The sequence below is a fragment of the Pristiophorus japonicus genome, unplaced genomic scaffold (assembly GCF_044704955.1).
Source record: "Pristiophorus japonicus isolate sPriJap1 unplaced genomic scaffold, sPriJap1.hap1 HAP1_SCAFFOLD_33, whole genome shotgun sequence".
Lineage (NCBI taxonomy): Eukaryota > Metazoa > Chordata > Chondrichthyes > Pristiophoridae > Pristiophorus > Pristiophorus japonicus.
This window is the reverse complement of record NW_027253106.1, coordinates 11,388,281-11,532,459: the sequence shown is the minus strand read 5'-3', so window position 1 is coordinate 11,532,459 and position 144,179 is coordinate 11,388,281. Positions and strand designations below refer to the sequence as shown.

At 43.6% G+C, this 144,179-nt stretch overlaps 1 protein-coding gene and 1 non-coding gene across 2 annotated transcripts; one reads left to right on the top strand and one right to left on the bottom strand.

Annotated features, from left to right (window-relative positions):
• Window positions 1–41,988: 41,988 nt before the first annotated feature.
• On the top strand, window positions 41,989–106,086 carry LOC139249601 (P2Y purinoceptor 3-like). Its single transcript, XM_070872533.1, has 8 exons — window positions 41,989–42,058; window positions 42,487–43,379; window positions 64,105–64,248; window positions 64,374–64,457; window positions 68,069–68,191; window positions 73,777–73,847; window positions 76,436–76,514; window positions 105,874–106,086. Exons 1-8 carry the CDS (start codon window positions 41,989–41,991, stop codon window positions 106,084–106,086), a joined length of 1,677 nt encoding a protein of 558 aa, XP_070728634.1.
• A 25,923-nt stretch (window positions 106,087–132,009) lies between these two features.
• trnas-uga (transfer RNA serine (anticodon UGA)) lies at window positions 132,010–132,091 on the bottom strand. Its single transcript has one exon. It is a non-coding gene; the product is annotated as a tRNA-Ser (tRNA).
• Between the last annotated feature and the right edge of the window lie 12,088 nt (window positions 132,092–144,179).

Genomic DNA, 144,179 nt, shown 5'->3' with positions numbered 1-144,179 from the left:
GTGTGAATTGCCTTCCATTCATCCTTTGTTGCCACTCATGAGTCATCCGGTTCAACTGCGGCCTGCTGGCAGTTGCAGTCTCGTGGTTTCTGCCTTGTACATTTCTGCACGCAAACACATTTCCGTTTAATTTATGGACATTGCTAGCACTTGTGTGCTGAGAGAATTGTTTGGTGTTATCACTGGCAGACATAAACGCCTGTGTATATCACAATGGCCTTACTGATAGTCGGTGTCTCTACATTCAAAAGATTTTGTAGAATGGTCTCGTGGCCAATGCGCAGTACAGAAAAGTCTTTGAGCATCTGCTCCAGTTAACCTTCAAACTCACATTGTCCTGCAAGACGCCTTAGCTCGGCGACTTAACTCGCCACTTCCTGACCTTAAGATGGCTGGCACGTGTGGAACCGATACCTCGCCATCAGCACGCTTTCCTCGGGTTACGATGCTCCCAAACCAGTGTACACAGCTGCTCATATGAGTAAACTGTGGATTTCACCGGAGCCTGAAGATTCTTCAAGAGGCTGTTGGTCGGTACCCTGCAGACCGTGAGGATGACCGCCACCCTTTTTGCAGCGCTTCCTTCTCCGTCCAGCTCGTGGGCTGCAAATTACTGGTGCAGCTGTTGGTCATAGGCTTCCCAGTCGTCAACCTCCGATAACTTCTCCAGGATGCCCACAATTTGCTGGATCTTTGCGTTGGATTCATATACTCGTCGCCAGCTATTGTGTTCCGAACACAGATGAAACACCACACAGGGACGTAAAACTAACAGTGACCTCAGTCTTTATTACATCACTCCAGCGTTAGAAACAGGCCTTAGGGGCCGGCTTATATAGAGTGCTCTCAAGGGATGCTGGGATCCCTTGGGGTTCAAGGGATGCGCTCCAAGTTGGCGGCACATGGGAATGCATGATTTACAGATATACAACAGATGTTCTTTGCCAATTGCATGACGAGTCTGCAAGTTTACAATTGTTTTCTATGTTTTTGCCGCTGACCTCCACAGTGTTAACGATACACGCCCATTCTGGAAGCATCCACAAAGTTTGAAATTTCACTCCCGATTCCCGAGTCTGAATTGGTGATGTAAATGTTGAACAGGAGTGGTCCCAGCACCGATGCTTGTGGAACACCACATCGCACCTTTGCCAGCTTCGCTCCTTTTGATTTAAAGTGGCTTAAAAATAAACCCTAATTCACTGTTTCATTTGAATCGCTTTGCTGACCTCTGATACAATTTTTAATGATCTGTTCACCTGATGTACAAGTTCACTTGGCTCTTCTTGCCTATTCAGTTTCTTATTTTCTAAGGTGTAGCTGATGGTAGAATCATCGAATTGTACAGCGCAGAGAGAGTCCATTCGTCAAATCATACCGGCTCTGTCTCTTTGGTCGAGCTTTCCAATTAATCCCACTCCTCTGCTCTATCCCCTGTATCTTTTTTACTTCAAGTATTTTTGGGCAATTCCCATTTGCAAGTTACTATTGAATCTGCTGCAACCTCCCTTTGAGACAGTTCATTCCAGATCACTTCAACTCCGTGTTTAAACACAATCTTCCTTCAGTCGCTTCTGGTTCCTTTGGCAATTACATTAAATCTGTGTCATCTGGTTACCGGCCCACCTGTCATTGGAAGCAACTGCTCCTTTATTACTTTGTTGAAACTATTTGGACTTTGAAGACCTATATTGAATCTCTTCTGAACCTTCTCTGCTCAAAGCACAACATAACCACCTTTTACAATCTCTCCACATAAATGAAATCCCCCATCCCAGGAGCAATTCTAGTCAATCTCCTTTAACCAGCTCAGCTCTAAGGCGAACAACCGCAGCATCTTCCGTCTCTCCATGGAACTGAAGGACCATATTCCGGGAACCATTCTGGTCAATCTCACATTAACATAAGAACATGAGTACATAAGAAATAGGAACAGCAGTAGGCAATTCTGCCCCTCGAGCCTGCTCCGCCATGCAATAAGATAATGGTTGATCTGATCCTGAACTCAGCTCCACATCCCCGTCCACTCCCCATAACCTCTTATGTCCTTATCGCTCAATAATCTGTCTATCTCTGTCTTAAATGTATTCAATGTACCAGCTTTCACAGCTCTCCGAGGCAGCAAATTACATTGATTTACAAACTTCTGAGAGAAGAAATTCCTACACATCTCTGTTTTCAATGGGGGCGCCTTATTCTGAGATCATGCCCCCTAGTTCTAGTCTCCCCCATCAGTGGAAATATCCTCTCTGCATCCACAGTGTCAAGCCCCCTCATAATCTGAAACATTTCGATAAGATCACCTCGCATTCTTCTGAACTCCAATAAATAGAGACAACCTCCTCAACCTTTGCTCATAAGTCGAGTGCCCCATCCCCTAGTGAATTAACCTAGTGAACCTTCTGTGAACTGCCTCAAAAGCAAGTACACCCTAAAACAAAAACTGCAGGTGTGGCCTCACCAATACATTGTACAACTGTAGCAAGATTTCCCTGCTTTTATACTTCACCCCGTTGCAAAAAAGGGCAATATACCATTGGCCTTCCTGATAAATATCTGTACTTGCATACTGCACTTTTGTGTTCATGCGCAAGTAGTCCAAGTTCCCACTGTACTGCGGTACTTTGCATACTTTCTCCATTAAATAATAAGAACATAAGAACATAATAATAAGGAACAGGAGTAGGCCATCTAGCCCCTCGAGCCTGCTCCGCCATTCAACAAGATCATGGCTGAATAGGCCGTGGAATCAGTTCCACTTACCCGCCCGCTCCCTGTAACGTTAATTCCCTTATTGGTTAAAAATCTATCTATCTTTGCTTTGAATACATTAAATGAGCTAGCCTCAACTGCTTCCTTGGGCAGAAAATTCTATAGATTCACGACCCTCTGGGAGAAGAAATTCCTTCTCAACTCGGTTTTCAATTGGCTGCCCCGTTTTTTGAGGCTGTGACCCTAGTTTTTGTCTCTGCGACCAGTGGAAACAACCTCTCTGCCTCTATCTTGTCCAGCCCTTTCATTATTTGAAATGTTTCTATAAGATCACCCCTCATCCTTCGAAACTACGACCAGTATATACCCAGTCTACTCAATCTATTATCATAAGGTAACCCCCCCTCATCTCCGGAATCAGTCCAGTGAATCGTCGCTGTACTCCCTCGAAAGCTAGTATATTCTTCCTTCAGTAAAGTGACCAAAATTGCACGCAGTACTCCATGTGCGGCCTCACCAATACCCTGTACAGTTGCAGCAGGAACGATCTGCTTTTGTACTCCATCCCTCTCGCAATGAATGCCAACATTCCATTCGCATTCCTGATTACCTGCGGCACCAGCAAACTAACCATTTGGAATCCATGCACAATGACCCCCATCTCCCTCTGCATTGTGGCATGTTGTAATTTCTCCCCATTCAAACCATATTCGCTTTTCCTGTTTCTTTTTTCAAAGGTGGATGACCTCACATTTTCCGACATTGTATTCCATCTGCCAAAACTTTGCCCATTCGCTTAACCTATCTAAATATCTTTGCAGGCTCTCTGTGCCCTCGACACGACCCGCTTTCCCACTAATCTTTGTGACATCTGCAAATTTTTTTTCACGACACTCTGTCCCCTCTTCCAGGTCATCAATGTATATTGTAAAACAATTGTGGTCCCAGCACCGGTCCCTGTGGCACAACACTAACCACCGATTTCCAAGCCGAAAAGGACCCATTTATCCCAACTCTCTGATTTCTGTTAGCCAGCCAATTCTCGATCCATGCTAATACATTTACTCTGGCGCCGCATAACTTTATCTTCTGCAGTAAACTTTTTTATGGCATCTTATCCATTCCCTTTTGGAAATCAAAGTACACCACATCCATCGGTACACCTCTTTCCACCATGCTCGTTATATCCTCAAAGAATTCCAGTAAATTATTTAAACATGATTTCCTCTTCATGAATCCATGTTGTGTCTGCTTGATTGCACTATTCCTATCTAGATATCCCGCTATTTCTTCCTTAGTGATAGCTTGAAGCATTTTCCCCACTACAGATGTTAACCTAAACGACATATAGTCACCTGACTTTTGTCTGCCCCACTTTTTTAAACAGAGGCGTTACATTAGCTGCTGTCCAATCCGCTGTTACTTCCCCAGAGTCGAGAGAATTTTGGTAGATTATAACGAATGCATCTGCTATAACTTCTGCCATCTCTTTGAATACACTGGCATGCATTTCATCAGGACCAGGGGACTTGTCTACCTTGAGTCCCATTAGCCTCTCCAGCATTACCCGCATCGTGATAGTGATTATTTCAAAGTCCTCCCTTCCCACATTCCCGTGACCAGCAATTTTGGCATGGTTTTGTGTCATCCACTGTGAAGACCGAAGCAAAAAAATTATTTAAGGTCTCAGCCATTTCCACATTTCCCATTATTAAATCCCCCTTCTCATCTTCGAAGGGACCAACATTTACTTTAGTCATCTTTTCCGTTTTAAATATCGGTAAAAGCTTTTACTGTCTGTTTTTATGTTTTGCACAAGGTTACTTTCGTAATCTATCTTTCCTTTCTTTATTGCTTTCTTAGTCAATCTTTGCAGTCGTTAACATTTTCGCAATCTTCCAGTTTCCCTCTAACCTTGGCCACCTTATACGCATTGGTTTTTAATTTGATACTCACCTTTATTTCCTTGGTTATCCACGGCTGGATTCCCCTTCTCGTAACACCCTTATTTTTCACTGGAATATATTTTTGCTGAGCACTATGAAAGAGCTCCTTAAAAGTCATCCACTGTTCCTCAATTGTGCCACCGTTTAGTCTGTGTTTCCAGTCTATTTTGGCCAAATCTGCTCTTATCCCACTCTAGTCCCCTTTGTTTAAACATAGTCCGCTCGTTTGAGACACTACTTCCTCACCCTCAATCTGCATTAAAAATTCAACTAGACTATGATCACTCATTCCGAGAGGATCTTTTACTTGCAGATCATTTATTACTCCTATCTCATTGCAGAGGACCAGATCTAACATAGCTTGCTCCCTTGTAGTTCTGCAACATACTGTTCTAAGAAAGAATCCCGTAGGCATTCTATGAACTTTTTCTTCAAGGCTACCACATGCGATTTGATTTGACCAATGTAGGTTAAAATCCCCCATGGTTACTGCCATTCCTTTTTCACATCCCTCCATTATTCCCTTGATTATTGTCTGCCCCACCGTGAAGTTATTATTTGCGGGCCTATAAACTACGCCCACCAGTGACTTTTTCTCCTTACTATCTCTAATCTCCACCCACAATGATTCAACATTTTGTTCATTCGAGTCAATATAGTCACTCACAATTGTCCTGATATCATCCTTTATTAACAGAGCAACCTCACGTCCTTTCCCTTCTTGTCGATCTTTCCGAATTGTCAGATAGCCCTGTATGTTTAATTTCTATTCTTGGCCACCGTGCAACCACGTTTCTGTAATTGCCACCAAATCATACCCATTTTAATGATTTGTGCCATCAACGCATTTACTTAATTTCGAATGCTGCATGCGTTTAGATAGAGCATTTTAATATTCGTTGTTGAACCATTATTTAAACCCGAACTTGCTCTTTGATCTTTTTCTTCCAAATTGCATGCCGCTCACTTTTCAATATTATACTCCATCTGCCCATTTTTTGTCCACTCACTTAGCCTCTCTATGTCATTTTGCAAATGTTATGTGTCCTCCTCACCTATTGCTTTTCTTTACATCTTGGTATCTTCTGTGAACTTGACTACGTTGCACTCAGTCCCTTCTCCAACTCGTTCGTGAAAATTGTAAATAGTTGGGGTCCCAGCACTGATCCCTGCGGCACCCCACTAGTTACTGATTTCCAACCAAAAAATGATCCATGTATCCTTGAATCTCTGTTTTCTGTTAGTTTGCCAATCCTCTATCCATATGATAAAATATTATCCCCAACCCCGTGAACTTTTACATTGTGCAGTAACCTTTCAAGTGGCACCTTGTCAAATGTCTTCTGGAAGGCTAAATACACCATCCACTGCTTCCCCTTTATATACTCTATTCGTTACATCCTCAAAGACCGCCAGCAAATTTGAAAACATGACTTCCCCTTCATAATTCCATGCTGACTCTGCCTGACGTAATTTTGCTTATCCAAATGTCCTGCTATTAATTATTTTATAATGGACTCCAACATTTTCCCAAGCAGAGATGTTAGGCAAAGTGGTCTATAGTTCGTGCTTTTTGTTTGCCTCTTTTATTAAATAGGGGATTCATTTTGCACGTTTCCATGATGCTGGGACTTCCCCAGAATCCAGCGATTTTTTGTAATTTCAAACCAATGCATCCACAATCCCTGCCACTACTTCTGTTAAGATGCTCGGATGTAAGCCATCAGGTCCAAGGGATTTACCTGCCTTTTGTCCCATTATTGTACTGAGAACCACCACCTTAGTGATTTTGATTGTGTAATAGCCCCATGACTATCAACATTTCGAATATTGTTAGTATCTTCTACCATAAAGACTGAAACAAAATAATTGTTCAGAGTTTCTGCCAACTCCATCTTCCCCATTACAAGTTCGCCGGTTTCGTCCTCTAAGGGACCAACTATTTACTTTAGCCACTTTTTTCATTTGATATACCTTGAAAAATTCTTGACCATCTCTGCTCAAATCAGAACAACACCAACTTCTCCAGTCAATCCATATAACTGACCAATCTGATCAATCTTCCCTTAACATCCTCTGTTCTAAGGGGAAGAACCCCAGTTCTCCAGTCGCTCCATGTATCTGAAGACCGTCATCCATGGAATCACTCTAGAATTTCTCTTCTGTACATGCTCCAATGACTTGACATTTTTCAGAACGTGAGGTGTCCTGAAATGAACATCATACCCCAGCTGAATCCTAAACAGTGTTTTACAATGTCTTAACATAATTTCCTTGCTTTTGTATTCCATTGCTCTATTAATGAATCATATGGCACAGAATGTCATTTAACATCCTTTTCAACTTGTCCGGCAGCCTTCAAAGATTTGTGTAAATACACCGCCTGTTCTCTGTGTCCGACTTCTCCCTTTTAAATTGTACAATATAGTTCACATTGCCTCTCCTTAATCGTCCTACCAACATACCTTACCTTATAATTCTCCACGTTAAATTTAATCTTCCATGTGTCTGCCCATTGAATCAGAGTTAAGGTTATTGTTGTAAGCGAAGGGTTTGGATTTGTATTGAAACGCCATCCTGGAAGTGTAGGATCAGGTCATGGACTGCTCTGTAGCGCTCAAGCCCTCCAGCCTGAATAAAGTTGTTGGGAATTTAGGGCTTATTTAATGGTCCGCTGATATTTTATTTGATAAATGTAAAATTGGAAAGTAGATTTACTTTTTTCTTTTCTCTATCAGTAAGTATCGTTTAGCATTGTTGTTGCCAAATTAAGTTTATCTAAGGGTTAAATATTGGCAGGACAGCTCGGGACATGTTATGCTCCTCCTGTACTATGTGGGAAGTCAGGGACGCCTTCGGTATCCCGGAAGGCTACGTGTGCGAACAGTGCATCCGCTTCCAGCTACTGACAGACCGCATTGCGGCACTGCAGCTGCGGGTGGATGATCTCTGGAGCATCCACGATGCTGTGAATGACGTGAATAGCACGGTTAGTGAGTTGTTTTCACCGCAGGTAAAGGGTAAACCGCCAGGTAATAAATGTTTGACCAACTGGAAGAGGAGTGCAAGGAAGGTAGTGCAGAGGTCCCCTGCTGTCATCCCCCTGCAAAACAGATACACCACTTTGGCTACTGTAGCGGGGTTAACTCATCAGAGGGGAGCAGCAACAACCGAGTTCATGACAGCGTGTTTGGCTCTGCTGCACAGGAGGGCAGGAAAAATAATGGGAGAACTGTAGTGAAAGGGGATCCGATTGTCAGCGGAATAGATAGGCGTTTCTGCGGGCGCAACCGAGAGTCCAGGATGGTATGTTGCCTCCCTGGTGCAAGGGTCAGGTATATCTCAGAGCGGGTGCAGGACATTCTGAAAAGGGAGGGTGAACAGCCAGTTGTTGTGGTGCATAAAGGTACCAACGGTATAGTTAAAGAACTGGCGGAGGTTTGACTAGACGAAATTAGGGAGCTAGGAGCTGAATTAAAATGTAGCACCTCAAGTTTACTATTCTCAGGATTGCTACCAGTGCCACGTACTTGTCACAGGAGGATCGCAGGATAGCTAAGATGAATACATTGAGGAGTGGTACAGCAGGGAGGGATTCAAAAACCTGGGACACTGGAACCGGATCTGGGGGTGGTGGGACCAGTACAAAACCGGACGGTCTGCACCTGGACAGGAGCAGAACCAATGTCCGAGGAGGAGTGTTTGCTACTGCTGTTGGGGAGCAGTTAAACTAACATGGCACAGGGATGCGAACCTCTGCAGGGTGACAGAGGGAAATAAAATGGAGGCAGAAGCAAAAGATAGAAAAGTGAATAGTAAAACTGGAGGGCAGAGAAACCCAAGGCAAGAAACAAAAAGGGCCACATTACAGAAAAATTGTAAATGGACAAAGTCTGTTAGAAAGACAAGCCTGAATGCTCTGTGCCTCAATGCAACAATTATTCAGAATACTGTGGACGAATTAACTGCGCAGACAGAAGATAACAGATATGTTGTAATTGGCATCACGGGGACATGGCTCTAGGGTGAACAAGGCTGGGAACTCAACATCCAGCGGTATTCAACATTTAGGAAGGATAGTCAGAGAAGAAAAGGAGGCGGGGTGGCGTTGCTGATTAAACAGGAAAGTAATGCAATATTCAGGAGGCATATTAGCATGGATGATGTGGATATGGTATGGGTGGAGCTGCGGAATTCCAAAGGGCAGAAAACTTTAGTGGGAGTTGTGTACAGAGTTGTGTACAGACCACCAAACAGTATTAGAGGTTGGGAACAGCATCGCACAAGAAATAATGGATGTGTACAATAAAGGTACTGCAATTATCATGGGCGACTTCAATCGACATATTGATTCAGCTAACCAAACTGGTAGCATTGCGGTGAAGGAAATTTCCTAGAGTGTATTGGGGATGGTTTTCTAGACCAATATGTCGAGGAACCAACTAGGGAGCTGGCCATGCTAGACTGGGTGATGTGTAATGAGAAGGAAGTAATTAGCAATCTTTTTGTGCGAGGCCCCTTTGGGGAAGAGTGACCATAATATGGTAGAATTATTTATTTAAATAGAGAGTGACACAGATAATTCTGAAACTAGGGCCCTGAACTTAAGGAATGGGAACTTCAACGGTATGAGGCGTGAATTTGCTAGAATAGACTGGCAAAGAATATTAAAGGTTTGACGGTGGATAAGCAATGGCAAACATATAAAGATCACATGGGCGGGAAATTGTGTCAGAGAAATTAATGGGATTGAAGGCTGATAAATCCCCGGGGCCTGATAGTCTGCATCCCAGAGTACTTAAGGAAGTGGCCCTAGAAATAGTGGATGCATTGGTAATCATTTTCCTCGAGTCGATCGACTCTGGGTCAGTTGCTATGGACTGGAGGGTAGCTAATGTAACATCACTTTTTTAAAAACGAGGGAAAGAGAAAAAGTGCAATTCTCGACCGGTTAGCCTGACATCAGTAGTGTGGAAAATATTAGAATCAATAATTAAGCATGACATAGCAGCGTATTTGGAAAGCAGTGACACGATCGGACCAAGTCAGCATAGATTTATGAAAGGGAAGGCATGCTTATCGAATCTTCTGGAATTTTTGAGGATGTAACTAGCAGAGTTGGCAAGGGAGAATCAGTGGATGTGGTGTATTTGGACCATCAAAAGGCTTTTGACAAGGTCCCGTACAAGAGCTTGATATACAAAATCAAAGCACATGGAATTACGGGTAGATTTGTTGGTAGACAGAAAGCAGAGTGTCGGGATAAGTGGGTCCTTTTCAGAATGGCAGGCAGTGAAAAGTGGAACGCCGCAGGGCTCAGTGCTGTGACCACAACTATTTACAATATACATTAACTATTTAGATGAAAGAATTGACTGAAATATCTCCGAGTTTGCGGATGACACTAAACTGGGTAACGGTGTGAGCTGTGAGGGGGACACGAATCGGCTGCAGTTTGATTGGACAGGTTACGTGAGTGGGCAAATGCATGACACATGCAGTATAATGTGGATAAATGTGAGGTTATATATTTTTTGGGAAAAACACGAGGGCAGAATATTATCTGAATGGCGGCAGATCAGGAAAAGGGGAGCTGCAACGAGACCTGGGTGTCATGGTTCATCAGTCAATGAAAGTAAGCATGAAGGCACAGCAGACGGTGAAGAAGACAACTGAAACGGTGGCCTTCCTAGCTGGGGGATTTGAGTGTAGGAGCAGGGAGGTCTTACTGTAGTTGTACAAGGAATTAGTGAGGCCTCACCTGGAATATTGTGTTCAGTTTTGGTCTCCTAATCTGACGAAGGACGTTCTGGCAATTGAGCGAGTGCAGCGTACTTTCACCAGACTCATTACAGGGATAAGGAGGAGGAGAGATTGGATCTACTGGGCCATTATTGACTGGAGTTTAGAAGGATGAGAGGAGATCTCATCGAAACGAATAAGATTCTGACGGGACTGGATTGGTTAGATGCGGGAAGAATGTTCCCGAAGTTGGGGATGTCCAGAACCAGTGGACATATTCTTAGGATAAGAGGTAGGCCATTTAGGATTGAGATGAGGTGAAACTTCTTCACTCAGATAGTTGTTAAGCTGTGGTATTCCCGGCTGCAAAGAGTTCTTGATGCCAGTTCATTGGATATATTCAAGAGGGAGTTAGATATTGCCATTACGGAAAAGGGGATCAAGGGGTATGGAGAGAAAGCAGGAAAGGGGTACTGAGGAAATGGTCTGCCATGAACATATGGAATGGTGGTGTGGGCTCGAAGGGCCAAATGGCCTACTCCTGCACCTATTTTCTATGTTTCCATGTTTCTCTATAGCATTTAACTGAGTGAGGAGATAACATGATATTCAGGAATCAGAGTTTGTTGGAAAAGGTTAAACATGTCCTTTTTACCGATGATCAGCCGAAACTTTCTCATGTTCACCAGTCAGTCTATACCCTCCTGAACCCTATTACTATTGTCCTAATTGTGTACTGTACCCCGTCATCTTGCATCATCTATAAACTATAAAATGATATCATATATATCCAGATCTAGGGTTCATGAATATATATCAAAAAGAGCAGAACACCTAATACGACTGGAGTGAGCAGTATTCTCCCTCCAGTCTGAACAACAACCAGTCATCAATGCTCTCTGTTACCTGCCTCTGAGCCATTGTCATGTCCATGCTGCCCTCAACATTTAATCCCATGGGTTTGAATTGTATCCACAACATTTAAATGGTAGTTGTCAAACGCCCTTCGAAGATCTATATACACATAATCAAAAACCGGGTATATATACATATATATATAGTTGGATTCCCAACAAAGTCTACCACCTCGCATTCCCCGACATTAAAGGTCACTTGCCACAACTGCACAGTCCGCATGTATTCTAATGTCGATTCTGAATCTGCTTCAGGGAAATATCACTTCAATATAGGATGATGAGCATTTGTTTATTCAACAAAACCAACAATAATTAATAACGGCAGCATCCACAGCTGTGTGCGGAGTGGGAACTGGATCAGTAATTCCAAAGATTAAATAGCGGAGCAGGCTCGAGGAGCCAAATGGCCTCATCATGCTCCGACTCCTTACGTTATGTCACTGAGTACCGCTGCTTTTCATTAAAGTTGCTGAAGATATTATTAGTTACAAATAAAAGAACCACTGCCCTCTTAACATCAGCCTCGCTTTGTGTCAAGCCATATCTAAAAATGCACGGAATATTCTCAGCTCCACATCACCCCACCCAATATTCTCAGCTCCATCCTACCCTACCCAATATTAACAGCCGCACCCCACTCCACCCAATATCACCAGCTCCTCCCCAGCCCACCCAATATCCTCAGACCTACCCAACCACACCGAATATCCTCAGACCCTGCCCACCCCACCCAATATGCCCAGACCCTCCCCACCCCACGCAATATCATCAGACCCTCCCCACCACACCCAATATCGTCAGACCCTCCCCGCACCACCCAATATCCTCAGCTCCACCCCACGCAATATCCTCAGACTCTCCCCACACCACCGAATATCCTCAGACCCTCCTCACACCACCCAATATCCTCAGACCCTCCCCACCCCACACAATAACCTGAGCTCCTCCCCACACCACCCAATATCCTCATACCCTCGCCACCCCACCAAATAACCTCAGTTCCTCCCCACCCCACTCATTATCCTCAGACCTTCCCCACGCCACCCAATATCCTCAGACCCTCCCCACACCACCCAATATCCTCAGCCCCTCCCCACTACACCGAATATCTTCAGTCACTCCCCACCCACCCAAAGTCCTCAGCTCCACACCAACCAATATCTGCAGACACTCCCCACGCACCCAATACCCTCAGCTCATCCACACAACACTCAATATCCTCAGCTTCCCCCTCCCCAACCAATAGCCTCAGCTCCTCCCCACGCCACCCAATATCCTGAGGCCCTCCCCACTCCACCCAATATCCTCAGCTCCTCCCCACCCCACCCAATATCCACATCTCCTCCCCACACCACCGAATATCCTCAGACACTCCCCACTCCACGCAAGTTCCTCAGAACATCCCCACCCCACCCAATATCCTCAGATCCTCCGTACCACACGCAATATCCTCAGACCCTCCCCACCACACTTATATCCTCAGACCTTCTCCACCCCACCCAATATCCTCAGACGCTCCCAACCCCGCCCAATATCCTCAGACCTCCGCACCCCACGCAATATCCTTAGACCCTCCCCACCCCCGCAATATCCTCAGACGCTCCCCAACAATCCGAATATCCTCCACTTCTCCCCACTAATGTTGCCTCGAATTGTTTGTACTGAGACGGCCAGAAACTCCATTTGTCGCGACATTTTCATCTCTGGGCAAAGTTTACACCAACATTACTTGCAACACCCTTTACAACAAGATCACCAGCAGCAAGCACGTGAAATCATATATAGAGTTATTCCATATTGGCAGCATGCCGTCTCAGGTCATTGGACATGGTTCGTTACAGGATTTACATAACTTCTTTGCTGTTTAATTATAATCCTCTATATATGATTTAAAGTGCCAACTTTGCTCTTGTCTGTCCTTATTATCCTCCATTGCGACATTTCGTGACTTGTGTATCTGTACCCAGAGATCCCTTTGCACTTCTACCCCATTTGAACTCTTAGTTTCCAAGGGTAGTTAGGCTTATCTCTCCTACCAAAATGCTCCAACTCGCACTGATCCAGATTGAAAATCGTTTGCATTTACATGTACATTATGCACGTTCTTTACGATAGAAATAATTGAAAGGTTTTAGTTCGTCATGAACAAAATCTATTAAAAAATGACAACTGATCACAAATGAGTGGGAGATAAAGGAACTGCATAATAATGCATTAACAGGACATAACCAACACTTAGTTACACAGTTATGCATCGACAAACAATCCAAACGTGAACTGAAAGAGTCATATATATTCGTGCAGTTTGTATTAATTTTAAATTGGTCAACCTATTAGCAGCAACTCTCATGTGACCATAGCTAGCAATGGCAACACAAGCAGCAGGAACAGTGACTTTCCTACGATGTTGATATCCTTTGTGTACACATATATAATTAGAATATTAATCATAATAAACAAACAGGCAACGAGTACATAAAATTACCGTAATTATTTCACAGGATATAAAAAGGAATTGTACAAAATAGACCTCAAGTTTCAACTGCAATCACTTCCATGAATACAGGTGGTTTTCTTTTACCAGTACCACCCCATGTAACATGTCAGAAATGAGGCACGTATTCACAAGTGCAGAAAAACAAATACACAATGTGCGTCACCAAATTAAAAAACAAATGCAGGCAAAGCTACGATTTAACAGAAATAAACATTCATCTTTCTTCCTGGATAGGATAACCAGTCAGTCTGACTTCGATATGTTTACTAATATGGTGAAATAAAGACGTTAAAATATAAATTTTGCAACTAATGTTTTTCTTTCAAACATTTGCCACTATATTAAACCCTGCTTTTAATACCAAATGTGTTGAAGTATTTTAGGTACTTTCCAATTATATAATGGGAAACAAACTTCATTGTACTCTCAATTTTTATTCTCCTATTTCAAACATATATACCAAATCTAAATTATAAATTGTCTGGTTAATCAAAGTATTTTCTGTATCGTTCTCAAAACACAAATAGTGGTTTCTTCTAAATTCGCTTCCTGCTATTTTATACATCATTACATAACTCTTATTTCTATTAACATTCGACAACACTTATAGGAGGAAACCGATATTAACATTTTTCCTGAGACTTGTTTGGAATTTTGAACGACAGACGAAATAAAATAGTTCACAATAGCAACAAAACAGCGGATGCTGGAATCTGAAACTAAAACAGAAAATGCTAGAACTACTCAGAAGGTCAGGCAGCTTCTATGGAGAGAGAAACTAAGTTAGCCATTTAGGGTGTGAGGTTACATAGAAACAAAGAAACAGAGAAACACTGAAAATAGGTACAGGAGTAGGCCATTCGGTCCTTCGTGCCTGCACCACCATTCAATATGGTCATGGCTGATCATTCCGTCAGTACCCGTTTCCTGCTTTCTCACAATGCACCTTGATCCCTTTAGCCGTAAGGGTCATATCTAATTCCCTCTTGAATATATCCAATGAACTGGCCTCCACAACTCTCTGCGACAGGGAATTCCACACGTTAATAACTCTCTGAGTGAAAACGTTTCTCCTCATCTCAGTCCTAAATGGCCTGCCCCTTATCATAAGAATGGGTCCCCTGGTTCTGCACTTCCCTAACAGCGGGAACAGTCTTCCCGCATCTAACCTGTCCAGTCCCGTCAGAAGCTTATATGTTTCGATGAGATCCCCACTCATCCTTCGAAATTCCAGTGTATAAAGGCCCAATTTATGCAGTCACTCCTCATATGTCAGTCCAGCCATCCCTGGAATCAGTCTGGTGAATCTTCGATGCACTCCTTCAATAGCCATAACGTCCTTCCTCAGGTTGGAGACAAAAACTGAACACAATATTCCAGGTGGGGCCTCACCAAGGCCCTGTACAACTGCAGTAATACATCCCTGCTCCGAAACTCAAATCCACTTGCTATGAAGCCCAACATACCATTTGCCGTCTTCACCGCATGCTGTATCTGCGTGACAACTTCCAATGACTGATGAACCATGACACCCAAGTTTCGCTTCACCTCCACGTTTCCTAATCTGCCGCCATTCAGATAATATTCTGCCTTCGTGCTTTTGCCCCCAAAGTGAAAAACCTCATCTTTCGGTCAGAACTGGAAGAAGTCAGAGATGTAACAGATCTTAACCTGATGCAGAGACAGGATTTAACCTCTCCTGCCTTCCACCACAACACAGACCTTTCCTTTTGTTCTTTCCTCTCCTCCCAACTTTCTCTGCCTCTGCACCTGCTTTAAATCTGTTACATCTCTATCAATATCCAGTTCTGATGAAAGTTGATAGACCTGAAACAGTATCTCTGATCTCTCTCTAACATTATAGCCTGACCTGCTGAGTATTTCCTGCAATTTCTTTTTTTGTGTAATGTAAAATAAAAAGGATTGTGTTTTTCTCTCATTTTTGCTTCCGTTCCTAAATGGCTTAATGATACTTTTTAACACCAATAAAAAGTAACGTGTAACTCCTACACATCCTCCCCTGCTCTCCCCTCCTCAACAGAATGGGGTGTATGTTTGTGTAAAGCTGCTCACTTTAGTCAATCGCTCAACATCACATATTGAAGACCTTCAATTTTAAACGTGTTCAGCAATTCGTAGCCTCTTTTGATACGTTTGGATTTCAAGACTACGTTGGGACTTGTTTAGAGGAGGCAAAAACTGATTTCTGCCTGTTTCTTCAGAAATCATCTTCGAAATGTAGGGGGAAACGTTCGTCTTTTGTGAAAGGTTCATTAAAAATCTTTAAACTTTTTCCAGTCTCGTTGTAGCATTGTGAGAATAAACTGCTCCAAGTTTCTCTGTCCCGCTTCAATGCTGCCGTTAAGAACGCAACAAGAATAATAAAATAAATGAATTCCAAACGGAGATCAAATAAGAAGGTGAATAACGTGGTGAAACTTCCAAAGAAGGCAGTGAGCTGATCTACCCTCAGACCTGCTGAGGAGTTGGGATCAGTTTTGCAAAATTTGTTTTCTCTTTGTCTGCTTCCGTTCCCTCTGCCTCTCACAGACCCTGAGGTAAAAACGGGACCGCAAAACTTATCCCGTCTCTTGTAAAATGATTTGTATAACCCGGAGAAACACTTTCAAAAATGGAACGAAAACCTCGCAAAATGTAATTGGAACTGATTTCGCGACTCAGTGAGCCTAAGGTTTGTTGTCTTTGTGGTGTCACTGCACTGTACTACAAACTCATACGAGGAATGTAATGCAGACACAGTCACTACGTGACCTAAACCTTTATTCCCAGGACCAAGGAGCGCTGACCCTGGGTGGGATCGTCTCTTTTATACCTGGTAACCCAGGTGAGGAGTGTCTCCCACAAGTTCACCCCCTGTGGTCAGGGTGTGCATTTCTAGGGTATAATTACAGTGTACAGGAGGTGCATGAAGGTTACAGTTACATGAAGATTACCTTTGCATGATGATTACATACATGACATCATCTCCCTCCTTGCGTCTTTTTGTGTCAAAATTTTAGCCTTTCAGGTGGCCGATGCTGTCTCGTGGAGCACCGCAGTTGTGGCTCTGATGGCTGAGCCTCGGCTTGCGTCTCTGTCACCTGAGGTAATGCCGGATTGTCCGGGCTGGCCGCAGGGACTGTGCATGTTGTGGATTGTCCTCGCTGCTCGTCCACTGGCAGTGGTGTGGGTGACAGCTCACACTCTTCTTCAGGTTACTCCGTGTCTATGCTGAAACTTTTCTTTACTTGGTCCAAGTGTTGGCGGCATTTGTGCCCATTGTTTAGTCTGACCACCATGATCCTGTTTCCCTCTTTGCCTATTACAGTGCCCTCAAACTATTTGGGTCGCAAAGCATGGTTAAGAAAAAAACCGGGTTATCTATTTCTAAACACCTCCTCCTTGAGCCTCGATCATGGAGCTCGGTTTGGGATTGGCGCTTCTCCTCAAAAATGTCTGCCAGGTCTGGGTGAATGAAGGACAGCCACGACTTGAGCGTGCATTTCATGAGGATTTCCGCTGGCGGTACTCCCTTGAGCGAGTGCGGCCGGGACCTTTCGGCCATCAGGAGGCGCGATAGGTGGTGCTGAATGGAGGGTCCTTAAATGCGGAGGAAGCCCTGCTTTATGAATTGGACCGACCGTGTCGCCTGGCATTTGCAAGCCAGCTTCAACGGCGCTGTCCTGACGTGTTTGATACCAGTCCTCGACATAACTCCTGGAATTCATGGCTGGTAAAACACAGGCCACTGTCGCTGACCAGGATGTGCGGCAATCAGTGGGTCGTGAAAACTGTACGCAGACTGTCCACAGTGATGGATGGCGTGCAAGAATAAAATATGATGCACTCCATCCACTTCGAGTATGCATCGACAACGATCAGGAAAATTTTCCCCATGAATGGGCCCGCATAGTCGAAGTGAATGCGTGACCATGGTCTGTGTGCCAGCGCCACGGGCTGAGTGCGGCCTCCCTGGGGGCATTGCTCAGAAGGGCACACGTCGTGCACTAGCGCACCAAGTGTTCTAGGTCTGAGTCAATACCCAGCTACCATACATGTGACCGGGCAATGGCCTTCATTAACATGATGCCAGGCATCTCGCTGTCGAGTTCCCTGATGTACCTTCCCTTCCTTTCTGGGGCATGACTACCCGGTTGCCACATTATAGGCAGTCAGCTTGGATGGAGATTTCTTCCTTCCATCTCTGAAACGGCCTGACTTCCTCGGGGCACGCCCTGTGTGCGGGCGCCCAATAGCCAGTCACGACACATTTATTTATCATGGATAGGAAGGGGTCCCTGTTTGTCCTGAGTTTGATCTGTCGGGCTGTGATGGGGGAGCCCGCAGTGTCAAAAGCCTCAACGGCCCTGACTGTCTCGGCGCTCTGCTCCGATGCCCCCTCAGTGGTAGCCAATGGGAGTCTGCTGAGTGCATCAGCGTAACTTTCAGTGCCTGGCCGGTGCCGTATGGTGTAGTCATATGCAGCCAGCATGAAGGCCCATCGCTGTATGCGAGCTGACGCGTTTGCGTTGACAGCCTTGCAGTCAGACAGCAGGGATGTTAACGGCTTGTGCTCCGTCTCTAGCTCGAACTGTCTACGAAAATGTACTGGTGCATCCTTTTTCACACCATACACACACGCGAGTGACTCGTTCTTGAACATGCCCTATCCACGCTCTGCTTAGAAGAGCGACCAGGAGGCGTAAGCCAACGTTTGGAGACGGCCGTCATCGTTATCCTGCTGCAACACACACCCAACCCCGTAGGATGAAGCATCACATGTTAAAACCAGTTTTTTACAGGGGTCATACAAAGTCAACAGTTTGTTGGAACACAGCAGGTTCCTCGCCCTATTTCAAAGCCCGTTCTTGAAAATCCCCTCAAAACCATTCACACCCTTTACGGAGGAGGATGTGTAACGGCTACAACAATGTGCTTAAGTTTGGCAGTAAGTTCCCAAAATAGTTCAAAAGTCGTAGGAATGATCGCAACTCCTATGTGTTGTTGGGACTGGGCGCCCGGCGAATAGCCTCAGTTTTTGATTCAGTAGGCCGGATCTCATCTGCAACCACCCTCTTGACCAGGAACTCGACGTCTAGGACCAAAAACACGCACTTGGCCTTTTTCATTCGCAAGGCTACCCGATGCAATCAGCGTAGAATCTCCTCCAGGATGTGGAGGTGTTCTTCGGTGTCTCGACATGTTATTTGGATGTCGTCTTGGAATACGACCGTTCCAGGGATGGACATGAGCAAGCTTTCCATGTTTCGCTGAAAGATAGCCGCTGCCGAACGAATACCAAATGTGCACATGTTGTAGACAAATAATTCTTTGTGCGTCGTGATGGTGGTCAGAAGCTTGGACCTTCCGCCAGTTCCTGAGTTATGTAGACCGAAGTGAGGTCCAGCTTCGTGAACAACTTGCCACCTGGCAGCGTGGCAAAGAGGTCCTCCGCTCTCAGAAGCGGGTATTGGTCTTGCAGCGACACTCGGTTGATGGTGGCTTGAAAGTCGCCACAAATCCTAACCGAGCCATCTGCGTTGAGGACGGGAACGATCACTGAATTCAACGGCCGAAATTATGCCCTCTCTGAGCAGCCTGTCCAGTTCACTTTCAATTTTCCCACGCATCACGTACGGAACCGTTCCGGCATTCTGGTGCATGGTCTGGCGTTCGGAGTGATGCATATCACTACTTGAATACCCTTGAATGTTCCGACACCTGTTTGAAAGAATGACTCGGATTTTAGCAATACCTGCGAGCATGAACTTCGCTCCAAGGATGAAATGGCATGCACATCCCCCGATTTCCAATTCATCTCAGCTGGGCATCTCATCCCCAAAAGCACGGGAAAAATCCAGAGTGGCAGCCGGTTCTGTAATCCATTATGCCTTAGCACCAAGTTTGCACTGCCAGCACAGGGATTATCTCTCTGGATAACGTATATAGCAGCGTCTCAATGCGTTCAAGGTTGGGCCTGCTAGCTCTATGTGGCTATATTCTCTCAAATTGTTGGGCGCTGATGAGTGACTGGCTAGCTCCCGTATCCAGCTCCATGTGCACCGGGATGCCATTCAGTAAGATTTTCATCATCATGGGTGGCGTTTTAGTGTATGAGCTGTGCACGTCAGCCACATGAACTCTCCGGCATTGCAGACCCTCGTCTGGTTCCTCTGTCTCGCAGACGAGCTTCGCTACTGCCTTTTTGCACATCCTGGCCAAGTGTCCAATGACATTACAAATCCTACAGGTATAAAGCTGGATCTGCAGCTTTCAGCAGTGTGTCTACACCCACACCTCCAGCATGAGCTGAGATTGCTATTAACAACAGGACTATTCCCAGGCATTCCACTCTGATTGCCCGTTTGGCTGTTTCTGAGCACTCTGATGGAGGGTGTTAATGGTCCCATCACGGGATCCATTGTTCCTCTTCATGGCGTGAATTACTGATACATTTTCCATTGTCCCTTTAGCGGGCCCACTCTGGAGCTTGTTGCTGACTGGGCCATGTCGAATTGCCCTTGCCTGCCAGCCTGGGCGGTGTCGAATTGTCCTTGCCTGCCGGCGGGTTTCTGTATCACATTTACTACATTAACTCCCTGGTTCATCGCAACGTTAAACCCAGGGCTGGTTGCGTAAATTAGCTTAGTCTCCTCTCCGCTGCCATAAAGATCTGAGCTATCATCGCCGCCCCTTCTAAAGTCAAGACCTTAGATTTTATGAGATTCCTGAAAATGCCGGCATGATTAATGCCCTCGATGAAAAAGTTCCTTAACGTCTCCCCCTGCAGACATCTGAAAACGTAGAGATACTGGAAAAAAGCGAAGTTCTGCCACAAAGTACGAGACATTTTCACTCTCCCGACGCTGGTGAGAGTAGAACCCGTGCCAGGGCATGTGTACACTACTGGCCGGTTTGAGATACTCATTGATCATCTGGCTGAGCTCTTCGAAGGACTTGTCTGCCGGCTTTTGGCATGGGAGCAGATCTTTCATCAGCGCATTGGTCTGTGGACCACAGCTGGTCAGTAGATGCGTCCTCTGCTTGTAAGCCGCTTTCTATTCCAGCCAATCCTTTGTGACAAAGCTCTACTGGTGTCTTTCCACAAAGTCGTCCCACTCCTCACCCACACAGTAGCTTTCTTCTGTGCCACCGGTGGCCATCCTCGTGGTTTGGTGATTCCCATTTCTCGTCGGCAAATGTAGTGTATCTGCACTTTCTTACAAATTCACACGAGGCATGTGTATATCAGACACGGTAACTCTGTGACCTTCACTTTATTCCCAGGACCAAGGAGTGCTGACGCTGGGTGGGATATCCCCTTTTATACATGGAAACACAGGTGAGGAGTGTCTCCCACAAGCTCACCCCCGTGGTCAGGCTGTGCATTTCAAGGTGACAGGTGCAGTGCGCATGAGTTACAGTTACAAAACTATCGTCATTGCAAGATGGTGAAATGCATGACAGTTGACCCACTCATACTTTCACGACCCAGTCAGTTACATCACTGAAGTCACTCATACTTTCACTGCCAATCCAGATACATCACTGACCTCACTCATACTCTCACTGCACGTCCAGATACAACACTGACCTCACTCATACTGTCACTGCACGTCCAGATGCATCATTGACCTCACTCATACTGTCATCACACATCCAGATACATCACTGTCCTCACGCATATGGTCACTATTCATCCAGATATAACAGTGGACTTACTCAGACTGTCAGTATACGTGCAGGCACATCACTAACCTCCCTCATACTATCACTACACATCCAGATACATCACGACCTCACACATACTTTCAGTACACTTCTAGATGCAACACTGACCTCACTCATACTGTCTCTACCCATTCAGATGCATCAGTGACCTTACTCATACTGTCACCACTCATCTTGGTATATCACTGACCTCACTCATACTGTCACTACCCATTCAGATACATCACTGACCTCACTCCTACTGTCACTTTCGTCCAGGTACATCACTGATCTCACTCATACTGTCACTACCCTTCTAGATACAACACTGACTTCAAACAAACTGTCTCTAACCATCCAGATACATCACTGATCTAACACAGACTATATTCTACGCAATCAGTTACGAAACTGACCTCACTCATACTTTCACTGCTCATCCAGATACATTAATGACCTCACTCATATTCTTACTGCCCATCCAGATCTATCACTGACTTCACTCATACTATCACTGCCCATCCAGTTACATATCTGACCTCGCTTATACGTTCATTGCCCATTCAGCACATAATGACCGCACTCGTATTATGTTGGGATTAACTTCAAAGCACCACTCAGAATCCGTTATCCTTAAAATAATCGCTGCTTTTATTTTTTAACAGATACAAGATGTCAGAAGCGCTATTCTGTGAAAGAACGCTCGAAGAAGTGGCCGGAGGCATCTTTTTTTATAGAATTTCAGATTAAGTCATTACATAATTACACAAGTTATAATTAATACGTGATGATTGATACATGATGCTTGGTTAATATATTGGACCAGCACTTCCTCCTGAATGCCTTCCCTATGTCTTAAATGGTAAGTCCAGACAGTTGCTATAGTGTCCATTTCTATTCCACCCTTCTCTTCTTATGTCTTCAGTTTCTATGTTATCTCTCTCTGTGCTTACCTCCCAAGGCCTTGGTCTGTGGACTAGAATATGTGTTTCTCGATGCAATGTTTCCCACAGTCTGTCCATTCTATTTTAAAATTTGTTCGCTCAATTTTAAAATGGCACCATTAATTAATATATAATGTCTCTCCTGTTCGTCCTTGATTATTTCGAAATAATCAGCAACCACATATATGTTCTGAGTGATGTGCTAAAAAAGGTGATCAATTCCATTTACTTTGGATCGCTCGTAAATCCGTCCCTTAACGGAATCTTTCCATGCTGTTCCTGACAATTTCGTGGGATTAGTGGCAAGCTACTTATATTTGCTTTCGTACCTACAGAGCATAAGCTCGGTGGTGTTAGTTGTTCGTCTAATCCGATCCAAAGTCATTCGCCTCCCTACTACACCTACGTTACAAAGTTAACAAGGCTGGTTGCTGTTCGGCTTGAATCATGCGGTTGTATATCCTTCCGATCTTACACATCAGATGTAGTTGGATGACGATACATATCCCTACCACTACCATTATTAGCACAATTGTGTGCCACATCAATTTGTGGACAGAGTGGACCCCAGCTGACCAGCACTTAAACATTTCCCATCAGTGATGAACCGTTAGGTCACTTCGTTCCTCCATCAATTGGATCAGTTCTTGTTTTGTGTAACTCACGACAAATTTTTGTCTTAGTAACGATTCCCTTTCTTTTCCTATATACTTGGTCACCTGAATGTGTTTTTTGATAAAGGCCCTTACCATTCTCATGTCCACAACTGGGGATCGTACAGATAGTCCTTTGGTGTGCCTTGTTTTGTGCAATGTTTTTCCATTGTCCGATTTGTTAGGACTTGGTAGTTCTGACGTCGATGATGACATATATTTCCTCATGGCATTCATTTACCGGGGTTTCCAAGCGATCTGTGGATATTGGTTAGACATATGTAGTTTTGTCCGATTTCATTTATTATTATAAACATTTAATTGCTTCAAGTGACATTGACACGCCCCTGCCGTGTCTTCCATCCTGCATGGATCCACCACTAGCGTCTGTAGCGGGTATACTTGCCCAAATGGTCACGTTACACAGTCCATCCCTTCGTGTGTTTTATTCTTCTGGTCTATTCATTTCCCGTAAAACTGTGGTTTCCTTAAGTTTTTACTGAATACCTGTCTTTGGTTCACATACTCACACCATATCTGACTGTTGGTAACATTAGCTTACACAATATTCATATTAGATCCCTCTTCATCACATCGCCTATGCTTCATATCTGGCCTGAGTGTTAGATTTTGGTGGAAAAACTGAAACAGTTTAGCCCATCGTGGGGCATTCCCAGAGAATGCTGTCCTTTCTAATTCAGCCCGTTGTCCTTTTTTAATCAGACCCATTATAAGGCAGTGAGTCTTACTGGCTTCCCCCATTAAATTGGGCGATACATGTTGCTGTTCCCAGTTACTTTTGTTGAACCACTCCCAAATCATTTTGTCTGACAGCCATCCCCGCACGATATTGGAATGTAAGGTTTCTTGCCACAGATCTGAGAGTCTTACGGCATCTTTAGTCAATCGTCCCACTTTTTGAATTTGATTCAGCAGCGTTTCAATATCCATTGAGTTTAATGCTCCTGGTCCCTTTCCTAACCCTCTTAGTACTCTATCTATTACGTTTCGCTGATTGCGAGCTTTGGTTATCTTTGGGGCAAGGTCCAGGTTCTTACAAATCCTGGGTACCATCTATTGATCATGCTATATATTTATTGTTGAATATATTGTTAAAGGGGCTATCAGTGTGCACAGATCCGTATCCTGCAGCATTTTTAAGTGTGGCATCCGTTCCTGGTTCAGATGGAGATATTTTACACTTATCATGACCATCCATGTACCCCTGCTGCCAAACTGAATAATTCCTACACAACACCCAATCTCCGTCTCTGAACGTCCCCTGTCTCCACTCTCTCCCATTGCTATACTCCGTTTTCTTAGTATTCCAGGTGTTTTTCCGTATTTTGATCATATTTTGGTAAGTATTGTCACAACCTCACATAAACATAATCCCTGGACCGTCGGCCACCGATGTGAAGTAGAAGGTAACATTCTCATTCTTATAGCTGATCAGTACAAAATTGGTAGAGAGTGGTGCCGAATTGGTCCACCGTTTGCAGTCAAACGTTGAATCAAAAACATGACATTTAATTCCACCGGGGCATGTATAGTTTCCCTCGGTTCTGTCTCGGTGGGCCTTCCACAAATAATAACATCTACGCACTTTTCCTTCCAAATCTAGCACTGCAGCCACCTGGAGGTCGAGGGCGGCCACTAACCCAGATGCCACCAGCATTATCCACAGGTCTATCCGCGTACTGCAGCTCTACGACAGATGTTGAGGTGATCTTGGACCTGGCCTGGAAACGGCGTAGGTTAAACAGCTTCCCACTAGTTCTATAGTTTATGTCCACTCCAACGTGAAGCTTGTTAACTGTGAGGTGGAGCATGGCAGCGAGGAAGATTGAGAAGAATATTGGAACGATGACGTAGCCATGTTTAAACCCGGTCCGGACGTGAATTGGGTCTGTGATGGATCCGTTGGTCAGCATCATGGTCTGCATGTCGTCATGGAGTAGGGGAAAGATGTTGACAAAGCTTTGGGGGCATCCAACACGGAGGAGGATGTTCCATAGACCCTCATGGTTGACAGTGTCAAAGGCCTTTGTAAGATCGAAAAAGACAACGTACAAGGGCTGGCGCTGCTCCCTGCATTGTTCCTGCAGCTGTCTCTCTGCAAAGATTACGTGCGTTGTGCCACGTAGGGGACGAAATTCGCACTGTGCCTCCGTGAGGAGTTCCTCAGCAACAGGGAAAAGATGGTTGAGGAGAACTCTAGCGACAACCTACCCAGTAGCTGATAATAGGGAGATTCCCCTGTATTTGCCGTAGTCGGACTTGTCCCCCTTTTTAAAAATTATCATGATCACATCATCTCTGAGATCTCCCAGCAGTTCTCCTACCACCAAATGAGAGAGATGAGGTTATGTGTCGGCGCTAATAGCGCCTGTCCGCCATACTTTACCGGCTCAGCAGGAATTCCATCCGTACCCATAGTCTTGTTGTGCGTAAGCTGTTTTATGGCTTTGCTCCCTCGTGCAGCGTTGGGGTTTCACTGAGGTGGTGGCGGGTCGCATGCTGCGGGATGAAGTTGTGAACACTCGAGTCAACGGCAGAGTCTCGATTGAGGAGATCTTCAAAGTGTTCCTTCCACCGGGCCCTGACAGCCACACTGTCCTTGATGAGTACTCCTCCGTTGTTGGCTAGGAGTGGCGTGGGGCCTTGCAAGCTTGGACCGTAAGTGGCCTTGACTGCGATGAATAATCCTCGCATATCGTGGCTGTCGGCCAGTTGTTGTATCACCTATGCTTTCTCCATTCACCACCTGTTCTTTAGATCTCGTTTTTTTTTGTGGGACCTCGGCCTTGAGCTGTCTGTAATGCTGCCTTGCTGCTCCCAAGTTGGGTTGTTGCTTGTGGCTTGCGATCTGGTAGTTCTTCGATCTCCCGATCATTTTTATCAACCAGTCCTGTTTTTTTCTGTGTGAGTGACAAAGCTTCTCTTCACAGGCACTGGTTATGGAGGCCTGGAGGCCAGACCAAACGCTGTAGGAATTGAGCATCTCAGGGTCATCAAGACATGCCAGCTTAGATGTGAGGCGCTGGCTGTATCGTGCTCTCCTAACCGGGTCTTTAAATGCCAAGGCATTAACTTTTTTACGGCACTGCTTCTGCTGTCCACTCTGCGTTGGGGCTATGTTAGTGTGGATGATGGATCGGATTTTGGGCTTTCAAAGGATATTTTGTAAAGTTTCTTCCAAGCTTAAATATTACCTCAAAGGTTTCCAAGTTGTTTTAAAAGTTTCAGCGTTTAAAAGTATTTCAAAATATTTAAAAAATTACGCAGGTTGATTAACGGCTTAATAAATCGATTAAGAGTCCATTCAAATTTGATTAAAAGAACGTCCAAAATGTAAATCAGAATGCTTAAAAGTTAGTTTCGTTGATTAAAAATTTAAAAGTTCTCCCTAATTATTTAAGTAGTTTAAAAGTTGGTTAACAGCACCCTGGTTACCACCACAGGAAGAGTGGCAGAGATTGTGGTCTGCTGCCTTTGCGTTTTGATAAGGCGAATTCTGTGGCGGAGGTGGGACGGCTGTGGTTGGCAGTAAAAGTCCCAGCCTCAGAAAGTTACCGCCCCCTAATTGTGGTGCAGGGCAACTTTGCCATTTTTTATAGCCCTTTAGTGCTTCCAGTGGCGCTAACGGGTCTCAATGGCATTTACACGGAGGGGAGGAGGGGCGCTTGTACTAGTTGTGAAATCGCATTGGAGATTCGGAGGGTACTGTCCTGGCATCGCCGCGCCCCATGTTTAAAGCCCCAGGCCAGCGTGCAACCGACCATGACGTAGTCGTCGTGAGTACCGACACAGTGAAGACTCCTTTAGTCCCCACCAGGCAATTTGCCCTGCGGTTTGGGAGGCTGGAAAAGGTCGATGTCACGACCAGATTGGCGGGGCGCCCCTTAAAAGTGTGACTTTTTAACCCAGAGCAGCCATCTTTATTTGTCGGCCGACGATGTTGTTGCCTGGCGCTCCCATTTGGGCTGCTCGACCGGTCCGTCGCCTCGCTGGTGGCCTAGAAACCGAAACCAAACGACCTGCAGAGTTTGCTGCGACACTCCCATTTAATTGAGGTGGAGTGGCATTCCTACACGGAGATGGGCTCAGTGACAAGCAAACGTCGTGAGAGCGCCCCTCAAAGAAGAGGAGCACCAGAGAAACTGTGCTACTTCCTTTGAAGGGTGCAAGGCCCAATACTGCTCCGAGGTTGGGACTTCCATGCCAGACAGTGGAAGTCCCAGCATGCCAACAATCGCGGCAAAGGGCAATTTTAGACCATTGGCTTTTTTATTTAAATGGGGTAAATTCGGACATTTTTTTACAGTAAAGTGGGTAATAGCGAAATGCCGTTTTAGGATCATTCCCAATGTTTTAACCATTAGTTCCAATGTTAATTCCCGACACATTTTCTTCTGTCATTTTTTCTCGGTAAGAGTCTGAAGGTTCTTTGGAACTAGATGGGTAGGTGGAGTTGAGCTGTAATAATCTAGTTGAATGGCGGAACAGTTCAGAGGGGCTGAATGGTCCACTCACGTTAGTATGTTCGTATGTTCCTAATGTCTGTCTAGCCGATAATGTATATGTAATTATTTAATTATTTGTTTATTTGACTTTATCCCTGGTCAGTACAGTTACTGACACTACTCAGATGGCGCTGCGAAATACAAAATCGAAAAATGCTTTGCTCTACAAATCGGTTTGAAATACATCCCACTTCTTCTGTTTCTCCACCCTGCCAACTGCATAACCTGCTATACTAGGTCAAATGTTGTTACGAGAAAAATATAATCTCATTTGTTTGACTTTCAAAGAACCGACACAGATATTATGGACTGACTGGCCGCCTTCTGGCCTGTACGATTCTATAATTCTATATTTATTGCAATAAATCCATTTTATATCGAATTTGGAACCCGTTTATGTATTTAGTTAGTTGCTTTGAATGCGATTGTCCACCCAGACAACTAATGTCATTGAGAAGGTATCACGAAATTCAAATATTTTAATAATCTTGTGCTTTTTCCATAAATGTGGTGACGTGTGTGGCGCTGAATGCTGTCAGTGCCTTTCTTGGCACAGCCAATCTGGTCCTGTTGTTCACTTCATTCGATGATAGGTACTCGCTATGATTCTATGTCCTTTAATCTGACCGCCAGTGCAGAACTGTATTTACCAATGCCGCTTCTGAAGTTATCGTTCAATCTGCTTCCACCACCTGTTCAGACAATGCATTCACACCACAACAACTCCATGCATATTTTTTGTCCTCATGTCTCCACTGGTTAATTTTCCAATTAACTTAAATCTGATTCTCTTGGTACCGATCGCTCTGCCACTGGAATCTTTCTCCTTCCTTTATCTATTGAACGTCTTCGTGATTTTTAACATTTCTATCATATTTCCCCTTAGCATTCTTGGCTCTAAGGAGTACATTCCCAGTTTCTCTAGACTATCCAAGGAACTGAAGTTTTTCATCCTTGATGCCTTTCTATAAAATCTCACCCACATCCTCACTAAGGCTTTGACCTCCTTCCGAAAGCGTAAAGCCAATAATTGGCTTCAATAGGCCAGCTGAAGCCTAAGCAATGTTTTAGACAATGTTAACATAACTTCATTAATATGCGAAGAACTATTTCAAATTGGCACTTTCTCTGAGCGTGTTATGGTTCGTTGCACAATTAAATAATTTCCTACACAAAACTATTGAGATTGCCCTTCACAGTACAACTTTGCATCACGTTCCATTTCCCAGGCACAAACAGGCATCGTGAAACCAATGTTAGCGTATCAACTTGAGAGAGAAGCATTGAGACATCCATTTAGGAGGAATTCCTCTCCTCCGTGTTTGCCATCTTAATGGCGTAACTGCAGTGCAGTGTCAATTCAGCATTGCTATGGGATGAAGGGACATAGACAGTCCGTCGGAATCGATGAAGACTTGCTTCCACTCTTAGAATGTCATTAGGTGGCTGAATAGTTCAATACGAGAGCTACAGTCCCTGACAGTCGTTGAGGGTAAGGGAGGGTGGGACAGTTTTGCTGCACGTTCTGTCCGCTGCTTGCATTTATATTCTGCATGTACTTGGCGATGAGACTCGAGGCGTTCACTCCCTCCCGGATTCACTTCCTCCACTTCGGGCGTTCTCCTGCCAGAAACTCTCAGGTGAGGTCGGTGAGGATGTTGCACTTTACCAGGAAGGTTTTTGGGATGTCCTAGTTTCATCTGTCCACCTTTGGCTCGTTTGCCATTCAGTAGTTCCAAGTAGAGCTCTTGCTTTTGGAGTCTCGTGTCTGGCTTGCGAACAATGTGGACTGCCCAGCGGAGTTGGTCAAGTATGCTCAGTGCTTCAATGCTGGGAATGCTGGCCTGGTCGAGGACACTAATGTTGGTGTGTCAGTCCTCCCAGAAAATTTGCGGAGGCATCGTTGGTGGTAATTCTCCAGCGACTTGAGGTGTCTGCTGTACATGTTCCGTATCTCTGAGCCACACAGCAGGGTACGTATAACTATAGCCCTGTAGACCATGAGCTGGGTGATAGATTGGAGAGACTGTTCTTTGAAGACTCATTTCCTCAGGCGGCAGAAGGCTGCGCTGACGCACTTGTGGTGGCTCCTCATCAATGTCTGCACTTGTTGATAAGAGGCTCCCGAGGTATGGGAAATAGACTACATTATGGGGGTCAGTGTTGTGTGGCGAGGACAGGCCGGTGGAGGACCTTTGTTTTACAGGTGTTCAGACTAAGAACCATGCTTTTGTACGCCTCAGTAAATATGTTGACTCTGTCCTGGAGTTCAGACTCTGAATGGGTGCAGACGCAAGCGTTGTCGGCCTAATGTAGCTCGACAAAAGAAGTTGGGGTGGTCTAGGACCTCGCCTGGAGAGGGAGAATGTTGCACATACTATGTATGGAACATAGTATAAAGTCATGTAAAGAGGAAAAAAGTTAGAAGTTATTATAAATCATTAGAGAGACAACATAAACGTTCTTAAAATCTCCAAATGGCTAACAAAAAGATTTATTACATAGGCCGGAAAAATCCTGTTGTGGTTATCGAGTAAATAATTAAAACATGATTCCAGTGGCAGAGTGTCGCTGGCCAGAGGAATCAGATGGAAAGTAATTCGCAAATTAACCAACAGGGAGATATAATGGATTTGTTCTGTACACAGCGACTTGCTATGATCTGGAAGTCCTGAATGGATTGTGCAAGCAGCTTCAGTAATAACTTTCAAAAGGGAATTGGAGGTAAACTTGAATGGAGAAAAATTGCGCGGCTATGGGGAAATGCAGGGAATTGTTTCTTAATGGATATCTCTTTCAAGGTTCAAGCACAGACACGATGCCTTCGTTCTCTGTTGTATAATTCTATGAATCTATGAAATGGTGCTATGAAGATTAAAGCACTCTTCGGCCTGTCCGTACTTTCTATGTGCACAACCTGCCACAACATTTCCCATTAAATGCTCATCTGTTCTCATTTGAAATGAGCAGACCTTAAGCTGTAATTACATAATTCGTCTAGACATGGCACTGTAGCGCCTGTATTGTGTGACTGCTCCCTCTCAGCCAGAATCGCAGAGATGCTTCAATTAACTGTTGTTATAGAATTCCAATATTGCAGTAAGTTTTGTTATTGAAAGGCAAATTTAAAGTTGAGGCTGAATATTATTTCCATGAACTGGAGCATCAATTCCCTTCCCCACACTGAAGTAAGCTTTCAGCTGAAGACATGTTTATGATGCCATGTGGATGAATGCGTCATATCGAGGTAATGGGGATGCAATTAGACTGGCTTGCGATACTCTCGATTTTCTTTTGCATTGAATTCAATTGAGGAGGATAAACGGGAGGATCATAACACTCGCTTCAATTTCCCATTCACATGTACTGGCACAAATCAATGTCACTCCAAATATATTGGCTAATTTGTAAGCTTAAATTTCAGATTCTCCTTGAATCGTGTTGTCGTTCGATTTACAACAGCTCTCGTTGCCTGAAGTCGTTTTATTTCTTGTTGCCCTGAACATTTTATTGGCACTGATGCAAAGATACAGCTTTTCATTGTCGTAGTCGTTATTTACGTGCTGGCAATGCTGTAGCTGCTGAAATCAATTGTCGTTTCCATTTTCGTAGGCAAGGAGCACTGGAACCAATCCATAATACAAGTCAATAAGATTTGTAGTTACAAGGCTAAATTACTGATACATATTTCCGGCTCTGCTAAATATTGATTCTAAAAATCTTAATTTGCTAAGCACCTCTCAAAGGTAATGCAATGATAAATTTTGCGCCAGGAATTTTGCGGACGAACGGTGCACAGCTTTCGTTAGATTTGTCCATGTCCATATGACCGTTTGTACTGGTAGCTGCAGGAAGGTGAAAACGTTGCAGCCCCCACAAGAGAGCAGAAAGAAACTGTGTGAACCCAGCAAGCATCTATGTATCTCCATCAGCAATAATATTGAAGGGTTCATGTTTGAACGGTGCAGATTCGGAAACAGGAGGTATAAGTTAGAATATTCAAGATCAACTCAGGTATTGAAAGTGAAATAAAGGACGGAAACAGACATTGGATTCACAGAGAGAGAAAACAGACATAAAGAAAGTTAAACGAATTGTTTTTAATTTTTCGTTTCGAAAATAATCTCGTTCAACAATTAAAATCTGAAGTATACATTCGTAAAGTTAATTATCAGTGCCGGGGAGATTGTTTGACAATAATGAAAATTTATCACGCTTAAAAAATGCCACTTCGCCCTATGTAGACCATCCCTAGCTTTGTGTGGCAAGATTAGCCTCTCTCTGTTATGCAAGTACAGGAAATGCATGCAGCTCAATACACTTGAATGGGCAGCCAGAAAGGGAGATGCGAGCAGCTTACCTCGAAGCAGCTTAGACCTGGATCTCGGACAGCAACACCAGGATTTCGCTTTGAGCTAACTCGAATTTGCGGTCCGATTTGTGAATAATTAACAGTGAGTGTAATTACACACAGTTATTTTCACTGTAAATCCTCGCCTATTACAACGTATGCCGCTGTTCTCATTTATCGAGGAATTTCATTTAATACGTGGGGGAAATCATTATCATTCACCTCAGCTTGTTTGCTTGTATATTTTTGTATTTTTTATTTATTTATTTACTATTCTGCAATAACGCTGTTTTCTTTCCTAGCATTCCCATGAGCCTACTGATCAGGACAACCCTTCGCAAACACTAATCTAAAAGGTCCAACCCACAACATTCTGATACCAGTACCGTTTAGAAATGCTTTCAGTGGTACAAATGAAGACCTTAAATTGGTACACATTGCAGATGACATGTAATATTGAGAAAAGTAATATTCTGAAGGAGGAACGAGGAGCGTCTTTATAAAATAAAAAGTACAATTTTAAAGTTGGTGCAGGAAGCGAGAGACCTGGAGATTCAGGGTCTCACATCTTTACTGATAGCAGGAGAAACTGATGTAGTTGTTCAAAAACATATGGGATAATTTGCGTTGCAAATACAGGCATAGCGTACAGAAGCACAGATGTTATGCTAAATCTTTTCAAATCGTTGATTAGGCCTCGACTGGGGCATTGTGTCTAATTCTGGATACGATATTTAAGGAAGGAAATCAATACCTTGAAGGTGCTGGGATTTTTTAGAAATGTGGCAGTGTTATATTTTCTCAGTTATGTGAAGGGTAAACAATGCTGGGAGCATTCTCTTTCGAGTATGGTGGGATAAGGAGCGATTAATTAGAGGTGTTCAAAATTATGACCCGTTTTGATAAAATAATTGAGATGAAGTTGTTTCCACTGATAGAAGAGTCTTCAAACAGAGGACACATTTTAATGTAATTGGCAGATGTGCAAGAGGGGCGATGAGGAGAAATGTATTTACACAGCGAGTCGTTGTGATCTGGAATGTAATGCCAAAGGGCGGTGGATACAGATTCAATAATACCTTTCATAAGGGAACTGGAAAGCCACGTAAAACGGAATATTTATCAGTGCTATGGCGAATGAGCAGCGGGGTGGGTGTAATTGGATAACTCTGTAAGAAAGTCGGCACAGGCACGATGAGTGAAATGGCCTCTGTCTGTGCTGTTTCATTCTGGATTTCTATGATTAAGTAAGAAGACTCTTTCTTCCGTGGCGTCCAAATCCAGTTCCTGATTGACCTTAATTCTTCCTGTCGATCAACATGTGTGAAGTTATGTGCATTACCTGAAAATCCAGCTCATCAATAAAGAGAATAATGAGATATTGAGACCAGTCACAAGATTTATAGTTGGGAAAAAATCACCCGGGATTAAAACAGGCATCAGCTCTGAATCTTTGGTCTTTCTGCAATGAACAACCTTGCACAGGCTAACATCCACATCACTGAAGCACTGACCATACTCGACCAGCTCCGCTGGGCAGGCCATATAGTTCTCATGCCAGACACGAGAGTCCCAAAGCAATGCTCGACTCGTAACTCGTTCACGGCAAACGAGCCAAAGGTGGGCAGAGGAAAAGTTACAAGGCTACACTCAAAGCCTCCCTGATAAAGTGTGACATCCCTACCGACACCATGGAGTCCCTGGCCATAGATCGCCCGAAGTGGAAAAAGCGCATCCGGAAAGGCACTGAGCACCTCGATTCTCAACGCTGAGAGCATGCAGAAATCAAGTGCATGCAACAGAAAGAGAGATCAGAAAAACAGTCCCACCCACCCCTTCCCCCAACGACTATCTATCCCAACGGTGATAGAGTCCGTGGCTCTCGTATTTGAATGTTCAGCCACCAAAGTACTCACTTCAGGACTGGAAGCAAGTCTTCCTCGAATCCGAGGGACTGCCTTTGATGATGAAGGTGACAATGTTCTATAATAAAGTAATGCGCTTGTAGCTTAAACGACTGAAATAAACAAACAATGGCGCAATTAATCTATTGACTTAAGACGATTTTACTTTCTGCCTGTACCAACTGCCAATTCCCCCACTTCACCTTTCACCCATGAGGGCATTCATTACTTGTTGGTTCCAGGTGATCAGACTGGAAATCGGGCGGTGTCAACTCTGCACATCTCAGCCTGTGCGGTCAGAGTTCACTTATATCTGGACCTCGACATCTCTCAAACACAACCCTCGCACTGGGGTAATTTTAATAATCAGGACGGGCGAATGTTACTCTCCGTTGGCTTCAATTAAATTAAAATTAGATGGCGTGCATAACCGGCGAGCAACTGGTTTCATAATTTTCCCATCTGCCAGATTAAGGCAAAATTGTCTCCAAAGGTGCTAATCATTTTCCTTTTCCTCCTCCGAACGAATTATAAGGCAATATTGAATTTTCGACATTGCTACACTGTGTGCATTAGCAATTAGTTGCATAAATCGGCTGATCCATGGAATACGAAAAGCAGACGTTAGCTGGTCCGCGTGTTGTGCCCATATCCTGATATCCAATTTCACCGGTCTGTACTGAACTATGAAGAATTGGAGCGATTTTCGGTTCTAGACTGTAAGTCTGGGGAACGCCCTTGCACTCAGCAGATCCTTGATTGAAAACTGTAAATTTCTGATAAAATGGTTTAACACCTCCGCTATAGTAGAGGAATGTCCCCCCTTGCATTCTTCCACTAAGATCTCCAGCTCACAGAGACACATGGCTCCACAGGGAAACGATTGGGCACTTCACGCAGTTTGCGGAAATGGAACGGTGCTTGCCAATTTCCTCGGAAATCCCTGCGAGTCACCAAAATGATTTACAGGGAATGACATGGCACAGGTGCTCCTGTTGAAAGTATATAATAAGACACCGACGGGGTATCTTAACTTAACTGATCGTGCATTGATGGTTGTGGTCTATGGCTCATTTTAAAATCCATGTGAATTTTCTCTCCATTGAAAGAATATTAATAGTTGTCCAGTCTTTCTCTCCTATGTTTTGCTGTACATTATTAGTATCGGCATGGTTAACTAATTCATTTCAAGCAATTTCGCCTGACATTCATGATATCAATGTCTAAACCACAATTTAATAGTATGGAGGGAAATATTATGATTTAATCTGCTAATATGGCAAACAGTAATTTCTAAACTCACAAAACATCATTCAGTTGCACACACTTATTTCTCTTTCTGCGTGATCGTTTGTCAAGTTGATATAGGAGCCTAAAACCGGTGTTCAAACACTAGCCATGCGGACTTCTGCTTCCTGTATTCCAATTGGCACCAAATCGCGTTCAGTCATCATTTCTTGAATTCCAGAACTACATTGACACTCGGTCTGGCAAAACTGCGATTTTAAATTCTCATCCATGTTTTCAAATCCCTCCATGGCCTAACAATCTTTATCTCTGTAACTTGCTCCAGCTCTACAACCCTCCAAGATATATGGCTGCTCTACTTCTATCCTCTTGTGCATCCACGATTTTTATCACAATGGGCGACCGTCCCTTCAGCTGCAAAGGCCAAACAACTTGATACAACCTCCAGAAACATGTACTCCTCTCTACCTAACTCTCTCTCTCACTCTCGGTTTCTCTCGCTCTCCTCCTCAAAGACGCTGTTTAAAACCTACAATTTTGGCCAAGAATTTGGCCTCCTGTCCTGATAGCTGCTTTTTTGTATGGATATGATATTTTGTTCCATAAACGCACCCGGAAGTGCCCTGTGACATTTTACTACATTAAATGCGTTAGTTAAATATAGGTTGTTGCTGATGATGATGAGGACGAGCCGCCGTTAAGAACTGCCGCCCGATTTCATTCCCAGAGGGTTATAAATGTGTCTCGTGCTGGAAAGGATAGCCAAGTGTTTTGCAGAATTTTAACGTGACTCAAAGACATGAAGCCAAAGCTCACTGAAAATTGGATTTTCGGCTTCCTACACTTAAAAATTCTGAGCTTCAGATGCCCATCGTCCAATGCAGCTCGGTTGTCGAGACACAAGTAAATCCGTTTGGCAACGACAGCGATCCAGCCATTGGGGAAGGAGGAAAAAGTTAGATGATGAGCCGAGGTCCTCTTTCTGCACCATCTTACTCCACATTAAGGCAAGTCAAAAACAGTTTTACTTAGATTCCCTTGACGGTCTCCCAAGGTTCCTTTTTGAACCATTACAGACAGAGACAGTAGAAATTATAATTGGGAAGAAGGAAATATGAAAGTCATTAATCAAATACTTTCTATCTGTCTTCACGGAAGAAGACATAACACATTCAGGAAATAGTGGGGAACAACGGGTCTAGTTGGAATGTGGAACTTAAGGCTATTAGTAAAGGAATGGTACTGGAGAATTAATAGGACTGAAAGGCAACACATCCCCTCGAGCTGATGGCTTACAAACTAGGGTTTTAAAAAGTTGGCTGCCGAGATAGTGGAAGCATGGGTTTTGATCTTCCAGAATTCCCTATCTACTATAACGTTTCCCACAGATTTGAAGGTATCAAATGTAAACTGCTAGTCAAGAAAGGAAGAAGAGAGAAAATATGTTAGCATGCCATCAGTAGTAGTGGAAATGCAAATCATATAATCTCTTATTAGGGATTTGGTAACAGGTCAGTTAGAAAATCATATTATGATTGGTCAGTTTCAACCCGATTTGATGAAAGGCAAGTCATGATCAACAAATCTATTAGTTTTTGAGGTTGTGACTAGCAGGGTCGATAAGAGCGGAACAGTGGATTTATTGTAATTTGATTGTCAAACAGCAGTCGATAATATGCTGCACAAGAGGTTATTACACAGGCCAGCATCCCCAGCATTGAAGCACTGACCACACCTGATCAGCTCCGCTGGGCATGCCAAATAGTTCACATGCCAGACAGGAGAATCACAAAGCAAGCGCTCAAATCAGATAACCTTCACGGCAAAGGAGCAAAAGCTGGGCAGCGGAAGCGTTACAAGGACACTATCAAAGCCTCTCTGATGAAGTGCAACATCCCCACTGACACCTGGGAGAACCTGGCCAAAGACGGCCCTAAGTGGATTAAGCGCATCCGGAGGACCTCGAGTCTCGTCGCCGAGATCATGAAGAAACCAAGTGCAGGCTGCAAAAAGGGCCTGTGGCAAACCAGTTCCACCCAACCTTTCCCGCAACAACAATCGGTCCAACCTGTGACAGACACTGTGGTTGTCGTATTAGACTGTTCAGCCATCTAAGAACTCATTTTAAGAATGGAAGCAAGTCTTCTCCGATTCCGAGGGAAGGTCTATGATGATGATGATGCTGACACAAATTTCTGGCTCATGGTATTGAGGGTAAAATATTAATATGTATTGAGCTTTGGTTAACGCAAATAAATTCAGGGTAGGAAGACCACTGTCAATTTCTAACCAATGGATCACTGTGAGTGTCAGTGCTTCGACCGCAGCTATTTACAATCTATATAAATGGATTAGATGAGGGGCCCATATTGAATATATCCCAGTTTGCTGACGATGCAAGTGGAAAATTTCGTTCTGAGCAGAATGCAAATAGCCTGCATAGGGATATAGATAGATTAAGTGAATAGGCACGAACATGGGAAATTGAATATAACGTGGAGAAGTATGAAGTTGTCCACTTTGGCAGGAAATCTAAACAAGCAGAATTTTTTTTCAGTGCTGAATGATTGGGAAATATGGTTATTCAGAAGAGCCTTTGTGTTCTTATACACGAATCAAAGAATGTAAACATGCAGGTACAGCTAGCAATTAGGAAAGTAAATGTAACTTTAGCCTTCATTACAAAATGATTGAAGTATAAGTGTAAAGACGTCTTACTGAAATTAGATGAGTTCTTGGTGAGAGCACACCTGGAGTATGCTGTACAGTGTTGGTATCATTATCTGAGGAATCCTGCCATAGAGGGAATGCAACGAAGTTTCATGAGAGTGATTCCTCGGATTGAGGCGATTGTCATCTGTGAAGAGATTGCATAGACTAGACCTATAATTCCTTCGTTTAGAATAATGAGAGGTGATCTAATAGAAACGAAGTCAGTTAAGGTGCGAGAGAAGGAAGATATGTATGCTGACTGTGGAGTATAGAATTGGCGTCAAATCTCAGAATAAAGGATCAACCAGTTAGAACTGAGATAAGGTTACATTTCTTCAATCAAATGATTGTAAATCTTTGGAATTCTCTACTACACTGTCTTATCGATGCACAGTCGTTGATTATATTCAAGACAGAGATCGATCGATTTCTGGATATTCATTGTAGGAATGGATGTGGCGATAATGCAAAAAGGTACGGTTGAGTAGAAGATCCTCCATGAATTAATGAATGTTGAGCAGGCTCGAAGGGCCGAACATAATCTTAGCACTTTATGGCTCTGCATGAAGCCATTTGACCCATTCTGTCTGTGCAGACCGAAAAGGAACCAGTCTGCCTCACACCACTTTCGATCTCCCAGGTCTGTAGCTTGTAGGTTACGGCTCTTAAAGTACATTGCCCTGCAATTTTGAAATGTGATCAAGGTTTCTGCCTCTACCACACATTCAGCTAGTGAGTTAAAGACCCGCACTAATTTCTGGGCAAAACATATTCTACCCATCTCCCCTCTAATCCTGCTACCAATTACTTTAATCTATGCACTGTGGTTACTGACCACCCTGCTGAATGAAATATGCAATCCCTCTCCACTCTATCTCGGCCCCTCATAATTTCCTATCTCATTGGAATCTTACGTGTTTCCCCCAGTACTTATATCACTGCAGGTAGAGAAAACAATTTGGATATAAAAATGTGTTTTAGCCGTCATTACAAAATGATTGTTGTATAAATATAAAGATTTGTTACTGCAATTATGTAAGATATTTGTGAGAGCACACCTGGTGTTTGTGTACAGTTCTGGTATCTATACCTAAGGAATCCTTCCTTACAGGGATTGCTAAGCTGGTCAGTACTTATGTCGGAGCAAAAGTTATAACACCAATGCCGGAAATTTAAAGTATTCGCCAGTCGTGCAGTAGGTTGGTCTCTATCATTGCAACAAGAGTGGAGCCTCGAACAGGAATACAATAAGCTATAGCTTTGTCACATGTGAAGTAACTGTAGGCACCCTATTACACAAGGAACATGGTCACAACTAGTGCATGTGTATGGGTATCTCTAGTACATTAGAAGCAGTAGAACCGCTGGAGTAAGTGTAGGGACGTACTGTAGCCTGACGATCAAGTTCACCACTAGTGTAAGGATAGGGAACCAACAGCTCCGGCGGAGGACGGTCCGCTCTAATGTATATGTACACTGCCACTAATACCAGATGGACCACGATGCAGGGATACCACTCATACCGAAATAACACGGTCACCTCCAGTATGAGTGCAGGCGTACCAATGATACGGATGGAGAAGTGTCATGTGTAGTCTCTGTCGGGTATCACTAGCAACGAAGAGTCACTGCCTCCTCGACTCTAAGTGTAGGGGTATCACTAGCCCGGGAGAAGCATGATCACCTCTAAACTAAGATATATATGATTAGAACTTGTACAGCTGGAGCATGACCACAGCTTGTGTGAGTCTAGGGTACCGTTACTACCAGAGGAACACGTTCACCTCGCCTGTATGTGTAGGTTTACATTAATACCAGACGTGCACTGTCACCACCATTTTCAGTGTGGGTTTACCAATGCTACTGGAGGAGCATGGTCACCTGAAGATTCTAACCATGGGATCCACTCGTACCAGCGAAGCAGGTGTCCTGTTGGTGTAAGTAGATTGACAACCTAGATCAGGACTTTCAGATCCATCAATAGCAAGGTTATCACGAGTTGCTGAGGAGCAAGATGACGTCGAGTATAAATATATTTGACAGTCATTTTCCAACATTCCATTGACTCTGGATCAGTTCCTATGGAGTGGAGGGTAGCCAATGTAACCCCACTTTTTAAAAAAGGAGGGAGAGAGAAAACAGTGAATTATAGACCGGTCAGCCTGACATCGGTAGTGGGTAAAATGATGGAATCAATTATTAAGGATGTCATAGCAGTGCATTTGCAAAGAGGTGACATGATAGGTCCAAGTCAGCATGGATTTGTGAAAGGGAAATCATGCTTCACAAATCTTCTGGAATTTTTTGAGGATGTTTCCAGTAGAGTGGATAAGGGAGAACCAGTTGATGTGGTATATTTGGACTTTCAGAAGGCGTTCGACAAGGTCCCACACAAGAGATTGATGTGCAAAGTTAGAGCACATGGGATTGGGGGTAGTGTACTGACATGGATTGAGAACTGGTTGTCAGACAGGAAGCAAAGAGTAGGAGTAAATGGGTACTTTTCAGAATGACAGGCAGTGACTAGTGGGGTACCGCAAGGTTCTGTGCTGGGGCCCCAGCTGTTTACACTGTACATTAATGATTTAGATGAGGGGATTAAATGTAGTACCTCCAAATTTGCGGATGACACTAAGTTGGGTGGCCGTGTGAGCTCCGAGGAGGATGCTGTGAGGCTGCAGAGCGACTTGGATAGGTTAGGTGAGCGGGCAAATGCATGGCAGATGAAGTATAATGTGGATAAATGTGAGGTTATCCACTTTGGTGGTAAAAACAGAGAGACAGACTATTATCTGAATGGTGACAGATTAGGAAAAGGGGAGGTGCAAAGAGACATGGGTGTCATGGTACATCAGTCATTGAAGGTTGGCATGCAGGTGCAGCAGGCGGTTAAGAAAGCAAATGGCATGTTGGCCTTCATAGCAAGCGGATTTGAGTACAGGGGCAGGGAGGTGTTGCTTCAGTTGTACAGGGCATTGGTGAGGCCACACCTGGAGTACTGTGTACAGTTTTGGTCTCCTAACCTGAGGAAGGACATTATTGCTATTGAGGGAGTGCAGCGAAGGTTCACCAGACTGATTCCCGGGATGGCGGGACTAACCTATCAAGAAAGACTGGATCAACTGGGCTTGTATTCACTGGAGTTCAGAAGAATGAGAGGGGACCTCATAGAAACGTTTAAAATTCTGACGGGGTTAGACAGGTTAGATGCAGGAAGAATGTTCCCAATGTTGGGGAAGTCCAGAACCAGAGGTCACAGTCTAAGGATAAGGGGTAAGCCATTTAGGACCGAGATGCGGAGGAACTTCTTCACCCAGAGAGTGGTGAACCTGTGGAATTCTCTACCACAGAAAGTTGTTGAGGCCAATTCACTAAATATATTCAAAAAGGAGTTAGATGAGGCCCTTACTACTCGGGGGATCAAGGGGTATGGCGAGAAAGCAGGAATGGGGTACTGAAGCTGAATGTTCAGCCATGAACTCATTGAATGGCGGTGCAGGCTAGAAGGGCCGAATGGCCTACTCCTGCACCTATTTTCTATGTTTCTATGTGTCTATCCCACTAGTACTGGAGAAACACTGTAAGTGCAGGGGTAACCATCGAGCCAAATAAACACGGTCATCACGCATTTATGTGTAGTACTTCCACAAGTACAGGAGGAACACCCTCAACTCCCATGTTAGTGTAGCTGTACTACAACTAATGCCGCTTGACAGTGGTCATCACCAATACCATACGTTTTTGTTCAAAGTCTATTTCAGAAAGGTTGGACCAATAGGACTGAGTCAAGGAGAGGGTCAGCACACTTAGCGCTCCTGTGGCAATAGGCTCTGCAGCAGTACCGGGAGATTGCACTTTCTAATTGTAAAGAATGTTTAAATAGTGCATGTTTTTCTGACATTATCTAATAACAATTTCAATTATTATTTTAACCTGACGTATCAGATAAAAAACAACTTACGTCATTCTATTTGTTAAATGACTGTAACTAATGCAATGTATGATTTAACCTGATTGACTCTTGGAGGACTGATGTGTGGATAAATATACATTCACTTCCACAGCCTCAGTAGTTATCCAGTCAGAGCCGTTTAGCTCCGACATAATTCATCCATTCTCATTGAAAATGGGTCAACTAACGATGCTGCTGACAAAAGGGATTTTTTACCCGATTCTTGCAGCTGTCGGTGTCCCCGGTAAGCCATGCCAACCTGTCTGTTGTTAATCTTTGTTAATTGTATCCCGGTTCTAAAAGGAGTATGTTCTAGATGGCAGTATGACAGAGTCGGTCGTGACTGGAAGCAAATCGTGAATCGTGTGCCCGTACATTCTCAGTTCCCCTTAAGCTGGTAACATTAATGAACTTATACTGTTCTCTGAATCTACGGCAAAAGGATTTTAGCTGATTTCCAGACTGTTTCATAACGCGTGCAATGTGAGCACTGCAGCATCTCATTAAATTGTTGTTTGCTTTCCCAGGTAATGGCCCCAATACAAATGCTGTTCTCACGCTGCTCATTGTTGATAATAACACTGAACGGAGTAAAATGCTGAGGACATGTACCTCGAAATATATTCCAACCTGACACAGAAATTAAATGTGCCTCTTTGCTCTTTCTTACAGCAAACTTGGTTACAATGGTGATACTCTTCCGAGGAAACTGCGGCCTTTCCAAGTGTATCTCTCTTTACATGGTGGCCATGGCAACAGCAGATCTACTGGTCATGATCATCAATGTAACAGTGTATCATATATTCAGTTATTACTTTCCACTTTCATTCATTTACCACACTCCCGTGTGTAAGTTCATTCAATACATGGCTGCTGTCAACCTCGATTTTTCAGTTTGGTTCACCGTCTCCTTCACATTTGACCGATTTGTAGTTATTTGCTGCCAGAAGTTTAAATCAAAGTATAGCACAGAGAGAACTGCGGCCGCGGTTATAACAACTTTCATAGTCCTCATCTTTTTAAAGAACTTCCCTGTTTTGTTTGCATTTGAACCTCAGCAAATAATTAACAATGTGCAGTGGGGCTGCCGGATAAGTGTGGTTTTTATTTCATCACCTGCAGGTATAGCGTACGTCTGGTTTCACAGCGCCTGGGGCGTTTGGCTTCCATTTACTTTAATTGCCTTGTTAAATTGTTTGACAATCAGACGTATTTTAGTGGCCAGTAGATCACGCAAGGGACTCCGAGGCCAGAAGAGTGAGAATCAGAGCGATCCGGAGATGGAGAGTCGAAAGAAATCAGTAATTTTACTGTTCACTATATCCAGCAGTTTTATACTGTTGTGGCTGACATCTGCCGTGAGTTTGGTAACTACCAAACTGGCGAACCTCAATTATTACCGCGGTGATCTCACAGACCCTGGATATATCGCCACTGAAACCGGGGCGATGCTGAAGTGTCTGAGTTGCTTTCAAAATCCGTGTATTTATGCAGCGACCCAGAGGAAATTCAGAGAAGAGCTGAAGAATCTGTTAAAATCATCCTGGACACACATTCTGCGAAGAGTAAGAAAATTTGAATAAAAAGGATTCAGTCAAATTAAAGCTTCTTCGTCACTAAAGCTCAATTTCAGCTCCTTTTCCAGCATCGACATACATCTTTCTACGAATGGGACAAATGCGAGAGTTCTTCTTTGCACATCTCCTCCAATTTGTAACATGCATTTGATGTTTGTATTGCTTTATTTTTAAACGCTTTTAAATGAGTAAACGTAACCCATTCCTGAAATTTTAGCACATTTCAACTTCAGAGATCAAAGATTATAATGAATAAGTTCAATAGTTGAGTTGGACATGAGGACTCTAGAATTATTCACATTGCACTGCAGATACTGGGATCGGCCGTACAACTTAAACAGCAAAAATAACGTTTCATTCAATGCTAAAACAATCAAAGGTCTTGCGATCGCCGTTATTGCTAACTCTGTTGGAGGTTCGGTGCGCATAATGCTTCCACGGGGCTCTCTATTGTACACCATTCCTTATTGACAAATAGATCAGGCACTTCTCACGTGAGCAGCGTTCGAATGGAGGAAACAATTGTAACTCGGAGAATCGATGTGGTTTTCAACTCATTTGTCCCAGATACTCATTTAAAATCTCGATTATGCACTGTGGGTTCTGTCACACAGCACATAGATTGGGTCCGCTCTTCCTTTGTGCTGTCGTCAAAACTGTCATGAGTAATATTATTGATATTCTGTCTGAAACACTCTTCCAAACAAATTAATAAAGGAATGCAAAATGAATGTTTGCTATAAAGTTCTTCATTATTACAATTCTTGCAAGTTATCTGTAAAACACTGCCGAAATTCTGATAAAATCGACCTGATACTTCGGTATTCTTGTGTTTGGCTGAATATTTTCAGATGATCGTTAAGTTTCTTTGGTCATTATTGTCTTATATAAATATAAAAACTTAACAATTAGGAGCAGCAGGAGTATTAGGCGCCTGCTCTGCCATGCAAAAAGAGGATGGCTGATCTTCGACTTCAACTTCAATGTCCCCACCTATCCACGAATTCTTTATTCACATAGAGAATACAATATATCCAACTCAGCTTTGAATAAACTCAACGATTCAGCATCCACAGCCCTTTGGGCTAGATATTTTCAAAGATTTACATCCCTCTGGGTGAAGAAATTCCTCCTCATTTCAGTGCCTCCTTACCCTAAAACTCTACCCCCTCGCTCTTGACTCTCTAGCCAAGAAAAACCATCTCTCAGCTTTATCCTTTCAATTCCCCTCTGAGAACACCTCGTATTCTTCTAAACTCTGGAGAATGTATGTACAGTCTGCTCGATGCATCAGCCGAGAAACCAATCTCGTGAAGATTTGTTGCACTGCCTTAAACGCAATTATATATTTCTTAAATTAGGAGACCAAAACTGTGCACAATACTGGCGTGGTCGCACCAGATCCCTGTGGAATTTTAGCAAGACTTTATTAAACTTGCACTCGAACCCTATGGCGATGAAGTTAACAAGCAACGTGCCTTCATAATGGCTTGCTGTCTCCATGTTTCCTGTACTAGGGCAACTAAATTTCTCTGGGCACCAACATGGAATAGTTTCACACCATTGAAAAATATTATTTTTATCTATTATTGCTGCCAACGAGAATAACTTCACATTTGTCCACATTATACTCAATCTGCCACTTTTCTGCACACTCACTTAATCTGGCTATATCCCTCTGCAGGCTCTTTGCTTCCTATTCACATCTTATTTGTCCACCAAGCTTTGAATCGTCAGCAAACATGAATGCATTGCACTCGGTCCCTTCATCTAAGTCATTAATGTATAGCGTAACGAGCTGAGGTCCAAGCACTGCTCCTTGTGGCACCACATTAGTTACAGCCTGCCAATCTGAAAATGACCCAATCATCACAACTCTCTTGTTTTCTGTCTGTTAACCAATCTCTTCTCCATGCTATTACATTAACCCAATCACCATTTCCCCATATCTTACGTAACAACCTTTTATATCGCACTTTATCGAATGTATTTTGGAAATCCAAATATACTACATCTACTGGATCCCCTTTATGTACCCTGCTAGTTATATATTCAAAAAATCCTAATAATTGTGTGAAATATGCATTGTTTTGCTGACAACGAATTTGATTTTGCATAATCATATTATCATTTTCTAAGTAGACTACTACCATCTTGTTAATAATTGTATTCCTGTAATTTTTCCGACGACTGATGTCTGGCTAAATGGGCAAAAGTCCCTGTTTTATCACTGCTTCCTAACTTCAATAGCGGGGTTACATTTGCTACCTTTCAATCCGCTGGGACCGTTACTGAATCTGGGGAATTTTGAAAGATCACAGCCAGTGCATCCACTATTTCTGCAGCCGTCCCTTTTAGTACTGTAAAATGTAGCCCATCAGATCCAGGGTACTTGTCAGCCAATGCTCCCTTTCTTTTCTATAGTTGTTTTCGTCTACCGATATTAATTAGTTTATGTTCCTCAGGCTAATTATCCGTTTTTTCCCCACTTAGATTGGAATACTTCTTATGCCTTCTAACTTGAAGTCAGTTACAAAATATTTGTTTAAATCTTTGCAATTTACTTGTTCCGTAACATATGAATCCTTTACAATTTATTTATCGGTGATCGCTTCTCAATCTACGAGAAATGCCAAGGAATGGTATCAGTCTCAATGGAAATGAACTGAAGAGTGGATGTCACAGCGAGAACTAGGGATCCAATTACATGATGACAATTAAACTAGTTTGCAGGTGGATCAGTCCGTAATAAAGCGAACAGAAATTTATATTTTATATGCATGCGAATAAAATACAATGATAAACAAGTGCTGATGAATCTTTACAAAGCATTGTTGTGGCCACCATTAGAATAGCAGGCACAGCTTTGGTCGCCTCAAGGCCCTAAGGCCATTAAATCCACAGAGAGCGAGCATTGTAGATACAGAAGGATAGTGCAAGAGATCAGAACTGCACTCATCATAGTTAATGGATTTTTTACTGCAGTATCCACATCTAAGATCTTTAAATGAGATGTTAAACATAATGAACATTTTTGACATAGTGAAGTGGGAGGGATCATTCCGTCTTGATGAATGGTCAGCGATAAAGTGTGATCATATTAATTTAGTCATAAAAGGAATTAGCACAGTGGTTCCTGGGAATGTGTTCAGCCAAAGGGTGTATCGAGCTTACAATGTTTGGCCTCAAGTAATAGTTAAGGAAAACTTTGATGAATATATGAAGCAGAGACCATAACAGATTGTGGGGAGATAGGAGGACAGTGCTGATTGATTTTGATTGCTGCTTGATAGAACCCAGTAGAGAGAGATTGGGTCAAATGATCGACACCAACCCAGTGAATTTCTATGGTTGTAAAGTATTTTTGTTTCTAATATACTATTATTCCCGTTGAGATCCTATTAAACAAACATTACAAACAACTGGTATCAAAGATGAACCCAGAGTGCAAAATATCACCTGTCCCTTATATCTTCCCATTTGTCGATAGCGTACTGTCATTTGGTAATTACTCACTCTGCTCTCGCACATTCCCCATCCCATAATTCCTCACCGTTTGTAGATATGGTAACTGACATGTTGCAACTTGTCAATAACCTATTGTAATTTTGCAATTAGCTCTCTGTGCAGTGCAAAATTTTCAACTCCATCCAACAACGTTTCACTGTTTGTATTTTTGGAACCTTGTGCACTATTGCATTAAAATCCGACTTGGTCATTCGAACTGCATTGCTCCCGCCCTACAGGCCACTGATGTGTTTCAGTAACTCCACCAGGTCAGGTAAAGATTACACATCGTCCCTCAAACCAAAATAATTCCATTTTATATTGCTCCTCTTGCAGGTGCTCACACATTATATCTTTCCTGGGATTAATTTAAAAACTAGGTTTATTTCAGCCAGCGTCGGATCCTCAGGAATGTTCTCTAATTGAGGCAATGAAACGATGTGAGTAAACTTACGCTCCTGTCAATCCCCATTCAATCATCTCGTGGTGTCTGTGTGCCTGGATTCCAGATTCCCATGTTATGTGGTTAAATTACATTTAATATCGCGTAATCATCGTTCCAGCAATGACCCATTCGATGATTTATTTGTGCTCTATTCCATACACTAATTAAACGGTTTTATTTAAACCTCATAATCTACCTGTTAAAGGTCTTTGTTTCTGAAAAAAGCTGTGTCTGTACCGATTATATTACCACTATATAATTATTGGACCTATGGGGGCTTTCATTATTTTTATTGTGGATATATACGATTTAATTCCACACACTACTGCCCGTGTCTCAAACAGTATGTGGTTTATTAGCAAATTGTTGATGCGCATCCTCAGATATCATTCCTTTGAATGGGCACAGGATCACGCGCAATACAAGGTGCATAGAATCATAGAATCATCGAAACATAGAAAATAGGTGCAGGAGTAGGCCATTCGGCCCTTCTAGACTTCACCGCCATTCAATGAGTTCATGGCTGAACATGCAACTTCAGTACCCCATTCCTGCTTTCTCACCATACCCCTTGATTCCCCTAGTAGTAAGGACTTCATCTAACTCCTTTTTGAATATATTCAGTGAACTGGCCTCAACAACTTTCTGTGGTAGAGAATTCCACAGGTTCACAACTCTATGGGTGAAGAAATTCCTCGTCATCTCGGTCCTAAATGGCTTACCCCTTATCCTTAGACTGTGTCCCCTGGTTCTGGACTTCCCCAACATTGGGAACATTCTTCCTGCATCAAACCTGTCTAACACCATCAGAATTTTAAACGTTTCTATGAGGTCCCCTCTCATTCTTCTGAACTCCAGTGAATACAAACCCAGTTCATCCAGTCTTTCTTGATAGGTTAGTCCCGCCATCCCGGGAATCAGTCTGGTGAACCTTCGCTGCACTCCCTCAATAGCGAGAATGTCCTTCCTCAGGTTAGGAGACCAAAACTGTACACAATACTCCAGGTGAGGCCTCACCAAGACCATGTACAACTGTAGCAACACCTACCTGCCCCTGTACTCAAATCCCCTCGCTATGAAGGCCAAAATGCCACTTGCTTTCTTAACCGCCTGCTGTACCTGCATGCCAACCTTCAATGAGTGATGTACCATGACACCCAGGTCCCTTTGAACCTCCCCTTTTCCTAATCTGTCACCATTCAGGTAATAGTCTGTTTCTCTGTTTTTATCACCAAAGTGGATAACCTCACATTTATCCACGTTATACTTCATCTGCCATGCATTTGCCCACTCACCTAACCTATCCAAATCACTCTGCAGCCTCATAGCATCCTCCTCGCAGCTCACACTGCCACCAAACTTAGTGTCATCGGCAAATTTGGAGATACTACATTTAATCCCCTCGTCAAAATAATTAATGTAAAGTGTAAACAGCTGGGGCCCCAGCACAGAACCTTGCGGTACCCCACTAGTCACTGCCTGCCATTCTGAAAAGTCCCCATTCACTCCTACTCTTCGCTTCCTGTCTGACAAACAGTTCTCAATCCATGTCAGCACACTACCCCCAATCCCATGTTCTTTAACGTTGCACATTAATCTCTTGTGTGGGACCTTGTCGAAAGCCTTCTGAAATCCAAATATACCACATGAACTGGTTCTCCCTCGTCCACTCGACTGGAAACATCCTCAAAAAAGTCCAGAAGATTTGTCAAGCATGATTTCCCTTTCAGAAATCCATGCTGACTTGGACCTAGCACATCACCTCTTTCCAAACGCACTGCTATAACATTCTTAATAATTGATTACATCATTTTACCCACTACAGATGTCAGGCTGACCTGTCTATAATTCCCTGTTTTCTCTCTCCCTCCTTTTTTAAAAAGTGGGGTAACATTGGCTACCCTCCACTCCATAGGAACTGATCCCGAGTCAATGGAATGTTGGAAAATGACTGTCAATGCATCCACTATTTCCAAGGCCACTTCCTTAAGTACTCTGGGATGCAGTCCATCAGGCCCTGGGGATTTATCGGCCTTCAATCCCATCAGTTTCCCCAAAACAATTTCCCGACTAATAAGGATTTCCCTCAGTTCTTCCTCCTTACTAGACCCTCCGACCCCTTTTATATCCAAAAGGTTGTTTGCGTCCTCCTCAGTGAATACCGAACCAAAGTACTTGTTCAATTGGACCGCCATTTCTTTGTTCCCCGTTATGATTTCCCCTCATTCTGACTGCAGGGGAACTACGTTTGTCTTTACTAAACTTTTTCTCTTTACATATCTATAGAAACTTTTGCACTCCATCTTAATGTTCCCTGCAAGCTTCTTCTCGTACTCCATTTTCCCTGCCCTAATCAAACCCTTTGTCCTCCTCTGATGAGTTCTAAATTTCTCCCAGTCCCCGGGTTCACTGCTATTTCTGGCCAATTTGTATGCCACTTCCTTGGCTTTAATAATATCCCTGATTTCCCTTGATAGCCACGATTGAGCCACCTTCCCTTTTTTATTTTTACGCCAGACAGGAATGTGCAATTGTTGTTGTTCATCCATGCGGTCTCTAAATGTCTCCCATTGCCCATCCACAGTCAAGCTCTTCAGTATCATTCGCCAATCTATCCTAGCCAATTCACGCCTCATACCTTCAAAGTTACCCTGATTGAAGTTCTGGACCACGGTCTCTGAACTAACTAGAGCAAGGACTGCTGCCATTCGGCCTATCGTGCCGATACCCGTTCTGTAATATAGGCAACCATTTAGTCCAATTCCCATGGTCTTTCCCTCTAGATTATCAAATATAGGAACATAGGTTGAGGACGAGACCACTTAGTTCACCAAGCCTGTTCCGCCATGCAATCAGGTTATGGCTGATCAAACATTAACTTTCCAAAATATATATCCAATTTATTTTTGTTATATACGACTTTAAAAGATGTCAGTATGGTTCCGATCATCACATTCTCTGAGTCAGAGGTTCGTGGGTTAAAGTTCCTCTGCAGAAATCTGGACCGAAAAGCTGTACTGACAGCTGACTGCAGCATTGAGTGTGTGCTGCATTGTCAGTGGTGTGGTCCTTTTTTGTGAAACGCGACCGAGGCCACTTCTGTCCACACTGGTGCACATAAAACATCAGGACATAAGAACATAAGAAAAAGGAACAGGAGTAGGCCATACGGACCTTCGAGCCTGCTCCACCATTCAATAAGCTGACTGATCATGGACTCAGCTCCACTTCCCTACCCACTTCCCGTAATCTCTGATCCCCTTATCATCGAAGAAACTGTCGATTTCTACATTAAATATATTCAATGACCCAACTTCCACAGTTCTCTGAGGCAGCGAATTCCACAGATTTACACCCCTCTGAGAGAAGAAATTTCTCCTTATCTCAGTTTTAAATGGGCGGCCCCACATTCTAAGATCATGCCCTCTAGTTCTAGTCTCCGCCATCGGTGGCAACATCCTCTCTGCATCCACCATGTCAAGCCCCCTCATAATCTTACACGTCTCGATAAGATCACCTCTTATTCTTCTGAATTCCAATGAGCAGAGGTCCAACCTACTCGATCTTTCCTCATAAGTCAACCCCCTCATCTCCGGAACCAACCTAGTAAACCTTCTGTGAACTGCCTCCAAAGCAACTATATCCTTTCGTAAATATGGAAACCAAAACTGCACGCGCTGTAGCAATACTTCCCTGCCTTTATAATCCAGCCTCATCACAATAAACGCCAAGATTTCATTGGCCTTCTTGATCAGTTGCTGTATCTGCATACTAACCTTTTGTGTTTCATGCACAAGTACCCCCAGCTCCCGCTGTACTGAAGCACTTTGCAATCTTTCTCTAGTTAAATAATAACTTTCTCTTTGATTTTTTTCTGCCAAAATGCATGACCTCACACGTTCCAAGATTACACTCCACTCAGCCTGTATATGTCCTTTTGCAGATATTGTGTGTCCTCTTCACACGTTGCTTTTCCTCCAATATTGGCATCGTCAGCAAATTAGCAATGTTACACTCACATATTATGGCATTAATTCGAAGAAGGGAAGAGGTCTTCTCCACAGTGTTCTGGCCAAAATCTATCTCTTAAGTAACAGCATTACTTGGTGCTTATTTCATTGCTGTTTGCGGGACCTTGTTGTGCACAACATTGCACAAGTGACTCCACTTTAAATGTAATTAATTGTCTGTAATGTGTTTTAGCGCGCCCTTACGCAGTAAAAGACGCCATATAAACGCAAATCGTTCGTTTTTATTGAATCTGCTTCCATCAACATGTTAGCCAGTGCATTCCAGATCATTAGAAATCACCGTGTTAAAACAATCCAAGTTTCCCCTGGCTCTTTTGCCAATTGCCATAACTTTGTGTTCTCTGTTTAGCGAGCCTAATTTTCACAGGCCACTATTAATTATGAACACTTCGTTCAACTTTCACCTGAACCTTCTCTGCTCTATGGACAACCACCCATCCTCTGGCTATATCGCGAATTTCCAGATCATTCACCCGCTGACATCAAAGCCTCACCCAAACCCTCACCTCTCAACTTAAGACTGGGTCAATCTAGTCTGATCGTGATCTCATTCTTGCTCAGTTTGAAGATTTTTCTTTAACTGTTATGTATTTTCAACAATTCAATTTTAAACGAAATGGATCATAATACCATGTACAATTCATGTTTGAAACTGATCCCATTTATTCTTTAGCATTTTATCGAATCGCTGTTAGTATAATTTCACTTATCGGTATTTAAAATTTGAAAACAAAATATGATTGATTTGTTTGAACCAACCCGCTTTGTTTTTGTCTTCGCCCCACCCCCCGCCGCCACCGCGCTCTCCTGGTTCCCTTTACTTCTGTCGTTCCAGTTCCAGAGCTATCCACACTGTACCAGTTCCCAATCATCCCTTTGTTCGAGATGGTCCGTCGAAGGGTAGAGTTCAAACTCAAAGTGTTATTGTTGTTAAAGAAATTGTTGAACTTAGCCCATTTATATTGTGTTCACTTCTGATATGCTGATCATGGAAAAAATTCTTCCACACCTTATAGTACACAGGTCAGCAAAAGAGATTCCAGTGATTCACATTTCCAGTTATGATCACATTGTAGGAATTCGTAAATTCTACCTACAAGCCTTCCAATCTAATTTTTAATATTATGAAGAGAATGCTCAAGTTTCTTTGCTCAAATTGTTCCTCGTGGCAGAGAATTCAATCATAAAGATCTACAAGATCATCAAAATGTGAAATTGGGAGTTAGGAGTGAAGGTGGGCGGAACATTTGAGCTCATTGGATAACCGTATTCTGTTTAGTATTTATTGAATTACCAGGTGGTCATTCGTAACACATCAATTATCTTTCACTGATGATGAAAATTATATTGTCTAAAGTTTATCAAATATCACATATTTATGTTTGAAAGCATCGCAACCTACTCTGCTGTAAACAAACTGCAATCTCCATGTGCTGAGTAACAAAGCAAACATGATGGGAAACTGATCAAGCTCGATGCTGGCCGTTTGACAATAAATATTTAGAGAGATGAAACACTCAAGTTATCTTGAAATCAGCGAAAAAAAAACACTCTTTTAAATGACTACTCATGTACTTCAGCTTAGGAGACAATAAAAATAACTCGATTATTAAACATTATTTTGATCAGTTCCATGTTTATCCTGACAGATTTTAAGTAGATAGTCTTCCGCGCTTGTCCATAATTTAACAAATCAAAAGCTGGCATTCCAGTGTTCTGCCTTCTATCGAAGTACAACCAAAGGGTGCTCCTTGTGTGGTTGTAGAAGGGATCCAAATACTTCATTAAATGCACGGCACCTCACGCACTGTGAATCCAAGTATCTTCCGAAGTCCTGGAGATCCCATTGTTGTAAAGCTGTTTTTAGCTATCTTGACAGTAAAATGCTGAGGAATCTGACGAATTCTAATTTCCTTCCCTTATCTTGTTACTAAGGAATTGACTGGGGTATTTCCTCCTCGTGGAGCTCCAGGAATCAATGAGGTTTGACTCGCTACCCAAACTGACTTTCATTTAACCACGTTCGGATCTAAATTTGTAACTGATGATTAGGTATTCCTGAAGCTGCTGAGTGAGTGAATTAAATCTTCCTTGCAAAACTAGTAGGGAGAAAACCAGACCACATGCCATGTATTAAACGTTATTTCACGGTCAAGAAAAGTAGCCTAAAGTTAAGGTTAGGCACAGTGGCGAATAAAAAGCGGGAAGACTTGTAATCAGCATTATCCATCCATTGCTTAGCACATCATCAACGCATAGATTTGCTTAACGAGGTTAAGTAGCAACGGTTGCAAAGCGAATTGCGTGTTTCCCTGTAAATCAGCGCCAAAGGATGCTGCGCATTAATAACAACAGCAGCCTGAGGTTATAAATTGATTAAATTAATTCATGAGTATTTCCTTGGATTGCTGGAAAGTTTTCCACTTTCATTCGGCAGTCAACCAAATAGACCACGTGTGAATAAATAGATACAGAGCTTGAAGAACCTCGTCTTTCACAATTATATCATTGAATCAACATCTTTCATTGTCTGTAACACAGGCGTTAGTTACAGAGAAATGAATCATTGAAACCTTTTCAGCAGCGGGGTTATCGGTTGCCACGTGGATCCTTTCTTGCTGTGGGGCCTTAAAATTAGCTTTTCTTTAAAACTGATCGGGAGCCTGAGATACCTCGCGCTCATTTTCGCTATAGCAATGTGTGCATTAAGTGTAATTAAAGCAACTGATCAGGAAATTCCGAGTCACAGAGCCGTTCACATAAGAGCACCTCATAATCATCCACACACTGCTGCAAGACCAATACATAGCTGCACAATAGATAATCTCCTAAAACAGAACATTTCAGGCAGCTTTACTCTTTTAAAAACAGTTTGCTTCTGCATTCACGTCATTACGGTGTCGTTGGCAATATTCACATTTATTGCACAATCCTGTTTGAAGTTGACAATTCAGCGTTGAACTGCCTTCGTGAACCGCAGCAGACCGTGTGGTGAGGGCGCTCGCAGTGTTCTTCGGTAGAGCTCCACGATATTAGCCCAGTGACGATGAATGAATGGCATTAATATTCCAAGGCGCAATGATGTGTCACTTGCAGGAGAATTTGGAGGTAGTATTCTTCCCAAATGCATAAAGCCCTTATTCTTCTATGTTTTAGATGTCGCGGTTTTGAGAAGTTCTGTCGAATAAGTTTTGACTTGTGGCTGCAGTTTTTTTGTAGATGGTACACAGTGCAGCCAAGTCGCGCTGGTGGTGAAGGGAATTAATGTTTAACGTGGTCGATAGTGCGCTAATAAAGCAGGTTGCTTTTTCATTGATGGTGTCGAGCTTCTTGTTTGTTTTTGGAGCTTCACTCATCCAGGCAAGTGGAGAGTGTACCATCACCCGACTGACTTGTGCCTTGTCGCTGGAGGAAAGGCTTTGGGGTTGTGCATCACTCGTCGTAGCATATAAAGCCTGTCACCTGCTCTTGCAGGAAAAGTATTTATGTGGCTGGTCCACTTATATTTCTAGTCAATGGGGACCAGCAGGATGTTGATGGTGGAGGATTCGGTCAAAGTAATGCCGTTGGATATCAAGGGACGGTGGTTGCACTCTTCCTAGTTGGAAAGCGTCATTATCTGGCACTTGTGGGGATAACTCTTATTTGACAATTATGAGCTCAAGTCTGGATGTTTCCAGGTCTATCTGTACGCGCGCATGGCTGCTTCGTTATCTAAGTAGTTTCGAAGAGAAGAGAACACTGTGCAATCATCACCGAATATCCTCCCTTCTCCCTTGCTTATGGAGGGAAAGTCATTGATGATTCACCTGAAGATGGTTGGGTCTTGGACACTTCCCTGAGCAATGCCTGCAGAGATATGCTGGGCCTGAGATGGTTGACCTCCAATAACTACAAAAAACTGCCTTTGGGCTGGGTATAACTGAACCCAGTGGAAGTTTTAGGCACTGTTTCTCGTGCGTCATGATGCCACACCCGGTAAAATTCTGCCTTGATGTCAAGGGCAGACACTTTCAGCTTCTCCCACGAATTTATTCTTTTGTCCATGTTTGGACCAAGGCTGTAATGTGGTATAGAGCCGAGTAGTGCTGGCAGAACCAAAGCTGAACATCGGCGAACTGGTTATTGGTGAGCAAGTGCCGATTGATAGCACTGTCGAGGGAACCTGCCATCATTTGCTGATGAGTGAGAATCGAATGAATGGGCGGTAATTAGCCGGATTCAATTTAGCTCACTTTTTGTGGACATGACACACCTTGGTAAGTATTCGGTTTTTTTTCAGTTAGATACTAGTATTTTAGCTTTACTCTAGCAAAGGAGGCGGGCTTGGTTCTGGTGCACAAGTCTTCAGCACAACAGCCAGGTTGCCGTCGGGTCCGTACATGTAGTGCTTTTTTTATAATTTATGATATCAGGAGGTTGATTTACTGAGTCTGTGCCAATTACCCTTTTCAATCTTATGTTCCCAACGATTCGGCTTGACCATAATTGGTGACAGTGGTTTTACTTCATTCAGTGCAAGGAAGATCTGATACATTATTGTATCTGAGCTGTAGCTACCGAGGCGCAATCAAGTGTTATTATACCAGTTATGGCCTGGGTAGACCGGTTGTGATCAGCTTGTGCAACCCGCTCCAGCACACCATGGGTTCTTTAGTCTCTGAATAAGGTCTGTGTCACACATTTGGTCGCTCCTCCAGCCCGTACATCCTAGGTAAATCTGTGGATATACGCAAGCTTTTCTGCCGAATCATTCTGCATTACATATCTAAGAGATGGCCTCTTATACCCATTCTTCGCGGAAAAATCTATGGGGACAAGTTAGGCCAATCATGGGGCTTACACTTGAATTTAAATACACAATTAAAGAGGTGCCACATACTCAGTAATCCTGCCTGTCCCTGTCAGGCCATCACCCTCATGACCCCGTCCTTTATCTTGCACGGTCTGTTTTCACTCCCGAGCAGTGGCTAACTCAAATGGGACATGATGATATTGATCTCTCCTGGGAAGTGAACAATTATTATTTTGTTATGGCTTCGCGAATCAAGTATCTAGAGTCTTGTGAAGTTATCCTTATTGTTTTACAGGCAGCTTTTTTTTTGCAAATAAATGCTCAAAGTGTCTTTTGACATTTTGGTCAAGGAGGCCGCGGGCACCTTTAGTTACTTTCCATCTTACTTCAAAAACCAGGGATGCCCAGGATATTTCACAGCAAGTTAACAAGTATGATTATAAGTGCAGCAATTATATAATGGCATTTTTAATGTACAGTGAGTAATATTATGTATTGATTATACCGCTGTTTAGTTAGTAAGTGAATCTGAAGTGAAGACTTTCCTAGTATACCCTCTGCTGGAATGAATTGAATTGGCTTAAGACTGGCAACTGTGATGTTGGGAACGCCAGGAGAAGGACGAGATGTATCATGCACTCGGCACTTCAAGCTGAAGATATTTGCAAACGCTTCAGGCTTGTCTTTTGTACTCATGTGCTGAGCTCCATCAGCACTGAAGCTGTGGTGTATTCATGGATCCACCACCTCCCCTTAGTTGCTTAATTGTCCACGACCTTTCATGACGCAGGACAGCAGAGCTTTAATCTAATCCCTTCGTTAAGGGGCTGGTTAGTTCTGTTTACAGAATGCTCCTTCCGCTGTGTTGTCCATTGTAGTAGCTTCTCCAGTTTTGCACCACATTATGAGGTAGGCCTGGTGTTGGTTCTTGTGCATGCTCTTCTCGACTCCTCATTGAAACCCAGTTGTCCATCAGACTTGATGGGAATGATGACGTGAGGGATATGCCGGTCTATAATGCGACAGATTTTGGAGCAATATAATTCTACTGCTGGCATACTGCACCTCATAGAGGTCCAGATTTGAGCTGCTACATCTGTTCTGAATCTATCCAATTTAGTACAGTAGTAGTGCCACAAAACACGATGGTTTGTGTATACAGTGTGAAGATGGGGTTTCATCTGCACATTTGTTGAGTGGTCGCTTCTTCCAATACTGCCAAGGAGCGATGTATCTGTGAAAGGTAGACTGGTGAGCGTCAGTTCAAGGATGTTTTTCTCTCATGTTGGTTTCCACACACACTGCCACCAGCCCAGTCTGGCTATTATGTCCTTCATGGCTCGGCAGCTTACCGGTACTGGTGCTACTGACTCATTCTTGGTAATTGATACGGAAGCCCCAATGTTCAACATGAATGCCTACTGATTCATCAAAAGAAGCAGGGCCACAGTTGATAATCAGAAGGATATTTCATTTTCCATGATTTAGCTGATGGCATGAAACTTCAAGTTTATCGGAGTCAATGCTGAGGATTCCCAGGGCCACTCCTCCCACCTGTATAGCATTGTGCCACGAGCTCTGCTGGTTTTGTCCTTGTGGTGAGTAATGAGACACCAAATATGTTGATGGTCTGGGTCGTCGGCAGACAGGTACGAAGCTGTGAGTATGATTATGTGAGGTTGTTGCTTTTCCAGTCTGCTACACAACTCTCCTAATTTTGGAACAAGGCCCCAGATATTAGCGAGGAGGCATTTGCAAGATTACAAGACACTTTTGCTTTTGCTGTGTCCGTGTTTTTATCTGCCAAAAGAAGGGAAGCTTTAGACGAATACGAGATATATGTTAATATTCGGAATCTGAAGTGAACCGTCTGCTCTCTCTCAATAGTAAACCGTTAATAATGGAGAGGAAGTTTTTTGCATTCATCATTTGGCCGTTAAGCACCGCGTGGGTGAATACAATGCAGAACATTTAGCAGGAAGCATCCGAGGCCGGTAAGTAAAACAAGCCATTTGTTGTTTTACTACTCGGTAATTGGAAATTGTCTCAAAAATAAGTATTATTTTCTGATTGACAACATGGTCTGTCACATGTTCCTGCTTGTCAGACGTTCCTTCTTGAGCAGTCTGCGACTGGATAAAAGAGGAGAAGTGAACGGTGTTAAGCTGCACCAATGGAATGTTGGTCAGAAGTAATGAAACACACTGAGACACTGCTGCATTCTAAGAATTTCAGTCTATCCAGGAGAGATTCTCAATCTGAACTGGTAAATTCTGGGAGTCCGCCTCTTAGCTATCATCTTGATTGGGCAGAATATAAGAACGTTGTTCCAAGATTTGCGGTGAAACTCCCAGAGCGATTTCTCATGCAATTGTGGATGATCTGGGAATGTCCGGTCATTTATCTAGTATCATTTCAACGTTTAAGAATTTATTATAATGAGTAATGTACCACGATGATGGAATATACCGATTGATGCCCTTGATTTTATCCATTGACATTAAGTAAAAACACTGCTCTGTTTTCTCGATTCAATAAATTCGTCTTATAGGGAATGCACTCTTTTTCTCAGTTCACTGTTAGTGATTATTTGTGCAATAGTCCTCCGCAATATTCACATGATTTTGTATCTTCCATGTATCCTGCATGGTTACTGCTTGTACTATTACACGGTGTGCCACCAGGTGGCACTGCAGTTGGAGACTTGTAGGTTACCTGTTGAAGTGTGCCTTGCCCAGTTTAAAAGGAAGGCAAACATGTGTGATCCTCACTTTGGAGTTACATTAAATGGACTAAGGTCACTATGGTTCAAGGACAACACATTGTCTCGTGGATTCAATATTAGAGCATCTGAATACATAACAGTAGCATTCTCTGCAGACTCAGCTCTGCACTTTTAGCACAAATCTCCCAACGTTCCCAGATCCCAGATCCGCGTTGCACAAGCAGTCTCTCCTCTTAATCAGTGAAGCATTTTGTCACCTTACATATTTCCCCGCAACTCACTCCGAACAGGACACCACAGTTCACAATGTAAATTGGTATATCGATATTACACAGTTATCAATCACGATGGCAGCTTGAAGTGAGTTTCAAGATTAACAAAATAAAAACTGAACACAATAAAGTAAAATCTATCATAGAATTTGGTTCTTTACGTATTCCTACACAGAGGTATTGCACGGAACAGAATTAATATCCGATTTGCACTGACATTTGCTCCAATTATTTCTCACATTATAACAGTTACTACACTCCAAAAGTACTTCATTGGCTGCAAAGCACATTGAAACGTCAGCTGGTCATGAAAGTCACTGGCCCAGATATCAAGTTTCTCCATCCCGCGGGCGTTCCACTGGATTCTAGAAAAAAGAAGGGCTGCTACCTGAAGCTGCAGCACCCATGCGAGATCCCCATCCTGAGGCCTCCTCTGATTGCGCCTCACAGTGCGTGCATGTTGGGACGTGCGCTGGCCAGAAGATGGAGTCACATGGTTCTGGGCGGCCATTCAGGTACAGTATATTCTCATCCATCATGATGGGAACTCCGTAAGTTGGAGTTACAATTATTATGAATGAGTGACAGCCCCCAAAACACACAAATCCAATAATACAATAGAAAAAAAGCACGACATATTTTAGTAATTAATTCATTTATTTATTTAAAAACGTATATATTTGCCGATTTTTAATAAAAATTTTTAAAATTATATTTTAGAATAAACTTGCCGTGGTGGGTAGGGTTTTTAACGATAAAATGTATTTTTAATATTTTATTTTGCAATGTTTTGTGTGTTTTAAAACTTTTATGCCTGCATAAGTAGGCGAAGTGCCTGGTTTTATCAAGCCCAAGAGTTTTGAGTACATTTGCTGGGCAAGATATAGCTGAATACCAGAATCTTGCCCAAGCAAATATACTCGCTCCCGAGAAGCGGAGGACCTGTCAAGCTCCATCTTGACTGATTGGAAAAACTAGTTTTCAGCGCAATCACATTGTGCACTGAAAACCGGCTTTACAAATGCTTGACCATATCCGTAGAAACACCATATCGTCTCGTGGAATTTTCCCAGATTTTTTCTCCCTAAATTGGCCGGGGTTTTTATTTGTGTATTGCCTCTCCCAGGAGGTCACATGCATCCGGTTGGGCTGGAATATAGATTGTTTCAGTACATGAGATGTCACAGTAGTATGAGGCGAATTGGTTGGGCTCGGTGCTCTTTGACTTTCTGTCACTGTTCATAGGTTTATATGTAATCTTTAGGTTGCTGACCAAGGGCCATGCAGCTCTTTTGCGGCCGGCGTGGACACGATGGGCCGCAGTGGCCTCCTCCTGCGCTGTAAATGTCTATTTTTCGATGTTTCGATGTTTCTCTACAGTGTAAAGCCGGCTCGTGTAACGATTAGAAAATCTTTTGCAAACCTGGAGCTTAGTTACTGTTTCACTTGTGGAACCGAGTCCATTATAGATAATCAAGTTAAGAGCTCAACCTGAGCTCACTTCGTCGCTTCTGACTCCCTGAGTTCATTCCGAGAACATTCCCGCAATGGGTGCAACAGAACACCATCAGGAGAACTACAGGCGCCCGCTAGATGAAAGATAGCACGTACAATTTGCAAACTGGCTGTACAAACTACAACATATTCAAGTCAATACATTTTAATGGAAAGTAAAACCAAAATAGCAACTACATTTATGCAATGCCGATCAATCAAACAAGGCGAGTAATGATCGAGTGGACACTGGGCTGGCTGTATTCTATGTGTAGCCGAGTACTTTGAACAATAGAAAAGTTGGCACAGTCCACGACACTGTTCGAATGACACGACATGCAGTGCTAACATTGGAATTGACCAATCCCAGGCAGCCCCTCATCGATATTATCCAGTCTGGAACTCAAACACTGCATCTTAAAAGTTAATGCAGTTTTGTCTGAAGATGAACAGGAGGTAAACTAAATATGTTAACTAACTGAAATTTTGAACTGATGCCTTTGCACCGAGCAGCACTCTCAATCCGAGATCCCTAGTTATGCTGCATGTTTCCCTGAATGCACTGCCTTACACTGGCGATGGCAATTGGACAGCAGTTGATAACAGGCAGCAGTTATAAATATATTTCTGTCTGCTAGTAATTCGTTCCAAAGTTGTAGTGGCAGAGGATTGTTGGATAGTTAACATAATACCTACATTTAAGAAGGGAGGTAAAGCTTGTCCAGGGAGCTGTATACTAAATAGGTAGAAGGAAAAGAAATGGAATTCCGATGAAACGAGAAAATAGAACATTTAGAAACCAAACTATGATAATGAATAGGTAACACATATTTAAAAAGGGAAATACATGCTTGAACATCCTCAGTGATTTTTTTGAAGAGGCAACCAAGTTAATAGACAATGGTAATGCAATACAAGAAATGATCGAGATTTTCAATGGGACTTCGACAGATTACGAAATAATAGGCTAATGCTTATGGTCAGTGAATTGAAAGTCAGTGGCCAAGTAGAAAGTATCGCTAGCTGGCTGAGAGAGAGAAAACAGAGATTTGGTGTAAAAGGATAACTATTTAAAGTGAGTGAAGGTGGGTAGTGGTGTTCCACACGGGCAATTGCTGGGAGCAATGTTGTTCACAATCTACATGACCGATTTAGAATTTGCAATCAAAAACACAACTTGTAGATTTGTGGATGACACAACATTTGTTGGGGGGCTGTGTTTGTAGGCAATACTGAGGAGAACGCATCAACTTACAAGAGGATATTAATAAACTTGCAGTACAGGCAGATAATTGGCAAATGAATTTCAGCGCAGCTAAATGTTTTACATTTTACATCTATTTTACACTTGGTTGGAAGAATGGACAGGTCACTTATTACTTGGAGAGTGAGAGTTTGGCTGGGGCAGGTGAGAACATAAAACTCGCAGTACAAATAAACCAGTCACTGTATCGACACAAGAAAACAAGTCCCTAAAAAGCAAACCAATCACTAGTACTTAACTCAAGAGCGATAGATTTGAAAAGCAGTAAAGTTATGCTAAACTTGTATCGAAACTTGGTTAGACCATACTTGGAGCAAAATTCTGTTTCCATGCTTTAAAAAAAGGATACAGAAGCGCTGTTGAGGGTGCAAACAAGATTTGCAAGCATGATACCAGAAATATGAGTGTATACCTATCAAGCAACGAGGAATGGACTTGATATATTTTCTTTTGAAAAGTGAACGGTGAGGAGTGGCCAAAAAGAGGTTATTAAAATTATGAAATATTTAATAGAGTAGAAATTGTTTCTACTTGTGGGGAAGAGCATAACTGGAATCCATCAATATGAGATGGTCACCAAAAAATCAAATAAGAAATTCAGAAGAAACTTATTGACTCAAACAGTGTTGACATTCTGGAACTCGCTACCACAGGGAGGGGCTGAAGCGAATAGTATATGTGTATTTGAGGGGCGGTTAGATGACCATATGTGGGAGAATGGAATACAGGATTATGCTGATAGATTTAGATGTGGAAAAACAGGAGGAGGCTCGATTAGAGTATAAACGCTGTCATGTACTGGTTGGGCCGAATGTTACTGTGTGCCGCATCCCCTATGTAATCCTGTGCACCAACACAGAGAGAGAATTGCTGCATCTCAATAATTGACAACTACATTTTCCTGATCGTTGAATTAACTTCCCCTATTGTTTAGCTTATTTAAATTCTTACAAAATTTTACTTCTTGATCCAGGACACAGATTCAGATTAAGAGCAGTCACATTACCCATGATAGATTTACAACTTAATTTTAATGTTGTTGGCCATACCACGACTATTTCTCAGGAAAAAAAATCAGGCAAAATGGCGCAACACCAGTCAATATTCAAAACATGGTGGAACAGCGCAACATGGTGCAACATGAAGGACACAGCGGCTCCGCTCCTTATGCCCAGAAAAAGGGATGACGCGGTTGGTGCAGCTACAATCAGTCCCCGAGCTACATTTTCAGTAAACCTCCAAGAAAGAGTCCGGTCACCAGCAGTTCTGAACCATGGAATCGTATCCTTAATCTAGCTGATATTCTGGTCACTCACATGGTAGAATCAAATTACAGACCTCGCTCTGTCAAATATTAAATATTTTGAACAAATATTATTAAAGTTCGTTTATCAATGACTATTTTCAGACTTAATGCAGAAGGTCCTTATTTGTCAGGAATCAGAAGCAAACGAACTGTGCAAACCTGGGGTCAAAGTTGGGTTAAATGCTAAAAGAGCTAGACATATTGTCGCCTATCTGAGAGATTTTATAAGAATCACCTTGACATAGATGTAAGGAGACATAGCCCAGTCTAAGCTGGAATTTGAGGTCAAAGTGAATGTTATTTTTCAAAGGCGAGCTCTAGTTCGTATTTCTTTCATTATTAATTAATCTTAGAATCACTATCCATAGATGTATCATCGTCTTCTTTAGCTCTTCTCTGATTTTGCCTGCGTCGCTGCATAAATACACGGGTTGAGACAGGAACTCAAAAGCTTTAGCATAGCACCAATTTCATTGGCGATATACGCTGGGTTTATGCGGTCACCTCAGTAATAATTGGGTTTCGTCAGTACAGTAGTTAGAAAGCTAAGCACAGCTGTCAGCCATAACAGTATAAAACTGCACGATATAGTGAACAACAAAATGATAGATTTGACTCGGTTCCCTCTGTCTGGATCACACTGATTCTCACAGCTGTGACCTCGGAGTCTCCTGCGGGCTCTATTGGCCATAAAAACACGTTGGATGATCAAAGAGTTGCACAAGCTGATTAAAGTAAAATGAAGCCGAACTACCCAGACGATGAGAAACCAGAAGTACGCTGCACATGATGGCCGGCAGCCCCACTACATAATGTTAATTTTTTGCTGCGCTTCATACAAAAACAAAATTGGAATAGTCTTTATTACGATCAGAACCAAGAACATTGTTTTAACCGCGGTCGCAGTTCTCTCAGTGCAATAATTTGTTTTAAGCCCTTGGCAGCTGATAACTACAAATCAATCAAATGTGAAGGAGATGGTGAACCAAACCGAAAGATCGATGTTGACATGGGCGATGTATAGAAGAGACGTGCACACAAGAGTGTGGACAAGAAGGAAAGAGGAAAGTTTTAACTGAGATTATGATACACGATGACATTGATGATCATGACCAGTAGATCTGCTGTTGCCATTGTCTGTAGACAGAGAATCACTTGGAAAGGCGGCAGCTTGCTCGAAAGAGTATCAGAATTGTCGCGCAGTTCGCTGTAAGAAAGTCAGATAAGGTATGAATAAAGTTCCAAAGTCTGGAGTGCATCATTTTACTCCATTCATTGTGATTATCAACACGGAGCACTGCGAGACCATGAGTAGTATTGGACTCATTACCAGGGAAACGGGCCCACACATTTTATGAGGTGTTGCAGAGCTCTCTCTACACAGAGTGACAAGCCACCAGAACTCCGCTAAAATCCTTCTGCTGGATTTTGAAAAAACATTGTATCTTCAGTGAGATTATTAAATTAATGGAATCTAGAATAGTGTAGACAGGCAGTACACAATTTGGTTCCAGTCACTAGCGACTGAGTAATGCTGACATCCATAAAACAAGTTACCTTATCTAACATGCTATAAGAACAGGGAGACAGTTAACACCGATTAACAAACAGGTCATATTGGCTTACCAGGGACACCGCCGGCAGCAGAAATTGTGTAGTAAATCTCTTTAATCAATATAATTGTTATTTATTCCATTGTTGGGAAGAACGGATGAATTCTGTAGGAGCTGAATAATCTTGGTGCCACACGGCTGAAGAAATGGAAGAGAACCTATATTTTTACACTCATCAATCCTCCAGCGCGAAAATTCTGGTATGATCTTAATTAGCTTTAGTTACAGTCATTTAATAAATAGGTTCGGGCGAGTAGTTTTGAAAATCTAACACGTCACCTTAAAATAAAATGGTTGGTGTTGTTATTGGAAAGTAACAAAAGCATTGTTTACAGCAGAATGTGCTGTCTTGCAATACTGCTTCGTAGCGAATTCCCACAGGAATAGTGAAGGCAACTATCCTTGCTTTACGTGACTTGATGCTTATGCAGTTCTCGTGGCCTGATTTCTTTCAAGCTTTCTGTGAATCAAATATTGCATAACTGGTGATAATGCTCCTCTGCAGAACGTAATGATGTAAGACCAGTCCTTCGAGCCTGCTGCACCATTTAACAAGGTACATGTTTTAATATTCGTTCATGTCATCTGGTCATTGCTAACCAGGTCAGCATGTATTGTCCATTCCTAATATGCCTTGAGAAGATAGTGGTGAACCGTCTTCTTGAACTGTTGCAGTCCATGTGGTGAAGGGACACCCACAGTACTATTCGGGATGCAGCTCCAGGATTTTGACCCAGCAACAATGAAGGAATGGACATATACTTCAAAGTCAGGATGGTGTAGGAGAACGTGCAGGTGGTGGTTTTCCCTTGCACTTGCTGCCCTTGTCCTTCTGGGAGGTAGAGTTCGCAGATTTGGAAGGTGCTGTTGGTGATGACTTGCGAGTTGCAGCAATGCATCTTGCAGATGATACACACTGCAGCCACGGCATGTCGGTGATGGAGTGGGTGATTTTTAGGGAGGTGGATGGGGTGCTAATCAAGCGGACTGCTTTGACATGGAGAGTGTCGAGCTTCATGATAGTTCTTGGGGCTGCACTCATCCAGGCAAGTTGAGATTATTCAATCATACTCCTGAATTCTGCCTTATGGGAACATAAGAACATACGAAATATGAGAAGGAGTAGGCTATACGGCCTCTCGAGCCTGCTGCATCATTTAATACGATCATAGGTGATCCTATCATGGATTTGGGTCCACTTTCCTGGTAGCATCCCATAACCGCTTAATCCCCTATCGATTCGTTTATAGGTGGTGGGAAAGCTTTGGAGTCTCAAGAGTTGAGACACTCGCCGCAGAAAACCCAGCCTCTGACCTGCTCCTGTTGCTACATTATCTTTGTGGCCAGTCCAGTTAGGTTTCCAGTCAATGGTGACGCTCGGATGTTGATAGTGGGAGATTCGCAAAAGCAATGCAATTGAATATGAAATGGCGGTGGGTAGACACTTAGCTTGTTGGAGATTGTCATTGCCTCACATTTGTGTGGAGAGAATGTTGCTTGCCATTTATCAACCCAAGGCTGAATGTTGTCCAGGTCTTGCTGCGGGCGGGCATGGGCAGCTCCATTATCTGAGGAGTTGCGAATGGCACACAGTACTGTGAAGTCATCAGCGAACATTTCCAAATCTGGTATTATGACGGACGGAAGTTATTGATGAAGCATCTGAAAATGGTTGGGCTTTGGACACTGCCATGAAGAACTCCTGAAAAGATGTCCTGTGGCTGTGATGATTGAGCTCGAACCATCACAGCTATCTTCTTTTGTACTAGTTGTGATTCCAGCCACTTGAGAATATTACCTTGATTCCCATTGCCTTCAGTTTGACCCGGGCGCCATGTTGCCACCCTCAGTCAAATGCTGCCTGATTTCACTTCACCTCACCTCTGTAATTCAGCTCTTATCTCCATGTTTGGACCAAGGCGGTAATGAGGAATGGAGCCGTCTGGTCCTGACGTAACCCAAAATAGCCATCGGTGTGCAAATTATTGTTGATAAGGTGCCAAGTGACAGCACTTTTGACGATACCTTCCATCACGCTGCTGATGATTGAAAGTAGAGTGATGGGGTGATAATTGGCACGAATGGATTTGTCCTGCATTATGTGGACAGGACATACCTCGGCAATTGTTCACATTGCTGGATAGATGCCAGTATTTTTGCTGTACTCGAACAGCTTGGCTCGTGGCGAAGGTAATTCTGGAGCACATGTGTTCAGCACAACTGTTCGGAAGGTGGTTGGGGCCCAAAGCCTTTGCTGCATCGTGTGCATTTATCTATTTCTTGATATTACGCAGAGTGAATAGAATTAGCAGAACACTGGATTCTGTGATGGTGGTGACCTCAGGAGGAGGCCGATATGGAGCATCCACTCGGCACTACTGGTTGAAGATAGTTGTAAACGCTGCATAATTGTCTTTAGCCCTCATGGGCTGGGCTATCGCATCATTGACGATGGGATACTCATGAAACTTCCTGCCCCCGTTAGGACATATAAATTGGTTCGAAAAAGCTGAAAACCTGAGAAATTTAGAATTCAGCAGAGGAGGATTAATGTTTTAATTAGGAGGGGAAAATAGCGCATGAGAGTAAGTTTGCAGGGACTATAAAAACTGATTGGTAAAACGTCTATTGATATGTGAAGAGAAAAATATTAGTGAAGATTAACGTGGGACCCTTGCAGTCAGATTCCGGTGAATTCATGATAGGGAACAAGGAAATAGCAGACTAATTGAACAAATACTTTTGTTCTGTCTTCACGAAGGAAGACACAAATAACCTCACGAAAATACTAGGGGACCGAGGCTCTAGCGAAAAGAAGGAACTGAGGGAAATCCTTATTAGACAGGAAATGGTGTTAGGGAAATTTATGGGATTGAATGCCGAAAAATACCCAGGGCCTGATAGTCTGCATCCCAGAGTACTTAAGGAAGTAGCCCTAGAAATAGTAGATGCATAGGTGGCCATTTTTCAACATTCCATGGAATCTGGATCAGTTCCGATGGATTGGAGGGTAGGTCATGTATCCCTACTTTTTAAAAAAGGAGGGAGAGAGAAAACAGGGAATTATAGACAGGTTAGCCTGAACTCGGTGGTGGGGAAAAAGCTGGAATCAATTATTAAAGATGTAATAGCAGTGCATTTGGAAAGCCTTTACTGAACGGTCCAAGTTGGCATGGAATTATTAAGGGGAAATCATGCTTGACAATTCTTCTAAAAATTTTGTAGGATGTATCTACTAGAGTGGATAAGGGAGAACCAGTGGATATGGTGTATTTGGACTTTAAAAAGGCTTTTGACAAGGTACCACACAATAGATTAGAGTATAAAATTAAGGCACATGCAATTGGGGTATGTATTGAAGTGGATAGAAAAAGTGGCAGGCAAGAAGCAAAGAGTGGGAACAAACGCGTCCTTTTCATAATGGCGTGCAGTGACTACTGGGGTACCGCAAGATTCAGTGCTGTGACCCCAGCTAGTTACAAGATACATTAATGATTTAGACGAATGACATGAATGTAATATCACCAGGTTTGCAATCGACACGAAGCTGGGTAGCAGTCTGAGCTGTGAGGAGGATGATAAGAGGCTGCAGGGTGATTTGGACAGGTTAGGTAAGTGGACAAATGCATGGCAGATGCAGTATAATGTGGATAAATGTGAGGTTATCCACTTTGGTGGCAAAAAAAGGAAGGCAGGTTGTGATAGGAATGCTGACAGATTTGTATAATAAGAGTTGCAACGAGAACTGTGTGTCATGGTACATCAGTCATTGAAAGTAGGCATGCAGGTGCAGCAAGCAGTTAAGAAAACAAATGGCATGTTGTCATTCATAGCGAGAGGATGTGAGTGCAGGAGCAGGGCGGCCTTGCTGCAGCAGTACAGAGCCGTGGTGAGAAGACACCTTGAGTATTGTAAGCATTTTTGCTCTAATCTGAGGAAGGATATTCTTGCTATTCAGGAAGTGCAGCGAAAGTTCACCAGACTGATTACCATGATGGCAGGACTTACATGTGAAAAAATACTGTATTGACAAGGCTGAAATTATCTGGAAATTAGAAGAATGAGAAGGGATCTCATTGAAACATATAACATTCTGAAGGGATTTGACCGGTCAGATGCGGGAAGAATGTTCCCAATGCTGGGGAAGTCCAGAATCAGGGGGTAGAGACGAAGGGTAAGGGTTAAGCCATATAGGACCGAGATGAGGAGAAACTTTTTCTCCCAGTGAATTGTGAACCGATGGAATTCTCTACCACGGAATGATGTTGAGTCCAGTTCGTTGGACATATTCAAAAGGGAGTTAGATGTGGCCCTTATGGCTAAAGGGATCAGGATGGAGAGAAGGCAGGTGTGGGGTAGCGAAGTTGCTTGATCAGCCATTGCCATGTTGAATGGTAGTGCAGGCTCGAAGGGCCGAATGGCTGAATTGCCTGCTCCTGCATCTATTTTCTATTTTTAAACGTTTCGTTTATGGTCCAGCATCATTCACGATGTGGCAGGAGTAGACAGCTTTAGTCTAATCTGTTCGTTATGGGATCGCATAGCCTTGCCTATAGCATGCAGCATTCGCTTTTTAAATAACATCTCATCCTAGTTTGCAGTTTCCGCAAGTTGGCACCTCATGTTCTGATCAGCCTGATGATGCCCCTTGCAAGCTCTTCTACGCATTTCATTCAAACAGCGTTGGACTCCTGGCTTGATGGCAATGGCGAACCAAGTGGTTACAGATTGTGGTGGAATACAATTCTGCTGAAGCTGATGGCCCACAACGCCTCATGGATGCCCAGTTTTACGCTGCTATATCTGGTCTGAATCGATTCCATTTAGCATGGTGCAATTGCCACAAAACACGATGGATGGTGTTCTCAGTATGAACACCATACTTCATCTCCTGAATGGCTGTGCGACGGCCACAGCTACCAATGCTGTAATCGACAGAAGCATGTGCACTTTCAAGCCCGATCTCCATATCCTTTGATTTCCCCCTGAGACCAAAGATCTGTCTATCACTGCCTTGAATATACTCAAACGACTCAGTATCCACAGCTATCTGGTGTACGCAATGCGAAATATACATGTTCTTCTCAGTGAAGGAATTACTCCTCTTCTCTACCCAAAATTAACGATGGCTTATCCTGAAACCGTTCCTGAGTTAGAGGCTCCCCAGCCAAGTGAAACAATGTTTCAGCATCTACCCCATCGTTACCCCTCAGAATCGTATGCGTTTCAATGACCTCACTTCTCATGGTTATAATTTTCGGAGAGTTTAGGCCCAGTCTGCCCAATGGCACTTCATAAAACCATCTGATCACCGGAATAAATGCAGTTAACTTATTTGCCGTGCCTCTGTGGCAAGTATATTATTCTGCAGATAAGTAGACCAACTCTGCACAATTCTACGTGCTTAGCCTCAGCAACGTCCAGCACAACTGTGGCAACGCTTCCTTATTCTTGTACTCCAACTGTCTTGCAATAAAGGCCAACATGCCATTGTCTTCATTAATTCTTTGCTCTACGTGCACGCCAGATCGTTCTGCTTCCTGTGCAAGGACATCCTATTCTTCCCGAGCACAAACATTTAATAGTTTCAATTCAACTAAAAAATATTCTCTTTTTCTATTCTTCCTAACATAGTGAATAACGTCACATTCCCCCACATAATACTCCATCTATCAACGTATTGCCAACTCACTTAATCCATCTATATCTATTTGTGTCTATCTCACAGTTCAGTTTTCCATCCATCCATTTATCGTCAGCAAATTTGGATATATTGCACTCGCTCCGATCATCTAAGTCATTCGTAATGATTGTTCATAGCTGAGGCGCATGCAGTGCCTTGTGGCACCCGCCAAATTCAGTCTGCCAACCGGAAAATGACCCGTTTGACCCTACTCTTTATTTTCTGTCCGTTAATTAATCCACTACCCATGATAATACATCATGCCCAAACTCATGAGCACCAATCTTGCATAACATACTTTTGTGTGCAACCTCATTGAATGCATCATGGAACTCTACATATATGACATACAATGCTTCCACATAATATACCCTGCCAGTTTCATCCTCAGTAAACATTAATAAATTTGTTTAACATGATGTCCTTTTCGTAAAACCATGCTAACTCTGCCTACAAATATTCTCATTTTCATAGTAGCTTTTTATCACTTCCTTTATAAAGGATTCAAAGATTTTCTTAACAAGTGTCATCAGTTTAAATGGCGTTGAGTTCCTTATTTGCTCTCTCCATCCTTGCCTTAAAATTCATTGTGACTATTCTAAAAAATCTAGAGGATTTTGGGAGATCACACCGAATGCAGCCACTAACTTCGCAGTCATCTCTTTTAGAACGGTAGTATTTAGGCCATCATGTCCAGAGGATTTGATGGCTTTAATTCCCATTAGTTTCTCAAGTACCTCTACTTTGCTGATGGAAATTACAATAAGTTCATCATTCTTATTAGCCCCTTAGTTCCCTGCTATTTTCTGTGCGTGTTGTGTTCAATACTGGGAAGGCGATAGAAAGTATATTTGTTTGAAGTCTGCCATTTCATTATTCCCCATTATAACTTCTACTCCTCATGTTTACAACAATTTTTGCAACATTATAAGCCTCTCATTAAGTGTGATACTATCGGTCCCTTATTTAGTTTACCAGTGGTGGAGTTCTTACTTCGTAAAAAAATCTATATTCGTTTATCATTTCGGAATATTTCTTTAAATTGTTGTCTGTGGTTAGCTACCACCATACTTCTTAATCTAGTTTCGAAATCTACCAAAGTAAGCTCACCCATCAAACCTAGGGATCAAGCTACTTGACCTCGTTTGCATCAATCTACCTGTCGCAGAGGCATCTCTCCATGACATCATTGTTGGCAGTGACAGCCACACAATTATTGTGGAGACGAAGTCTCGTATTCACACTGAGGACATGCTCCATTGTTATGTAGCAATACTATGGCAATAATTGGGAGAGATGCAGAAACATTGTAGCAACTGAGAACTGGCCTTTCATGTGGCGTTGTGGATCATGAGCAGCAGTAGAATTGTATTCCACCACAATCTGTAAAGTCATTACCCTTGATGTCCCTCAATCTGCCATTAATATCAAGTCAAGCGACCAAACCTGCTTTATTGTGGAGTGTTGACGAGCGTACCAGCAAAATCACTTGGGCTATCTAAAAATGAGGAGCCTTTCAAGGGCAGCTGCAACACAGAACAACATGAAAGCAAGACAATCCTTGCATCATGCTATAGACCGATCTCAGCGACCCCACAACTAACGGACCAGATCAAAAGCTCTGCAGTCCTGCCACATTCAGTCTTCAAGGGTGGTGGTCGATTAAAACCTGACGGGAGGAGTAAAATTAACATCCTCAAGGATGGGGAAGCTCAGCACACAAGCACAACAGCAAGACGTTCGGACTGGATGAATCATATCGCCCTCCTCCTGAGGTACCACCATCTCAGAAGCCAGACATCAGCCAATTATCTTCATTCCACGTGAGAGCACGAAACGGCTGAGTGCACGCAATGCACGAAAAGTTATGGGCCAGAACAATGTCCCAGCTGTTGCCTTGAAGACTTGTGCTGCAGAACTCGCCGCAACGCTAGACAAGCTGTTCTAGTACAGCTGTAACTCTACCCGACAATTTGGAAAATCGTCCAGTTATCTCCTGTCCACAAAACACAGGGCAAATCCAATCCAGCCAATTGCCATCCCATCAATCTACTCTCAATCAGCCGTAAAGTTATGGAAGATGCCATCGACAGTGCTATAAAGCAGCTCTTACTAACCAATAACCTTCTCACGGATGCTCAATTTGAATTCCACAAGGACCACTCGTGCCTAGGCCTCTTTACACCATTGTTCCAAAAATGAATTCCAGAGGTGACGTGACACCAGGTCAAAATTTGACTGAGTATGGCATCAACAAATTCAAGTAATGTTCTCCTGTTATGTATGGAGAAAGAGTCAGACTAAACACTGTGAGCTCAACATAAAGTGTGACCTTAGTCTTTTATTACAGGTCTGCAGAGTGCCTCTCCAACCGGTGATGCCTTCATAAATACTAGTGCTCCCAAGGGATTGTGGGATCGCTTGGGACTGCAGGGGATGAGCCATCTGGTGGCTGTACAGAGTAAATTCAAGTTCACAAATATAACAACACTCCTCCCCAAAGTCAATAGTGTGACTATTTACAATGTGAGTCGATCATGGGAACATCTTCCCCTGGTTGTTCGTCTCGGTGTGAAAGCTGGTATTGTTGAATCATTTGTTGAACCCTCGATGTGCAGCTCGCCTTGCTGGGCTGCCTGCTGTATTGGGTCTTGCTGCGCTGCTGTGGATTATTGGTTCTGCTTCGTGGTCAACCGTGATGCCGTTTGCCGCTGGTGTGAATATTGGGAAATTAAAAAAGGTAGGCTCCAAGTTGGGTTCCTCAGGATAGTCCATAAATCTGAGTTTGATTTGGTCTGAGTGCTTCCGGTGAATGAGTCCATTTGAAAGTTTAACCCAAAAGTCCCTGCTCCCCTCTTTTGCAAAAACAGTGCCGGGAAGCCAATTGGGACGTTGCCCCTAAATCAATACAAATACAGGATCATCGATTTAAGTCTCGCATGACACATTTGCGTGATCATAGTATATACATTGTTGAAGCCGCCTGCTCTCTACATGTTCATGTAGATCAGGATTAACTAACGAGTGCCTTGTCTTAAGCGCAATTTTCATATGCCGTTCAGCAGCTGGGATCCCAGTGAGCAAGTGGGGTCTCGTGCGAAAGCTAAGCAGGACTCGGGATAGGTGAGTCTGCAGCGAGCCTTCAGTTACCCCCTTCAAGCCTTGCTTCATAGTTTGTACTGCTCTCTCTGCCTGATCATTGGACGCTGGTTTAAATGGAGCAGATGTGACATGTTTGATCCCGTTGCAGGTCATGAATTCTTTGCAATCAGCACTGGAAGAACATGGCCGGTTGTCATTCACCAGGACATCAGATAATCCGTGAGTGGTAAATATGGCCTGCACGCTTTCTGTTGTGGCACCTGACGTGCTAGCCGAAATTATCTCACGTTTAATCCACTTGGAATAATCGTCTACAACCACAAGGAACATTTTATCCAAAAACCGGCCTGCATATTCAGCGTGTACCCGAGGCCACGGTTTGGAGCGGCAAGACCATAAAGGTAGCGGAGCCTCCCTGGTACATTGCTTAACTGAGAGCATGTATTCCATCTGTGAACGCTGGCCTCTAAGTCCACATCGCTACTGGGCCGCCACACGTGGGACCTGGCTATCACTTTCATAATTTCGATGCCTGGGTGTGCATTGTGGAGGTCGTTGATGAAGGTGTCTCTGCCCTTCTTGGGGACCACCACTCGATTGCAGAACAGAAAGCAGTCTGTATGTATAGACATTCGATCGTTGCACCGCCGGAACGGCTTAATCTTTTCCTCTCTTCCTGTATGTCCACTGGGACACTGCACCAACTCCCGTGAAGCACAACGCTTGTGATTAGAGAGAATAAGGGATACTGGCTTGTCCAGGTTTTGATCTGCCAGGTAGTGACGGGTGATTGCTCACTCTCAAATGCTTCCATAACCATGGCTAGATCTGTGGGAGGCGCTATTTCCACCCCGATGGTGGGGAATGGCAGCCTACTGAGAGCATCGGTGCAGTTTTCTGTGCCTGGCTTGTGGCAGATGGCGTAGTTGTATGCGGACAACGTGGACGCCCATCTCTTGATGCGAGCCGATGCTTTGGTGTTTATTCCTTTACTGTCGTAAAAAAAAGGGATATGAGTGGCCTATGGTCAGTTTTCAATTAAAATTTAAGCAGCAACAGGTATTGATCATTTTCTTTACCCCATAGACAAACGCTAACGTTTCTTTCTCAATCATGCTGTAGGCTGTCTCAGCCTTAGAGAGACTCCTGGATGCATTGGCAACTGGTTGCAGTTTCCCAGAATCATTCGCTTGTTGCAATCCACACGTAGCGCCATATGACGACGCATCACATGCAAGTACCAAACGCTTATATGGATCATACAGCACAAGCAATTCGTTTAGAGCAGAACAATTTTCTCGCTTTTACAAAGGCATTTTCTTGGCTTTTGCCCCAAAGCCATCCGTCCCCTTTTCATAGCAAAACGTGCAGTGGTTCTAACAGTATGCTAAGACCCAGTAAGAAGTAACCAAAGTAGTTCAGGAGTGCCAGAAAAGACCGCAGCTGCATCATGTTCTCTGGCCTCGGTGCTTTCTCAATTGCCTCTGTCTTCGCGTTGATGGGCCTGATGCCGTCCGCAGCAATCCGCCTTCCCAAGAAATCCACTTCCGGCACCAGGAATCCGCACTTCGAGCGTTTTTACTGAGCCCCAAGCGGTTGATTCGACTAAGAAGCTCATCCAGGTGCAACAGATGCTCGACTCGATTCCGGCTTGCGAACAAGATGTCGTCCTGGAAGACCACGGTGTGCCAGACGGACCTCGATAAGCTTTGTATGTTTCTCTAGAATATTGCCGCCACTGACCGGATTCTAAACGAGCATCTCATATAAACAAAAATACATTTGTGCATGTTGATGCAGGTGAGTGTATTCAATGATTCCTCCAGTTCCCGCATTATGTAGGCTGAAGTCAGATCCTGCTTCGTGAAGGTCTTTCCTCCCACCAGCGCTGCAAAGAGGTCATCGGCCTTTGGTTGTGGGTATTGGTAGTGCAGGGAGAAACGATTGATAGGTACTTTTAACCACCACAGATTCTGATGGTGTCCTCTCCCTTGAGGAAAGGAATGACCGGAATGGCCCACTCGTTGAACTCGATCGGTGAAATGATGCCCTTCTCGGCAGCCAGTCTAGCTTGGTCTCTACACTTTCTCTCATCATGTATGGTACTGCTCTCGTCTTGTGATGGATGAGTCGAGCCCCACGAATTAGGTGGATCTGCGCTTTTGCTCCTTAAAATTTCTCGATGCCTGGTTCGCACAGCAAAGGACATTTGTTTGAGACCTGGGGATACAAAGTGTAGACAACGGACGAGAGCGCCTGGACGTGGTCCCAGTTGCATCATTTCTTTCCGAGGCCAGCTCCTGCGAGCAGCGTGCGACCATCGCCCGGTACCAACCAGAGTGGTAGCTTGTGCACTGCTCCATTGTCAGAGACCTTTACGGTAGCACAGCCGATTACAGGAATCAGTTATTCTGTGTAAGCTCTAAGTGTCGTGCTAACTGGAGTTAAGACTAGCCTTGAGGCCTTTCTGCACCACAATATATCGAAAGTATTTTTGCCCATGATAGACTCTCTCTGCCCGTGTCCAGCTCCATTGACACCGGGAGTCCAATTAGTTCAACATTCATTATTATGTGCGGACAATTCGTGGTGAATGTGTGCAACCCATGTAACTCTGCCTACTCATTCTGAGGCTCCGATTCATCATGATCCTCCATGGAACTGTCCTCCTCTGCAACAGGTGGTTTGCAGGTTTAGCAGGAGTTGCGGCTCGCCTGCACACTCGTTGGATGTGTCCCATTGTCCAACAGCACTTGCAAACGTACGCTGTGACTTGGCATGAATGGTAACGATTATCACCCCCACAGCGCCAACAAGTTGTTAATGGCTTTGCATTCATCACGTTTGATCGTGGACCCTGAGACATCTGCGGACGTGCAGCTGCAGGTATGTGTGACCTGCCCTGTACTTTACCATTCGAAAACAACGTTACTTTGTTCGATGTATTGTAGCAGCACGTGTGTGCTGAGATATTCGCTTCGTATTGTCATTGGTGACAATGAACGTCTGGGCTATCACTGTGGCCTCACTCAATGTTGGGGTCTCTACAGTCAAAACTTTGCGAAGTATGATTTCGTGGACAATGTCAATTACCAAGCATTTGCTCCAAATGACCTTCAAATTCGCTGTGGCCTACAAGGCATCTTAACTCGGTGAGATAACTCGCCACTTCCTGGACTTCAGAACTCTTCTAGGTGTAGAACCGGTATCTCACCATCAGAATGCCTTCCTTCGGAATCAAATGCTCTCGGAGCAATGTGCACAAATCGTCCTATGATTTCTCCCTGCGTTTCGCTGGAGTGAGAACATTCCTCATGAGGCTTTACGTTGTTGCCCAACAGATGGTGAGGAGGATCGCCCTTCATTTGGCAGCGTTCTCTTCCCCATCTAGCTCGTTGTCAACAAAGTATTGGTCGAGTCGCTCCACAAATGTTTCCCATTCATTCCCCTCCGAGAATTTCTCCAGGATGCCCACTGTTCTCTGTATCTTTATGTTCACGATCTGTATCTCGTCGGCAGTTGCTATGTATGGAGAAAGATTCAGACTGAACACTGTTAGCTCAACGTAAAGGGTGACCTTAAACTTTTATTGCTGCTCTCTAGATTGCCACTCCAATTCTGAGGCCTCCATAAATACCTGTGCTCCGAAGGGATTATGGGATCCCTTGGGACTCCAGGGGATGAGCCCCCTGTTGGCTGTACAGAGTAAATCCAAGTTCACATATATAACATTTCCCATGACTAGTGTCATACCTAGTACAAAGGAAGATGTGTGTGGTTGTTGGAGGTCAATCATGCGAGCCACAGGGGATTGTTAAAGGAGTTCCTCAGGGCAGTACCGAGGCCAAACCAACTTCAGTTGCTTCATAGATCACCTTTCCTCCATCAGAAGGTCAGAATTATGGATGTTCTCTGATTATTGTCAGCGTTCAGTTCCAATAGCAATTCTTCACACAATGAATTGGTCCATGCCCACATGCAACATGTCCTTGACGACATTCAGCCGTGGGCTGATAAGTGGCATGTAACATTAATGCCAGTCTAGTGCCAGACAACGACTATCTCCAAAATACCGCCCCTGGCAATTCAACGGTATTACCATCACTGAATCTGCCACCTTCAACATCTTGTTGTTAACAATGACCAGAAACTTAACTGGATCTGCCATATACATACTGTGGAAACGAAAGTGTTTCACAGGCTATGTATTCTATGGAGTGCTTCACACCTCTCGGACTCTCCAAAGCCTATCCAACTTCTGCAAACCACACAATAGGAGTGTAATGGAATTATTTCCACTTGCCTGGATGAGTGCTGCTCCCACAACATTCAAGAAGCGCGGTAACCTGCAGCACAAAGCAGCCTTCTTGATTTTCACCCCATCCGCCATATTCAACATTCAGTCATTTGACCACCGGAGCTCCATGTCTGCAGTGCTTAACCCTCAGGTCATTAACTGGCTGCCTCTACCTTCTCCTTTAATATGCAGTTAGAAAACACCATCTAAACTCGAGTTTTCGGTTATTCTCTGCTGTATTAAAGATTATCTCAGAGCTTTGTGAAGCACATTGCAAATTTCTCTACCTTAAGGCGCTATATAAATTGGTGTTGCTACTAGCGTTTTGGTACTAATATGCGAGATTTTCTCTTTGCCCTCCTGTTGCAGTACCTAATATAGAAACATAGAAACATAGAAATTTACAGCGCAGAAGCAGGCCACTTTGGCCCATCCTGTCTGCTCCGGCCGACAAAGAGCCGCTCGACCCTTGGTCAGCAGCCCTGAAGGTTACATATAAACCTATGAACATTGGTGGAAAAGTAAAGCGCACCGACCAGAACTAGGCCGCCACGCAACTGAGACACCCCTCACACTGAAACATTCGACACTCCACATCAACTGGAGCCATTTGATCTCCTGGGAGAGGAATAAAACTTAGAACCGGGGCCAATTTGGTGGAAGACATCTGGGAGAATAGTTCAACGTCCCGTCCAGGTGATCGAAACTAGTCCACGAGATCACCGTGGCCATATTCGATTACCTGCAGTACTTACCATTATATCTGCGCAAGCCTTCATGTTGCCGCCTTACTGGAGCAGTGCTGACGATTACATCATCCTTAATTTATCCGAGTGATGTTCATCTTGCGATAACATACTTGGCACTGACCATACTATAACTTATATGGTAGTGAAGCTACTTTTGCATTCGTCATTGTTACCTTACGGAAATATAGAATTGGAGGTGATCTCATACTTGTGACGTAACTTTCCCAGAACTGCTGTGTACATCACTCATGTAAATAATAATGAGGTTGCACTGCCTAGCAGCGTTGATTGTGATCTCACAGTACTACCGATAACTTGCTGTATGTAGTGACGCGGTCTTGCAGTACAGGTTTCGGCAATAATCTTGCAGCACTGATTGTAACTCAAATGTTCAGTATTGCCGTTGGCCTTAATTCGGCACTGATGGAAGTGACACAGTTCGAAAAAAGATCATCCCAGTTCAACACTTCAACGCCCGTCTATCTTGGGCAGGTGTGTTCAAAAGTTCATCAATGGACTTTACATAATAATCTATCATCTACTGACACAATGAAATGTTCTACGTTGAGCACAGTAATCTGTGTTTTTACTTCTGTCGAGTTCTCCCCAACACCGGATTTGTCAGAGACATTTACGGATTTAGTTTTTGAATGTTAGTTTTTTGGTTTCTTCCTTATTTCTTCAGTGTCTTTTTTAACTAATGCTCTATTAATTCAAGTTATCTCTCAGAAGTTTTAGCGTGGAATATCATGCATTTTCATCGTTGGGCCTTAAGCATCGCCGGAGCAGAGAGTGTAAGCGAATATCGAGTAGGGGAGATCGCAAGCCCGAACCAGAGTCCAATAGATTTATCTTCCATTAAAAGAAGGAAATTCAGTGGCCTTCAAAATCAGTGCGCCAGTCACCCTCCTGATTTCTACATTTGCAGATCAATCCGGCGAAGCATTACACCAAGGAGGTAAAGTCAAAAATCAGCACTACGGCATCAACACTGCTCAATATTTGTAGGTGACTGCTCAAAATGTTAAATTGTATTGCTTGTTACACTCGGCTGCACATAATAGTTCGGAGGGGCAAGTTCGCAGAATTAACTGGAGATCAGCAACAGAAGACAAGCCTTTCCATGCTCAATTCTGCCAGAGTAAACCGATAAAACAAAGTTGTTGCTCCAAATGATAATCCAGTTCCTAAAGATTCAATACGCATGTATATGTTTCGAACACTGCAGAGCAGTATCATGGACCCATACCTTCCATGATTGAAAGATTACATTCACTCAGTGATCAAGTACACAGATGACGACTGATGAATTCAGCCTGGCCGGGTCATAAACTGGGGCCGGGGACTAGTGAAACGTATTAGTCAACACAGTCTGTCGACCAGGGGAGAGAAAAAGGGGAGGATGGAGTTCGTAGTAGATCTGAGGGAAATGGTATTAAGGTTCCGTATAAATGGCTCTATGCATTGGCCACTGAGTAGAAATCGTCTGACTGTAACTTTCAGTGATATTAATGGAAAGACAAATGCTGCACGGATTATAACAGAGCCGATGGATTGAAGTTTCATTTTGTATTGGGAACAATGTGTTAATTAAATTCAAAAGCAGATGTGACTGGGACTGATGAGTACAGCCATAAAAAAAAAACATTTCTGCAAAATTAATAATAGGATTTTTCAAAATGTATTCCATGAGTTAGCAATTCTGAAAATAATAATTAACACCGCTCATATATCGGCAGAATTGTATAGAAATATTTAAGTTAGGTACAACAATGGAGCTGCACGACTGGTGTTATCACAGGTGTCCCAGCAGTCGGTGCATCACCAGTGCTGCGAACGTAATGTAAGTATTGTATCGCTGCAGCAGGAGAATTGCTACAAAATTAGGATCAGCACCAGTAGGTATAGTATCAGTGATACAAATGAACAACAGAAGGTCGACCATCTGTGCAACAAAAGTAGAGTAACAGCAGTATCGCAGATGTAGGTCCATCATCAGTGCAACAAAAGTCGTGTCAGAACTACCATCGGTAAACCACCATAAGAGACGGGGAGAATCCATGCATATTTTCTGAAAGACCTCTAACATAACTCGTAGAGAGGTACGTTATCAGAAAGGTGTTGTTTTAACCGACATTGTATCGACTAAGTGATTCACAGGTAATACAGAAAATGAGCATGCTCAGAAACAGATCCAATCCAACAGGCAGAATACATTTTCTAAGAATGGCGAATCGAATAATTGGCGCTGTGGATAGGGCTTTAAACTAAAAGGGCATGAGGGGTGAGTTATAGAGAAATTTAGAAATCTGGAGAGTAGTCAAGGCAAAGGAGCAATGTAGCGATTTCGGTAACAATAAATTGAATGTGCAGAAAGAGACAGAGAGTTTAACGGTAAAAGTGCATCATTGAATACGATTAAATCAGGGAATTATGATAAAACTATTAAAATTGAAGATTCTTTATCTGAATGCAAGATGTCTTCATAACTCTGTCAAAAAAAGTAACGGCTCGAATAGAGATAAATGGATTTGATCTAATCATCATGACAGCGACCTGGCTGCACGGTTAGCAAGGTTTTGAAATATTCCAATATAGTTGAGTTTTAAAAATACAGTCAGAATGGAAAAAGAGAGGGAATATAATCGATAATTCAATGAATTAAGGACAGTCGCGAGAAAGGATATTAGCTCGGAAAAATAGAAAGTTAGAATCAGCGTGGGTAGTGTTAAGAAAAAACAAGGTCAGAAATCACTGTAGCAAGTAGTTTATTGGAAACCTAACAGTAGCTACATCGTGGATCGAGTATTAATCAGAAAACAATATTTGCCTGTCACAAACATAATACAACAATTGCGGAGAAATTTAATCTTCATATAGAATGGAGAATGGAAATTGACAAAGGTAACCTGGAGGACAACTAATTCAGAAATGCTTTCATGACAGATTACAATAACAATATTTCTTGGAAACAACCAGGGAACATGAACTTGTGTTGTGTAATGACACAGGGTTAATTAAAAATCAGGTAGTAAAGCATCCTCTGGGGAAGATCGACCATCATATGAGAGAATGTCGCGTTGATATCAGAGTGAAACACTTAAGTACGAAACTAGAGGCTTAAACGTAATTAAAGAAAATTGCATACGTATGAGGGGCGAGCTGGCTTAGGTAGATTTAGAAACTAGATTAAGAAGTATGATGGTAGATAACTAGTGGCAAACTGTTCAAGAAAAATGTCCAAAATTGTCAAAGAATATAAATTTTATTGAGAACTAAAAACTCCATCCGTCGCTAACTAAATAATTTAACTATAGTATCACACTTATGAGTGGCATATAATAATGCAAAAGAAATAGTAAACATGACGAATAGGAGACATTTAGAATCTCTCAAAGGATGACTAACAAGTTAAAAAAATGGAGAAAATTGTCATCATATGCAGTGCTTTGGAATCGAGGAACAATTGCTTCCACACTAAAAGTGAGTTCTCAGGAGGTTGTATAGTACAATGCGGGAACTACAGTCTCTGTCATGTAGGGCAGACAGTGGTTGAATGAAAAGGTGGGTGGGGAGCTTGGTTTACCGCACGCTCCTTCTGTTGTCTGTGTTTGTTTACTGCATGCGCTCGGCGATGAGACTCGATATGTTCAGCGCCCCCCGGATGCTCTTCTTCCACCTAGGCTAGTTTTGCACCAGGGCTTCCCACGTGTCGGGAGGAATGATGCACTTGATCAATCAGGCTTTGATGGTGTCCTTGAAACGAGTCCACTGCCCACCTGGAGCTCGCTTGCCGTGTATGAGTTTCGGATAGCGAATGCTAGCTTAAAGAGACTGGTGTCGGGGTTTCGCAAGATGTGACCCGCCCAACGTAGCTGATCGAGAGTGGTCAGTGCTTCGATGCTCGAAATGTTGGCCTGAGCGAGAACACTGACGTTGGTGCCTCTATCCTCCCAGTGGATTTGCAGCATTTTGTGGAAGCAGTGTTGGTGCTACTTCTACAGCGCTTTGAGATGTCTGCTTTATATGGTTCACATCTCTGAGCCAAATAGGAGGCGGACATCACTACTGTCCAGTAGACCATAAGCTTGGTGCTAGGTTGAGTTCTTGGTCTTCAAACATTCTCTTCCTCAGCCTTCCGAAGGCTGTTCTGGCACACTGGAGACTGTGTTGGTCCTCAATATCGAGCAGGCTCCCGAGGTATGGAAAATGGTCCACGTTGTCCAAGGCCGTGCTGTGGATTTTGAAGACGGGGGGCACTGCGAGGTCAGGTAGCAATATAAGAATTAACAATGCCAGCAATATTTAAAAAACGATTGTAATAACTATTGCAGTTATGTGAAAAGGTAGACCATAGCAAAAGTTATCCAAGACAGGAGGAACTGAGTTGTGGAATAATGGATTTGAAGAGACTTTAATTTTTTTTTAATCTAACTTCACTCTATAGGACACAAAATGCTAAGTAAAATAGTGGTGAACTGAGGGGCTATTAAGAGTCATAAACGTAAAGTAATTTCGATCAATAGAATAAAAAGCACTTGAGAAACTAATGCGACTAAAGCAAACAAATCCACTCGATATGATGGCCTACATCCTAAGGTTCGATAACAGGTGGTTGTGGAGGAGTTTGATGTGATCAACCATAATTCCCTAGACTGTAGAATGGTCCAAACGGATTGTAAGGTGGCAAACGTACCCAATATCCAAGCAAGGATAGAGAGAGGCAACCGGAACTGCAGACAAAGTAGCCTGATGGCAGGTGTTGGGAAAGGTTGCAATCCATTATAAAGGAAGTGTCAAAATGTTACTGAAAAAATAAAATTAGAATTAGTTAGAATTTGCATTGTGTTATGAAAGGGATATCATGGTCAACAAATTGGATAGATTTTATTGAGAAAGTAAATGGCAGTCATGATAACGTGGAATCAGTGTATTTAACATATTTAGATTTCAAAAATGCATTCGATAAGGTGCCACACTAAATTGATGTTATGGAAGATTGTTGCTCTGAATTTGGGCAAATGTATTAGCATAAATAGCGGGTTGGTTAACAGACAGAAAACAGAGAGTAAGGACAAACAGGTAATTATCAGGTTGGCTATCTGAAACTAATGGAATGCCGCAAACGCCACTGTTTACACCGCAGCTATTAACAATGATTAATAACTATAAGATGATTGGACGTCGTGCAATATATCCAAGTTTGCTGATGATAAAAATCAAGATGGAAAATTAAACCATGAGCAGAACACAAAGAGACTGCAAAGGAATATAGATTCATTAAGCGAGTAGACAATAAGTTGGCAGATGGAATATGACGTAGGGAAATTTGACGTTATGAACTTTGGTAGGAAGGAAAGAAGAACAGATTAATTTTATATGATTAGAAACAATTAAGTATTGATGTTTAGCGTGATATGCGTGTCCTCGTAAAGCAATCAGAGACAGCTGGCATGTAGGTAGAGTAAACAATTCAGAAAGGAAATGTCATGTTGACCTTTATTGCAAGAGCGTTGAGTACAGGAGTAAAGCAGTTTTTCTACAATTGTACAGGACCTTGCAGAAGCCACACCTGGATAACGGTGCACAATTTTTGCCTCATTATATTTATAAGGATATTCTTGCATCAGTGTAGGAGCAAAAAGGATTATCAGATTGATTGCTGGGATGAGAGGATAGTCCTCTGAGGAGAGATTGTGCAGATTGTGCATATACACCCAAGAGTTTAAAAGCTTGAGAGTTGCTTTCATTGAAAATATAAGCTTTTGAGGCGGGATGATAGGGTCGATGCTGAAAAGTTGTTTCGTATACCTGTAGATTCTCTAACTGAGGGCATTGACTCAGGATAAGGGGGCGGCCATTTGACACTAAAATGAGGAGGAATTTCTTCACTCAGAGAATTGTCAATAATTGGAATTCTCTACAGCTCTCGATGCTGCATAGTTGAATATATTCAAGGCTGAGGCAACAACCTGACATCGTTCCACTCACAGAATCATATATTTCAGTCAATGCCATAGAGATCTCGATCACATTACCTCGATGTTTACTGTCCCGCAGGCAAGACAAACCAACAAGGTATGGCGGGACACGGCTATAGTCAGGGGTGAGTAGCTTTCGGTGTCCTCAAAATGGAATCTGGACCCCATGAATTATTATGCCTTCAGGTCAAGCAATGGCAAGGAAACATCCTGCAGATTACCACCATCTTAGAAATGTGGTACCTAAAACGATGAAGCATTTACAAACATCCATAACCCGAGGTGGCGAGTGGATTATCCATCGAGCCAACTGCTGAGGTCCCACGATCAGAGAAGCCAGACTTGAGACAATTCAATGCAATCCATGTGATATCAAAAAATGACCGAGCACACTGCCTACAGCACATGCTGTGGGCAGTGACAAAATGTCTGATTTGTGCTGTGGTGTGTTGATCCAGAACTGGCTGCGCCACGAGCCAAGCTGTACCCGCACAGCTACAACACAGTCATCTATCCTACAATGTGGAGAACTGCCGAGGTATATCCTGTCCACAGAAAGCAGGACAAATCCAAAACTTCGAAATACTGCTCCATCTGTCCACTCTCAACCATTAGTAAAGTGATGGCAGATGTTGAAGACAATGCCATCAAGCGGCATTGAGCCAAAATCAAAATCAAAAGTTTTAACATGCGGCACTTCGTCACGAATATTTTGCTCACCGATGCCCAGTTTGGATTGCGCCAGGCTACAGCCTTGGTCCAAACGTCGTAAAAAGAGCGCAATTTCAGAAGAAAGGTAAGAGTGACGGCCCTTGACATTAAGGCAGCAAATCATCGAGTATTGCAATAAGGTGCCCGCGTAAAAGTGAAGTCAACGAGACTCAGGTTAATACTCTCCACTGGATGGAGTCATCCCTGCAAGAAAAGAAGATGGTTGTGATGGATACAGGTCAATATTCCCAGCACCAGGACATATGTGCAGGAGTTCTTCAGGGCCGTGTGCAAGGCCTAACCATCTTCAGCTGCTTCGTCAATGAGCTTCCCTCCATCATCAGGTCAGAACTGGAGATGTTTTCTGAAGAATGCAATGTTCAGTGGCATTCGCAACACCTCAGCTGAGAGAGCAGTCCAAGCCAGCATGCAGCACCTGGATGACATTCAGTCATGGGCTGATAAGTGGCAAGTTCCATTCTCTCCACACCTGTGCCAGTCAATCCAAACCTATAACAAGCTAGATTCTAAAGCCGACATTCGATATTCAATCACATTATTATCATCAAATCCCCTACAATCCTCGAGATCAACGTAGACCAGAAACATAACAAGACCAGCCACAAAAATATTGTGGCACCAAGAAAAGGTCAGAGGCTGCAGATTCTGCGATGTGTGTCTGAACTCCTGACTCTGCAAAAACTTTCCACCGTATATTGAGTCCAACTCAGGATTATGATGGAGTACTCTACAATTGCCTGATGAGAGCAGCTCCAAGAAAACGCAAGAAGCTCGAAACGATCCAGGACAAAGCAACCCATCCAGCAGTTTAAACATTCACTTCCTCAACCAGTGACGTGCAGGAGCTGCAGAGTGCACCATCGACAAGATGTATTGCAACAACTCGAACGGCTTCTTCCCAAACCCGTGAGCTCCACCGCCTCGAAGAACAAGGGCAGCAGGCAAAAGAGAACATCATTACCTGCAAGTAGATTGATGTTCCTTCATCGTCGCTGGGACAAAAACCTGGAACTCCCTCCCAAACCGAATTCTGGTAGCCACTTCATCACACAGACTGCAACATTTCAAGAAGACGTCTCACTTCCATTTTCACAAAGGCAATCACGGATGTATAATAAATTCTGGCATTGCCGTTGATGCCCAAATCCCATGAATGAATAATTTTTAAAAATTATCTTATTGAATAGCAGAGCACGCACCAAGGGCCACATAGACTACACCTGCCCCTAATTATTAATTCTTACTGCAAGACTGACTGTCCTGGAGGATTTAAGACACTAGGACTTGGTCAAGGCCATGGTCAAGTCGTGTATTGCAAGGATAGCTGCCTTCACTATTCCTGTGGGAAGTCGGTCAGAACCAGTACTCGAGACAGTTTGTAAAGAATGCTCTGACACTTTCCAATAATACATTCAAAAATTTTGCACATCCGGATAAGTTTGAGGTGATGCATTATGGGAGTTCTAACAATGCAAGTCAATACACATTAAATGGTACGAAACTCAAAACTGCAGACGTAAAACCGGATCTTTGATTGCAGGTCCACAGATCCGTTAAGGTAGCAGGCCAGGCAGATATGTTTGTTAAGAAGACATGAATAATACTTGTCTTTATTAGTCGAGGCATGGAATACAAGAGCATGGAATACAAAAGCATGGACGTTATGATTGAACTTTATAAAATACTGTTTAAGCCGCACTGGAGTACTGCTTGCAGTTCTGGTCGCCACATTACAGGAGATTTATGATTGCAGTCGAATAGGTGAAGAGGAGATTTACAAGAATATTGCCTGGACTAGACAATTTTGGTTATGAGAAAAGATTGGAGATCATAGATCTGTTTAAGTTGGAACAGATGAGGCTGAGGGTAGAACTATTTCAGTTGTACAAAATTAAGAGTGGCCTGGATAGAATGGATAGGAAGGAATTTTTTCCTTTGGCAGAGTGGTCAACAGCCAGCTTGCATAGATTTAAATAAATTTCGGGGAGAGTTAGTTTGGATATGAGGGGAAATATATTTTACCAGAATGTGGCTGGGTTCTGAAACTCATTTACCAATAGGGTTCTGGAGGCTGATATCCTCACCACATTTAAAAAAACATTGGAAGTATATTTGAAGTGCCTTAATCGACAGGGATTGGGACCAATAGCTGGAAAGTGGGATTTGGCTGGAGAGCGCTTTTACGGCCTGTCTGGACACCATTGGCCGAAATGGTCTCCTTCCATGCTGTAAATTTCTAGGATTTCATGATTCCATGATCGGAGTGCTGCTACAGTAATGGAGGATTGCAAATATTGCACCGAGAACGAAAAATGGGGGAGAGATAACCCAGCAAACTAAAGTCCTGTCAGCGTAATTTCGTGTGGAAACGTTTAGAGACAAAAATCAGACAGAAACGTTCGTAGCTCTTGGATCATGTGCGTTGTTGAATGAAAACCAGCACGACTTTGTTAATGGGAAATCTTGGCTGACGTGAAAGAGGGGAAAGAGTGTAGTGCAACAAAAGTTGCAGATGATACAAAGATGAGTGGTAAACCGGGTTTGTATATTGGACACAGGGAGGCTTCAAAGAGATTTAGAAAGGTTCAGATTTGGCAGATGGAATAATATGTCGGAAAATGTGAGGTCATCCACCTTGGAAAAAAGATACAGTAAAAGTGAATATTATTTGAATGGGGAGAAATTACAACATGCTGCAGTGCAGAGGGACCTGGGCGTCCTTGTGCACCAATCCCAAAAAGTTAGGTTGCAGGTGCAACAGGGAATCAGGAAGGCGAATGGAATGTTGGCCTTCATTGTGAGAGGGATGGAGTACAAAAGCAGGGAGGTCCTGCTGCTACTGTTCAGGGTATTGGTGGGGCCGCACCTGGAGTACTGCGTGCAGTTTTGGTCACCTTAGATAAGGAAGGATACACTAGCTTTGGCGGGGTTACAGAGACGATTCGCTAGGCTGATGCTGGAGGTGAGGGGATTAACTTATGATGATAGATTGAGTAGACTGGGTCTTTATTCGTTGGAGTTCAGAAGGATGAGGGGTGATTTTATCGAAATATTTGAAATAATGAAAGGTATAGACAAGATAGAGGCAGAGAGGTTGTTTCCACTGGTGTTGAGCCTAGAATTAGGGGGCACAGCCTCAAAATACGGGGGAGCCAATTTAAAACCGAGTTGAGAAGGAATTTCTTCCTCCAGAGCATTGCAAATCTGTAGAATTCTCTGCCCAGGGAAGCAGTTGGGGCTAGCTCATTGAATGTATTCAAATCACAGATAGGTATATTTTTAACCAATAAGGGAATTAAGGGTTATGGATAGTGAGCGGGTAAGTGGAGCTGAGTCCATGGCCAGAGCCACATGATCTTGTTGAGTGGCAGAACATGCTCGAGGGGCTAGATGGCCAACTCCTGCTCCTAATTCTTACGTTCTCAGGTTCTAACCTGTTCGAGTCCTGTGATGAAGCAACGGAGTTGGTTGATGAGGTTGGTAGTGCGGTTGATTTTTGTGCTTGGACTTTCAAAAGGCGTTGGACAATGTAGCACATAATTGACTTGTTGACAAAAATTGAAGTCATAATTTAATTCGTATTGATGTCCGAAAATGGAGGCTTATGATGAATGTTAGTTGCACATATCAGTGAAGAACGAATTTGAATAAAAATTATGAACGGTTTTGATCAAGTATATATGAAAACAATTGTCTCCAGTGGCAGTTTCCTCTGTAACGGTGCACACATACTTAATGTAATTTGTACAAGAACCAGAGGCTACGTGAGGAAAAATAAATACCTAGAGATTTATCATAAGCTGAACAGAGTGCCGGAAATGATGATGGAAGGATTCTCAGCAACAACTTAAAAAGAGAGTTCGCTAATACTTGAAAAATATAATTTTGACGGGCTTTGGGGAAGTAGCAAAGGAATGAGACGAACTGTTTATCTCATTCAAAGAATTGGCACCAGCACAATGGGCCGAATTACCTCCTTCTCTGCTGTATAATTCTGGGGTTCTATCGTCGGATGATATTTTTGCCATTGCTGGTAGCGAGGTCCAGTTTAGATTGTACATTTTTCAAATGCGTCACTAATAAATCGGACAATGACGCAAATTCACCTGAACCTTCCATATGGCCTTTCGCATCAGTTATCACAATCAGTTAGGTAAGGGTTATTTCCTTCAAGAGAAATTTGAATCAAACAGAAAGTTATAACTTGTTCTTATTATTTCTACTCGTTAAATTGCAATGTACCGTGCACTATATCCAATCCCTACAATAAGTATTCATGTTCGAAATTCATAATAACATTGAAAATTTGAATTGAAACAAAACATTCGGAGGTTATCAGCAATTATCTGTGAGAAATTCATCCAGTACTTTCACCGCAAACCTTACTTCCCTTTCTGAAGCCGGATTCTTATATTTTGCTGCAATCTCCAAATCACGCAGCTCAGACCAGTACCGTTCTCCCATAATGCATCAGATCATTCCAAGTGTCTGTCAGGTGTGGAATGCAACTCCCAGAGAGCAGCAGGGTATTAGTGCAAGTCAGTACGTTTAACTCTCAAATTCAGTAATACAGTATTTCTGCGCCATGTGTATAGGCTAGTGCTGAATCACCCGACTGGAAAATCGGTAGCAAACAAAGAGAATGCAGTTACCCAATAAGCTTAAATGTTCTGGCCTACGTCACTTGTAAATTTTCATTTCACGTTTTGAATTTATCGATATTATGAATGAACTCCTTGTTAAAGTGAAGAATTTGAGCCATTTGCGCGTTATCTTTTTAACAGTAAAACTGATATTACATCACCCGGAGTTAACCTTTTCTCTAACGAGAGAAAGCAACATTTGCTATCATTTCTTCTAAAATGGAATTTTGGGTTCCTAAATTCTCTCCTGCTGAGCAGTATAACTTACATAGCGCAGACATGTGATTGCTTTGATTTTATTACCAGAACTCTCCACGCAATCCAAATAATGTAAGCTCAACACTTCCTGTGATAAATACAAAATTTAATTTAAACTCTATCCCTCTAATATTCGAGGGGAGATTCTTGAACCGAGGGCAGATCGTGAACTGGAAGAGGGTGGGAACACGTGGTATGGAATCGGCAGTAAGTGAGATCCGATAGAAACAAAGGGAACCAGGAAAGGCGGGGAGGTCATGGTGAGAAGGAACGCGGGAAGAGTCGCAGAAATGAAAAGACGGAGGAAGATTCACTAGAATTAATAAAATATCTACCATATTTTGTTTTCAGCTTTTAAATACCATTCGGTGAATTATTTTAACAAACAAACGCAGAACTTATATTTATACGTCGTCTTTAACTCAGGGAAATATCTCAATACCCTTCAAAGGAGCATTATGGGATTTAAAAAAATATCAGCGATACTCACAAGGAAAATTTAAGACAGGTCACCAAAACTTGGTGAAAGTGCTAGGTGTTAAGAGCGTCTTGAACGAGAAAAGAGAGGCAGAAAGGCAGAGAGGTTTTGGCCGGGAGCTTCAGAGATTGGGCCTCAGCAAGAGAAGGCACAGAACCCAATGATTGAGTGATCATAATCATGATGCTTGAGACGTCAGAATTAGAAGAGCGCAGACATGTCTGCGGCCAATGGGGCTGGAAAGATTACAAAGCCAGGCAGGGCGAGGCGGTGGAAGGATTTGAAAACAACGACGAGAACTTTGAAAACGATGCTTTGCTTCAAAAGTAGCCAATGTAGGTCAGCGAGCACAGGGGTGGTGGGTAATTGGAACTTGGTGCGAGTTAGAACACGGGCAGACATGTTTTTGCATCACCTCTCGTTTGCTTAGAGTAAAATGTGGGAGGCCCCCCAGGAATGCTTTGGATTCGTCAAGTCTCGAGGTAAGAAAGGCATGGATGCGAGTTAACATTGAATGTGATAATGTCGTTAAAGGACGAGATTCGATCCGTTTCAAAGGGGAATTGCTTGACAAAGTTAAAATGCATTTTGCTTAATCTTATTTTGTTGATTATAGGCTAAAAATGGAAGAAATGCCCTAACCTGAGCATGAAATATATCATATATGGGTGGAGTGATTTGGATGTGAGGTCTCATTCAGGCCTCTCAGGCAAGAGGTGAAATACCTGAAAATTGTCGTTGTGGACAGAAACAGAGATAGTTCTCCATATGGTGTCGAATTATCAGGGTAGATTGGTTCAAAATTCTGAGGGTTTTGAGTAACTAAAAAAGCATAATTTCCGCAGGCGGGAGGGGTAGTGATCAGAGGATACATATTTAATGTAATTGAGGCGAAGAGGAGATTTGTTGATACATAGTGAGCTGTTCTGATCTGGAATGCATTGCCTGAAAGGCTCGTGGAAGCAGATTGGTTAATTAAAAAATTAGATCTTGCACAGATACACTCCTTTCACGATCCCCAGATGTCCAACATCGCTTCATAGCCAATAAGCTACGTTTCAAGTGCAGATACCATTGTCATTTAGGAAACATCGCAGTAAATTTGTGCACAGCAAGGTTTCACAAAAATAGATAATCTGCTTAATCATGTTGTTTGAGGGATGAATATATTCATGGAGACTGGCGAACTCCTCTGATCTTCTTCGAACTCGTGCTGCGAGATCTTTTATGTCCATTTGAGAGAGCATACGTGCCACGTTTCCATCCGAAAGACGGCATCTCAGACAGTACCGCATTGAAGTGTCAACATAGATTTTATGTTCAGGTCTCTGGGGTGGTAATTTAACCCACTAATTTATGCTTCAGATGCGAGAGTTATATCACAGAGCTACTGCTGACAGCTTTGTAAAAATAGTCATGTTCAAAAGGGAATTGGATATACATTTGAATAGCATTGATTTGCTCGGCTGTGGGCAAAGCGCAGGGGAGTTGGACTAATTGTATTGCTATTTCGAACAGCTTGCAGTGTCACGACTATCCACACAGTCTCCTGAAGTGCTATCTAATTCAGTGATTCCCTGCTACTTGCACTGTCCGTAATCTTTCACCGATTAATCTCAATGGACTGAAAGTTGATGAAGATCTCCCATAATATTCCTACAATCAACACGCTGTGGGTGTGAGGTTCTGGCCGTGGTGCAGATTTGGGAGATCCCAGCGCTGGAATCGACAAGCAGACAGTAGTTAAGAAATGTTAGAAGGTGTGGAATTAAAATGTATTTGTCCATCTGAAAAATAATAGGAGGTCGTAAGTCGGGAGTAACATTAAGTTTTGTAAAAGGCTTTTTAATTATCCAACGAATGGAGCAGGTAGATTGTAACGAATATCAAAAGCAATTTTCTCAGTATTCGGAATGCACACAAGTGACCCATTGTGGAGTGTATGTATGAGCGAAAGTGATCAAGGGAGGTTTCAATTGTAGTTACAGTGTTCAATCAAATACAATGGGAATCTGGAATCCAGGGAAACAACCCCCCGACATAATGGACTGGGGACTGACAGGAGTGACGGGTTACTGACACTTATGCAAGTTTCCTAAATTATGGAAGATCTCTGAGGAGGCGACAGTGACTGAAATAATCCCAGTTTTTAACATAAGGCCCGGAGAGATCTAGTGTGTGAGCACTTGGGAAAGGAGCAATGTAAATGTGAAGTATATTGGTTTGGCGACGGTGTTTCACCTTGAATTAATCTGCTGGAGTTTCTGAAACACATCCCTCTCCTGGAGGGCTGGGAAAATGCAAGTGGAATGAACTAGTCGGATGGCAGCGAAGCAGATGACAAGGTTATACATCTACAAACGGTGTGAATTATGGGACCGTCTGGGAGATCAGGCTCTGCACAAATAACTAAATACAAAATGAAAGTAGGTTATCGACAAACGTTGAAATGCAAGGGACGGGTGACTATTGAAAATCTGGGATCTCCATTACTATCTGTTCATTGTTAATATTTTCTTCGAGATGACCTGGAAGAGGGGACAGAGTGTAGTGTAACAAAATTTGCAAATGACACTAACATTAGTGGGAAAGCGGGTTGTGTCGAGGCCACAGAGAGGCTGCAAAGAGATTTGGATAGGTTAAGCGAATGGATGAGAGGATAGTCCTCTGAGGAGAGATTGTGCAGATTGTGCATATACACCCAAGAGTTTAAAAGCTTGAGAGTTGCTTTCATTGAAAATATAAGCTTTTGAGGCGGGATGATAGGGTCGATGCTGAAAAGTTGTTTCGTATACCTGTAGATTCTCTAACTGAGGGCATTGACTCAGGATAAGGGGGCGGCCATTTGACACTAAAATGAGGAGGAATTTCTTCACTCAGAGAATTGTCAATAATTGGAATTCTCTACAGCTCTCGATGCTGCATAGTTGAATATATTCAAGGCTGAGGCAACAACCTGACATCGTTCCACTCACAGAATCATATATTTCAGTCAATGCCATAGAGATCTCGATCACATTACCTCGATGTTTACTGTCCCGCAGGCAAGACAAACCAACAAGGTATGGCGGGACACGGCTATAGTCAGGGGTGAGTAGCTTTCGGTGTCCTCAAAATGGAATCTGGACCCCATGAATTATTATGCCTTCAGGTCAAGCAATGGCAAGGAAACATCCTGCAGATTACCACCATCTTAGAAATGTGGTACCTAAAACGATGAAGCATTTACAAACATCCATAACCCGAGGTGGCGAGTGGATTATCCATCGAGCCAACTGCTGAGGTCCCACGATCAGAGAAGCCAGACTTGAGACAATTCAATGCAATCCATGTGATATCAAAAAATGACCGAGCACACTGCCTACAGCACATGCTGTGGGCAGTGACAAAATGTCTGATTTGTGCTGTGGTATGTTGATCCAGAACTGGCTGCGCCACGAGCCAAGCTGTACCCGCACAGCTACAACACAGTCATCTATCCTACAATGTGGAGAACTGCCGAGGTATATCCTGTCCACAGAAAGCAGGACAAATCCAAAACTTCGAAATACTGCTCCATCTGTCCACTCTCAACCATTAGTAAAGTGATGGCAGATGTTGAAGACAATGCCATCAAGCGGCATTGAGCCAAAATCAAAATCAAAAGTTTTAACATGCGGCACTTCGTCACGAATATTTTGCTCACCGATGCCCAGTTTGGATTGCGCCAGGCTACAGCCTTGGTCCAAACGTCGTAAAAAGAGCGCAATTTCAGAAGAAAGGTAAGAGTGACGGCCCTTGACATTAAGGCAGCAAATCATCGAGTATTGCAATAAGGTGCCCGCGTAAAAGTGAAGTCAACGAGACTCAGGTTAATACTCTCCACTGGATGGAGTCATCCCTGCAAGAAAAGAAGATGGTTGTGATGGATACAGGTCAATATTCCCAGCACCAGGACATATGTGCAGGAGTTCTTCAGGGCCGTGTGCAAGGCCTAACCATCTTCAGCTGCTTCGTCAATGAGCTTCCCTCCATCATCAGGTCAGAACTGGAGATGTTTTCTGAAGAATGCAATGTTCAGTGGCATTCGCAACACCTCAGCTGAGAGAGCAGTCCAAGCCAGCATGCAGCACCTGGATGACATTCAGTCATGGGCTGATAAGTGGCAAGTTCCATTCTCTCCACACCTGTGCCAGTCAATCCAAACCTATAACAAGCTAGATTCTAAAGCCGACATTCGATATTCAATCACATTATTATCATCAAATCCCCTACAATCCTCGAGATCAACGTAGACCAGAAACATAACAAGACCAGCCACAAAAATATTGTGGCACCAAGAAAAGGTCAGAGGCTGCAGATTCTGCGATGTGTGTCTGAACTCCTGACTCTGCAAAAACTTTCCACCGTATATTGAGTCCAACTCAGGATTATGATGGAGTACTGTACAATTGCCTGATGAGAGCAGCTCCAAGAAAACGCAAGAAGCTCGACACGATCCAGGACAAAGCAACCCATCCAGCAGTTTAAACATTCACTTCCTCAACCAGTGACGTGCAGGAGCTGCAGAGTGCACCATCGACAAGATGTATTGCAACAACTCGAACGGCTTCTTCCCAAACCCGTGAGCTCCACCGCCTCGAAGAACAAGGGCAGCAGGCAAAAGAGAACATCATTACCTGCAAGTAGATTGATGTTCCTTCATCGTCGCTGGGACAAAAACCTGGAACTCCCTCCCAAACCGAATTCTGGTAGCCACTTCATCACACAGACTGCAACATTTCAAGAAGACGTCTCACTTCCATTTTCACAAAGGCAATCACGGATGTATAATAAATTCTGGCATTGCCGTTGATGCCCAAATCCCATGAATGAATAATTTTTAAAAATTATCTTATTGAATAGCAGAGCACGCACCAAGGGCCACATAGACTACACCTGCCCCTAATTATTAATTCTTACTGCAAGACTGACTGTCCTGGAGGATTTAAGACACTAGGACTTGGTCAAGGCCATGGTCAAGTCGTGTATTGCAAGGATAGCTGCCTTCACTATTCCTGTGGGAAGTCGGTCAGAACCAGTACTCGAGACAGTTTGTAAAGAATGCTCTGACACTTTCCAATAATACATTCAAAAATTTTGCACATCCGGATAAGTTTGAGGTGATGCATTATGGGAGTTCTAACAATGCAAGTCAATACACATTAAATGGTACGAAACTCAAAACTGCAGACGTAAAACCGGATCTTTGATTGCAGGTCCACAGATCCGTTAAGGTAGCAGGCCAGGCAGATATGTTTGTTAAGAAGACATGAATAATACTTGTCTTTATTAGTCGAGGCATGGAATACAAGAGCATGGAATACAAAAGCATGGACGTTATGATTGAACTTTATAAAATACTGTTTAAGCCGCACTGGAGTACTGCTTGCAGTTCTGGTCGCCACATTACAGGAGATTTATGATTGCAGTCGAATAGGTGAAGAGGAGATTTACAAGAATATTGCCTGGACTAGACAATTTTGGTTATGAGAAAAGATTGGAGATCATAGATCTGTTTAAGTTGGAACAGATGAGGCTGAGGGTAGAACTATTTCAGTTGTACAAAATTAAGAGTGGCCTGGATAGAATGGATAGGAAGGAATTTTTTCCTTTGGCAGAGTGGTCAACAGCCAGCTTGCATAGATTTAAATAAATTTCGGGGAGAGTTAGTTTGGATATGAGGGGAAATATATTTTACCAGAATGTGGCTGGGTTCTGAAACTCATTTACTAATAGGGTTCTGGAGGCTGATATCCTCACCACATTTAAAAAAACATTGGAAGTATATTTGAAGTGCCTTAATCGACAGGGATAGGGACCAATAGCTGGAAAGTGGGATTTGGCTGGAGAGCGCTTTTACGGCCTGTCTGGACACCATTGGCCGAAATGGTCTCCTTCCATGCTGTAAATTTCTAGGATTTCATGATTCCATGATCGGAGTGCTGCTACAGTAATGGAGGATTGCAAATATTGCACCGAGAACGAAAAATGGGGGAGAGATAACCCAGCAAACTAAAGTCCTGTCAGCGTAATTTCGTGTGGAAACGTTTAGAGACAAAAATCAGACAGAAACGTTCGTAGCTCTTGGATCATGTGCGTTGTTGAATGAAAACCAGCACGACTTTGTTAATGGGAAATCTTGGCTGACGTGAAAGAGGGGAAAGAGTGTAGTGCAACAAAAGTTGCAGATGATACAAAGATGAGTGGTAAACCGGGTTTGTATATTGGACACAGGGAGGCTTCAAAGAGATTTAGAAAGGTTCAGATTTGGCAGATGGAATAATATGTCGGAAAATGTGAGGTCATCCACCTTGGAAAAAAGATACAGTAAAAGTGAATATTATTTGAATGGGGAGAAATTACAACATGCTGCAGTGCAGAGGGACCTGGGCGTCCTTGTGCACCAATCCCAAAAAGTTAGGTTGCAGGTGCAACAGGGAATCAGGAAGGCGAATGGAATGTTGGCCTTCATTGTGAGAGGGATGGAGTACAAAAGCAGGGAGGTCCTGCTGCTACTGTTCAGGGTATTGGTGGGGCCGCACCTGGAGTACTGCGTGCAGTTTTGGTCACCTTAGATAAGGAAGGATACACTAGCTTTGGCGGGGTTACAGAGACGATTCGCTAGGCTGATGCTGGAGGTGAGGGGATTAACTTATGATGATAGATTGAGTAGACTGGGTCTTTATTCGTTGGAGTTCAGAAGGATGAGGGGTGATTTTATCGAAATATTTGAAATAATGAAAGGTATAGACAAGATAGAGGCAGAGAGGTTGTTTCCACTGGTGTTGAGCCTAGAATTAGGGGGCACAGCCTCAAAATACGGGGGAGCCAATTTAAAACCGAGTTGAGAAGGAATTTCTTCCTCCAGAGCATTGCAAATCTGTAGAATTCTCTGCCCAGGGAAGCAGTTGGGGCTAGCTCATTGAATGTATTCAAATCACAGATAGGTATATTTTTAACCAATAAGGGAATTAAGGGTTATGGATAGTGAGCGGGTAAGTGGAGCTGAGTCCATGGCCAGAGCCACATGATCTTGTTGAGTGGCAGAACATGCTCGAGGGGCTAGATGGCCAACTCCTGCTCCTAATTCTTACGTTCTCAGGTTCTAACCTGTTCGAGTCCTGTGATGAAGCAACGGAGTTGGTTGATGAGGTTGGTAGTGCGGTTGATTTTTGTGCTTGGACTTTCAAAAGGCGTTGGACAATGTAGCACATAATTGACTTGTTGACAAAAATTGAAGTCTTAATTTAATTCGTATTGATGTCCGAAAATGGAGGCTTATGATGAATGTTAGTTGCACATATCAGTGAAGAACGAATTTGAATAAAAATTATGAACGGTTTTGATCAAGTATATATGAAAACAATTGTCTCCAGTGGCAGTTTCCTCTGTAACGGTGCACACATACTTAATGTAATTTGTACAAGAACCAGAGGCTACGTGAGGAAAAATAAATACCTAGAGATTTATCATAAGCTGAACAGAGTGCCGGAAATGATGATGGAAGAATTCTCAGCAACAACTTAAAAAGAGAGTTCGCTAATACTTGAAAAATATAATTTTGACGGGCTTTGGGGAAGTAGCAAAGGAATGAGACGAACTGTTTATCTCATTCAAAGAATTGGCACCAGCACAATGGGCCGAATTACCTCCTTCTCTGCTGTATAATTCTGGGGTTCTATCGTCGGATGATATTTTTGCCATTGCTGGTAGCGAGGTCCAGTTTAGATTGTACATTTTTCAAATGCGTCACTAATAAATCGGACAATGACGCAAATTCACCTGAACCTTCCATATGGCCTTTCGCATCAGTTATCACAATCAGTTAGGTAAGGGTTATTTCCTTCAAGAGAAATTTGAATCAAACAGAAAGTTATAACTTGTTCTTATTATTTCTACTCGTTAAATTGCAATGTACCGTGCACTATATCCAATCCCTACAATAAGTATTCAGGTTCGAAATTCATAATAACATTGAAAATTTGAATTGAAACAAAACATTCGGAGGTTATCAGCAATTATCTGTGAGAAATTCATCCAGTACTTTCACCGCAAACCTTACTTCCCTTTCTGAAGCCGGATTCTTATATTTTGCTGCAATCTCCAAATCACGCAGCTCAGACCAGTACCGTTCTCCCATAATGCATCAGATCATTCCAAGTGTCTGTCAGGTGTGGAATGCAACTCCCAGAGAGCAGCAGGGTATTAGTGCAAGTCAGTACGTTTAACTCTCAAATTCAGTAATACAGTATTTCTGCGCCATGTGTATAGGCTAGTGCTGAATCACCCGACTGGAAAATCGGTAGCAAACAAAGAGAATGCAGTTACCCAATAAGCTTAAATGTTCTGGCCTACGTCACTTGTAAATTTTCATTTCACGTTTTGAATTTATCGATATTATGAATGAACTCCTTGTTAAAGTGAAGAATTTGAGCCATTTGCGCGTTATCTTTTTAACAGTAAAACTGATATTACATCACCCGGAGTTAACCTTTTCTCTAACGAGAGAAAGCAACATTTGCTATCATTTCTTCTAAAATGGAATTTTGGGTTCCTAAATTCTCTCCTGCTGAGCAGTATAACTTACATAGCGCAGACATGTGATTGCTTTGATTTTATTACCAGAACTCTCCACGCAATCCAAATAATGTAAGCTCAACACTTCCTGTGATAAATACAAAATTTAATTTAAACTCTATCCCTCTAATATTCGAGGGGAGATTCTTGAACCGAGGGCAGATCGTGAACTGGAAGAGGGTGGGAACACGTGGTATGGAATCGGCAGTAAGTGAGATCCGATAGAAACAAAGGGAACCAGGAAAGGCGGGGAGGTCATGGTGAGAAGGAACGCGGGAAGAGTCGCAGAAATGAAAAGACGGAGGAAGATTCACTAGAATTAATAAAATATCTACCATATTTTGTTTTCAGCTTTTAAATACCATTCGGTGAATTATTTTAACAAACAAACGCAGAACTTATATTTATACGTCGTCTTTAACTCAGGGAAATATCTCAATACCCTTCAAAGGAGCATTATGGGATTTAAAAAAATATCAGCGATACTCACAAGGAAAATTTAAGACAGGTCACCAAAACTTGGTGAAAGTGCTAGGTGTTAAGAGCGTCTTGAACGAGAAAAGAGAGGCAGAAAGGCAGAGAGGTTTTGGCCGGGAGCTTCAGAGATTGGGCCTCAGCAAGAGAAGGCACAGAACCCAATGATTGAGTGATCATAATCATGATGCTTGAGACGTCAGAATTAGAAGAGCGCAGACATGTCTGCGGCCAATGGGGCTGGAAAGATTACAAAGCCAGGCAGGGCGAGGCGGTGGAAGGATTTGAAAACAACGACGAGAAGTTTGAAAACGATGCTTTGCTTCAAAATTAGCCAATGTAGGTCAGCGAGCACAGGGGTGGTGGGTAATTGGAACTTGGTGCGAGTTAGAACACGGGCAGACATGTTTTTGCATCACCTCTCGTTTGCTTAGAGTAAAATGTGGGAGGCCCCCCAGGAATGCTTTGGATTCGTCAAGTCTCGAGGTAAGAAAGGCATGGATGCGAGTTAACATTGAATGTGATAATGTCGTTAAAGGACGAGATTCGATCCGTTTCAAAGGGGAATTGCTTGACAAAGTTAAAATGCATTTTGCTTAATCTTATTTTGTTGATTATAGGCTAAAAATGGAAGAAATGCCCTAACCTGAGCATGAAATATATCATATATGGGTGGAGTGATTTGGATGTGAGGTCTCATTCAGGCCTCTCAGGCAAGAGGTGAAATACCTGAAAATTGTCGTTGTGGACAGAAACAGAGATAGTTCTCCATATGGTGTCGAATTATCAGGGTAGATTGGTTCAAAATTCTGAGGGTTTTGAGTAACTAAAAAAGCATAATTTCCGCAGGCGGGAGGGGTAGTGATCAGAGGACACATATTTAATGTAATTGAGGCGAAGAGGAGATTTGTTGATACATAGTGAGCTGTTCTGATCTGGAATGCATTGCCTGAAAGGCTCGTGGAAGCAGATTGGTTAATTAAAAAATTAGATCTTGCACAGATACACTCCTTTCACGATCCCCAGATGTCCAACATCGCTTCATAGCCAATAAGCTACGTTTCAAGTGCAGATACCATTGTCATTTAGGAAACATCGCAGTAAATTTGTGCACAGCAAGGTTTCACAAAAATAGATAATCTGCTTAATCATGTTGTTTGAGGGATGAATATATTCATGGAGACTGGCGAACTCCTCTGATCTTCTTCGAACTCGTGCTGCGAGATCTTTTATGTCCATTTGAGAGAGCATACGTGCCACGTTTCCATCCGAAAGACGGCATCTCAGACAGTACCGCATTGAAGTGTCAACATAGATTTTATGTTCAGGTCTCTGGGGTGGTAATTTAACCCACTAATTTATGCTTCAGATGCGAGAGTTATATCACAGAGCTACTGCTGACAGCTTTGTAAAAATAGTCATGTTCAAAAGGGAATTGGATATACATTTGAATAGCATTGATTTGCTCGGCTGTGGGCAAAGCGCAGGGGAGTTGGACTAATTGTATTGCTATTTCGAACAGCTTGCAGTGTCACGACTATCCACACAGTCTCCTGAAGTGCTATCTAATTCAGTGATTCCCTGCTACTTGCACTGTCCGTAATCTTTCACCGATTAATCTCAATGGACTGAAAGTTGAGGAAGATCTCCCATAATATTCCTACAATCAACACGCTGTGGGTGTGAGGTTCTGGCCGTGGTGCAGATTTGGGAGATCCCAGCGCTGGAATCGACAAGCAGACAGTAGTTAAGAAATGTTAGAAGGTGTGGAATTAAAATGTATTTGTCCATCTGAAAAATAATAGGAGGTCGTAAGTCGGGAGTAACATTAAGTTTTGTAAAAGGCTTTTTAATTATCCAACGAATGGAGCAGGTAGATTGTAACGAATATCAAAAGCAATTTTCTCAGTATTCGGAATGCACACAAGTGACCCATTGTGGAGTGTATGTATGAGCGAAAGTGATCAAGGGAGGTTTCAATTGTAGTTACAGTGTTCAATCAAATACAATGGGAATCTGGAATCCAGGGAAACAACCCCCCGACATAATGGACTGGGGACTGACAGGAGTGACGGGTTACTGACACTTATGCAAGTTTCCTAAATTATGGAAGATCTCTGAGGAGGCGACAGTGACTGAAATAATCCCAGTTTTTAACATAAGGCCCGGAGAGATCTAGTGTGTGAGCACTTGGGAAAGGAGCAATGTAAATGTGAAGTATATTGGTTTGGCGACGGTGTTTCACCTTGAATTAATCTGCTGGAGTTTCTGAAACACATCCCTCTCCTGGAGGGCTGGGAAAATGCAAGTGGAATGAACTAGTCGGATGGCAGCGAAGCAGATGACAAGGTTATACATCTACAAACGGTGTGAATTATGGGACCGTCTGGGAGATCAGGCTCTGCACAAATAACTAAATACAAAATGAAAGTAGGTTATCGACAAACGTTGAAATGCAAGGGACGGGTGACTATTGAAAATCTGGGATCTCCATTACTATCTGTTCATTGTTAATATTTTCTTCGAGATGACCTGGAAGAGGGGACAGAGTGTAGTGTAACAAAATTTGCAAATGACACTAACATTAGTGGGAAAGCGGGTTGTGTCGAGGCCACAGAGAGGCTGCAAAGAGATTTGGATAGGTTAAGCGAATGGGCTAATGATTAGGCAGATGGAATACAATATCGGAACGTGTGAAGTCATCCACCTTGGGAAACAAAACAGTAGAAGGGAATATTATTTAAATGGGGAGAAATTACAACATGCTGAGGTGCAAAGGGACCTGGGGGTCCTTTTGCACCAATCCCCAAAAGTTAGTTTGCAGGTGCAGCAGGTAATCAGGAAGGCGAATATAATGGTGGCCTTCATTGCGGGAGCGATGGAGTACAAAAGCAGGGAGGTCCTGCTGCAACTATATATGGTATTGGTAAGACCGCACCTGGAGTACTGCGTGCAGTTTTGGTCACCTTACTTTAGGAAGGATATACTGGCTTTGGTTGGGGTACATAGCCGATTCACTAGGCTGATTCCGGACATGAGGGGGTTACCTTACGATGATTGATTGCGTAGACTGGGTCTTTACTCGTTGCAGTTCAGAAGGATGAGGGGTGATCTTATGGAAACATTTAAAATCATGAAAGTGATCGACAAGTTAGAGGCAGAGAGGTTGTTTCCACTGGTAGCGGAGACTAGGACTAGGGGGCACCGCCTCAAAATACGGGGGAGCCAATTTAAAACCGAGTTGAGAAGGAATTTCTTCTCCCAGAGGGTTGAGAATCTGGGGAATTATCTGCCCAGGGAAGCAGTTGAGGCTAGCTCATTGAATGTATTCAAGTCACAGATAGATATATTTTTAACCAATAAGGAAATTAAGGGTTACGGGGAGAGGGCGGGTAAGTGGAGCTGCGTCCATGGCCAATCATCCATGATCTTATTAAATGGCGGAGCAGGGTCGAGGGGCTAGATGTCCGACTCCTGTTCCTAATTATTTTGTTCTTATGCTCTTCTGTTTAATAGATTCTCAACGGGGATGAAGTTATCTTAGAAACTAATAGAAATTAAAATGATACCAACTTAAAAAAAACACGACAAAAACTTAGATACTGGGTGGGAGGAGGTCAAATTGATTCAGGGATAAAAAATTATCCACACTGTCTTCCTTTCTCTCTCATTCCTCTTTTTCCTTCCTCTGCTTCAAATAATCATCTAATTTTCTTTAAAATATTTCCTTTGACAAATTTTCCATGCGCCAGCAACCACTTCTGCTAAATCCTCTGCTTATTGGTTTTATGCTGAATTTGAGGCGATCTGGGACCCAAGAGGTGACAGTCACATCGATGAACCGAGTTCCGACTGTTTGCTCCATTTGAACACTGATGACGGTAACAGAGCTTGCTCTATTTGTCAATTGGGAATGGTATCCAATTGAGAGACCTGTGCCTGTATTATTCACACGAAACCTAAAGGAAATTTACCAATATCGACGATCGGAAAAACTTTGATTGTTTCGGCACCGAAAAAAACTGTATTAATGATTTTTAAGTGGGGCGACCGATCCCAGTATCTGCAGTGTAAGGCGGATTCCGCTGTTGTCCACATGTCTGGCTCTACTGCTGAATCTCATTATTGTTATCCTTGATCCCTGAACGTGAACTGTGCTAAATCTGCAGGACTAGATTATGTTTAATCACCGAAACAAGGGTGAACAATTAAAGCAATGCATAAATCAAACACATATTACAAAATCGATTAAATGTTATCACAAGATCTCATCAATTTTTTCAATGAGTGGAAACGGAGGTTAAATTGAGCTTAGTTACGAGACAAGTTTATTTTGAAAATAATCTTTTACTCTCTTATTCTAACTAATCTCAGAATGATTGTGCAGGGAGATTTCACCACAGTCTTCAACTCTATTCTCAATTTTCTCTGGGTTGCTCCATCGATAAATAGGGTTTGAATGCAACTCAAAAACTTTAACATTGTTCCTATTTCTGTGGCGAAATATCCAGGTTCTTTGCGATCACCTCGGTAATAATTCATGCTTGCCAGCCTGGATTTACCAAGCTCACGGCAGCTGTCAGCCACATCAATATAAAACTGCCCGATATAGCGAAAAGTAAAATGATGTACTTCCTTCGGCTCTCCTTCTCTGTATCATTGTAATTGTCAGTAATGTGACAACGTAGTTCCCTACGTGATCTACTTGTCACTAAAATACATTCTGACTGTCAAATAATTTAAAAGCGCAATTCAAGTAAAAGGAAGTCAAACGCCCCAGGCGCTGTGAAACCAGACATACGCACCTGGAAATGAAGCTAAAAACGCCGCAGTTATCTGGTAGCCCCACTTCACCTGGTTAATTATTTGTTCAGGTTCAAATGCAAAAAAAGGAGGGATGCTCTCTGAAAGGATGAGGACAGTGGAAGCTCTTATAACTGCGGTGGCAGATCTCTCGGTGCAATACTTTGTTTTAAATTTCTGGCAGCAGATAACCACAAATCGGTCAAATGTGAAGGAGACGTTGAACCAAACCGACAAATCGATGTTGAAAGCAGTCATATATAGAACGAGCTTACACACGGGAGTGTGGGACAATGAAAGTGGAAAGTGATTACTGAAAATATGGTACACCATTACATTGATGATCATAACCAATAGATCCACTGATGCCTTGGCGAACATGTAGACAGAGATACACTTGGAAAGGCCACAGTTTCCTCGGGATAAAATAACAATTGTCACCAAGTTCGTTGTAAGAAAAAGAATGCAGAGAAATAATTTTGGAGTGTCTGATTGAAATATATGTGGAGATATTGTTGAGCACATTTTAGTTCATTCGGTGTTATTGTCAGCATGAAGCAGTATGGAACATGATTCGTAATGGACCTCTTAACTCAAAACCGAACCACATATATAAATGTACTGCTGCAGTGCTCACGGTCAACAAAACATTCCATAAATCAGCTAAAATCCTTGTGCTGTAACTTCAGAGAATATTTTAACTTCATTAAAGTTATCGGCTTAAGCCGAATGCACAATGTGTGGACAGGCGGTTCAATGAGATGATTCCTGTCTCTACCGACCCTTTAACGCTGCCATTTAGAAAACAGGTATTCTTATCCAACATGTGGTAAGAATAGGGAGTCAGTGCTCTTAGATCAAGAACAAACAGGTTAACATGGCTCACCTGCTACATCGACAGCTGCGAGAGTCGGGTAATTTATCCGCAGCATCGATGGTTGACCCATTTTCGGTGAGAATGTATGTACTCTGTCGGATCTGAAAGATTCTGACAGGCACACATCTGAGGCTGTGGGAGGAAATCTTTATGTATCCAAACGTCAATCCTCCAAAGAGTCAATCAGGTGAACTCACAATTAGCATTAGTTACTGTCACTTCACAAATAGAGTGAGATAAGTTGTTTTCGTCTGATTCTTCAGATTAAATGAATAAGTGAAAGTGTTATTGGAAAGATTGAAAAAAACGTGCTCAAATAAAACCTTCTTTACAATTATAAACTACAATCTCCCAGAGTGCTGCTGAGCCTGTTACTGCAGCAGCAATGAAGGCAGCACGCATAGCCCAACACGTCTTGAACCTATTCCTGACTCAGTCTGTTTGCTCAAAACCCTCCAGAACAGCTGGAGAACCAAAATTGTTTGCTGCTGGCGATGACCGCAGTGTTATGACCTTGAAGATAACCATTAAACTCATAATAAAGGGTGAGACTGAATACTGTGTGTAATGAGCAAGTGTGAACTTAGCTTCTTTAATAAGATTCCAGAGCGCAAGTACCTCGTGGGTATACTGTGCTCCCAAGGGATGCTGGGATCACTTGGGACTCCAACAAGTGTGCCCTCTGGTGGTCAGGAGTCATGCACGTTACAAAGGTTTAAATAGATAACATCACTTTCCTGTGGTCAAAAGTAGTTACTGACAAGGTGAGATGATCTGGGGCTTCACCCTCCCTTGTCGATCATCGGTAAAAAATGCAGGTGTGGGTGGGTTGGTCAGTTCTTCACTGAGCTGTTGGGCAGCCGGCCTTGCAGGTTGGTGGGGATGATGAGTTCGGTTTCGTGGTCAACAATGATGTCAGTTGCCACTTGTGTGTGAGTCGGAGTGTCAAAGTTGGTGGTATCTTCTTTAAGTTGTGCGTAAATGTTGGTGAATCTCAATTTGATTTGGTCCAAATGTTTTCGGTGCGTTTATCCATTGACCTGACACACCCTAGACCCCTCTTTGGCTGTGATCGTGCCAGCAAACCATTTGGGAACATGATCATAGAAACTTAGAAATATGGAAAATAGGTGCAGGAGTAGGCCATATGGCCCTTCGAGACTGCACCACCATTCAACAACATGATGGCTGATCATTCACCTCAGTACCCCTTTCCTGCTTTCTCTCCATACCACTTGATCTCTTTAGCCATAAGGGTCATATCTAACTCCCTCTTGAATATATCAAATTAATTGGCATCAACCACTCTCTGCAGTAGAGAATTACACAAGTTAACGATTATCTGAGTGAAGAAGTTCCTCCTCGTCTCAGTCTTAAATGGCTTAGCCCTGAGCCTTACACTGTGTCCCCTGGTTCTGGACATCCCCAACATCGGGAACAATTTTTCTGCATCTAACCTATCCAGTCCCGTCAGAATTATCTATGTTTCTATGAGATCCACTTTCATCCTTCTAAATTCCAGTGAGTACAGGTCCAAACGATCCTATTTCTCCTCATATCTCATTCCTGCCTCCCGGGAATCAGCCTGGTGAACTTTAGCTGCACTCCCACAATATCAAGTACATCCTTCCTCAGGTTAGCAGACCAGAATTGAACATAACATTCCAGTTGAGGCCTCACCAAGGCCCTGTACATCTGCAGCAAACTCTCCCTGCTCCTATACTAAATTCCCATCGCTATGAAGGCCAACGTACCTTTGCCTTCTTCACCGCCTGCTGCACCTGCATGCCAACTTTCAATAAGTGATCAACCATGACACCCAGGTCTCGTTGCACCTCCCCTTTTCCTAATCTGCTGCCATTCAGATAACATTCCGCCTTCATGTATTTGCCACCAAAATGGATAACCTCACATTTATCCACATTATACTGCATCTGCCATGCATTTGCCGACTCACCTCACATGTCCAAGTCACCCTGCAGCCTCCTGGCATCCTCATCGCAGCTCACACCGCCAGCCAGATAAGTGTCAGCTGTAAACTTGGAGATATTGCACTCAATTCGTTCATGTAAATCATTGATGTACAATGTAAATATCTGGGCATAATTGACCATAAACACAGTATCATTGATCTCAATATCACGTGACAAATTTGCACGGTCATGGCACACATTTTGTTGATGCCGCTTGCCGTCCATGTGATCATGGAGATTAGTGTGAACAAGAAAGAGCCTTGTTTTAAGTGCCCTTTTCTTGAGCAGCTCAGCTGCGGGAACCCAGGTGAGTGAGTGGGGATTGGTGCAGTAGCTGAGCAGCACGCGGGACAGCCGATTCTGCAGTGAGCCTTCTGATACTCGTTTCAAGCTTTTTTTTACGGTCTGAACTGCCCGTTCTGACTGGCCGTTGGATGCGGGCCTGAACGGGGCAGATGTGACGTGTTGGATCCTTTTGCTTGTCATGAATTCCCTGAAATCAGCACTGGTGAAGCATAGCCCAATGTCGCTGGCTAGGACATCAGGCAAGCTGTGCGTGGCAAACATAGCTCGTAGGCTTTCAATGTTGGCAGTGGACGTGCTCACAGACAATATTGCATGTCAATCCATTTTAAGTAAGCGTCCACGACAACCAAACACATTTTGTGTAGAAATGGGCCCGCATAGTCTACATGGATTTTCGTCCTTTGTTTTGGAGGGCCACGACCACAAACTTAGCGATGCCTCTCTGCTTGCATTGCTTAGCTGAGAGCAAGTATTGCACTGGCGCATGCATGATTCTAAATCTGAGTCGACGCCAGGCCACCATACATGGGATGTGTCGATGGCTTTCATCATTACGATGCCTGGGTGGGTGCTGTGTAGTTCACATGTGAATGTGTCTCTGCCTTTCTTCGGCAAGATCACACGATTGCGCCACAATAGATAGTCTGCCTGCAGGGACGTCTCGTATTTGCGCTGTGGAACAGCTTACACCCGTCCGCAGCCTGGAACCAGCACCCAGACTCCACCCGGACCCGATCACACCACGGGCCACCTCTTCCACATCCTGGGAGTCGGGGGGACCGAATAGCTGGATGCTGCTGGGGAGCGGTCTGGACATCGCCGGAGGCCTTATATGGGCTGGGAAATGACCAAAGACCTGCTTCTCCTGGGCCAACAAAAACAAAAATTCAACATTTTCTGTACCAGCCGCTTCGGTCCCTGGCCAAATAGACGCCGTACTGGTCACTTCTGACCCTGGTCGAAGGCACCCCGTACTGGCTACTTCTGACCCTGGCCGAAGGGATCCCACACCGTCCGTTTCTATCCCGAAGTGAAAGGAATCTGCACCGGCCCGGGCCAAAAGGGCTCTGCACTGGATTCGGGGGACGTGCAATTAGCCGAGTGGGCCTCTGAGGCCGGCGTTCAATCTGATGGAGATACTCCGAAGCCGGCGCTGACCCGGCTGAAGGGACCGAAGCGTGGCGTCATCTTATATTCCCAAACAATGTGTCATTAATTCTTAAAATTTTATCCTACTTTTAAACTTATTAAACAATTGGGAGAACTTTTAAAACTTACATTTTAGGACCTCAATCTAAATATTTTTAAAAATCCATTATTCAACTACATATTTGACTTTTAACAACTTTCAGAAACTTTTTAAATCGGGGAAACTTTTAAAATCCATTATTAATTTACATCTTAGATTTTTAACAATTCTTAGAAACGGTTTAAAACTTCTTAACACCTTTTATAAAATTTTGAAATAAATTGGAAACCTTCATCAACTCTTAACTTTTAAAATAAATTTGAAAGTCACCTCCTCATGCCTGCCCCCCAATCAAGCCTCGTGCCATCTATCAACAATAGAGCTACCTGCGCCGAGATTAAGCCGCCGTAGGCAATTAGGTTTATCGAGCTGTGCCGGGTCTCCACTTGTCTTGGACCCCCTTGACACTGGACCAAGACCTTGTTCAGCTAAACCCGTGTGCTTGCCGGTGTGCAGCGGCCACCCCACATTCAAATAACTCAAGCACAGGCATCTTCCACTTCGTCAGTATGAAGTTAGGGACTTGGAGCATCAGGGCCCTCATGGACAATCCCAACAGCAACAGGCCGGAACACCGCTCTGTCACAGTTGCTCGGGAACTCAGACGTTTTGACATTGACATCGCCGCTCTAAGCGAGACCCGCCGGCCAGGGGAAGGCCAGTTGAAAGAAAATGGTGGAGGTTACACCTTCTTGTCAAAAAGGAAACGAGAGGCAGAACGCCGCCTTCATGGAGTCGGCTTTGCCGTCAAGAATGAGCTGGTCGATAGCCTCAAAGACTCGCCCTGCGGGGTTACGGACTCGCCGTATCAGCCTATCCCAGAACCAATATGCCACTGTCATCAGTGCGTTCGCCCCTACACTCGATGCAACGGATGAGGCTAAAGACGAATTTTATTCCCACCTCGAGATATACTTGTCCTGCGTCCCCACGGGTGACAAATTGATCCTCCTGGGTGATTTTAATGGCAGGGTTGAGAATGACACAACCCTATGGGGAGGCGTGATTGGCAGAGAGGGGGTAGGGAAAGCCAACTCCAGCGGTACCCTACTCATGACAAAAAGTCTAGAACATGAACTCCTCATCACCAAAACCGTGTTCTGCCGGAGGCACAAACACAAGGCATCGTGGCAACAACCTCGTTACAAACACTAGCACCTGCTTGACTATGTCATCGTCAGAGTAAGGATGTGCGCCACACACGCGCCATGACAGGAGCTGACGACAGCTGGACAGACCACCGACTAATCCAATCTATCATCAAAGCAGAGGGGACATCAGAAGCAGCTGCACAAAAAAGTTAATGCCGGGGCACTTGGAGACCCAGCTCAGACAGCGCTTTCCAGCCAGTGCCTCACAGCCAATTTGGTGTGCAATGATGACCCTGAGATGCTGAATCCCCATAGCTCTTAGTCTGCCCTCCAGGCCGCTATAACCATTGCCTGTGAAGAGACACTTGGTTACTCAACCAGAAACCACCAGGAGTGGTTTGATGTAAATCATCAGGAGATCAAAGAACTAATATATCAAAAGCGCAAAGCATTTCTGAGCCTCAAGCAACAGCCCAACTCGGGAGCAGCAAAACAACATTACAGACGGCTCAAGGCTCAGATCCAACTAAAAACTCGGGACCTAAAGAAGAGGTGGTGGATGGAGAAAGCACAGGTGATACAACAACTGATCAACAGCCATGATATGCGAGGATTCTTCGCTGCAGTCAAGGCCACCTGCGGTACAAACTCCCAAGGCCCCAACCCACTCCTGGCCAAGAACGGGGACACATTCATCTCGGACACCGAGGCTGTCAGCGCCCGATGGAAGTAGCACTTTGAAGATCTCATACATCGAGACTCTAGCTTTGACTCGAGTGTGCTCGATTCCATCCCACAGCATGCGTCCCATCACCAATTCACTGAAACTCCAAAGTTGCACAAGGTAGGCAAAGTCATAAAACAGCTTAAGAATAACACAGCTACCGTTGCAGATGGAATACGTGCTGAGGTGCAAAAATATGGCATAGAGACGCTGTTAGCGCGGACTCATGGCCTCATCTCTCTTACCTGGAAGAAGGAGATCATGCCGGGAGATCTCGGAGACGCAGTGATTGTGACCATTTTTAACAAGGGGGACAAGTCCGACTGCGGCAACTACAGGTGAAGCTCCCTGCTTTCAGTCACTGGGAAATTTGTCGATCGAGTTCTCTTCAATCATCTTCTCCCTTTTGGCGCGTTGCTCCTCCCTGTATCACAATGCCGATTTCGTCCCCTACACGACACAATAGACATTGTCTTTGCAGCGGGTCAGTTGCAGGAAAAATGAAGGGAGCAGCGCCAGCCCTTATACATGGGCTTTTTTGAACTTACAAAGTCCTTTGACCCCCTCAACCTGAGTGTCTATGGAGCGTCCTCCTCCGTTTCGGATGCCACCAAAAATTTGTCAACATCCTTCGCCTGCTTCACGATGACATGCAGGCCGTGGTCCTTACCAGCAGATCCATTACAGACCCAATCCACGTCCGAACAGCGCTCAAACAGGGCTGCTTTATTGCTCCAACACTCTTCTCAATCCTCCTCGCCACCATGCTCCACCTCACAATCAACAAGCTCCCCGGTGGAGTTGACCTAAACGACACAAACAGTGTGAAGTTGTTTCACCTACGCCGCGTCCCAGCCAGGTCCAAGATCACCGCAAACTTATATTGAGCTGCAGTATGAGGACGACATATGCGTTTGTGCACATTCAGAGGCTGAACTCCAGGATATAGCGAATGTATTCACTGAGGCATGTAAAAGAATGTGCCTTACGTTTAACATCCGTAGGACAAAGGTCCTCCACCAGTCTGTCCCTGCTGCACAGATCTGACCTCCAGTCATCAAGATCGACGGCGCGGCCCTGGGCAATGTGGACCATTTTCCATATCTCGGGATCCTCTTATCAACAAAGGCACACATTGATGCGGAGATTCAGTATCGCCTGCAGTACGTCAGCGCAGCCTTCGGCTGTTTGAAAAAAGAGTATTTGAAGAACAGACCCTCAAATCTAACACCAAATTCATGTTCTGCAGCGCTGTATGGATCTGAGACATGGACAATGTATAGAAGGCACCTCAAGTCGCTGGAGATATATCACCAATGATGTCCCCGCAAGATCCTGCAAATCCCCAGGGAGGACACGCACACCAATAGCAGTGTCCTCGACCAGGCTAACATCCCCAGTATTGAAGCACCGACCACACTAGATCTGCTTCGCTGGGCAGGCAACACAGAATGCATGCCAGATATGAGACAAATGCTTTATGTGCAGCTCCTTCATGGTAATGAGGCAAAGGAGGATAGCGGAAACGTTATAAGTACACCCTCAGAGCTACCCTTGTAATGTACGGCACACCTGGGAGACCCTCGCCAAAGACCGACCTTGGAGGAGGAAGTCCATCTGGGAAGCGGTGAGAACTTCGAGTCTCAATGCAAAGAGCATGAAAAGGCCAAGCGCAGGCAGTGGTAGGAGTGCGCGGCGAACCGGCCCCACTGACCCCTTCCCTCGATGAATGTCTGTCCCACCTGCAACAGGGTTTGTGGCTCTTATAACGGACTGTTCAGCCATCAAACAATTCACTTTGGGAGTGGAAGCAAGTCTTCCTCGATTCCGAGTGACTACCTATGATGATGATGATGCAACTGCTTCATCGCTTCAAGCATCCCCACTGGTACACTGGACAAGCTCCCATGGAGGACACAGTTTTTTTTGCCAAGGACAGTAAAGGATGCTGGCTAGTGCAGGTCCTGATCTGGCGGGCCATAACAGGGGACTGCTCATTACAAATTTCTTCATGACCATGAGCAAGTCCGCTGGCTGTGCCATTTCCAACCCGGGGGTGGGCAATGGCAGCCGAATGAGAGCGTCTGCACAGTTCTCATTCCCGATCTGTGGTGGATTACTTAGTTCCATGCGGACAGCGTGAGCGCACATCTTTGGATGTGAAAGATGGCATTGATATTAATCCCTTGGCTCTCAGAGAACAGCGATATGAGCAGCTTGTGATCCGTTTCAAGCTCAAACTAGAGGCAAAATAAGTACTGGTGCATTTTTTTACCCCCTAGATGCACGCCACAGCCTCTTTTTCAACCATGCTGTGGGACCGTTCGTCCTTGGATAACCTCCTGGGTACATAAGCATAAGCGATTGGTTGAAAAATTCCTGATTCATTAGCTCGTTGTAACACACATCAGACCCCATATGACGATGCATTGCAAGCTAGCACTAATAGCTTAGAAGAGTTATACAGGACAAGCAGTTTGTTAGAACACAACAGATTTCTGGCTTTTTTAAAGGCAACCTCTTGTGAATCCCGCCATACCCAGTGATCTCTCTTGTGCAGTAGCGCACGTAGGCTTTCTACAGGCTGCTTAACCCAGGTAGCAAATTACGGATATATTTCAGGAGTCACTGGAATGTGGTCTCTGCGCGTTCTTGATGACCTCCGTCTTGGCGCCAGTGTGTCTGATGCCATCTGCTGCGATACTTCTTCCCAAGAATTCGAAGTCCTGTGCCAGGAAAGCACATTTCGAGCGTTTCAATCTTAACCCCAATGTGATACAACCGACTATGAACCTCCTCCAGATTCATTAAGTGATCTATTACGTCCCGACCTGCAACCAATATGTCGTCCAGGAAGACCAAGTGCAAGGAACCGACCTTAGCAGGCTCTCCATGTGGCAGTGGAAGATCGCCGCGACTGACCGAATCCGAATGGGCACCGTTTGTAGATCAACAGACCTTTGTGCATGTTGATGCACATGAGGCCTTTCGAAGTCTCCTCCAGCTCTTGCGTCATATATGCCGAGGTCAGTTCCAGCTTGGTGACCATCTTCCCTCTAGCCAGGGACGCAAAAAGGTCATCTGCCTTGGGTAGCGAGTACTGGTCCTGCAGCGAAAAATGATTAATCTTTACTTTATCGTCCCCACCAATTCTAACCGTGCCATTCTCCATGGTTCCGGGACAATCGTACTGACCAGTCGTTGAATTCCACCATCGCGATGAGGCCTTCACGTTGCAACCTCTTCAGCTCAATTTCAACATTTTCTCGCATCATGTACGGTAACACCCGTGCCTTGTGGTGGATGGGTCACGTACCGGGAACCAAATGGATTCGCACTTTCGCCCCCGTGAAGCTCCCAATGCCTGGCTCGAAAAACGATGTAAAATTGCTCAGAACCTGGGCACAGGAGACACGTCGACAGATGAAAGCAGTCGGATGTCGTCCCAGTTCCAGCGGATTTTTCTCAGCCAGCTTCTGCCAAACAATGTAGAACCATCCCCTGGTACAGTCCACAGCAGGAGTTCGTGTACTGTTCCATCAAAGGAGACATTGACTTCTCCGCTGCCAATTATATGGATTAGTTCCTTGGTATAAGTCATTACTTTGGTGTGAATGGCGCTGAAATTTGACCTTTGTGCCTTTTTTCCCACAGCATCTCGAAGGCCGATTTACTCATTGTGGAATGACTTTCCTCCGTGTCTAGCTCCATAGATACTGGAATGCCGTTCACTTCAACTTTTAACATTGTTGGTGGATATTTCATAGTGAACGTGTGTACCCCGTGCACTTCTGCCTCCTCAGTCCGTGTCCCCAATTCAGCCTGATCCTCCGTTGATCGATCTTCCTCTGCGACGTGGTGGTTTACACGGTTTTCAAGGTTTGCAGCTCGTCTGCACATTCGTTCCAGATGTCCCATTGTTCTGCAACCAATGCATGTTTCGTGCTTAACACGCCATTGATGGGGCCGATGATTATCTCCACAGCGCAAACAGGGTGTTAACTGCCTCACATTAACAGTTGATGGCGAACTCTGGGTCAGTTGAGATCGGGCCACAGCAGCCGGCGTGTATGTACTGCTATGCAAATTTCTGCTCAAAAGCAACGTTACTTTATGCACAGTAGTTGGCCGAAACTTCTTTGTTGTGTGAAATCTGCTTTGAGTTGTCGCTGGTGGATATTAATGCCGAGGCGATCGTTATGGCTTTATTAGATTTGGAGTTTCTACAGTCAACAGTTTGCGAAGGATGTCTCATGTCCAATGCCTAATAAAAAAAAAAGTCTCTGACCGTTTGTTTTACGAATCCCTCAATATCACGGGGCCAGGAGATTCTTCTCCAGGATGCAGACTGTTCTTTGCATTTTCGCGCGGTTGCTCGATATCTCGTCGCCAATTATTACACTCGTAATAAAGGGTGAGACTGACTGCTGTGTGTAATGAGCAAATGTGACCTTAGCTCCTATAATAAGATTCCAGAGTGCAGAGAGCTCCTGGGTGGCCTGCCTATATACTGTGCTCCCAAGTGGGCCCTCTGTAGGTCAGGTCGCATGCAGGTTACAAAGGGTAAAATACATAACAGTATTCGTGTTCCTCTGGTGGTTGGTCCAAACCTACACTTAGAATTAAAATTGCACTTGAGGTGAGAGTGCTTCTCCTGTAGTTGTGGGCACAAAACACTTACAAACGAGATGATTGTGTGCATCTGTTACTATTGTTACGAATACACTTCCACTCGAAGTGAATGTGACACTGATGTACTAGTGTACACTAAATTGAAACTCGAGATGACCTTGCTCCTCTGGGCCTAGCGATAAGACTGCATTTAGTCACGTGCTGGACGTGAACGTCTTGATCCAGGGGTACAGATGGAATGATCAGCCATGTTCTCTATGAATGGTGATGCAGGCTAAAGTGCAGAACGGACTACTCCTGCAGCTATTTTCTATATTTCTATGTTTCTATGTAACAGTGCAACAAGTCACAAGAGGACATTAATAAACTTGCAGAATGGGCATATAATTGGCAAATGAATGTCACACCATATAAATGTGAGTTGTGACATTTAGTTAGGAAAAGTAGGGATGTCACTTATTATTGGAAGGTGCCAATCTGGGTGGTGTACAGAAAAAAGTGATATCAGAGTACAAATGCAAAAACTCTAACAAATAAGGACATAGGTTATTAAGGCCATAAAAAAGCAAACCAAACACGCGATTTTATTTCTAGATACACAGCATTGACAAGTAGCGATATTATGGTAAACCTATTTTTAACCTTCATTAGATCACACTTAGAGTACTATGTACATTTCTGGTCGCCATATTATAATCGGGACATCGAGGCATTGCAGAGGATGCAGAGAAGATTTACAAGGATTATACCAGAACAGCCAGTGGAAACAAATCAGGATAGGATGAACAGGCAGTGTCTCTTTTCTCTTGAATAAAGAAGGCTGAGGCGTGACCTGACAGAGACATTTAAAATTATGAAAGATTTTGATGGAATGGATACAGTGAGCATTATTCCACTTGTGGGGAAGAGAATAATTAAACGCTATCAATATAAGATAGTCACCATGAAATCAAAATAGGGAATTCAGAAAAAATTTATTTACACAAAGAGTGTTAAGATTGTGGAACTCGGTACAACAGGGAGTGGTTGAAGAGAATAGTATGGAAGTATTTGAGGAGGGGCTAGACAGGCATATGGGAGAGAAGGGAATAGGCTGTGGAGGAACATTGAGCGGAGGCTCCAGTGGAGCATAAAAGACTGGCTGGGGCGAATGGCCTCTTTCAGTGCTGTATATTCAATGTAAACCAATGTTTGACACGAGTGCACTTGAGTCCATTCCGCTGAATGCTACCCGCGTCTACCTCAATGAGATCGCAGCACTGCACGAGGTAGAAAACGCCATAAGAAAGCTAAAAATATAACAAGGCTACCTGGGCGGATGGAATATTTTCTGAGGCATTGAAGTATGACGGAGAGGCTCTACTGGCGCGAATACATGATCTCCTATCTCTCATCTGGAGGGAGGAGAGCATGCCAGGAGATCTTAGAGATGCAGTGTTCGTGAACATCTTCAATAAGGCGACAAGTCCGACTGCAGCAACTACAGGGGAATCTCCCTGCCATCAGCCAGTGGGAAAGTCGTCGCTAGACTCCTCCTCAACCGGCTTCTCCCTGTGGCCGAGGAGCTTCTCACGGAGTTGAAGACCGGATTTCGCCCCCTCCGGTGCACAACGGACATGCTTTTTTGCAGCGCGACAGCTGCAGGAAAAATGCCAATAACATGGGCTTCTTCGACCTTACAAATGCCTTTCGCACTCTCAACCACGAGAGCCTAACGAGCGTCCTCCTCGGTTTCGAACGTCACTAAAAGAATGTCACCATCCTCCGCCTGATCCATGATGACATGCAGGCCGCGATACTTACCAACGGATCCATCAGAGATGTAATCCACGTCCGGACCGGGGTCAGGCAGGGCTGCGTCAATGCTCCAACCCTCTTCTCAATCTTCCCCGCTGCCATGCTTCATCTCACAATCGACAAGCTTCCCGCTGGAGTCGAAATAAACTACAGGAACAGGGGAAACCTGTTCATACTTCGCCATCTGCAGACAAGGTCCAAGACCACCCCACCTCTCTCACGCGCTGCAGTGCGCGGATGACGTCTGCGTCTGTGAACACACAGAAGCTGAACTCCAGGACACAGTCGAGGCATTTACTGAGGTGCTGAAAAGCATGGGGCTTGCGCTAAACATCAGTAAGACAAAGATTCTCCACCAAGCTATACTCGCCGCACAGCACTGCCCCTCAGTCATCAACATCCATGGTACGACCCTGGACACGTGGACCACTTCCCTTTTCTCGTGCGCCTCCTATCAACCAGAGCTGGCATTGACAACAAGATCCAAAAACGTCTCCAGTGCGCCAGTGCTGCCTTCGGCCTCCTGTGAAAAATGTTTTGCAAGACCAGATCCTCAATATTTTCTTAAAGCTCATATTCTACAGGCCGTAGTAACACCCGCCATCCTGTACTGTTCAGAGATGTGGAACATGTAAATTAGACACCTCAAGTCGCTGGAGAAATACCACCAACGATTTGTCCGCAAGATGCTACAAATCCTCTGTGAGGACAGACGCATCAAAGTTACTGCCCTCGTCCAGGCAAACATACCCAGCATTGAAGCACTGACCACGCATGATCAGCATCGTTGACCAGGCCACATAGTTCGCATGCCAGACACGAGAAACCCAAAGCAAGTGCTCTACTCGGAATTCATCCACGGCAACGAGCCAAAGGTGGGCAGTGGAAAAGTTACAAGGACACCCTCAAAGCCTCCATGATAAAGTGCCACATTCCCACTGACACTGAGAAGGTTCTGGGCCAAGACCGCCCTAAGTGCAGGAAGTAAATCTGGGTGGGCACTGAGCTGCTCGAGTCTCAACCCCGAGAGCATGCAGACATCAAGCGCAGGCAGTGGAAGGAGCGTGCGGCAAACCAGACACCCCCCACCTTTTACTTCAACCACTGTCTGTCCCACTTGTGACCGAGACTGTGGTTCTCGTACTACACTCTACAGCCACCGACCTGCTCATGTTAAGAGTGGAAGCAAGTCTTCCTCGATTCCGAGATAATGCTTATGATGAAGGTGATGAAGATGTGAGGCTATTGCACTGGAAGAAGCCTTTCAAGCCCTTGACCCTTGTACAAGTGAGCAGGCTATTCATCCCCTTAAACATGTTAAATAGTAACAGGTGGTGGCCATTCAGCTTTTCGAGTAACTTAAAAAAGAACAGGCGGTGGGTCATTCAGCACTTTCCAGACAGTTTTATCGGAATAGTAAAAGGCAATTCTGCCCTCGAATCTCTTGCATAGGACCAGGAGGATGCCATTAAGCCCATAGATGCTCATGCACTAGAAAAGGAGGAGGACATTCAGTCTCCCGAGCCGGTTACATAGGAATAGGAGAAGAATATTCAACCCATAGAGGCTGGTTGATCAGGAACAGGAGACCATTCATTCACTCCCTCAATCTTGTTACACACGAACAGGAGGAGGGCATTCAGCCACTCGAGCATATTGCACACGAACAGGCGGAGTCCATTCAGCCACTTGAGTCTGTTATGCTGGAACAGGTAGAGGTGATTCAGTCCTTCGAGCCTGTTGCTGTGGAACAAGAATACATCATTCAGCCCCAAAAATTGTTACACGGAAACGCACTATTTGGCCCTTCAAAACATTTACATTGCAATAGAAGGGGCTGATTAAACGCCGTGCAGCGAATTAGACATGAACAGGATACATAGAAACATAGAAACGAGAAAATTGATGCAGCAGAAGTCCATTTGGCTCTTCGCGCCTGCACCGCCATTCATATCATGATGGCTGATCATGCAATATCAGTACACAATTCCTGCTTTCTCGCCATACCACTTGATCGCTTTAGCAGTAAGTGGCACATCTAACTCCCTTTTGAATATATCTAACGAGCTGGCCACAACAACTTTCTGTGGTAGAGAACTCCACAGGTTCACAATTCTCTGAGTGAAGAAGTTTCTCCTCATCTCGCTCCAAATGGCTTACCCCTTATCCTTAAAATGAGGCCCCTGGTTCTGGATTTCCCAAACATTGGGAACAATCTTTCTGCATTGAACCAGTACAATCACGTCGGAATTGTATATGTTTCTATGAGATCCCCTCTCATTCTTCTAAATTCGAGTGAATATAAGCCCAGTCGATCCAGGAGGAGGCGATTCAAGCCATCGACCCTTGTATTTAGGAAACGGAGCAGGCCATTTAGCCACTCAAGCCTGTTACATAAGAGCTGAAGGATGCTATTCATCCACTTTACTCAGTTGCACAGGTAAAGGATGAAGTTAAGAGTATGGTTGCACAGTGGTTATGTTACTGGTTTAGTAATGGAGAGCCATGTGTACACATCTAACAATGGCAGCTGTGGAATTTGGATTGTGTTCATTAAACACATCTGGAATTAAAATGCTGTTATGCTGTCCTTCCTCGTCAACTCTATCAGCATAATGTTCTATACCCTTCTCTCACGTATGCGTATCTCAATTTTCCTTGCCGCCATGCACCACCTCACAATCAACAAGCTCCCTGCTAAAACTACAGAATCAGTCGGGAGACTCTTATCAACAAAGGCAGACATTGATGCTGAGATTCAGCAGCGCCTCCAGTGCGCCAGCGCAGCCTTCGGAAAAGACTGTTTGAAGACCAGGCGCTCAAATCTACCACCAAACTCATGGTTTATAGGGCTGTTGTAATACAAGCCGTTCTGTATGGGTCTGTGGCATGTACGATGTACAGAAGGCACCTCATGACGCTGGAGATATATCACCAACGATGTCTCCGCTAGGTTCTTCAAATGTCCTGGGAGTAGAGGCGCACCAACATCAGTGTCCTCGAGCAGGCAAACATCCCCAGTATTGAATCACTTACCATACTCGATCAGCATCGCTAAACAGGCCACATAGTACGCATGACAGATACGAGGCTGCCTAAGTAAATGCTTTCTGCAGAGCTCCTTCATGGTAACCGATCCAAAGGAGGACAGCATAAAGGGCACCCTCAAAGCCTGCCTGGTAAGGTGCGACATTACCATTGCCACTTAGGAGACCCTGGCCGCTGACCGACCGATGTGGAGAAAGCCCATCTGGGAGGGTGTTGAGCTCCTTTAGGTTCAACGCAAGGTGCATGAAGAGCCCAGGCGCAGGCAGCGGAAGGAGCGCGTGGCAAACCAGCCCGACCGTCCCCTTCCCCCGGCGAATGTCCATCCCCCCTGTAACAGGGTCTGTGGCTCTCGTATCGGAATGTTCAGCCATCAAAGGAATCACTTTGGTAGTGGAAGCAAGTCCTCCACGATTCCGAGGGACTGCCTATGCTGATGGGGTGGGGGGGGGGAATTTTAGATTTCAGCAAAATAGACCAATAAATGTGTATAAATATGTCTGTGCTGTCAGTCCCGGATCATTCTGTGTCTCATGAAATGGATGTGCTGTTAGTCCCGTTTCATCTGTGTCAGTATAAAATGGATTTGCTGTCTGTCCAGGATCATTCTTTGCAAGTGTCTGCTTAAAAATAGTGCGATTACAGCTGTGAAGTCCGAATTTCTAAGGTGATATATTCGAAAGCAAAATTAGTTTCAATGCATAGTAGTGAACCCAGCTGACAGCGCATCTGTTGAATAATTCAAAATGTATTTATTTTTTAGTAAAACCGTTTCTGTAATCATAGCTGTCGCCCTGAAAAAACTTCCAATTTTCTCCACAACAAAGTGACTAGCGACGGCTGCGGCCGCGTGGCCGAATGGATAAGGCATCCAACTTCAGTGTTAATCGTGATGTTGTCAGAAGATTGCAGGTTCGGGTTATGCCCCGGTTGTTTAACTCACGGGGCCAAACTTATTCTTTTGTGTTCCGAATCTCCCTTAAAAGCGACCATTTCTGACAGTTACTCACCTGAATTTATGGAAAAGCCTGCTAATCCTTTTGCTCACAGAGACTGATTCTATGTTTTCCACATTGTCGATCTGGGGGCACCCGTAAAGCATGCGATGAAAGGTTCGACCATTCGGCCCTTCGAGCCTGTTTTACCATTGAATCAATGAAATCACCTCCTATTCTTCTAAATTCTACAGAATATAGGCTAGTCTAGTCAACCTCTCCTCACAGGACAGAACATTGCGGTTTCGAGTCTGTTGAGGTCGGTTTGCACAGTGGCCTCCGACGTGGATAGGAACTGTTATTACCCCACCATTTCGAACAGTCTCTTACCTTACATAACGGACTTAGCGAAATTCCTTTTGGTCACCGAAGCTGACTGTCCGTTTTTCACATGGCGGATCGGGTGGACGGCCAGCACTCGTGGTGAAGAGAACTGTCGTGCACATTTTCTCTTTCAATGTCATTTAAAAAAAAATCTTTGTCAGTTAGCTCCAGACCAATGATCGGAAGGACGAAGTGCGGAAAAGTTCGATCTCTGTTCCACCTTCATACAAGAAGTGAAGAATTCCAATAGTCTCTGTTCATTTTAACAAGACGTGAACAATGCTGGGGCAGAGACCAGTGGTTTTAAGGAGATTTGCATTCAATACCTATTGCATATAAGTTTCAGTCAAATTCTAGGATGGTTCATCAGCATCAAAAGTTCAACACAATACATGAGCACAACGGTTTACGCTGCCATCGCCTTCACCACCCGTCTACTGTCTAAGCCAACTCAGCCATTCAATCTGGTGCTGTTCGGCTCCAACCAGAAATACTGTGCGATAAAGGCCGCCTGACCTTCAAAGCTCTGCCCGTGCACCCAGATTGACAAAGTTCAAAAGGTAGAATCATAGAATCTGATTCTGTAAGGAAAACGCCTTCAGGAATGATATAAGCTACCTCATCGAATGAAGCCTTTTTACTCTGAAGAGACAGCCTGGCCACAGCGGTTTGATTCCCAGCCATTACAGAATCCTGTACAGATCGACCACATTTGGCGTACTGTGTGCCAATCTGGTCGGCAAATTATTAAAAAACATGATATAATGGAAATGGAGAGGGTGAAGAGAGGCTTTACAAACCGGATACCTGAAATGCGAGGGAATTCTATCAGGAAAGGATAAACAGGCTGCGTCTCGTTTCGCTTGGAAAGAGAAGCCTGAGGGTGACCTAATAGACATCTGTCAGACATGAACGGGTTTGATCCGTTAAATGCACAGAGAGACAGTTTCAACATGTGGGGAGGACTGTCACTCGAGGCTATCAATATAAAATCGTCACCAAAAAAGCCAATAAAGAGTTCAGAAGAAACGTTTTTACCAGATATTGAGAATGTGGATAGCACTATCACAGGGATTTGTTGAAGCAAGTAGGATATAATAATTTAAGGGGCAGTTAGATAAGTATATGTGCAAGAAAGGAATAGAGCGTTATTCTGATGCGAGGATGTCCAGTGGACCATAAAGGCTGGTATCGACTTTGGGCCGAATGGCCTGCTCCTGCTCTTTATATCCTATGTAATCCTATGAATTCGACACACATGGTACCAATTCGCAGGACAGCTCCTTACACCTTCAGCACAAGAGAATGGGCACTGACTAAAATACAGTGCAGAGGATTTTTCAAGATTATTTGGAGATTGACGCTGGATTTAAGTGTATCGACATTCAGGCGAGTTCCTGTATGCTGAATGGAACACGAGTGTCAGTCATCAAGTCAGACACAGCGCTGCATACACCGGGAAACATTTACCTTTACTCAGTTGATTAGTCTTCACGTTGCTCATGTGAAGCTCTGAGATTTCGAAAATGTGGGGAAAACGGTGCAATTTCATAAGTTTATATTTTCTATATCTAAAAGCAAGCAAGACTCGTTTATTAATTAAATAAATGACATGAGCTGAGTGTAGCATGCTTGGTAGAAAAAGTTAAATTTGGGCATGAGCTTTAAGGTAAAAGTGCAATGAAAACAGAACCAGAGGCATGAAATATTCCACAAAAAAAGCAACAAAGATGGGAATCGAGCCCACGCGTGCACAGCACAATAGACAACAATGCATCGCCTTAATCAGCCGGCCACCTCGTCTCAGCTCCAAAGTGTGATCTGCCCTTCGGTTACCTGCTTTTGGCATCCAAACATAATTCCCCTGCGACAAAGTCCAGTTCACCCCTTGCATGGCCCGAGCATCCAGGTCGACAAAGTTGAAAGTCGACAATCAGCTTCTGCAGCAAAACACGTTCCGATAGTTCAGGTGAGAGACTATCAGAAATGTTCTGTTTTGAGACAGTTTCAGAACAGAATAGACAAGCAACTACCCGGTGAGTTAAACGGCCGCGACAGGACATGTTTAGCACCGAAGTCAGAAGCTTTATCCATTGAGCAACATCCCACTGCGGTCGCCAGAAAATGTGTTGTATTTGGAACATAATAACATAAAAATAGGAGCAGGAGTAGTCTATTTGGCCTTATTCGGCTATTCAGCAAGATGATGGCTGAACTGATAATGGAATCAGCTCCACTTCCTTGTCCGCACATCATAACCCCTTTCACACAATTATTGCTCAAAAAGCTTTCTATCTACGTTTTAAATATATTCAGACCTACCCTCCACAGCGCTCTGGGGCATTGTCTTACAAAACTCTGAGAGAAGAAATGTTTCCTCATCTCAGTTTTAAATAGGCGGCCCCTTATTTTAAGACTCTGTCGCCTTGATTTAGTTTAACCTATGAGTGGAAATATCTTCTGTGCATCCATCTAGTCGAGCCCACTCATGATCCTATATGTTTCAATTAGATCACCTCGCATTTTTCGGAACTCCAACGTGTATTGGCCCAACCTACCAAACTTATATTCAAAGTCAACGCCTTCATCTCCGGAATGAACCTGGTGAACCTTCACTGAGCAGCCTCTAATGCAATTAGAATCTTCCTTAAATACAGAGAACAAAACTGTAAACAGTGTTTCAAGTGGTGCTCTGTAAAGTTGTAGCAGGACTTCTCTGTTTTTATACTCTATCTCCCGTGTAATAAATGCCAACAAGTTATTTGCCTTCCTGATTACTTACTCTAACTGCATACTAAAGTTTTGCATTTAATGCACAAGGACGCCCAGGTCTCCTTGTATTGCACCACTTTGCAACGTTTCTCCATTTAATTTATACGCCCTGGAATTCCGTTTTGACCATCCCGCGGGCATTTCAGAGAAAAAATACGCACCTCGCTTCAGTTGCTGACCACGTTCGACTTTCCGATGCTGAGGCCTCCTTCAACTGCGATTCGCAGCACGTGCATGGCCTCGAGCTGGAGTCACATTGTTCTGGGCAGCCAAACATGTTAGTTATCATAGTAATAGAAGTTCTGCAGGATCCTAAACTCCTATTACTATGATGGGGATAGAGCCCGAAAACCTCAAAACAAGATTAAAAAATAAGTACACAATTTTCATTTAGATTAAAGTAATTAATATCGTAAAAAAATAATTTCCCGACTTTTTAACATTTTCTTTAATCAACTTACCGTTGTGGGGAGGGATTTTAATAATAAGAAAGCTTTTAATCAATTTAATTTTATTTCTTTTTGTATTTTAAGAACACTTGCACTTTTAAAATTACGCTATGCGCATGCTTTTTCAGGTGCAAGATTTTTGAGGACATTTGGAAGAGTAAATATTGGAAATTTCCACTTACAAGTTTCCTGGCTCTAGAAATGCGGCTATCTGTCAAGCCAGAAACTGGCGCACTGGAATCCGGCATTTTCAATGCCTTCCCGGGTCCATTGAAAATCCGTACAGACTGGACAGGCCGGAATTTCATGGCCAATATCTGATTTTCTATTATTTCTGCAAAAATGGATAACCTCACATGTTCCCACATCATAACCCATCAGCCCAATTCTTGCCTACTCACTTAGCCTGTCAGTAACCATTTGAAGATTTTTTTTGTGCTGCTCACAATTTGCTTTCCCACCCATTTTTGTATCATGAGCAAACTTGACGACATTACACTCGGTTCATTCATCGACGTCATTAATATAGATTTTAAATAGTTGTGGACCCAGCTCAAATCTCTACGGCGCCCCATTTGGTCATTGTTTCCCATCCGTTAAATGTTCAATTTATCGTTGATATCTGTTTTCTGTTAGTTAGCCAATCCTCTATCCATGCTAATATATTACAACCGACCCCGTGAGCGTTTGTCGTCTGCAGTAAACTCTTCTTATTGAATGCCTTCTGGAAATCCAAATGCACCACATACACTTGTTCCCCTTTATCCACACTGCTCGGTATATCCTCAAAGAATTCCAGCAAATTTGTCAAAAATGATTCCCTTTTCATAAAACCTTCTTTACTCTGCTTGATTCAATGATGCTTTTCCAAATCTCCTGCTACTGATTCATTAATAATGGACTCCAGCATTTTCCCAACGACAGATGTTAGGCTAACTGGTCTATAGTTTCCTGCCTTTTGTCTGCCTCATTTTTAAAAATTGGTGCCTTACATTCCCGGTTTTCCAATCCGCTGGGATGACTCCAGAATCGAGGGAATTTTATTAGATTACAAACAATGCATTCATTCTCTCTGCTGCCACTTCTCTTAAGACCCTAGGATATAAGCCATCAGGTCCAGGGGATTTGTCCGCCTTCAGTGCCATTATTTTACCTCGCACTGCTTCATTTGCGATATTGATAGTATTAAGTTCCTCCTTCCATATAGCACGTGGATTATCCACAATTGGGATGTTTTTACTGACTTCTACCGTGAGAATTGATAGAAAGTATTTGTTCAAAATCTCTGCCATTTCCCTGTTCCCCATTATTAATTCCTCAGTCTCATCCTCCAGAAGACCAGCATTTACTTAAGCACTCTTTTCCTTTTTATGTACCTGTAGAACCTCTTACCATCTGTTTTTGTATTTCGTGCAAGCTAACATTCATAGTCTACCCTCTTTGAATCATATTTTTAGTCGTTCTTGGCTGGAATTTAAAAATGTCCCAATCCTCTGGTCTCACACGGAAGGGTGATTGGGGGAGCGTGACGGAACAGATGGCCTAAAAGTTGCTGCAAAATAATTCAGCACAATTTCAACTCAAATGACCTCGAAACAGAGCGCATTACAGCCGTCCCTGCACCTACTGATTCACTTTGAGCAGGGCTCGACCCTATTCGGAAGAAATTCGATTTCATTCCGAAAATAACGATTTAACGACCCAGCCATAGTAGCTAGCACATCGCATTGTTTAAACACCCACCGAATGAAGCAGCACGGACAACGCAACCCTTTTAAACAGACAAAGACTGATCCGAGACTGACAATACAACAACTTGATGTCACTGTATTATGCAATAGAACGTGGGATTAGCTGAATCGCTTTTGGTGGAAATTAAATTATGTACTCCCTGCTTGTCTCTGCTAATCAGTTCGTTGGTCAAGGGGTATGTTTGTCACTTCGATAGGAAAATAATGGAATCCTTACTAATGGAGAAAATAGAAGAACATCTAGAAAGCAAAAGTATATCAATGAATAATCGGCATGGATTGTAACAGGGACAGTCCTGCTGGACCAAACTCATATAATTTTGGAAGAGGTAATAGAGAGGGTAGACATTGATAATGCAATGAGTGTAATGTATCGAGATTTTGAAAACACATTCGCTATGATACCCAATAACAGCATGCTGAACAAGGTCAGGGGTTAAGTAGCAGAATGGAGAGCGAGCTATCTTCAAGACTGAAATCAGAGATTGGAGGTAAAAGGTGGGTGTTGCTGTTCCAAATGGATTAATGCTGTGACAACTTTGAGCACAATTTATATTAACGATTTTGACTTTGGAACAAAAAAACTAATTTACAAATTTTCCAATGATGCCACATTGGAGGAAATTTATACTGAGGTGGACTCCAACAAATTAAGGACAACATTGATAAACATGCAGAATGGGCAGAACATTGTTAACTAAGTTCCACACACATAAATGTGAGGCATTCCATTTTGGACGGAAGTATATGGAGGTCACTTATTAGTTGGCGCAACGACTCTAGATGGGGTAGAGGAACAATAGGATTATGGAGTACAACTACACAAATCACTAAAATTGTGACAGAGTTCAGCAAGGCAAAATAAAGGATCTAAGCAGTGGAGGTTATTTCTAGTGGTATAGAATTGCAAAGTAGGAAGGTTATGCGAAACCTGTATTGAACCTCGGTTAGACCACATTTACAGTACTGCATGCAGTTCTGGTCATCCGATTATAAAGATGATATAGAGGCACTTGTGAGGGTGCAGGGATGATTTACATGGATGATACCAGAAATGGGAGGTTATTCATAGGAGAAAATAATGAACAAGCTCTGTCTCTTTTCTCTTGAAGATTGATCTTTGGGAGTGATTTAATAAATGTATTTAAAATTATGAAAGATTTTGATAGAGTGGATAGAGAGGGAATGTTTTCACTTGTGGGGAAGAGCATAACTGGAGGTCATCAATATAAGATAGTCAGCAAGAAATACAGAAATCAAATAGGGAATTCAGACGGAACTTCTTTCTGCAAAGAGTGATGAGAATGTGGAAATCAAAAGCGCAGGAGTGTTTCAAGCGAATAGTATGGATACATTTAAGGAGAGGCTATACAAGTATATGAGGTAGAAAGGGATAGATGACTATGCTGATAGATTTAAATCAGGAAAGTCTCGAGAAGATTCCAGTGGAACATAAACGCTGGCATGGTCGGATGTGGCAGAGAGACAGGATAGGCTACGCTGTCCTTTTAGCCTATATAATTCCGTTATCTGCAGCATTATGCATTGGATTCAATTACAAGCTCTCTTGGTATAGGTAGGATTATCTGGGTCACTGTAAGAACTTTCCGTTTCTGTGTAGTAGTTTCTGGATCTATTTAGGTGCTGTCTGGGTCTTTGTTGCAGGGGCCTGTGTCAGGTTTTGAGCTGACTGTGTATGTCTAAGTAATGTCCCGGTTTGCGTAGGAGCGTCGGGATTTGTGTTGCATCTCCATATATCAGGTTGGAGCTGACTGAATCTGTGCAAGAGCTGTCTCTGTTTTGGAATGTGTCGGTCTGTGGTTGCTCTCACTGGGTCAGTGTGGGTCTGTATTGGAATTTTTGATTCAGTGCCGGTGCTGTCTTCATCTTTAAATGAGGTGTCTGGGTCTCCGTTGCGAGCTGTCTGGCTCGGTGTAGAGCAGTTTGTTCCTTTCTCGGAACAGTCAGCGCCCGTGTAAGAACTGCTTATGTCTGTGCAGTAACTCTCGCGTCTGTTTCCATGCTGCCTGATCCAGTTTAGAGCTGTCGAGGTCTTTGTCGGAGGGAATTAATCTGTCCAGGAGATCCCTATAACTCTGAAAGGAGCTGTATGGGTCTGTGTAGGAAAGTTTGTGCCTGTGCTGTTGATACCTGCTTCAGTGTAGCAACTGCCTGGTTCTGTATAGGAGCTGCCTGCTTTCACGTAGGAAATGTCAGTGTCTCTTTCGGAACTCTCTGGAAATGAGCTGGTTGATGAGGACATGAGGACATGTTTGCCCATGTGTAGGGGACGCTGGGTCTTTGAAAGGATCTGTCTGTGTCTGTAGACAAGCATTTTGTTGCTGTTCATGAGGTTTGCCTGCCTCCACAGGAGTGTGTGGATCTGTGCAGTAATATCTGGCTCTGTGTAGGATCAGTACACCTCTGTGCGGGAGTTGCTTGGGTCTGTTTAGTCGCTGTCTGGGTCGGTGTTGGAAGAGACTGGATCGGAGAAGGTAGAGTCTGGGACAGTGTAGGAATGTCCTGAAGCTGTGAAGGTAGTTTCTGGGACTGTGAAGGTGCAGTCTAAGTCTGTGTTGCAGCTGTCTGTATCTGTGAAGTCTAATCTGGGTCTGTGATCGAACATAGAAACTTAGAAATCCACAGCGCTGACGGAGGCCACATCAGCGCATAATATCCATGCCGGCCGACAAAAAGCCACAAGGCTCTTTGATCAACAACCCTGAAAATGACATATGAACCCGGGAAGATTGACAATGGCGGTAAGATAAAGAACACACAGCAGAATAAGTCCGCCCCACACAATGGCTACACCCCTTGCACCGAAATATTGTACACTCCACCCCAACCAGAGCCATGTGAACTCATGGGAGAAGCAAAAAAGAGAAAAAAAACCAGGCTGATTGTGGGAAAAAAAATCTGTGAAATTTCCTCTACATCTAGGCCATCGAAATTAGACCAGGAGATACCTTGGCCGTATTGAGTTCCCTGCAATGCTTACCATCATATCTGAGCCAGCGAACAAGAGGTGACACAGTCTAATCCCACTTACCATGTCTCGGTCCGTAACTCCTCAGGTTACAGCAAGGATATTATACTTGACTGTATAAAGCATTGGGTAAGCCGTAGCTGGAGTACTGTGTGCAGTTCTGGTCACCACATTTAAAGCAAATTATGTGATTGCTCTGGAAATGGAACTGAGGAGCTTTACAAAAAAAAAATGCCTGGACTGGAGAATTCTGGTGATGAGGAAATATTGGAAATGTGAGTCTGTAGTCTTTGTAACAGAGGAGGCGGAGCGGGGACGATAATGAGGTGCATACCTTTATGAGAGGCGAGATAGAGTTGGTAGGAAGGACCTTTTTCCCTTTGCAGAGTGGTCAGCAACCTGGGGAAATAGGTTTAAAGTAATTGGGGGGTGGACCACTTCCCGTTTCTCGGGAGCTTCCAATCAAAAAGAGTTGGCATTAATGATGAGATCCAACACTGCCTCCAGTGCGCCAGTGCAACCTTCGGCCGCCTGTGGAAAAGAGTGTTTGAAGATCAGTCCCTCAAATCTTTGACCAAGGTCATGGTCTACAATGCCGTAGTAATTTCCGCCCTCCTGCAAGTTTCAGAGACGTGGACCATGTAAAGTAAACACCTCAAGTCGCTTTAGAAATACCACCAGCGATGCCTCCGCAAGATCCTGCAAATCCCCTGGGAGGACAGACGCACAAACATTAGCTTCCTCGTCCAGGACAACATCCCCAGCATTGAAGCACTTATCACAATTGATCAGCTCCGCTGGGCAGGCCACATGACAGACACGAGACTGCCAAAGCAAGCGCTCTTCTCGGAACTATGGCAAGTGAGCCAAAGGCGGGCTGAGGAAACGTTACAAGGACATGCTCAAAGCCTCCCTGATAAATTGTGAGACATCGCCACTGACTCCTGGGAGTCCTTGGCCATAGATTGCGCTCAGTGGAGGAAGTGCTTTCTGGAGTGAGCTTCGCTCCTTGAGTATCTTCGCCGAGAGCTTGCATTAAGCAAACGCAGGCAGCGGAAGGAGCGTGCGGCAAACCAGGCTCCCAGCCCGTCCTTTCCCTCAACGAATATCTGTCCGACTTGTGACAGAGACTGTGGTTCTCGTATTGGATAGTACAGCCACCTATGAACACATGCTAAGATTGGAAGAAAGTCTTACTCGATTCACTGCTTCGAGAGACTGCTTATGATGAAGATTTAGGAGGAGAGTTCGACGAGCTATGAGGGTAAATATCTTTACCCAGGGCATCGTGGTAGTCCGGAATTCACTGCCTGAATGGATGGTAGCGGCAGGTATCCTCAGACATTTTTAAAATATTTGGATGCCACTTAAAGTGCTGGGAAGTGGGAATTAGGCTGGAAAGCTCTTGGTCGGCATGCACGGACACGATTGGCTGAAATGGCCTCCTTCCATGCGGTACATTTTTGAATTTCCGACATTACAACAGTGATCAGACATTAAAAGTTATTAATTTGCTCTGAACCACTTCGGGAAGTGCTGTCGGAATTATAGCATTTTAACTTAAACGTGTCCGAAAAAAATACATAGCGTTAAGGCGGGCTAGCTCAGTTGTTGAGGGCGTGGTGCTAATAACACCAAATTCGCGGGTTCGAAACCATTACGGATTATTTATTTTATTTTTGGTGATGCGGTTGGGCTGCAAGTATTTTAGAGCAGCTTTAACATTCAGCAACAATACTCAAACTGGACCCATAATACATTGAAGTAATGCTGCAAAACATTAGCTCTGCCGAGAGCTGATGGCCCTGCGGAGCGTTTCCAGCATTTAATGATCATTTCGATATCCTCCGGGGCTTTGTGACTTCTCGTATTTCAATCAGTGAAAGGCGCACTACCGCTGATTGGTTTGCAGTGCAAAGTATGGAACTGATCAAAATACAAATCCGCTGTGTAATCCCTCATTCTCATCATTAGTCTGCTGCAAACTGCAGGGGCCACATCGCTTGATGAATGAGGCATCTCACTTTGATGCAAACGCTGATGTTATCAGCCAATTGCAGCGTCAAACGCTGCCACGGTTATTTTGTCACATCTTGTTCAACTTTTTAAAATGAAACCAAGTTCGCACTCATTAACTGAAGGTGATTTCCTCCCAAACAATGCAGGTTTCTTTATTAAAATGAATTTTTTCAAGCTGTGTATATTTCTCACTGATTTTTGAAGATAGTGTCCAACAAACCATCAATCACTAATTAATATCGATAAATTGTGTGCGGTTCCAGTTCCACAACAGCTTCACGTCAATCAATCTAATAAAGGGCAGTGGAGGGAATTGTGATCAGATTCCCGTGTTATCCACAGGGAGTCGATTAAAAACGAAGGTATCCGCAGAATCGCTGCCAGCAGGGTTCGAAACTGCAAAGGGAAACCCCATTAAATGTCAAGTCCAACGCCTTAACCACTCGGCCATCGCAGCTACACAATAGAGCCGTTTTCATAATTCCAATGGTCTGTGCAAATTATCAGAGAGTCTGCCTGGATGCTTGCCCTGTTGCATCTCCCAAACGATGTGAAAATTAAATCGTAGAATCATGGAATCTCACAGCAAAGAAGAAAACATTTTGGTCACAACTGAAAGGATTTACATTTCGAGATAAACTGAAAAGATTGGGCATCTTCTTTCTAGAAACACAAGGGAGATATTTTTTTAACATTATGAAGGTATTTGATCGGGTTGATTTGGAGAAAATGTTTGCTATTGTGCTGGAGTTGAGAACGGGAGTTCACCGCTAAATTCAGTAGGCAATTCAAGAGTAACTTATTTAGCAAAAAGTGCTTAGGATGTGGAAGATGCTACACGAGCAGTAGTTGCAGCGAATGGCACAGATACATTTTCGAGGGAACTAACTTAGCACATGACTGAGAAAGCAATGGAACAATATGCTGACAGGCTCAGGTGAAGTAGGGTAGTGTGGAGCGATAACTCCAGCAACACCAGTTAGGAACAATTGTATCTTTCTGAGGTGCAAACCCTATATAACGTCATGTAACACACATTTAAACAACAACAACAACGTATATATAATTAGCGCCTTGAAATTAGCGAAACATTCAAGGCACTTCACAAGAATATTATGGGAGACAAATTTGACACTGAGCCGCTAAATACAAATTAGCTCAGGTGACTAAAAGTTTGGTAAACCAGTTATGGTTGATAATGATGGAGACAAATGTACACTGCAGGAAGATATCAAAGAACTGGTCAGCAGTTAAATGGAATTCAACCCGGAGAAGTGTGAGATAATGCATTTGGCGAGTGCTTATAGTGAAGCGAATAAACATTAAATGTTAAGCCACTGATAAGTGTCGAGTGGCAAATGACTTTGGAGTGCATGTCCACAGAATCCTCGACGGTATCAGAGCACTTAGATAAGATGCTTGGGAAGGATAGACAGAAAGGAAAAGGAGGCGGGGTGCCGTTGCTGGTTGAAGAAGAAATTAATGCAATAGTAAGGAGGGACATTAGCTTGGATGATGTAGAAGCGGTATGGGTGGAGCTACGGAATACCAAGTGATAGACAACGCGAGTGGGAGTTTGTATACAGAAAGCCAAAGATTAGTAGTGAGATTGGGGACAGCATCAAACATGAAATAAGGGATGTGTGCAATAAAAGTACAGCTGTTATCATGGGCGACTTTAATCTACACATTGATTGGGCTAACCAGACTGGTAGCACTGCGGTGGAGCACGATTTCCTGTCGTATATTAGGGATGGTTTTCTCAACAATATGTGGATGAACCAACGAGAGAGCTGGACATCCGAGACTGGGTGATGTGTAATGAGAAGGGACTAATTGCCAATCTTGTTCTGCGAGGCCACTTGGTCAAGAGTGACCATATAATGGTAGAATTCTTTACTAAGATGGAGAGTGACACAGTTAATTCAGAAACTCGTGACCTGAACGTAAGTAAATTTAATTTCGACGGTATGAGGTGTAAATTGGCTCGAATAGACTGGCAAAGCATACTTAAAGGGTTGACCGTGGATAGGCAACATTTATACATACCACATGGATGAAAATCAACAATTGTACATCCCTGTCTGGAGCAAATATAAAACGGGGAAGTAGGCTCAACCATGGTTAACAAGGGAAATTAAGGATAGTGCTAAATCCAAAGAAGAGGCATATACATTTGACCAGAAAAGCAGAAAACCGGAGGACTGGGAGAAATTTAGAATTCAGCAGAGGAGGACTAAGGGTTTAATTAAGAAGGGGGAAATAGAATACGAGATGAAGCTTGCCACAAACATAAAAAATGACTGGAAAGCTTCTCTAAATATGTGAAGCGAAAAATATTAGTGGAGACAAACGTAGGTCCCTAGCAGTCGGATTCAGGTGAATTTGTAATGGGGAATAAAGAAAAGGCAGACTAATGGAACACATACTTTGGTTCTGTCTTCAAGAAGGAAGGCACAAATACCTTCCAGATGGAATGGGGGACCGAGGGTCGAGTGAGAAGGAGGAATTGAAGGATATCCTTATTAGTTGGGAAATTGTGCTCGGGAAATTGATGGGATTGAAGGTCGATAGACTGCATCCCAGAGTACTTAAGGAAGTGGCCCTAGAAATAGTGGATGCATTGGTGATAATTTTCCTGCAGTCTATCTACTCTAACTTAGTTCCCATGGACTGCAGGGTAGATAATGTAACACCACTTTTTAAAAAAGAGAGAGCGAGAAAATGGGTAAATATAGATCGGTTAGCCTGACATCAGTAGTAGGTAAATATTGGAATCAATCATTAAGGATGAAATGGCAGCGCATTTGGAAAGCAGTGACAGGGTCTGTCCAAGCCAGCTGGATTTATAAAGGGAAAATCATGCTTGACGAATCTTTTCGAATTTTCTGAGGAAGTAACTAGCAGAGTGGACAAGGGAGAGCCAGTGGATGTGGTGTATTTGGACCTTCAGAAAGCTTTTGACAAGTTCCAACACAAGAGATTGGTGTGCAAAATAAAAGCACATGGTATTGGAGGTAATGTACTAACGTGGATAGAGTACTGGTTGCCAGACAGGAAGCAGAGAGTCGAGAAAAACGGGTCTTTTTCAGAATGGCGGGTAGTGACGAATGGAGTGCTGCCGGGCTCAGTGCAGAGACCGCAGCTCTTCACAGTATACATTAATGATTTAGATGAAGCAATTGAGAGTAATATCTCCAGATTTGCAGATGAAACTAATTTGAGTGGTGGTGTGAGCAATGAAGAGGACGCTAAGAAGCTGGAGGCTGACATGGAAAGGTTCGATCAGTGGGCAAATACATGGCAGATGCAATATAATGTTGAAAAATGTGAGGTTATCCTTTTTGGTGGCAAAACCACGAAGGCAGAATATTATCTGATTGGCGGCAGATTAGGAAAAGGGGAGGTGCAACGACACCTGAGTGTCATGGTTCATCAGTCATTGACAGTTGGCATGCAGGTAATGCAGCCGGTGAAGAAGGCGAATGGTATGTTGGCCTTCATCGCTAGGGGATTTGAGTGCAGGAGCAGGGTGGTCTTACTGCAGTTGTACAGGGACTTGGTGAAACCTCACCTGAAATATTGTGTTCCGTTTTGGTCTCCTACTCTGAGGATGGACGTTCTTGGTATTGAGGGAGTGCAGTGAAGGTTCATCAGAGTGATTCCAGGGATGGCTGCACTGACATATAAGGAGAGACTGGATCAACTGAGCCTTTTTCCACTGGAGGTTAGAAGGATGAGAGGGAATCTCTTAGAAAGGTATAAGATTCTGATGGGACTGACAAGTTAGATGCGGAAAGAACGTTCAAGATGTTGAGAATGTCCAGAACCAGGGTACACAGTCTTAGGATAAGGGGTAGGCCATTTAGGACTGAAATGGGGAGAAACTTCTTCACTGAGAGAGTTGTTAACTTGTGGAATTCCCTGCCGCAGAGAGTTGTTGATGCAAATTAATTTCATATATTCAAGAGGGAGCTGGGTATGGCCCATTACGGCTAAAGGCATCAAGGGGTATGGAAATAAACAGGAAAGGAGTACTGATGGAATGATCAGCCATGATCTTATTGGGTGGTGGTGCAGGCTCGAAGTGTCGAATAGCGTACTGCTGCAACTATTTTCTATGTTTCTATTTTAAGAAGCAACACAGAATATTTGCCTTCATTATATGAGGGATAGAATATAAGCTCGGGAAAGTTATGCTTCAAATGTGTAAAACTCTAGTTAGGCCACAGCTCGAGTATTGCATGCTGTTCTGGTCACCGCATTACAGGAAAGATCTGACTGAACTCGTAGATTTAGGCGGATGTGAATTTAGCTCTGAGTAAATATTGCATAGGCTGGGTTTGTTTTCATTGGAACATAGGTGGCTAAGGGGAGGTCCGTATGGAGGTCAATAAAATTATGAGTGACCTAGATAAAGTGAATAGAAATGATCTATTCCCCTTAGCAGATTGGTCAATAACCAGGCGGCTTAGATTTAAAGTAACTGGTTGGAGGTTATACGGGATTTGAGGTGCAATGTTTTCACCCAGGGATGGTGAGGGTCTGGAACTCACTCCTGTAAATAATTGAGAGGCAGAAGTCTTAACCACTTTTAAAAGTCCTTGATTGTGCACTTTAATTCCTGTAACCTAAAAGACTACGGACCAAGAGCTGGAAAGTGGCATTAGTCTGGATAGCTCGGAATTTAGTGGGAATTTAGGTCATATCTGGTGTTTCCTCGGCCGCTCAGACCATTTTGCAGCAAATCAATAATTTAGAGAAGTGAAACTGCGGCCCCTGCAATTCCTGTTATACAAGTGGCTCCAATCCCATCCACTTTTCCACTGAGTTCTCTTAGCAGCCTGAATTTGTTACACATGGAGCAGGAGCAAGCCATCGAGCCTGCTACAGAAGGACACTAGAATTCCATTAGCCCCTCGAGCCAGTTGCAAAGACAAGATGAAGCCATTCAGATATTTGGGCTTTTTATTCAAGAATTATAGAACGCCATTCGGCCGCTCGTACCTGCTGCATAGATGACGAGGAGGCACACGTTTCAGTTACATAGAATTAGGAGGAAGCCATTCAGCCGCACCGCACTGTTGCACAGGGAAATGAGGAGGCCATTAATGCCTCAAATCTGATCCTTAAGAGAGGCAGACGCCGATCAGTTCCTTGAGCTTGGTCTACAAGAGGAGTATAAGTCCATTTAGATCCTAGAACATAGAAACATAGAAAACGGGAGCAGTAGTAGTCCATTCGGCCCTTCGAGTCTGCACCGCCATTTAATATGATCATTCCTAATCCTCTATCTCAACACCATATTTCTGCTTTTTCCACATATCACTTGATACCTTTTGTGTCTAGAAATTCATCTCCTTCTTAAATATATTCTGTGACTTGACCTTCTCAGCCTTCTGTGGTTGCGAATATCACAGCTGCACCACTCTCTGATTGAAATAAAATCTCCTCTTCTACTTCCTAAATTATCTACCCCCTATCCTGAGACTGTGACCCCTTGTTATAACCTTGCCAATCAGGTGAATCAACTTCCCCGCATCCAGTCTATTCAACCGTGTCAGAATTGTATACGTTTCAATGAGATCCTCTCTCATTCTTCTAAACTCTACTGAATACAGGCCTAGTCGACCCAATCTCTCCTCATACGACAGTCATGCAATCCGAATAATCCGTCTGGTGAACCTTCGCTGCACTCCCTCTATGGCAAGTATATCCTTCCTTGGGTATCGAAACCAAAACAGCACACAGTACTACAAGTGCGGTCTCACCAAGGCCCTGAATAAATGTATTAACACATCGTTGCTCCTTTACTCAAATCCTCTTGAAATGAAGGCCAACATACCATCTGCCTCCCGAAATGATTTGTGCACCTGCAAGTATGCTTTCAAATGACTGTTTTACATGGACACCCAGGTCGCTCTGCCCGTCGACTCTGTTTCCTGTCCGTTAACCAATTTTCAATCCATGCTAGTAAATTACCCCCAATCCTATATGCTTTAATTTTGCCCACTACACCTGACGTGGGACTTTATCAGAGGCCTTCTGAAACTCGAAATACACGATATCCAATGGTTCTCCATTATCTTTTCTATCAGTTGCATCTTCAAAAAATACCAGTAGGTTTGTCAAACATGATTTTCTTTTCATGAATTAATGTTCACTTTGTCTAATCCCTTTGATATTATCTAAGTTATAACATCCTTTACTATAGACTCTAGCATTTTCCCTCCAACTGATGTTAGGCGAACATGGCTGCAGTTCCTTGTTTTCTGTTTCGTTCCATTTTCAAACAGTGGTGTTACATTTGCCACCGTGCAATCTGCATGAACTGTTCCATAATGTATAGATTTTTGGAGGTTTTCAACCAGTGCATGCTCTATTTTAATTGCCACATCTTTTCCGCCTCTGGGATGCAGATCATAACGCCCTGGGGATTTATCGGCCTTCATTCACATTAGTTTCCTCTGCACAATTGTCTTCCTAATAATAATTTCCTTCAATTCCACTTGCTCACTAGATCTTTGGTTCAGACGCATTTCTTGGATGTTATTTGTGTCCTCCTCCGTGAACAGAGAACCGAAGTATTTACTTAATTGTCCTACCATTTCCTTGTTCCACATGATAAATTCTCCTCTTTCTCTCTGTAAAGGACCTACATTTGTCTTCATTAATCTTTTCCTTTTTACGAATTTGTAGAATTTACTGCAGTCGGTTTTTTATGTTCCGTGCAAATTCACTCTTATACCTTATTTCTCGTCTTTTAATCAATCTCTTGGCACATTTTGCTGAATTCTAAATTGTTCCCTATCCTCAGGCTTGCTACTTTTTCTGGCAATGTTGTATAACTCTTCTTTAAATCTAACACTATACTTAATTTATTTTTTTTACCATGGTTGGCATGTATCCTTTTTTGAGTTTTTACACCAGAAAGGAAAGTATAACTGTCGCAATTCATGCATTCGTTCCTGAAATGTTAGCCATTGCTCACCCACCAAAATAACGTTTATTGACTCTTCCCAATCTATCATAGCCAATTCATTCCCCATACATTCGTAGTTTCCTTTGCTTAGATTTAGGACCAATGATTCAGATTAGACTACTTAACTTTCCATTTAATAATGAATTCAATCATGTTATTATCGCTCTTCCCGAAAGGACCCCGGACAACAAGATTGTTAATTAACCCCTTCTCATTAAACAAGGCGCAATCTACGATACTCTGTTCCCAAGTAGTCTCCGCAAAATACTGGGCTGAAAAAACATCTCGTACAAACGCCAGAAATTCAACGGCCACATTATTATTGCTGTAAAATCCTGTCCCTGCAGTACAGTCTCACACGAGGCACATGCTGAAATCAAGGTCACTCAGGACCTGCTCCTTTATCACACAGCTCTCGAATGCACACATGCCTGAGACCTGTCTTTATATACCTGTGTGGAACAGGTATATCCAGTGTCTCCTGTCAGTCCACCACGGTAGTAAGGTAAGCTTGTGGTTACAGGTCATATCTGGTTACAGTCATGTATAGCATGGTAAGATACAGTTATGTACAGTAGTATGAGATACATGACATCACCCTCCACCAAGGTCTTATTGTCTTTTTAGGTTCAGTCTCTCAGGTGGTCTATGCTCTTGCGTGGTTCAGTTGTTTGCCTTGGTGCCTGTTTTTCTTTCGGTGTGATTGCTGGTATCTCGCCTGGGCTGCCTGTTTCATTTAGTATGATTTTTGCTGTCTCGCCTGGGTTGTCTGTTTGGATTGCACTTTACTCAGGTTGTTCCGTCTGTCTGTCCACCAGGTGTGATGTGAGTTCCATATTGTAGTCTGCCTCTAGTTCAGCAGTGTTGTGTGGTGAATCTACTTTTGACTTGGTCTACATGCCTCCGGCAGGTGTGGCCATTGTCCATTTGTACAACAAGTAGCCTGTTTCCTTCCTTTCCTGTTACTGTCCCTGAAAGCCATTTGCGACCCCTGCCCTAGTTTAGCACAAACACTTTGTCCCCTATCTCATTCCACCTCCCCCTCACATTTCGGTCATGGTACTCAGTTTGCTTGTGGCGCTTTGCCTCAACAATTTCTTGCATGTCTGGGAGGATTATTGAGAGCCGTGTTTTTAAGGTCTATGTCATCAATAGTTGCGAGGGGAGGACTCCAGTCAATGAATGTGGACGACATCTGTGTGCCAGCAGCAGTTGTGACAGGCAGTCCTGCAGCGTGCGACCTTGGATTTCGAGCATGCCTTGTTCAATGATTTGCAGTGCTCTTTTTGCCTGGTCGTTGGAGGCCGGCTTGAATGGTGCCGTCTTAGTGTGGTTTATGCCGTGGTGACTAAGAAATCTTGTAATTCTGCACTGGTGAAGCACGGACCAGGAATTCTGTGCGTTGCAAACATGATTCCAAGGCTCTCCGCAGTGGTGGAGGTGGAGCTCGAGTTTAAAATGGTGCATTTGATCCACTTTGAAAATGCATCTACAACTACGAGGAACATTTTGCCCATGAATGGGTCAGCATAGTCTACGTGCACCCGCGACCATGGTTTCATGGGACAGGGCCAGGGGCTCAGGGGGGCTTCCCTGGCGGCATTACTGAGTTGGGCATAAATGGTGCACCGTCGCATGCAGAGCTCCAAATCCACGTCAATTCCAGGCCACCAGGCATGGGATCTGCCTATGGCCTTCATGAGAATGATCCCCGGGTTCTCGCGGTGGAGATCCCGGACAAATGACACTCTGCTGCCCCACATCAGGCAGTCTGCTTCTAGGGACAGCTCATGCATGCGCCTATGGAAAGGTTGATCTAATCGGAGTAGGAATAGCGAGCCTCTGCCCAGTCACCAGTTAAGACATATCTTTTCACTAAGGATAACGTATGGTCGCTGGTCATTCAGGCTCTGATTTGACAAGACGTCATTGGCGAACCTAGGACTCAAAAGCTTTGATTGCCATGACTCTCTCACAGTCCTGTTCGTCAGACACTTCCGTGGTCGCCAATGGTAGCCTGCTAAGCGTGTCGGCACAGTTGTCAGTGCCTGGTCTGTGCCTTATGTTGTCGTCGTAAGACGCCAGCTTGAGTGCCACACTGTTGAATGCGCGCTGAGACATTGGCGTTTATTGCCTTGCTCTTGGATAGCAGGGACGTGAGGGGCTTGTGGTCGGTCTCTAACGTGAACTTGGTCCCGGAATGGTATTGGTGCATCTTTTTGGCACTGTACACGCACGCAAGCGCCTCCTTCTCCACCATTCCATACCCGCGCTCCGCCCCCGAAAGTGACCTGGATACATAAGCTATGAATTGTAATTTGCCCGCACGATTGACATTTTGTAAAACGCACCCGACCACGTACGCTGACGCATAACATGTGAGAACTAGTTTTTTACCTGGATCAAAGAAAGCCAAAATACTGATGGAACACAGAAGGTTGTGTGCCTTATTGAAGGCACGTTCCAAGGCGTCCCCCCAAAACCAATCGCACCCCTCTCTGAGCAGCACGTGGAAATGTCCCAGTAGTGTGCTTAAGTTCTGCATAAAGTTCCCAAAGTAATTGAGCATCCCGAGAAAGGCGCGCAGTTCTGAGACATTCTGGGGCCTTCGGTTTTGGACTCTGATGGGCGGATTCCATCAGCGGAAATCCTTCTGCCGAAAAATTCAAACTCAGGTGCGAGAGACAGGCACTTGGATTTCTTAACTCTTAGGCCGACCCGATCCAACCACTTTAGTACTTCCTCCAAATTGCGGAGATAGGAGTCGGTGTCACTGCCCGTGATAAGTATGTCGTCTTGAAGTACAACCATCCCCGGGATGGACTTAAGCAGGCTCTTTATGTTGCGCTGGAATATAGCAGCTGCCGACCTGACGCCGAATGGGCATTGATTGTTCTTGAAAATGCCTCGATTAGTGTTGATGGTGGTGAGTAGCTGAGACTCTTCGGTCAGTTCTTACGTCATATACGCAGATATGAGATCTAGTATTGAGAAAAGGTATCCTCCAGCCAATGTGGCAAATAGGTCTTCCGCTCAGTGCAGTCGGTATTGGTCCTGTAGGGAGATTATGTTTATGGTAGATTTGTAATCCCCACAGATTCGGACAGATCCATCAGGCTTCATGACTGGGACGATGGGACTTGCCCTGTTGCTAAATTCCACGGGTGAGATAATGCCTTCCCGCAGAAGCCTGTCCAGTTCATGTTCAATCTTTTCCCTCATTACATCGGGCACAGCTCTAGCCTTGTGATGGACCGTTCGAGCATCTTGTGTGATATAGATTTTGACTTTAGCCCCTTTGAAGGTGCCCACACCAGGCTGAAAGATATGTTCAAATCGACTTAGAACTGTTGAGCAGGTGGTTCGTTCCTCTGACGACATGGCGTGAACATCATCCTATTTCAAATTTAGATTTGCCAGCCAGCTTCTCCCCAGCAGTGCTGGGGGGTCTCCGGGGACAATCCACAGGGGAAGTCGGTTCACTGTCCCTTTGTGTGTGACTGAGAGCATGGCGCTGCCAAGGACTGGGAAGATTTCTTTGGTATAGGTCCTTAGTTTGGTGTCGGCCCTTGTGAGATTTGGTCTGTTGCTTTTGTTTGGCCACAGCTGTTCAAATTATTGAACGCTCATGAGAGATTGACTCGCTCCCGTATCCATCTCCACTTTGACGGTTATCCCGTTGAGTAGGACTCTCATTATTATTGGAGGCATCTTGTTGTAAGAACAGTGGCCATTGATCTTATTGACCCACTGTACCTCGGTGTCCGGGTACTGTCCCCACAATCTTCTGGTTAGCTTTCCGACCTCACCGGTTTGTATACCAGCTGAGCTGCTGTTTTTCTGCACATGCGGGCCAGATGTCTTGTATAGTTGCAGTTTCTGCAAACGGCATGCTGAAATCGACACCCCCTTGATGAGTAACTTCCCCCACATCTCCAGCACAGACCGCTTCCATTATTTCCAAAGGATGAGCTGCATCTGGCTGATCTCTTTTGAGCTTCTCTCAGTTTGTAGTTGATTGCTCGCACTGTGGGTTGATGAGGTTTGAACGGCCATTCATTTGGCCCTTGATGGCATCTGCCTGCTGTTAAGGGCCTGCTCTCCTGCCTTTGTCTGTGTGTGGGGGTAGCAGCTTGTTTCACGATGTGAACCCTTTGTTCCGATGTTTCGTGAGTTGTCATACCCGCAGTGTCGATCAATCTCGTTTCTTCTTCTCCTGCCAAGAATGTCTGTGCAACCAGGGCTGCTGCCTCTTGGGTCAAGTTCTTGGTTTCTATGAGCTTCCGGAATATGTCTGCATGGCCTATTCCTTCAATAAAAATGTTTCTCAGTACTTCTCTCCTTCGTTCATCGGAGAACTCACATAAGTTAGCCAACCTCCGAGTTTCCGCCACAAAGTCGGGCATGCTCTGGCCCACACAGCGTCTGTAGATGTAGAACTTGTGTCTGGTCATGTGAAAGCTACTCGCTGGCTTCAGGTGGTCTCTTACCAGTGTGCTCAACTTCTCAAACAACTTGTTTGCTGGTTTCTCGGGTGCCAGCAGGTCCTTCATTAAGGCATATGTTTTTGTGCCACAGCTGGTCAAGAGATTGCTCTTCTTTTGTCTGCCTTATCGTCACCTAACCAGTCTTTGCTTACAATGCTTTGCTGGAGTGTTTCTATAAAGTCCTCCCAATTATCTCCAGCATTGTATTTTTAATCTGAGCCGTTGGTCGCCATTCTATGGATTCTGTAATCCCGTAACTCGTCGCCACTGTAAAGTCCTGTCCCTGCTGTACAGACTCATACGAGGCAAATGCTGAAGTCAAGGTCACTCAGGACCTGCACCTTCATTAAACAGCTCTCGAATGCACAATTGCCTGAGATCTGTCTTTATATAACTGTGTGGAAAAGGTATATACATTGTCTCCTGCAAGTGCACCCCTGGTGGCAATGTAAGCTTGTGGTTACAGGTCATATCTGGTTACAGTCATGCATAGCATGGTAAGATACAGTTACTTAGAGTTGTGTGAGATACATGACAATTACTTTAATCTATATGTAGTTTAAAGTCACCTTCGATTGTGGTAGTACCCTTGTTACATGGAGCTCTAATTTCCTGTAAATGCTTTCCCCTACACTACCACAACTGTTTGGAGGCCTATCGACAACTCCTAACAATCTTCTCTGGCCCTCCGTTCTACTTAGCGCCAGCCAGATTGATTCTACACCTTGTTTTTCTGAGCGGAATAGCTTTCTCATTATTGCGCTGATTTCATCCTTTACTAACAACGGCACACAACCCGCTCTTCCTTTTTGCCTGTCCTTCCTAAATACCGGATATCATTTGATATTCAGTTCCCAACCGTGGTCATCGTGCAACCATATATGTAATTGCAACGATATTGTATCCACTTACATCTATTTGCGCTGCGAATTCTTCCATCTTAATGCAGATGCTTCGTCCATTCAGATACAATGCTTTTGGATTTGTCTTTTCAAAATTATTAGAAATCGCAACATTATTTTGTTCTATAGCCTTATTTATATTATCGTTTTTTTCTTATCAGGATCATATTTTTT

Coding starts and splice junctions, on each gene's coding strand:
- LOC139249601 (XM_070872533.1), top strand. CDS start 41,989: ATGGGTCAACTAACGATGCTGCTGACAAAAGGGATTTTTTACCCGATT. Junction 42,059..42,486: donor TGCAGCTGTCGGTGTCCCCG/GTAAGCCATGCC, acceptor TCTTTCTTACAG/CAAACTTGGTTACAATGGTG. Junction 43,380..64,104: donor GGACACACATTCTGCGAAGA/GTAAGAAAATTT, acceptor TATTACGATCAG/AACCAAGAACATTGTTTTAA.